Here is a 140,066-nt window from a genome sequence, read left to right as displayed (position 1 = left end):
CTCTGTCTCTCTCTCTCTCTCTCCCTCTGTCTCTCTCTCTCTCTCTCTCTCTCTCTCTGTCTCTCTGTCTCTGTCTCTCTCTCTGTCTCTCTCTCTGTCTCTCTGTCTCTCTCTCTGTCTCTCTCTCTGTCTCTCTCTCTGTCTCTCTCTCTGTCTCTCTCTTACTGTCTGTCTGTCTCTCTCTATCTCACTGTCTGTCTGTCTCTCACTTTCTGTGTCTTTATCTCACTCTCACTGTCTGTCTCTATCTCTCTCTCTCACTGTCTCTCTGTCTCTCACTGTCTCTCTGTCTCTCACTGTCTCTCTGTCTCTCACTGTCTGCCCCTCTCTCACTGTCTGCCCCTCTCTCACTCACTGTCTCTCTCTCTCTCTCTATCTCTCTTTCTCACTGTCTCTCTCCCTCAGTCTCTCTCCCTCAGTCTCTCTCCCTCAGTCTCTCTCCCTCAGTCTCTCTCCCTCAGTCTCTCTCCCTCAGTCTCTCTCCCTCAGTCTCTCTCCCTCAGTCTCTCTCCCTCAGTCTCTCTCCCTCAGTCTCTCTCCCTCAGTCTCTCTCTCACTGTCTCTCTCTCACTGTGTCTCTCTCACTGTCTCTCTCTTTCTCACTGTCTCTCACTGCCTCTCTCTGCCTCTCTCTGTCTCTCTCTGTCTCTCTCTGTCTCTCTCTGTCTCTCTCTGTCTCTCTCTGTCTCTCACTGTCTCTCACTGTCTCTCACTGTCTCTCTGTCTCTCACTGTCTGCCCCTCTCTCACTCACTGTCTGTCTGTCTCTCTCTTTCTCACTGTCTCTCTCTTTCTCACTGTCTCTCTCTCTCTCACTGTCTCTCTCTCTCTCTCTCTCTCTCTCTCACTGTCTCTCTCTCTCTCTCCCCCCCCTCTCTCTCTCTCTCTCTCTCACTGTCTCTGTCTCTCTCTCTCTCTCTGACTTTCTCTCTCGCTCTCTCTCTCTCGCTGTCTCTCTCACTGCCTCTCTGTCTCTCTCTGTCTCTGACTCTCGCTGTCTCTCTCTCGCTGTCTCTCTCTCGCTGTCTCTCTCTCGCTGTCTCTCTCTCTGTCTCTCTGTCTCTGTCTCTCTCTAATTTCACTTGTGTTGGCAATTAACCGCTCACTAGCCCAGCGGATCCACATGCGCGCACACATACAACAACCGTTGTCACTTGATGTACCATTAGTATCAACCATCAGTATCTTTTCTTGTATTTTTTTTAAAAAGCACACGTCTCCTTTCTAAATTTCAATATGCCTGTAGGTAGTTGGTGAAGCTATAGTACATTTTTATGATGGTGTTTTAATTGTGCTGAATCTGCCACAGAAAGTTGGGGCTTGTCAATTTTGGTCTAATGGCATGATAAATCTTCATTACCATCAAAAACCTTTCCGACACTGAACTTTTCCAGATGTAGAGTTCCACTTCTTCAGGTTTTAATTGTTGCTGGAAAATACAGTTAAAGCTTGCCTCTATTTTTCTCTCAATTCAGTATTTCTCTCCCTCCATTTCACTTTCAATACCTGATTTGACATTGAATTCCCTGTTTTAACTGACAACTTACTGGTCCAGATTTTCTGCTGTTCATTAAATGTTCTTCAATCACGTTGTTTAAGCAGATGCACAGTTGCTTGCCCTCTTCACATAGTTCCTTGATTCTTTATAGAGGACACCACGCCATATGGGCGGCACGGTAGCACAGTGGTTAGCACTGTTGCGTCACAGTTCCAGGATCCTTGGTTTGATTCCTGGCTTGGGTCACTGTGAGAAGTCTACATGTTCTCCCCAGGTGATCTCCCAGGAATCACTGGAGGCAGGAAGGGTCCCAGAGGACTGGAAAGTGGCCAGTATACCACCGCTGTTTAAGAAGGAGGGGGGAGGGGGGATTATAGGCCAGTTAGCCTGACTTCAGTCATTGGTAAGATTTTAGGGTCCATTATTAAAGATGCGATCGCAAAGTACTTGGAAGTGCATGGTAAAATAGGACTGAGTCAGCACGGCTTTGTCAAAGGTAGACCATGTCTGACAAATCTGTTTAGAGTTCTTTGAGGAGGTAGGACAACGGAGAACCAGTGGATGTGATTTTTTTAGATTTCCAGAATACCTTTGTCAAGGTGCCACATAGGAGATTGTTAAATAAGTTAAGAGCCTGTGGTGTTAAGGGTAAGATCCTGGCATAGATAGAGGATTGGCTGACTGGCAGAAGGCAGAGAGTGGGGATAAAGGTGTCTTTTTCAGGATAGCAGCAGGTGATTAGTGGTGTGCCTCAGGGGTGTGTGCTGGGATCACAACTTTTCACAATATACATTAATGATCTGGAAGAAAGAACTGAAGGCACTGTTGCTAAGTTTGCAGATGATACAAAGATCTGTAGAGGTACAGGTAGTATTGAGGAAGCAAGGGGGCTGCAGAAGGATTTGGACAGGCTAGGAGAGTGGGCAATGAAGTGGTAAATGAAATGCAATGTAGAAAAGTGTGAGGTTATGCACTTTGGAATGAGGAATTTAGGCATAGACTATTTTCTAAATGGGGAAATGCTTAGGAAATCAGAAGCACAAAGGGACTTGGGAGTCCCTGTTCACGATTCTCTTATTGTTAACGTGCAGGTTCAGTTGACAGTTAAGAAGGCAAATGCAATGTTTGCATTCATGTCAAGAGGGCTAGAATACAAGAGCAGGGATGTACTTCTGAGGCTGTATAAGGCTCTGGTCAGACCCATTTTGGAGTATTGTGAGCAATTTTGGGCCCTGTAACTAAGGAAGGATGTGCTGGTCTTGGGGAGGGTCCAGAGGAGGTTCACAAAAATGATCCCTTGAATGAACAGCTTGTCGTATGAGGAACGGTTGAGGACTCTGGGTCTGTACTTGTTGGAGTTTAGAAGGATGAGGGGGGATCTTATTGAAATTTACAGGATATTGCGAGGCCTGGATAGAGTGGACGCGGAGAGGATGTTTCCACTTGTAAGAAAAACTAGACCCAGAGGACACAATCTCCGACTAAAGGGATGATCCTTTAAAACAGAGATATGAAGGAATTTCATATGGGTGAATATGTGGAACTCTTTGCCACAGAATGCTGTGGAGGCCAAATCACTGAGTGTCTTTAAGACAGAGATAGATAGGTTCCTGATTAATAAGGGGATCAGGAGATGAGGATGAGAAAAATATCAGCCATGATTGAATGGCAGAGCAGACTTGATGGACCGAGTGGCCTAATTCTGCTCCTATGTCTTTTGGTCTTATGGTGTCTGCATGAGGTTCCTCCGGTTTCCTCCCACAGTCTAAAGATGTGCAGCTTAGGTGGACTGGCCATGCTAAATTGCCCTTATTGTCCAAAATAAAGTTAGGTGGGGTTACTGGGTTACGGGGATAGGGTGGAGCTGTGGGCTTAAACAGGATGCTCTGGTGCAAACCCGATAGGCTGAGTGGCCTCCTTCTGCATTGTAAATTCTATGAGTTCACTGTAATCTTGCAGTAACTTACCATGTTAAAGCTCATCGAAATGGCCAAGATGAATTGTGGGTACTGAGATTCACCAATTTCAGTAAATTATGGCTCCATTTTTATATGATTCATCAAATTATTTTAATTCCAATTCAATTTAAAACATTATACATTCTTAACCACAGAATGCAATGTTTATCTTCTAGGAAACTTACTTCAGCAGCATCTAATTCTCAAATTTCTGCAGCTACAAAAAATGCTCTGCTGTCATTTGGTAAGTAGACCATTCTTTTTTTATGCGTTCATGGGACGTGGGCGTCGCAGGCTGTGCCAGCATTTATTGCCCATCCCTAATGGCCCTTAAGGGGCCAGTTGAGAGTCAACCGTATTTCTGTGGGTCTGGAGTCACATGTAGGCCAAACCAGGTTAGGATGTCAGATTTCCTTCCCTAAAGGAGATTTGTGAACCAATTGGGTTTTTAAGACAATCAACAGTGGTTTCATGGTCATCATTCATACTTAGTCATTGCAGCATCCCAGCAATTCAAGTATGAATTTTTAAAAACTGTGTCGAAGGATGTATTCCTGACATGAACTCAATGGCCTGAATGGCTGCCTCCTATGTCATTGTGACATTATATTCTGCATTTAAAAAAAATAATGTAAATGGAACGGATTAATACATGGGATTTAGTGATTGTGCAAATGTTAGTATTGACTTAAAGGATATTCATGTATACTGGGAACATCAAACATAAACAATAATAGCTTGTGTAATGTACCAACAAATAACTTGCATGAATGTAACATATTTTACGGTTATTTATAGGCAAAAAAAAAGTAAATTTGCATTTAAACAGGGTCAAACAAATAGTAAATGAGATAAATGGCCAGTTAATTTGTTTTAATGGTCTTGTTCCTCCTTTGGGGTGAGGATGCTCATCTTTGGTCAGGCTCCAGTGGCTGTGTAGGTGACTGCCATGACTGATCTGCAAATTGGACCGGATTCTGCAGGCGATTGTGTTTTGGACAAGTTGCTGACTTAAGCTTTCCTCTCCTTTGTTTTCTCTCTGTCTTTGATTATGCACTTGCTTTCAAAGGAGACTGCACCGTTACTTATTTGATTGTGTTGGGTGCAGTGATCTTGGGTGAACGTCTCCCAGGACGAGAAATTGATATCAAAATTCTGAAGCAAAGCCTTCAGAGTGTCCTTGCAGCACTTCCCTTGGGAGCGCACCCCAGACATAAGCTCACTATAGACGTTTTGCCTTGGTAAGCGATTGTCAGGCATTCTAACAACATGACCAGCCAAGTCAGTTGTGACACTCTGGGCACGATTCTCTTGCCGCGTTGCGCTCAAGCGAGAGCACAATCCCAGGAGAGGCCTCCCGACAGCCTCCGTGCCTCGCAAGGTGTCGGAGTTGGAACTGTGCCCCAAATGCCGCTTGCAGAAGTAGATCGTAAACTACTAATGACCTACCTACCCAGGATCCTCTGGCCTCCTTCAATTCTCCAGCCTCCCCAAGGAGGCTGCAGCCAGGCACTGATCAGTGCTGGTCCACGCAAATGTGGCCTTGGTGGAAAGGCATCCGGGGGGTCTCCCGGGCCATGGAAATCCCTGGGTGGTCAAGATAAGTGCAGTGTGGCCCCCTGTCCTTCCCCCAGAACGTGGGCACCTAGGCACTGCCAAGGTGCCTGGATGGCACCTTAAAGTTGGCAGGTGCAGTGCCAGGGTGGCAGTGCAAGGGTGTCTGAATGCCAGGGTGGCACTGCCAAGGGTCAGGCGTGAGGGGGACCATGCCCATGAAATGAGGGTGAAAGGGGCGTTTGAAGGGTGGGAGAGTACATGGCAGTTAAGTAGGGGCCTCTGGGAGGTTGGAGTGGTGATGGGTAGGAGTCCTAGAAAGGAGGGCAGCTGTAAGGGAGCTTGGGGGCGGCTTGTAGAGGGGAGACCCCCTGGGACTCCATAGCGGGATGTCCTCTCTTGGGTGTGTGGGCTACTGTCCATGTGTGTGTGGGGGGTGACATTGCCCATAGGTGGGGGTTGTGGGGGAGCCACAAGTTCAGTTAGAGGTCGGGGCACCCTTTCAAAATGGCGGCCCGATCTCGGAGTTCAGCTCCCCAGTGCTAAAAAAAATTCTAAGCATGGGCCAAACCGGTGAAAAACTCCTTACAGCCCAAAAAAGTGACTATGTGTCAATAGTGGTGGGGAACTTGGCGACCGAGCCAGCGGGAAACTCCCCGAAATGTCCCCCACATAATTAACTTAGAAAGTTTGGGGGAGAATCGCGCCCTCTCAATTTGGCACAGATATTTGATGTGTCAGCTGGGGGGGGGGGGGGGGGGGGGGGGGGGGGGGGAAGCACCTCAGTGTCTGGTATTTTGTCCTGCTGTCTGATCTTCGGGAGCTTCTGAAGGCAGCTCTTGGAAGTGATTAAGCTTCTTGACATGGTGCTGCTACACAGTTTCTCATGCATGGAGCAGAACTATTGCTCTGCAGTCTTTCAATTTGGTAGATAGAGTTGCTCCTCTTCATCTCTCGACTGATATTTGAAATGTGCCAAAGGCTGCTCTTGCTTTGGTAATTCTTTGATGTGTCTCTTCATTGATACAGACCAATTGAGAGTGTGTGCTTCTGGGATAATCGACTGCTAACAGATTCTCGTCGGGCCGATGAGTTGTATTTGAGTTGTATTTATGGTGTATCACATAGATGGCTAACAACATTTATACAAATGCTCTGAAAAATATTAGTAGATTCATTATATAAAAAATAAACAGTTTTGTGAATTTATTTTAAAATTGCATTCTGTCTCGATATTCATGTATTCTTGATATTCATCATGGTCGTTTCATTAAATTGTCAACAAGACATTTCTCCATTTTAAAAAGAAAAGAAAGAACAGAGCACAGTTAAGTAAATATATGTGGTAATGTCCTCTACTTCACTTTAGATGGGACGCTTCAGAGTCATTCTTCAAGTTCTGGTGGGCCCTCCAATCTGCCATCTTGTCCTTCTCGTTTTTATTCAGCTAACTCCAATGAACAAAAAACAAACGGGGGTAAAGATACTCTTCCAAAGAAGTTTAACTTGTAAGTCTGTGCATGCAGGTTTCTCCCTCATTGCTAGGTAAAGATTCCTTTAAAAAAATGCTTTTATTCCTAAAGCCACCACAGCTTGATTTTTAAGGCTCCATAAACATCAGGTGTCCTGTGCTTTCTTCCCCCAAATGGTAATTCTTCTTGTGTAAAGACGTGGGGCAGAATCTTGTGCCCTTCCCTGTAGTGGTGGTGGTGGGTGGGTGGGGAGGAGAGAGAGAGAGAGAGAGAAAAGAGAGAGAGAGAGAGAGAGAAGAGAGAGAAGAGAGAGAAGAGAGAGAAGAGAGAGAAGAGAGAAGAATTTGAACAGACAGAAGTGTAGCAGGTCAGGAAGCCTGCCTTCACTCCATTAAGTCCATGGAATGCCTTTCTATCCCACTGTCAGTTGAGGCCCTTAAGTGGGTAATAAATGCCCATTTCAGAACCTCATCCCAGTACCACTGTTATTCACCTCAGCGATGGGCAGGGGACTCACTCCGTGTGCGATCCCTGGCATGTTCGCTTGCTGTCTTCTAGTGACCAAGATCACCAGTATGAGATTCCGCCCCTGGTGTGCCCCCCCTCCCCCCCCATTCATAGCATAATAGCAAGCTCCAATTTGATGCCCAGGCATCAAATCGGGACTGATTTGATCAGCTTCCTAATCCAATTGCCCAACACATCTCGTATGTTTGGCACACATCTCCAAATTGGCAAAATGTCCACCTGCCTCTGAGATGCCCTATTTCGTAGACTAACCTTAAATGAAGAATTTATTTAATAAAACCAATTGTCATCAAACGAACAAGGCCTGTGCTTGGTGTCCCATTTTTATCTTGGGGGTTCCTCTCTATTATTGCAGTGAGTGCAAATGGCAAGGAACCCACTGGTGGCTGTACATGTGTTTGCCCCTCTCATGCTGAACAGCTTAGCCAAACAAAACAGACCTGTGAGAAATATCAGGAGCTGGGTGCATCCCCTAGCTGCTTTCTGCCTTGACCCTCCGCAGTTCTGTTGAAAAATCGCTTGGCAGGATGCGGGGGCATGGGGTTGGCTGTGGTGAAAGAAAGCCTACGTCAGAATTTGCATGGTTGAATGTCACATTATGCAGTGTACTTATCAGGACACTGGTTCATGACACAAGGAGAATCTTGATTTTTACATAGACATGTGAGGGTAATCTAATGTAAACAGTGTGGGTTCCTTTTTAAAAAGAATCTGGCAATGTTTCTATATTTCATTTATTGTATCAGAACTTTTAAAACAAAAAGTGCAGAGGATGCAGAGGGAGTTGGATAGTTTAAGTGAATGGGCTAGGGTCTGGCAGATGGAATACAATGTTGACAAATGGAAGGTTATCCATTTTGGAAGGAATAACAGCAAAAGCGATTATTATTTAAATGATAAAATATTAAAACATGCGGTGTCCTCATGCATGAGTCGCAAAAAGTTGGTTCACAGGTGATTAAGAAGGTGAGTGGAGTTTTGTCATTCATTGCTGGAGGGATGGAGTTTAAGACTAGGGAGGTTATGCTGCAACTGTATAAGGTGAGGCCACACCTAGAGTATTGTATTCAGTTTTGGTCTCCTTACCTGAGAAAGGACGTACTGGCACTGGAAGGTGTGCAGAGGAGATTCACTAGGTTAATCCCAGAGTTGAGGGGGTTGGATTACGAGGAGAAGTTGAGTAGACTGGGACTGTTTGGACTTTAGAAGGATGCGGGGAATCTTATAGAAACATATAAAATTATGAAGGGAATAGATAGGATAGATGCAGGGAGGTTGTTTCCACTGGCGGGTGAAAGCAGAATTAGGGGCATAGCCTCAAAATAAGGGGAAGTAGATTTAGGACTGAATTCAGTTCCCTGCGCACTGAAGCAGTTAAGGCTTCATTAAATGTTTTCAAGATAAAGATAGATAGTTTTTCAAAGAATAAAAGGTTATGGTGATCGGGCGGGAAAGTGGAGCTGAGTCCACAAAAGATCAGCCATGATCTCATTGAATGGCGGAGCAGGCTCGAAGGGCCTGATGGCCTACTCTTGCTCCTACTTCTTATGTTCTTATGTTCTTAAATTGTATGGAATAATATTGATAACAATTTGTTTAAACAAATCATCTTTATTTTTTTTTAATGAAGGAAAAGCAGAAAGTCAAATCCTTAACAATATGGAAAGAAACGTTGCACTCCATGGATAGACATTTCATGAAGCGTATCAGTGACTTCCTTAAAACTAAGCTTCAGTAAGTGTCTCGTGATTTTGCAAGCTGTGAGGAAATAGACATATTTGCCTGACTACCTAGTCTTGAAGAGGAAGCACTCCAATTTGAAGCCAGGACTCTGTGGTTTCACTGAAGTAACTTATCACATATTTTATTTTTCATGTCAGCTGTTATTTGAATATTACTGCATATATCCTTGTTTGCTATACAGTGATTGAAATTAAAGAAAGCATTTCAGAGCTTTCAGCAGCTATTACCGCAAATACCTCCAAGGACCCTAATGGGTATGCACAAAGAAGTTTGAAAATGTAAATTTGGCTCAGCACCCTTAAGTTGACTATCTTCTCGCTTGCAAGAAAGTGGACTGTGAGAGTTTGGCGCAAGGATGTAACCACATTCCATGCATGTTGGGGATGCATTTTTGCTGTGGGTGACTACTGGAAACAAACTAGGTTGTTTATGGATTTTGAACATCACTCGTTCATCTATATTGACTGACAGGGTGACCCCAAAACCTTTGTAAAATTGTATTGTAAATTATTACATTTCCGGGTTCCTAAAACTTTAACTTTTGCTTAATTTGAAGCACAAGTAAAGCTTTTCGTTTCTCCCTCTGACCAGTGACAAACTACATGTTCAAATTTCAAGAATGGTGCCAAACTGTAACTTGTGATGAAATACAGATCCAAGTTAAAATAATATAAATTTAGCACAAGCCATTGAACTAAGAAACAATGTTTCAATTGTGTTTGCAGCAAACCCAAGGTTACTGAAGAAGTGGAACAGTACAGTTGAATCTCATTCAAAGATATTTAATCCATGTTCATATATTAATTTCACTAATCTAACCTAACCCCATATTTGAGCAAAATAGTACTTCTGGATTCTGGTTAAAGGGACCTTTTTGTATTGGTTTTACAGGACATGTTTTATTCTAAACTATGAAGCAGCAATCCCAAGTAAAATGTTGACATTGTCAACTTCAGTGTCTGTCGTATGTGGTGTTTTGAGACAGACATTTGCACTGCAGTTAGCAATAGAGTAACTTTCATCCATAGCCAAAGGCAGTACTTGATCTTAGACTCTGCAACAATCTGTTTTAGATGCCGACGCTTGTCAAATTGTTCTTGCGTTCAAGACCACGTGATTTAATAAATTAGCTATATTGTGATCCTCAAAGTAAATCAGGAGGTTCTGAGGGCCAGTTTCTTGAACTCCAGGCACAATCGTATTCCAGCTTGCAAATGTGGAGCGTTTAGTTTTCAAGTGATTGCTGGCAGACTGAAATCCTTCACTAAGCCATTTTTTAAAAAACAATGTAATAAACCAGAAGTTCAAGACTACTATGGTATAAGTTTCAAAAAAATCCACGAGTTGAGATCTGCTGAATAGTATGAGAGAAAACTCCTTTTTGTAAAAGAGCTGTGTCAAATATTAAAGGAGCATTCCTTCAGAAATGGGACTCTGCACACTAAAATTACTAATTTAAAATTATTCTGGATGAAAATTTCAATGCATCAATTTATTTTGTAACTTCTATATTTCTGATGAAATATGCACCGCAGCGGTGGATGTTCTCACCCCCTTGCAGCAAGTTTGCCATTTTCAGTGCATTTTGGCATGAGCTGACATAACAGACATGTCTCCCCTATGTGTGTTGCCAAGTGTGGATTGTATTTTGGCCAACATGCCACCATGGGTGCCAAGTGAATATAATGTAAAACCGCCTCTTGGAGTGATTCACACTCTCTTGCTGGTATTGGTTGGCAGTAGTTGTGTCATTTTGCTCTTTCAGTGTTGACGTGATGAAAATATCAGCATGGCGCCCGTACTGAAGATTGTGTATAATAATTCAATGGCATTGAGTATCCTCTATCTGTGCCCTGCATTGATTTCAGAAAGTTTCAAGAGACCTGTAGACATTTGGTGTTTATTTTAACAGTAGTACGAGATGTACTGGCTCTGAATGTAACAAATTACTTTTTAAAAAAAATCTGAAGTGTTTCTATTTATATTGCTCTGAAAGATAGTTTTTTTAAATGAAGCTTTGCATACTGTATAGAAACTGCAAACATTATATGATGTCATGCAGTATATCAGTATTATCATTTCTTGCCCTATATTTATCAGTATATTTAGTGATGACTGTATGTACATTTTACCTATTTGGTTCTGTCTTCTCATATTGCAACCTGACAGCAATTTGAAATAATTTCTGGTAACCAGAGATTTATTATAAATTTTTCAGTGTTGAGTTGAGCTTCTCATTGTAAAACTTTTCAGGTACTTATTTTTGCAATTATTTTCAGATCTAAGTATTGTAATTCCTCCATTTGATTTAAAATCCCATTCCACTTTTTTCTACCCACAAGACTTTCTGTAAGAGATACTTTCTTGTAAGAGCAGGTGTTATCCTCTCGTTTTGCCATATATTGTAAATAACCATGTATAATTGCACAGAATTACATTGTAAGCATGTAAAAGATATGCAAATGTATTGTTTTTTAATAAGATAAAATGAAATTAATTATTTTAATGTTTATTTTGTTTAGCATGTCCCATGATTTTTTTTCAAAGCTAATTTTGCATAAATTCCTTTGTCACATACCTACTGTACTGTCTTGCTACAGGAATATTTATAAACAGTGTTATGGATTAGATGTGCATACTGGTGTAAATATGGCCTTAATCAGATTGAGCTATGCAGTCTTAAAAACCTGGCTTTGTGTAAAAACTTTAAACAGGTAATGTCAACTCAAGTTCTGTTACAGTTGTATGTTACATATTCTTAAAATAAGTTATAAACTCTAAATAGAAATTCAGCAATGCTGTTGGTGTTTGTATCTCCCACAAAACCATAACAGACACCTCACTGGCACATTTAACACATTATTAGGTTCCCTTTATTGTGAAGAAAACGTTCTCAGTTGTGGCTCAAATATTTAAGACACGGCATGAGGAATGACCATGGAGCGCATTAAACTTGAAAGAGGACAAACTAGAATCTGAAGCGTGTAAAAGCGAGGCCGAGAGCTGCCTCTTATCTTAATGTTCAGTTTCATCAGTTTGCAGCTTGACGTCGAGTGGAGCAACACGTTATTGTGTCTAGTTTCACATCATCATCAGATGTGCTTTGCCCAAAGGTAGGTCCTTGCTCGGTTGCCTGCTGATGTTTCATTGTGAGCCGTTTCTCTTGGCATTTGTGTCTGTGGTGGTTTGCCATTGCCTTCCACTCCCCGGGCGGGTCAAGATAAGCAGACAGGTCCCAAATAGACCTCAGCTGGAATGAAAATGGAGCCTGCATGGCTGGCGTTATGTGAACCACATGCTAGCCATCTATCTAACTGACCTAACTGCTGCCTCCGCCCTACCCATCACAGGCATTTTCAAATTGGGAGAGGAAAGATAAAAACTCAATGTCTGAACTTTGCTGCAGAGGTGGTTACTGACAGTAAACCAATGAGTCGTAGCCATGATCTGCATTATATAAACAGCTTGACAAGAGACTGTTTTCTCATTTTCTAATTGCAATTACGCCATTTCCTTTAGCCTGGAAGTTGCAATAATTTCTCTACAGCTGTTACCAATGAATCTCTGAGGTGGCCACAGTTGATCACAGCAAGTCATTTTCTGTTCCCGTATACATGCCAGATGGCACTTTGACAAACTCAATTCAGCTGCAGCATATAAAGGGACTGAGATATAAACGTTGCAATTTAATTACATCAAACAGAATGTCTGGATATCCTGATCTTGCTCTAACATCTTTGGTGGGCAATTTATACATTTATCATAATGTAACTGTACTTGATATATGAATGGAGAGTGCCTTGCAGCTTGTATTAACCACCTGCTTATTTATTATCCTGTCCAATTGTTCTTGGAAACTAAGCAGTCAGATGCCTCTGCATTTCCCCATCAGTAAATATTTCTGTTCAGATGTGTTCAAACCCCACACTTTGGTAAATAGGTAAGCCTAGAAGTTACTGTTGGTTTAATAATTAAAGGTTAATGGAACAATTGTTAAAACTTTTGTTAAAGCATCTTCATTTAATCTCTGCTTCTGCTCATTTGATGGGTGGAATTTAACGGAAAAATTCTAAGTTCATTTGTGGTGGGTTTTGCAGGGAGATTCCTGCTGGCTTTGCCGGTGAGTTGCCCACTGCTATCAAACAACACGTAGTCACTTTTTTGGGCCTTGGGGAGTTTCCCTCCAGTTTAGCCCACACCGAATTTTTTTCAGCACTGGGGAGCTGAACTCTGAGATCGGGCTGCCATTTTAAAAGGGTGCCCTGATCTCTAAGTGAGCTTGTGGGTCCCCATGAGCAATGTCACCCCACCCCTCCATCACACATTGGCACTATTCTCCTCCCCCCAAGTGAGGATGTCCTGCTTTAGGCTCCCTGGGGATCCCTCTTCTTCCCTCCCACCCCTTTACAGCATCACCCCTCTAGGAGCCCTAGCTGCCAACCCCCAACCTCCCAGAGGCCCCTACAGCTGCCATGCACTCCCCACCCTTTAATTCCACTCTCCTTTAATGGGCATGGTCCCCCCTCATGCCCTGATCCTTGGCAGTGCCACCTGGGCACCCTTCCCAGCTTGGCACCCTTCCCAGCTTGGTAGTGGCAATGGGCCCACATTCCAGGGGGAGGGCCAGAGCCTGCACTGTCCCTGACCACCCAGGATCCTCCGATGGTCCAGGAGACCCTGGATACCATTCCGTCTGGTCCACAGTGCTGAGCAGCATCTGGCTGCAGAGACAGTAGATCCCAGGAAGCCGGTAGATCCCGGGTAAGCGCGCTTAGGTCTGTTTAAAACATACTTAGGCCCCATTTGATCATGCCCCTTTTGGGTGGGATTCCAATTCCAACATTTCATGGGACTTGGGTGTAATCACGGAAGGCTTGAAGGCTGCCAGGAAGCCTTCGAGAAGCCTCTCCTGGCATTGTTGCGCTTGAGCGAGAGCGCAACGTGGGCGGTAGATCACGCCCAGAATTTCTTTCCGCATTAGGGAACCCAACTCCGAGTTCGGGCTGCTATGTTGAAAGGGTGTCCCGATCTCTAACCGAGCTTGTGGATGCAAGCCTGCCCGTGAACTAGGTCTCACCGAGGTGTATTTGTCTGACCTGGTGGAAGGTGCAGGTGGGAGATCGGCTTCCTTATCTGAGGTGACCTGGGGGCTGGGATTGAACCATCTGGAGAATATCTTTTTCTTGCTGGTGACTGGAATAGAGGAAAGAGATCATTCGTGATTGACTAGGCAGAGTCCAACATAATAGGTCAGTCACAGTCATTGTCCACATATGGCTGGTGTATACTGGATGGACCCTTACTGGATTTTCGGGGAGGCCAATCGTTTCTTCCATTCCGGAATGATCCCTATCCTCTCCCGTCAGCTCTGCTGCCTATTCCTTGATCTGGGTGAGTGTCCTCAACTTAGCGGTCCCCACTCTGGTCTTCGATTTATCCCTTTTGTTGTGGGAAATCTTAGCCTGCGTAAAGACAGATGGATTGACTGTGAGTACTACAGATGAAAGAGCATTGCAGAAGCATCATTGTTTTTCTGTGTGTGTTGAGCTCTCACCTGTAACTGATGAAGATGCCATTTGTGCAAGATCCTATCTTACGTGAGATGGTGAAGTTAAAGTGGCTGGCAGACATTCAAGTGCAGACATCCCATCTGTTGTAGTATGTGACATCCCTAAGCTCTAATCCTTACAGCTCCCGATGCCCTTATGAGAATGTGAGTTTGGAGTCAGGAGATGGTTTCCTTGGCAGAGCAGCTCTGATCATTCATCCTTTTTATGGTCCAAATTCACTGACCTCCTCAGTGACTTCCTCCTCGGCCAATGTGGTAAGGCGGGAGGAACTCCTGCTCCCATCCCTCAGGAAAATGACCTCCTGCCTTTCCTCGACAGCCTGGAGGAGAATGCCCAGGGAGGCCTTGCTGAACTGTGAAGCGGAGGGTTTATTTATTTTGGCTGCCAGGCTACTTTGCACCTTCAGCCCATGTCAGCCCTCAATGAGTGAGTGAATGTGTATGTGAGTGCCATTTAAATATGGCACCATACTTTTTGGCACCATACCTTTTGACCCCAGGCATCTCTGCCACAAAGAAGAACAAAGAAAAGTACATCACAGGAACAGGCCATTCGGCCTGTGCCGATCATGATGCCCTAAGTTTTTAAAAAAGTCTTCTTCCCTGACTCACTCCGTATCCCTCTATTTCTTCCCTATTCATTTATCCAACCAGATGCCTCTTAAATGTTGCTAGTGTGCCTGCTTCCAGCACATCTGGCAGCGCGTTCCAGGCACCCACCTAGGCCTTCTTAATCGCCTTGGCCACCTGTGTTGCCACTTTTAGGAAACTGTGGACTTGCACGCCCAGATCCCTCTATATGTTAATGTTCTTAAGGGTTCTGCCATTTACAGTATAATTCATATCTAGATTTGATTCTCCAAAATGCGTCACCTCACATTTGTCCGGATTAAACTTCATCTGCCATTTCTGTGCCCAAGTCTCCAATCTATCTATATCTTGTTGTATCTTCTGATACTCCTTGGCACTATTGACAACTCTGCCAATCTTTGTGTTATTCACAAATCTACTAATCAGACCACTCACATTTTTTGCCAGATCATTTGCATATACTACAAACAATAGAGGTCCCAGCACTGATCCCTGCGGAACACCACTAGCTGCAGATCTCCATTCTGTAAAACAACCTTCCACTGCTACTCTCTGTCTTCTATAACCAAGCCAGTTCTGTATCCATCTAGCTGGTTCACCCTGAGTCCCATGTGATTTTAGTTTTTGTACTAGTCTGTCATGTGGGACCTTGTCAAACGCCTGACTAAAGTCTATATAAACTACATCCACAACTCTTGCCTCATCAATTTTCTTTGTCACCTCTTCAAAAACCTCAATCAAGTTGATGAGACATGACCGTCCCAATACAAAACCATGCTGCCCGTCACTAACTATTCCATTTTCCTCCTAATGTTCATATATCCTGTCCCTCAGTATCTTTACCAAAAGCTTCCCCACCACTGATGTCAGGCTCACTGGCCTATAATTTGCTGGATTGTCCCTGCTTCCTTTCTCAAACAAGGGATCAACATTGGCTATTCCTCAGTCCTCTGGAACATCACCTGTGGTCAAAGAGTATGTGAAGATATCTGTTAAGACCCCAGCTTGCCTCCCGTAGTAACCTGGGATAGATCCCATCTGGCCCCGGGGACTTGTCTTCCTTACTTCAAATTAGATACTCAACACTTCCTCCTTTGACATATTGACATTCTCAAGAGCGTTCACACACCTATCCCTGACCTCAAAATCCATCATGCCCTTCTTCCTGGTGAATATCGATGCAAAGTACTCATTAAAGATGAGCTCACCACAAAATTTGATGGGCTCCTCTCTGATGCATAATCAATTAACTAAAAAGCGGACGATTGAGCATGGAAATTCCTTAAATTTCAGGATCTCACACCTCATCACTCCTGCAGCTACTCCCCATGCTTCCTCCATGTTCCCGACCCCCACAATTTGGAGCCTCCATGTTAACTTAATGCCAGACCATACCAACACCCTTGTACCCTCAATGCCAATTCCCCCACTATCAACCATGGGCAGATCTCAGGAGCCATGCGGAGATTAAATAAAACAAGGCTGTGTTTGTTGCCAATGCTATGCATGCACAGTTCTAATGTTTTACTCTGGGCGGAATTTATAAGCATGAAGCCTGGGGTGGGGCTATGGTCCAGAAACCAGGAAGGGTGGATAACTCTTGTGTGAAATCTTTCCTTCTAGAAAATCCGAAGAGAGAAATAATAACGAGCAGTTAATATAATGTTAACTGTTAAAGAAATGTTGATCCACTGGATCTCAACCTAACAGATTCCAAACCTCGCACTTTGCACATTCCCCGCGTGCTTCTCCACCCCCCCCACCAAGCCTTTCCCGGGCCGTTCCCCACACTTCTGGAAAGTTTTCCCAGCCAAGGGGAGGGGTTTGTGTCTGTGCCCGGGATTAGGTTCTCTGAAATGGATCCCCACTGCATTGTCCCATCGGCCTGACAGGTGTGATATCATTGGATCTTTATGCACGTGGACACATACAGACTGGTAATCGTGGCCATCCTCTGTGCCCACGTTGCATTGGCAGGAGGCACTGCGATAAAATAAAGGTCTAAACTATAAATCAGGATCTTCATTATATTTTTAAAAACACACATTTACGAAAGCTCTTTCAAAACTTTTAAACCCCCCTCAAGTACATAATTCCTTATAAAAGACAAACACACTTTTATATTCATAATCCCAGATCAAACATAGGAATTAGGAACAGAAGTAGACAATTTAGTTCCTCGAGCCTGTTCTGCCATTCAATCAGATCTCTTCCTGTTCTCAATCCACCTCTCTACCTGTTTCCCATATCCCTTTAACCTATCTTTTAAACCAGAAATATATCTATCTCCTTCTTGAAACCACTTAATGATTCAGATTCCACCGTACCGTGAGGCAGCAAGTTCCACAAATTCATCATCCTCTGCGAGAAGTAGTTCCTCCTCATTGGTTTTAAACCTACCACCTCTCAACCTCTATCTGTGACCTTTTGTTCTAGGTTTCCCCACAAGGGGGAACATTTGGTCCATATTTACTTTATCAATCCCTTTTAGTATTTTATGTACCTCGATCAGATCCCCTCTCATTCTTCTAAACTCCAGCGAGTGTAAGCCCAAACTATTTAATATCTTCTCATATGTCAACCCTTTCATCCCCGGAAACAATCTGGTGAGCCTCCCCTGAACTGCCTCCAATGCCACCACATTCTTCCTCAAATAAGAAGACCAAAACTGGACACAATATTCCAGATGTTGTCTCACAAACATCAATGACAGCTAATTCTTAATTTATTTGGGTTGCCTTTGCCTAATGTGCGAAAATGAGAATGGGACTTCTGAATCCAGGTGTTGCCCCTGTTTTTAAAGGTCCACAGAGTCACCGCAAAATCTCTCCCCTGGTATTGTAAGCGTGCAGAGAGCATTGAAATGCTATCAGTGATGTGCGAGAACCCGGAGGACCTAGAGCAAAGGAAAGGGACATATTACACCATGCAATAGAAGCAATATGGAATATCAGGACCAATTTTCTGACTGCACTATTGACTAGGAGTTTCACCGTCTCCCAGCTCTGGAGTTCTTTCCCTAAACCCTTCCCTTTTCTATCCTCCTTTTATGGCTTGATGCTTTGGGTCAGCGAGAATGAAAGCTGCTGTGCAATTAAAATGACAATATTGAGCATCCAGTTTGGGGACGATAAAACAAGTCTAAATGCAAGCTGTGCAATTGGCCTGACAATTCAGACATTGTACCATTAGTTGCTTTTGCAATCTTAGATTTAAATTTTTTGAGACACGTAATTTCCCTTATTCCTTCCTAATGCCCATCCGTACCCACAGATGTCACTTCTGGTAAATCGACCTTATGAAAAAGGATGGGAATTATCTATTGCACTGAACTGAAATGACTGTTTTAATAGCCTTCAATCATAAAGGTATTACAGCTAACAACATTTTGCAATGCTGGCTATAGTATATAACATAATGAGCACAAGTTCAGGAGTTCCATGGAGTCTCTTGAAAACCATTGGCTCCCTGTCACCAATTGAATTTGCTCAGAATTCCAGGAGAATGTTTTATGTTTGATATTTTCAGGATAAGGCAGAGCTTTCAAAAACTGCAGCTACATTCAGCCCATTAGTCAAAAGTGCAAAATGACCAGCAATTAAAATACACACATTTTTAAGATGCTGCACAAATGTAAAAGCAAGATTTGCGAAAAAAGGACCTCTTTATTTCAATGCTTTAAATTATTAAACATGTTTATCTAAGGTTTCCACCATCTGAAAAATTGAGAAGCACTTGACCACTCTGCTGCCTATGCTAACATAGACTAATCACAGTGTTGCCTGAAATGCTGTCCATTCTTTCAAGACCCATTATTGCCATGCCTAATTTACAGAATAAAACTGAAATTAAGAACAGTACATCCACCAGACCACCTGCTTAAAACTTGGTGGGATCTTTCACCCTCCCTATGAACAGTAGAGTTTTTGTTGTTTCCTCATATATCATAAAGATGAAAGGGTGGTCCACTTTTATGACGGGTGGAAGTGAATACGGCACTGCTGAAACGCCGGTGACGGCCGCAGCTTCTGTTCCTCTCTCATCCACATCAATCGTGGCTTTGTGAATAACCTTGAAAATGAACAAAAACACGACCAATCACTTGCTGTTTACTCCTCATGATGCTGCATGAAAATAAGTTTTGCCAACAGAAGAAAATCAGGTATGCATGCAATATGATCATGCTTGGAATACATTTACCTTGGAAATCTTCAGCTGGTAAGAAGAGATTCCAGAAAAATTGGCAGCATTGGTGAAGGGCATTATCATCCCCATCTGTCTCAGCTTCCTTTCCAGGTTATACGATTTGTCCAATTTAAATTTTGGGAAATGTAATTCTATTCTCCTAGGAAAAGAAGTATGGTTTACAAAGATTGGAAATCCCAGGGAAAACATAATTATAATCTTTATTGTCACAAGTAGGCTTACATTAACACTGCAATTAAGTTACTGTGAAAAGCCCCTAGTCGTCACACTCCGGCGCCTGTTCGGGTACACAGGGATAATTCAGAATGTCCATATTTCCTAATAGCACGTCATTCGGGACTTGTGGGCGCACTCGGAGGAAACCCACGCAGACACGGGGAGAATGTGCAGACTCCGCACAGACAGTGACCCAAGCCGGGAATTGAACCAGGGACCCTGGTGCTGTGAATCCATAGTGCGAACCACTATGCTGCCGTGCTGCCCTCGTTATTAGTGTTTGAATATTTTGACATAACGTAACGTGCGTAATTGTTTTCCAGAAGAAGCATGAGGGAAGAATAGATGATCGAGATACAGCGCAAGGTCTTTGTTTGTATCCTGCCCAAACTTGTGAGGTAAAACTATTTGTCAGTTTGTGAAAAAATATTTTCACAAAAATTTGTTCAATGGACAAAATGCACTTCTAATCCAACTTTTTTGTCACAATGACAAAAGGAGGCTATTCAGCCCTGAGAATCTGCTCTGCTATTATTAAATTCTTATCTGGTCCTCAACTCCACTGCCCCCTTTTGCTCCATCCCATACATGGGGCGGGATTCACCGTATATAATCGGGATAGGTGATCGGGCGGAGAATGGTTTTCCACGCGGAAATCGGGGCCGGCGCTGTTTTGACGACAGTCCGCAATGCTCTGCCTGCTCCAAACTGGCATCATCAGTTTGGCGCAAGCCGTTTCAACAGCGTTGGCACATCATCGGCTGGCCCACCCATGACGCTCAGCCCCTGATGGGCCGAGTTCCCGACAGCGCGGGCCACGTGTGGCTCTAGCGGTCAGGTACCCGGCATGCTGGCTGCGGACTGTGTCCAGCGCCGCCACACTCGGCCAGGATCAGTGCCCCTGACCGGGGGAGGAAGGCTTCTGCTCGTGCTCCGGGGGATTAAAGGTCATGGATAGCGGATTGGGTTCGCACACAGCCGGAGCAATGTTGTACAGCGTGACTGCTGCAGGTCGTCAGCCTTGCGCACCCAGCCTCCGGGCATTCTCCAGCCGTCTTCGGCGCGTGCGGTGGATATTTCAGTCAGTGCAGGTGCTAGCCCCTCACCGGTATTGAAATGAATGAAAATCGCTTATTGTCACGAGTAGGCTTCAATGAAGTTACTGTGAAAAGCCCCTAGTCGCCACATTCCGGCGCCTGTCTGGGGAGGCTGGTACGGGAATCGAACCGTGCTGTTGGCCTGTTTGGTATGCTTTAAAAGCCAGCGATTTAGCCCAGTGAGCTAAACCAGCCCCAGAGGGGCTGGCGAGGGTTTCACACCAATGTTTTGGTCGTGAAAGGCCACACATGCTCCACTGGCATCAGCACTTAGTCTCAGGAACAGAGAATCCAGCCCATGGTCTTTTGTCCAGCTAGTGTGAGAGAGACGCAAGACTGAGCACTCAGCTATCACTTTACTATATACTCACAAAGAACTGGCATCTTGCAATCTGCTGCCAATCCAGCAGCAGAGCTTGTCAGCTTTTTAAGAAGTGTCTTTCTCTTAATTTATGCATTCTTATTGAACAGATTCTGCCTGTAGAATCACAACGTTAAAGGTTCTGCCACTAGCTATACCAATTAAAACGAGCTGCCTTTTAAATGTAGGCATTTTGTAAAATAGATCTCCGAACATCCAAAACCAGGATTTTGACGCACCATCTTCAGAATGTAAGGGGAATTTTGTGCAACTCTTACTAATGTGCTCAGTGAGTAAACGGAAGGTATTTAATTGTCATTATGAACACTGATTCAATGCAAGTCTTTAATGGCTGTCTCTCAAAGTATACTTTAGAATGAAGCTAGGTTAAAAATTAGTGAAGCAGCATATTGATTAACCATCGCTGCCATGTCATTGAGCGGAAGGATGAACATTGATAGTTGAGTCGACCATCTGTCAAGTTTCTTATCCTTGCCAAGCTGTTGGCAAGAGCCAGGTAGGTGGAGCTGATACATTCTTACAGAGCAAAGGAGAGAAAAAAATGATGCAATCTGGATCACTTCTAACGACTGATAGCAAACCAACATTGGCAACAATATGTGAGCATATTGTGTCTTTCCTCTCATTATCGAGGGAGTGGGGTTTGACATGCAGGGCAACTAAAAAGGGTGAATTGTAATAAAAATGGAATGACCTATACAAGTGATAATTATTTTTTTTAAATGGCAGGATGAGGATTTCCATGACTAATTTATTTTTGCAATTGAATGCTTATATGATTTATTTTTCATGTTACTCAGTTACATTCATGTGTCTAAATACACTAATCTGCCCCTGGGTTTATTTGTATTCTAAATAATCATTAGAATCATAGAATTTACGGTGCAGAAGGAGGCCATTCGGCCCATCGAGTCCGCACCAGCCTATGGAAAATACACCCTACGTAAGCCCATACCTCCACCCTATCCCAGTAACCCCGCCCCCCCCAAACATTTGGACATTATGGGACAATTTAGCATGGCCAATCCATCTAACCTGCACATCTTCGGACTGTGGGAGGAAACCGGAGCACCCGGAGGAAACCCACGCAGGCATGGAGAGAACGTGCAAACCCCACACAGACAGTCACCCAAGGCAGGAATTGAACCGGGTCCCTGGAGCTGGGAGACAGCAGTGCTAGCCACTGTGCCACCGTGCCACCCCTAAATTAGATTTTTTCCAAAATCTGGTTACCCCCCCCCCACCTTGAGACAAATTAATTGGCCTTGGGGAGGATGTAGATTTAGAAGAATGATATTTGAACTCCAAGGGTTAAATTGCAAAGACCATCTACACGTTCAGGTTATACTCCAAAATTTACGGTTATACTCCTAAAATGTACAAGATTACAGGTGATTGGATTGAAGCTTTCAAGATTTGGGTGGAAACCAGTAGAGTAGATCTAGAGAAACTATTTCTACTGATTGGGGCGTCTGGGATTAGGGGACATAATGTAAAAATTATAACCGGACCTTTTCAAGGTAAGGTTAGAGAATGTGCAAAGGATGGTGAACGTTTGGAAATCGCTTTTGCAAATGGCTCTTAGTGCTGGGTCAGTTGGTAATTTTAAATCTGAGATTGATTTTTTTCTTTTGTTAAACCAATGATGATAAGGGATATCAGGCAAAGGTGGAGATAAGTCACAGGTCAACCATGATTTCAGTGAATGGCAGAACGAGCTAAATGCCTAGCTTCTGCTGGTTTCCAAAAAACAAGAAATTATCTACTACATTGAGGTAGCACATTCTCAATTAATTACCAGTAGCCTAGAACTAATCTCATTTTGTGTAATGCTGGCCCATGAGTATGCCTGTTTATAAGTATCTCGGGGCAGCACGGTAGCATTGTGGGGGGCAGCATGGTAGCATTGTGGATAGCACAATTGCTTCACAGCTCCAGGGTCCCATGTTCGATTCTGGCTTGGGTCACTGTCTGTGCGGAGTCTGCACATTCTCCCCCGTGTGTGCGTGGGTTTCCTCCAGGTGCTCCGGTTTCCTCCCACAGTCCAAAGATGTGCAGGTTAGGTGGATTGGCCATGATAAATTGCCCTTAGTGTCCAAAATTGCCCTTAGTGTTTGGTGGGGTTACTGGGTTATGGGGATGGGGTGAAGGTGTTGACCTTGGGTAGGATGCTCTTTCCAAGAGCCTGTGCAGACTCGATAGGCCGAATGGCCTCCTTCTGCACTGTAAATTCTATGATAAGGTGGCCGGTTTCAATTTTGGGTAAACCTCATTCGCCTGAGGAAGGAGCAGTGCTCCGAAAGCTAGTGATTTGAAACAAACCTGTTGGATTTTAACCTGGTGTTGTAAGACTTCTTCCTGGGCAAACTTGTTGAAATGGTTATGATACCCGGTGGTCATGAGTTCAAATCTTACTGTGGCTAGTTTTGAAATTTGATTCGACAAGATCGCTCAATTTAATAATAATCTTTATTATTGTCACAAGTAGGGCAACACGGGGGCGCAATGGGTTAGCCCTCCAGCCTCACACTGCTGAGGTCCCAGGTTCAATCCCGGCTCTGGGTCACTGTCCGTGTGGAGTTTGCACATTCTCCCCGTGTTTGCGTGGGTTTCGCTCCCACAACCCAAAGATGTGCAGGGTAGGTGGATTGGCCATGCTAAATTGCCACTTAATTGGAAAAAAATAATTGGATACAACAAATTTAATTTTTTTTTTTAAATTGTCACAAGTATGCTTACATTAACACTGCAATGAAGTTACTGTGAAAAGCCCCTAGTCGCCACACTCCGATGCCGGTTCGGGTACACTGAGGGAGTATTCAGGGGGCTGGTTTAGCACAGGGCTAAACAGCTGGCTTTTAAAGCAGACCAAGGCAGGCCAGCAGTGCGAGTTCAATTCCCGTACCAGCCTCCCCGAACAGGCGCCAGAATGTGGCGACTAGGGGCTTATCACAGTAACTTCATTTGAAGCCTACTTGTGACAATAAGCGATTTTCATTTCATTTTTCATTTTCAATTCACCTAACGACATGTCTTTAGGGACTTGTGGGAGGAAACCGGAGCACCCGGAGGAAACCCCTGCAGACAATGGGAGAATGTGTAGACACCGCACAGACAGTGACCCAAGCCGGGCATCGAACCTGGGAACTTGGCACTGTGAAGTAACAGTGCTAAGCAGTGCTAATTTGAGGTCGACTACCAGAAAAAATGACCATGAAAACTTAATGCAGGTGTTTCATAACGTTCTTCTGTAACCTACCGAACTGACCTGGGATAAAAGGTTCAGGCCCTTTAAAGTGACCCAGTAAGCTACTCATTTAACAAATTAATCGCTTAGCGATTATTTTTCAAATTTAGTAGCTCCGTTCAGAGTGTAGATATAGACAATGAATGGTAATCCAGCAAGCATTGGCACAACTCTAGAGCACATGGTAAGAAATGGCCCATCTACTGCTGAAAATTAACCAACTGCTTTCCTATTATAGTAAGTAAACTATCTGCATAATTTCCCATCCTTAAACATGCACTTGGAGACTTCCGGTGGCGGCTATGAAGGAGTAGTTTGCACATTTGCGGGCTCCCGCTCGAGTCGGAACTTTGGACCTTTTTCCCCGATTTTTTTTTGTCGCTCTGAAGTGGAAAATTGATGTTGGATGCAACTGTGATGAGGAATCCTACATCGGTGCATGGAGAAGCAGACTAGGAGTGCTCGCAAAGGAAGAAATAGGCGAACGGAGAAATTATGGGCTTTGGCTGCAGCGGGAGAAAGCATGGCGGACGACCAGAGTTCTAGTTCGACGACCCAGCGGTCAACGGAGCAGTTGATGCAGTTTATATAGGAGGGCTTCGCAAAGCAGAATCAGGAATGCTTGGATGCGATTAAGGAGTCGATTGCGCAGCTGGAACTTGGACTAGATGCTCAAGATCAGGCGATCCAGAAAGTGGAGAAGGCATTGACTGAGCAGGAGGAGCACCAAGGTGCGGTGGAGTTGGAGGTGGGGATGCTGAGAGACCAGCAGAAAAGGCTCCAGGAGAAGGTGGAAGATCTAGAGAACAGGTCCCGCCGGCAGAACCTGTGAATCATGGGTCTCCCAGAGGGATCCAAAGGAACGGACGCAGGGGCATACATAGCGGGTATGTTTGAGAAGCTACTGGGGGAAGAGACGTTCACCCAACCCTTGGAGGTGGACAGGGCGCACAGAGTGCTAGCGAGGAAGCCACATGTAGGTGACCCCCCCCCCCCCCCCCCGCCCCCCAAGAGTAATGGTAGTGAGATTCCACTGGTACCTGGACAAGGAGTCATTCTACGGTGGGCCAGGCAAACACGGAGCTGTAAATGGGAGAACAGCGTCCTGCCTATATATCAGGATCTGAGCGGGGACATGGCCGGGAGAAGAGCGGGGTTCAACCAGATAAAATCGACCCTTTTTAAGAAGAAGGTAAAGTTTGGACTACGGTATCCGGCCCATCTTTGGGTTACTCACGAAGAGTAACATTTCTACTTTGAGTCGCCCAAGGAAGCGATGGACTTCGCTAGAAGGAAAGGGCTGGTAGCGGACTGAGGTGTTTGGACTGACCTTTGCTGCAGTGTTCATGCTTGTTTTGTTATTTTTTTTTTAGAAAGAAGAAAAGTTTACTTATAATGCCTTTTGTATTGATTTGGGGTCTGCAGACCAGCTGCTCGAGTTAAAATTTGCATGTGCACTGATGGGGGTTTGAGGTGTGAATGTTAGATGTCGGATCTTCTTTCTGATTTTGTTTGAGTTTCTTTTGGGCAATTGGGTTGCGATTATTTACGTTTGCATATGTGTGGGTCCGAGCAGGGGGGAGGGAACAATAGGTGGGAAAATGTCTGGCGCCATGGGCGGGGGCCACTAAGCTAGCTGGGCGGGCTAGCTCATGGAAGCACAGTGGGGGTGAGCAGATGTTATGCTTGTTGAAGTGGGCTGTGTGTATAGTGCTGTTACTGGCGGGGGGGGGGGGGTGGAGTGGTGGGGGGAAATGTTCTGCTGACGGGGGAGAGTCTTTTGCTGTAGGACAATAGGGAGGTCAGGGATGGAGGCTGCCTGGGGGCGGGCCTGCGGATGCGAGGGGCTCGGGCTGGAAACTGGACCAAGAAAGGTGATGGCTGATCGGCGGAAAGGGGGGGGGGGCAAGAAGCCCCCCAACTAGGCTGATTACATGGAACGCAAGAGAGCTAAATGGGCTGGTTAAGAGGGCATGCGTGTTTGCGCATTTGAGGGGACTGAAGGTGGACGTGGAAATGTTGCAGGAGACGCACCTTAGAGTAACTGACCAGGTCAGACTAAGGACGGGATGGGTCGGACAGGTTTTCCACATGGGGCTGGACTCTTAAGACTAGAGGGATCGCAATCCAGATCAACAAGCGAGTGTCATTTGAGGCGGGAAGAATAGTTGCGGATGTAGGGGGTCAGTGGGAAGCTGGAGGGGCTGCGAGTGGTGCTCGTGAATGTGTATGTGCCAAATTGGGATGATGTGGAGTTCATAAGGAGGATGTTGGGGAAGATCCCGGACCTGGATTCGCATAAGCTGGTCGGGGGTGGGGGGGGGGACTTCACTACAGTCATTAACCCAGGGCTAGACCAGTTAGGCAAGGTGCTGGCAATGGCAAAGGAGCTAAAGGAGTTTATGGAGCAGATGGGTGGGGGGTGGGGGGGGGGGGGGGGGGGCGACCCATGGAGATTTGGGCCACCGAGAGTGAAGGAGTTCTACTTCTACTCGCACGTGCATAAAGTGTACTTGCGGATTGACTTTTTTTATCCTGAATAGGGCTTTACTGATGGGGGTAGTGGACACTGAGTATTCAGCGATCACAATCTTGGATCATGCCCCGCACTGGGTTGACCCAACAGGTGAGCAAGGAGGGTAGCCAGTGCCTGCACTGGAGGCTGGACGTGGGACTTTTAGCTGATGAGGAGGTGTGTGCGCGGCTGACTAAATGTATCCAGAACTATCTGGAAGTCAACGACACTGGGAAAGTCTCGGCTGCAGTGGTCTGGGAGGTGCTGAGGTGGTGGTTAGAGGGGAGCTGATTTCGATAATGGCCCACAGGGAGAAGGCAAACAGGGCAGAGACGGACCGACTGATAAAGGAAATATTACAGGTATGCGGAGACCCCAGAGCAGGGCTTCTAAGGGAATGACGGAGGCTCCAGGCAGAGTTCGGCTTGTGAACTACAGGGAAGGCAGTAGAGCAGCTGAGGAAGGAGAGGGGGGGATCTATGGATATGGGGAGAAGGCCAGTAGAATGCTTGCACAACAGCTTAGAAAGCGGGAGGCGGCCAGGGAGATTGGGAAAGTAAGGGACAGAAATGGGAACCTGGTCGGAGATTCAGCTGGGGTCAATAAGACGGTCGAGGAATTCTACAGCAGGTTGGATGAGTCGGAACCCCCAGCTGGGCAGAGGGGATGAGGCAATTCTTAGGGAGGCTGAAGTTCCCGAAGGTTGACAAAGACTTGGTAGAAGCCCTGATTGGTTTGGAAGAGATAGCAGATGGGCTGACGGCCATGCAGTCAGGTAAAGCCCGGGGACCGGATCCGTGGAGTTTTACAAAAAGTTCTCTGGCATGCTGGGGTCACTGCTGATGAGGACATTTAATGACGCAAGGGAGAGAGGGGGGCTTCCCCCGACGATGTCACAGGCCACTATCTCATTGATCCTGAAGCGGGATAAGGACCTGGAGTTATGCGGTTCCGACAGACCGATCGCCCTACTAAATGTAGACGCCAAACTGTTGGCTAAGATCTTGTCTTCAAGGATTGAAGACTACGTTCTAGACATGATTGGGGAGCACCAGACGGGACTTGTTAATGGTAGGCAGTTAGTGGCCAATGTAAGAAGGCTGTTGAATGTTATCATGATGTCCCCAGAGGGTAGGGATGTGGAGGTAGTGGTTGCAATGGATGCAGAGAAGGCATTTGACCGGGTGGAATGGGATTATCTGTGGGAGGTATTGAGGCGGTTTGCACAAGGGAACAGCTGCACAAGCTAAATCTGGCCAGACTAGTAGACCAAATGAAGGAGGATTTGCGAAGGTGGGACGCGCTCCCGCTGTCACTGGCTGGGAGGGTACAGACAGTGAAAATGACGGTTCTCCTGAGATTTCTGTTTGTGTTTCAGTGTCTCCTCATCTTTGTTCTTCGGTCCTTTTTCAAACGGGTCAACAAGGTGATCTTGGGCTTTGTATGGGTGGGTAAGACCCCACGAGTAAAAAAGGGGATGTTGGAACGCAGCCGGGAGGAGGGCGGGCTGGCACTCCCGAACTTTAGTAATTATTACTGGGCGGCGAATATAACCATGATTAGGAAGTGGGTGGTTGGGGTGGGGGGGGGTGGTCAGAGTGAGTAGAGGCGGCATCTTGTAAGGGCATTGGTTTGGGGGCGTTGGTAACTGCGCCTCTGCCGTTCCTGCCGGCACACTACTCCACCAGCCCCGTGGTGGTCGCAGCCCTGAGAATCTGGGGGCAGTGGAGGAGACATGTGGGAGCAGCGGGAGCATCAAGTCTGGTCTCCAATTTGCAATAATAACCGGTTAGATGGAGGGTTGCGGAGTTGGCAGAGAGCAGGGATCGAGAGGATGGGTGATATGTTTATAGAGGGGAGATTTCCCAGCTTGAAGGAACTGGAGGTGAAATTTGAGTTGACGGGAGGGAATGAATTTAGGTACCTGCAGGCGCGGGACTTACTACGCAGGAAGGTCTCAATCTTCCCGCTCTTATCACCAAGGGGTATACAAGACAGGGTAGTTTCCTGAGTGTGGGTGGGAGAAGGGAAGGTTTAGGACATTTATAAGGAGCTTATGGGGTCAGAGGAAACGCAGATGGAGGAGCTAAAACACAACTGGGAAGAGGAATTAGGAGGAGAGTAAGAGGATAGTCTCTGGGTGGATGCGTTGAGCAGAGTCAACACGTCTACAACATGTGCCAAGCGCAGCCTGATACAGTTTAAGGTCATTCATCTGGCTCACATGACAGTGGCCTGGATGAGCAGTTTCTTTGGGGTGGAAGACAGGTGCGCAAGGTGTGCGGGAGGACCAGAGAACCATGTTCACATGTTCTGGGCATGCCCGAAGCTTAGGGCATTCTGGCAGGGGTGTGCCGATGTTATGTCCAAGGTGTTGAAAACAAGGGTGGCACCGAGTCCAGAGGTGGCGATTTTCGGGGTGTCGGAAGATCCGGGATTCCAGGAGGAGAAAGAGGCAGCAGGGTAGCATGGTGGTTAGCATAAATGCTTCACAGCTCCAGGGTCCCAGGTTCGATTCCCGGCTGGGTCACTGTCTGTGTGGAGTCTGCACATCCTCCCCCTGTGTGCGTGGGTTTCCTCCGGGTGCTCCGGTTTCCTCCCACAGTCCAAAGATGTGCGGGTTAGGTGGATTGGCCATGCTAAATTGCCCGTAGTGTCCTAATAAAAGTAAGGTTAAGGGGGGGGTTGTTGGGTTACGGCTATAGGTTTGAGTAGGGTGATCATGGCTCGGCACAACATTGAGGGCTGAAGGGCCTGTTCTGTGCTGTACTGTTCTATGTTCTATGTTCTATGTTCTGACCTTTGCCTCTCTGGTAGCCTGGAGATGGATATTATTAGCTTGAAGGGACTCAAAGCCGAAGTCGGAGACCTGGCTAACTGACATGGCTAGCTTTCTCTGTGGAGCAAATCAAGTTCGCCTTGAGAGGGTCACTGTTAGGGATCGCCCGGACGTGGCAACCGCTCGTCGACTTCTTCAGGGAAAATTAATCGTCAGCAGAAGGGGGGGGAGGGGAGGGGGGGAGGCTAGTTTAGTGTAGACAAGGGGGTTAGAAAAGGTGGGACCTGTGAGAGAAGAAGACGGCTTTTGCACTATGTTTATATTTATATGTACACTGTTTCTTCTGTTACTGTTATAAAACCATAAATACTTCAATATAATGTTTATTAAAAAAACCAAAAATCATGCACTTAGAGTATTAGTTAAGTTAATAATTCATCATTTTTGCACCTTCAGGATTGTGCTAACACACTTACCAAAACCAAATGAAAATCATTTTAATTAAAGTTACATATAATTTAACTAATGAAATTAAGTTGCAGGAAATAATAGTGAAGCTTAGGCCTAGGACATTCAACTCACTCTACACTTATTGAAGAAACTTAAAAGACAATTAAGTTGCAATAATGAAGGGGGGCTGCCATTCCGTAGGGCAAGGACTCACTTTAGATATCTGGGAGTGCAGGTTGCTCGGGATTGGGGGGCTCCATAGGTACAGCATTTCTAGTTTGGTGGGGAGGGTAAAAGCTGATCGGGCAAGGTGGGATGTTCTCCCTCTGTCACTGGCGGGTCGGGTACAGGCGGTTAAAATGAATATGTTGCCGCGATTCCTGTTTATTTTCCAATGCCTGCCGATTTTCCTGCCAAATACATTTTTTTAGAGAGATTGAGGGAAGGATTACCTTGTTCATATGGAGAGGGAAGGTGACCAGAATTATAAAGGTGCTACTACAGAGAGGAAGACGGGCAGGGGGTTTGGGTCTTCCGAACCGGATGTATTATTACTGGGCGGCGAATGTGGAGAAGGTACGGAGCTGAGACAGAGGGGTTGACTCCCAATGGGTCAGATTGGAGGAGAGTTTGTGTAGGGGGTCGGGATTGAAGACGCTAGCAACAGAGCCGCTCCCGACTGCCCCGCGGAGATATTCAGGGAATCCGGTAGTAATAGCTTCATTGAGAATTTGGAGGAAGTTTCGCCACCACTTCGGGTTGGGGGCAGGGTCAAGGGGGAACCATAGATTTGAGCCAGGGAAGTGGGATAGCAAATTTTCAGAGATGGGAGGAGAAAGGAATTAGGACACTAATTGATTTGTTTCTTGGGGTCGGTTTGCAGGATTGGAGGAGCTGGGAACGAAGTATGGGCTGGAGCAGGGGGAAATATTTAGATACATGCAGGTTCGAGACTTTGCCAGAAAGGGGATAAAGAGCTTCTTAGTAGAGCCGACTTCCACATTGCCGGAGGAGGTGCTGACGATAGGGGAACTGGAAAAGAAGGTAGCATCGGTGGTTTACGGGGTTATTTTGGAAAAGGAGAAGGCACCGCTGGAAGGGATCAAGGCAAACTGGGAGGAAGAGTTGGGAGAGAGTATGGAGGAGGGGTTCTGGTGTGAGGTGCTCCGGAAGGTGAACGCCTCCCCCTCGTGTGCGAGTTTGGGGCTGATACAGCTGAAGGTGGTGTACAGAGCGCACTTTACAAGGGCGAGGATGAGCCGGCTCTTTGAGAGGGTAGAAGATGTGTGTGAACATTGCGGGGAGTGGGGGCCGGGGCCCACAAACCACGTTCATATGTTTTGGTCCTGTCCAAAGCTGGAGGATTACTGGAAGAAGGTTTTTAGGGTAATTTATGGAAACTGGTGCGGCAGCAGATGTTGTAGCCTTTGTCTCATTTACTGTCCAAAGGTGGATCCTGTTAGGGTGTTGATCAATCACTCCTCCCTGTGCCCTGGCATGGCAGGGGGACCTGCTGGAATTCTTGACTCTTGAGAAGGTCAAATTTGGACTGAGGGGTAGGATGGAGGGGTTCTACAATTCATGGACGTTATTCATTATGCACTTTTGAGAATTGGATTACATCGAACATTAGGGAGGGGTTGGGGGGAGAGGGACTCTGTGTTAATGGTGACTACAGGTGATTCCTGATTCTTTTTGTCATTTGTTTATGTTAACATGCGGGCTAATGTTTGGGGGTTTGGTGGGAGGATGGGATCGTTGTTATTGATATGGGGATTGACATTGCATTCATTACTGATTGTTGTTTATTGTTGGGTGTAAATTTGGGAGAAAATGTGAAAAAGGAGGATAACATTTTTTTTAAAAAGTTACAATAACGAAGAACGGGCTGCAATTGAAAAAGGTATGTGAACCCTTCCCTCATCCAAGCTCCTTGTTCTTGAATATAAACTACTGCATTTTCACATGCCTATTACTGCTTAATTCTAAAACTGGAGGTTTTACTTAGGTTTCAGTGTCTTCAGCCACTTGGCAATTAATTCTTCTGTTAGCTCATCTTCCAGGTGTAGGTATTGTCCATCCTTTGATATCAGCACCAACATGCTTGCACTTCCTCGGTATGGAATCTTCAGGATTATACAAGAATGGGCCTGATCGTGTGCTGTGAAAAATGTGCCCGCTTTGAACATCATCGGAACTTTGATCCTGGTATAAGCATTTACATAGAATGTCCCAATCGTGGTAGCATTTTGTTCAAAGGGAGCCATCCATTTTCCTGAAGAAAAATAGGCAATCGTTGCTAATCTATAATTATTCATTATTTGCTTTCTTATTTTGCAGACAAACATAAGTATCTTCCTGCTAAGGGAGTATGAACCACTAGGAGCTAAACTAAAAAGCAGAACCGAAAAGGTAATAATCTCTGAATTACTACAGGAGCCACAAGTTAATTGGCACAGGTTCAATAAGATTAAGGAGGTAAATGCGTGACTCAAAGATTGGTATGGGAGAAACAGGTTTGAATTGGCACTGGTACTGGGAAAGAGGGGACAGTTCCGATGGGACGGTCTTCATCTGAATCATACTGGGGCCAGAGTCCTGGCGAATCGTATAAGTCAAAGCTAAAGGAGAAGGTAGAAGTGCATGTTAATGATGAGGACTAGTTAAAAGGAGCCGAGGACTCAGGAGAGGTTAGTAAAGTTTCCAGACCACGTAATAGAACAAAGAGTATGGAAGGTGGCAAGAATCTAACCTCAGGCAGAACAAAAAAGGTGAAAAGTAAAGGAAGGGAAGGGAGGTGGTCAATGCAGGACTGAGGGTGTTGTACCTTAATGTCAGGATGTAGGGCAGAAAATAAATCAGAAAAGGCATATAAGAAAGCCAAGGCATATAAGAAAGCCAATATTACAATAATCATGGGGGACTTCAATATACAGGTGGACTGGGAAAATCAGGTTGGTAATGGATCCCAAGAAAATGAATTTGTGGAATGTCTAGGAGATTTTTTTTTGGAGAAGCTTGTGACAGAGCCTACTAGGGAACAGGCAATTCTGGATTTGGTGATGTGTAATGAAGCAGACTTGATTAGGGAACTGAAGGTGAAGGAACCCTCAGGGAGCAGTGACCACAATATGATAGAATTTACCCTGCAGTTTGAGAGGGAGAAGCTGGAATCAGATGTAACGGTATTACAATTAAATAAGAGTAACTACAAAGACACGAGGGGGAAACTGGCTAGAGTTGATTGGAAAAGGAGCCTAGCACGGAGGACAGTGGAATAGCAATGGCAGGAATATTTGGGGGTTATTCAGGAGGTGCAACAGAAATTCATCCCAAGAAAGAGGAAACGTGCTAAGGAGAGGACGAGGCATCCATGGCTGATGAGGGAAGTCAAGGACAGCATAAAAGCAAAAGAAAAAGCATACAAAGTGACGAGGATTAGTGGGAAGCCAGAGGGTTGGAAAACCTTTAAAAGCGAGCACAGGACAACAGAAAAAGCAATTGGGGGAAAAGATGAAATATGAGTGTTAGCTAGTAATATAAAAGAAAATAGGAAGAGTTTTTTTTCAATATATAAAAGGTAAAAGAGAGGCAAAAATAGACATTGGACCAGTGCAAAATGAGGCTGGAGAAGAAATGGCTGAGGAACTGAATAGTTACTTTGTATCAGTCTTCACGGTGGAAGACACCAGTGGGATGCCAGAGCTCCAGGAGAACCAGGGGGCAGAGGTGAATGTAGTGGCCATCACTAAGGAGAAGGTTCTGGGGAAACTAAAAGGTCTGAAGGTGGATACATTACCTGGACCGGATGGACTACACCCCAGGGTTCTGAAGGAGATTGTGGAGGCATTGGTGGTGATCTTTCAGGAATCATTGGAAGCATTGTGGGTCCGAGAAGAGTGGAAAGTAGCTAATGTAACACCACTGTTTAAGAAGAGAGCGAGGCAGAAAACAGAAAATTATATGCCTGATTTTGGTCATTGGCAAGAATTTAGAGTCCATTATTAAAGATGAAGTTGCGGAATACTTGGAAGTAGATGATAAAATAGGACTGAGTCAGCACGGCTTCGTCAAGGGGAGGGGGTCATGTCTGACAAATCTGTTCAAGTTCTTTGAGGAGGTAACAAGGCAGTTAGATAAAGGAGATCAAGCGGACGCAATTTATTTAGATTTCCAGACGGCCTTTGTCAAGGTGTCGCATAGGAGACTATTCAATAAGTGGGCAATTCATGGGCATTATTCATTATGCACTTTCAAGAACTGGATAACATCGAACATTAGTTGGGGCGTGTGGGTGGGAGGGTTGGGGGGAGCTGTGTGTATTAATGGTGACTATGGGTGATCCCTAATGCCTTTTTGTCATTTGTTTGTGTAAACATGCGGGCTGATGTTTGGGGTTTGGTGGGAGGATGGGATCGTTATTGTTGATATGGGGATTGACATATTTGTTCCTGATTATTGTTTATTATTGGTGGATGTAAATGTGGGATAAAATGTGAAAAAGAAGAATAAAAAATATTTAATAAATAAAAAGAGCGGTAAAGCGGTTCGCGGGTCCATTAAAGACACATCCAGGTGATATTATATTAGCTTCCTATTCCTATTCAGTAAATGGATACTAGAAATCAGAGGAACAAAGGGATTGGGGTGGCCAAGTACACCAATCAGTAGAAGCTAGTGTACAGGTACAAAAATAATCAAAAAGACGAATGGAATGTTAACTTTCAGTTTAAAGTGAATGGAATATAAAACAAAGCAGTTACGCTTTAATTGAGCAGAAACTTAGTCCAACTACATCTGGAGCATTGTGTTCAGTTTTGGGACCCGTACCATAGTAGGGTATATTAGCTTTAAAGAGGAACACTGCAATTTATCAAAATGATATTGGAGGCTTAGTAGGTCAAATTATGAGAACAAGCTGCCTAAAAATTTATATACTTTTACATTTAAGGTACCCAATTATTTATTTCCAATTAAGGGGCAATTTAGCATGGCCAATCCACCTACCCTGCACATCTTTGGATTCTGGGGTGAGACCCACACAGACACGGGGAGAATGTACAAACTCCACACGGACAGTGACCCAGGGCCGGGATGGAACCCGGGTTCTCGGCGTCGTGAGGCAGCAATGCTAACCACTGTGCCACCATGCCGCCCCTGCATAAAAATAATTATATTCCATTGAGTTTCAGAAGCTTAGGAGTGATCTAACTGAGGCATTTATAATCGATGAAGGGGTTTGATAGAGTTGTTACAGTCAAGCTATTTCCTCTGGTGAAGGAACCCAGAAAGAAAAAGAGGTATGATTATAGCATGAGGACACAGGTGTTCATCGTTTTGCACAAAGAAATGAATGAAGGAATGAATTCTCTATTGTCACAAGTAGGCTTACATTAACACTGCAATGAAGTTACTGTGAAAAGCCCCTAGTCGCCATGTTCCGGCGCTTGTTCGGATACACGGAGGGAGAATTCAGAATTCTCAGCTGGTACGGGAATTGAACCCGCGCTCTTGGTCTTGCTGTCTAGTCTACTGTGCTAAACCAGTGGAATTGTGGAACGGCTATGGACGCTCTGTCATTGAAAGTTTCACGCCTGAGATTCATCAATGTTTAGGTAAGGTTAACAAGAAATATGGATTAAAGGTAGGTAAATGGAGTTCAGGTACAGATCAGCCATGATCATCTTGCTCGAGAAATTGAATGGTCAACTGTTGTACTTAATTAGGGGACATTTATCATTCTAATAAGGCTTCATATGCCCCATCAAGCTCTAATTTGACCAAGGAAGCGACTCTAGTTTCAACTGATTCACACAATCCTCAGTCTTACCTTCTTCCAGCAACCAACAAGCTGTGTGTCATCGAGTTACCATCACTTAATTTATTTAATCACCTATTCATTCCAGCCTTAGTAATGGCTTCACTTTGATCTCGGCTTCTCAATTCACAACAAAGAATTACATGGTTGCTGTTTTATATTGATATTTTGAATGAATTTCATGTACTTAAATCAAAATCTTACCTTGGAATAAGATGTAATTGGTGAACATAAGTTTCATTTCACTATCTACAGTGTCAAGCAACTTGTTGATTTTTCCATTTGTTCTGTTGCTGATATATTGATTAATAATATCTTTGGTATTGGCTACTTCTTGAAAATTTACAGGAATAATGTCAGCATCATAAAAATTGGAAAGATTATCGACGAATGTTGGCTTCAAATCAATGTCATCCTGTACAAACAAGGAACTTCCCTGTGTGATAAGAAACTCTGTGTTTCTGGTAATATTACACTGAAGCCAGTGAAACAAAGTGTGCAGTAAGTACTGATTGTCAGTGTCAGCCAAATCTTTTATGCTGAGGCCTTGTAGTATGTCATCAAGTGTGGCTCGCTTGGCACCAAGAGACACCATGGCCAAGGTTGTGGAGACGCTAATTGGTGAAAAGAACACATTATCTTCAAATAGGTTTGCTATTTTCCTGTAGAGGTTAAAACCAAATTCACTATTCTTTTCTGTCAACATATAGATTGTTTGCATATCAGGGGCCGGCTCTGATGGTGGAGGTGAAATTTCAACAGCATGTTCTGAATCTGAACTGAAATTCTGAGGTTGCTGCAGCTTGCTGCCTTGCTGAGTTTCAGACTGGGATCGGAGCCTCTGTGCTATCGTGGTGAGCATAAATTCGCCACACATCAGAAGGATAAGAACTTCCACTTTCATTTTTTCTTCTCTTACTGATTTCAGAATTACCTGCAAAGTGACATGCTAGATTGTAGATGAATATGAACGTAATACTTTCTATTAGCGGTTACATAACATATCATACCATAGCAAACGGCATTTAACAAGTGCAGCACAATCGTTCACTGAACTATTTTTCCATATCTATTCCCAGAGAAAAGAAAAAAATATATAAAAGAACAAGTTACACATCAAGATGGTCGACCTTCGATGTGATTGTAAGCTCAGTACAAAAGATGGATTGGGGGGGGTTTGCTTTACAAGGTTGGAGAGTCTTACAGTCTGCCAAAGACTTTGTCACCAGAAGGGGGAACTGAGTGGATGTACAAAAGCCCAGGGTAGGAATGGCAACGGTTGTGGGAGGGGATATAAAGTCAGAGAAGATTGTAGAAATAGGGTGGCTAAAAATGGAGATAATTTGAGAATGAGGATTTTAACAGTAGGCAATCAATATGGTCATTAGTTAGGCTAAGGACAGCATGGTGGTACAGTGCTTAGCCCTGCTGCCTCATGGCGCCGAGGTCCCAGGTTCGATCCCAGCTCTGGGTCACTGTCCGTGTGGAGTTTGCACATTCTCCCAGTGTTTGCGTGGGTTTCACCCCACAACCCAATGATGTGCAAGCTAGGTGGATTGGCCACGCTAAATTGCCCCTTAATTGGAAAATACAAATTGGGTACACTAAATTTAAAAAAAAAAAAATAGTTAGGATAAAGGGGAAGTGGGATTTAATGCCAGGCAAGATATGGGAGACATAATTTTGGGCAAGTTGTTGAATGAGAATCGGGGGATGGGAGACCAGCCAAGGGAGCCGAAGAATAAACAGCCAAGGATAGAGGTGACAGAAGTACAGTATGAACCTTTCAGCAGAGCAGCAGCAGAGTTGAGATAGATGAATGAATGAGCATTGTTGCAGAGATATAACTTGGGTAATGGGAAAGAAGGAGGATTTGACAATCACCTGCTTTGAATTAGAAAACGATATCTTGCGGGTGAGCCACATGAAAACCTGATTTTCATTTGCAGACTAAACCGAGTGAAAACTGACGCAGAAATTCAGCCTCATGGAGAAAAAGGGCGTGTAAATCAATATTTCAAATATTTAACATTTTAATTTACTCAGAACTTAATTTGGAATGATAAATTATATAACCTTTTGTTTCCACCTGATTGCTAGACTGCTACATTGATCACAGAATCACACAATGTTTACAGTGCAGAAGGAGGCCATTTGGCCCATTGTGTCTGCACTGGCTCTCCGAATGGGAAACCTACCTCGTGCCATTTTCCTGCTTTCTCCCCTGCACGCTCTTCCTTCTCAAATAACTGTCTGGTTCCTTTTTGAATGTTCAATTGAATCTGTCTCTACCCACACTCTCAGGCGGTGTATTCTAGGCCCTTAACATTCATTGCGTGAAACCCTTTTCTCTCGTATCACTTTTTTTGCATCTTTTCCCAATTACTTCAAATCTGTCTCCTCTCGTTCTCGATCCTTTCATAAGTGGGAACAGTTTCTCCCTTTCTATTCTGTCCAGAGCCCTCACGTTTTTCTATCTATGCTGATGATATCGACTGTGTCTCTCAGGCTCATTTTCTAAACTAGAGGCAACACTAAACAATGATGTTGCAAACCTGGTCAAATCCTGTAAGACATAGTCTTCAGCCCAGCAACAACAAAACAGTTTCAAGTATATTCCGCCTCAAAAATGACAGCATCAAGATGGAATTCAACATCTCCTTGAATGGCAAGGGACTGAATCACGCACAACATCCTCTTTATGTTGGTCTTGCGCTTGACCAAGTACTGGCATACATAGGTCATAGAATCTACAGTACAGAAGGTGGCCATTCGGCCGATGGAGTCTGCACCGGCCCTTGGAAAGAGCACCCTACTCAAGCCCACACCACCCTATCCCCGTAACATAGTTATCCCACACAACATTTTTTTGACACTAAGGGCAATTTAGCATAGGCAATCCACCTAACCTGCACGTCTTTGGACTGTGGAGGAAACCGGAGCACCCGGAGGAAACCCACGCAGGCACGAGGAAAACGTGCAGACTCCGCACAGACAGTGACCCAGCGGGGAATCGAACCTGGGACCCTGGATTTGTGAAGCAACTGTGCTAACCAATGTTGTCCGTGCTGCCCCAAAAGACATCTGAACAAGATAGCAAGACAGCAGCAAAGATCAAACTGTGAAACAACCTCCTCAGTAAATGTCATGGGATGCAGATGCTCAAACCTTAAGACCCTCGGCTCTTGTCACCTTCTATCGACTGAAGAGTTCTGTGCACCAGTATAGTACAACACATCCCACACCAGTTTCGTAGGTACCAGTTCAACACAACAATGTGTATCATTAGAACATAGAAAAATACAGCACAGAACAGGATCTTCGGCCCATGATATTGGCCGAACTTTTGTCCTAGATTAAGAACAAATTAATCTACACCCCATCATTCTACCGTAATCCATATACCTATCCAATAGCCGCTTGAAGGTCCCTAATGTTTCCGATTCAACTACTTACACAGGCAGTGCATTCCATGCCCCAACCACTTTCTGGGTAAAGAACCTACCTCTGACATCCCCCCTATATCTTCCACCATTCACCTTAAATGTATGCACCCTGTAATGGTTTATTCCACACGGGAAAAAGTCTCTGACTGTCTACTCTATCTATTCCTCTGATCATCTTATAAACCTCCATCAAGTCTCCCCTCATCCATCTCCGTTCTAATGAGAAAAGGCCGAGCACCCTCAACCTTTCCTCGTAAGACCTACTCTCAATTCCAGGCAACATCCTGGTAAATCTCCATTGCACCTTTTCCGAAGCTTCCACATCCTTCCTCAAATGAGGTGACCAGAACTGCACACAGTACTCCAAATGTGGCCTTCCAAGGTTTTGTACAGCTGCATCATCACCTCACGACTCTTAAATTCAATCCCTCTGCTAATGAACACTAGCACTCCATAGGCCTTCTTCAGCTCTATCCACTTGAGTGGCAACTTTCAAAGATCTATGAACATTGATCCCAAGATCTCTCTGCTCCTCCACATTGCCAAGAACCCTTCCATTAACCCTGTATTCCGCATTCATATTTGTCCTTCCAAAATGGACAACCTCACACTTTTCAGGGTTAAACTCCATCTGCCACTTCTCAGCCCAGCTCTGCATCCTATCTATGTCTCTTTGCAGCCAACAACAGCCCTCCTCACTATCCACAACTCCACCAATCTTCGTATCATCTGCAAATTTACTGACCCACCCTTCAACTCCCTCATCCAAGTCATTAATGAAAATCATAAACAGCAGAGGACCCAGAACTGATCCCTGTGGTACGCCACTGGTAACTGGGCTCCAGGCTGAATATTTGCCATCCACCACCACTCTCTGACTTCTATCGGTTAGCCAGTTCATTATCCAACTGGCCAAATTTCCCACTATCCCATGCCTCCTTACTTTCTGCATAAGCCTACCACGGGGAACCTTATCAAATGCCTTACTAAAATCCATGTACACCACATCCACTGCTTTACCTTCATCCACATGCTTGGTCACCTCCTCAAAGAATTCAATAAGACTTGTGAGGCAAGACCTACCCCTCACAAATCCGTGCTGACTATCCCTAATCAAGCAGTGTCTTTCCAGATGCTCAGAAATCCTATCCCTCAGTACCCTTTCCATTACTTTGCCTACCACCGAAGTAAGACTAACTGGCCTGTAATTCCCAGGGTTATCCCTCTTCCTTTTTTTGAACAGGGGCACGACATTCGCCACTCTCCAATACCCTGGTACCACCCCTGTTGGCAGTGAGGACGAAAAGATCATTGCCAACGGCTCTGCAATTTCATCTCTTGCTTCCCATAGAATCTTGGATAAATCCCGTCATGCCTGGGGGACTTGTCTATCCTCAAGTTTTTCAAAATGCCCAACACATCTTTCTTCCTAACAAGTATCTCCTCGAGCTTACCAGTCAGTTTAACACTGTCCTCTCCAACAATATGGGCCCTCTCATTCGTAAATACTGAAGAAAAGTATTCGTTCAAGACCTCTTCTATCTCTTCTGACTTAATACACAATCTCCCGCTACTGTCCTTGATTGGACCCACCCTCGCTCTAGTCATTCTCTTATTTCTCACATATGTGTAAAAGGCCTTGGGGTTTTCCTTGATTCTACCCGGCAAAAGTTTTTCATGCCCTCTCTTAGCTCTCCTAATCCCTTTCTTCAGTTCCCTCCTGGCTATTTGTATCCCTCAAGCACCCTGCCTGAATCTTGTTTCCTCAGCCTTACATAAGTATCCTTCTTCCTCTTAACAAGACATTCAACCTCTCTTGTCAACCATGGTTCCCTCACTCGACCATCTCTTCCCTGCCTGACAAGGGACATACATATCAAAGACACGCAGTATCTGTTCCTTGAACAAGTTCCACATTTCAATTGTGTCCTTCCCTGACAGCCTAAGTTCCCAACTTATGCACTTCAGTTCTTGTCTGACAGTATCGTTTTTACCCTACCCCCAATTGTAATCCTTGCCCTATTATAGGCAGCACGGTAGCATAATGGTTAGCACAAATGCTTCACAGCTCCAGGGTCCCAGGTTCGAATCCCGGCTTGGGTCACTGTCTGTGTGGAGTCTGCACGTTCTCCCCGTGTGTGCGTGGGTTTCCTCCGGGTGCTCTGGTTTCCTCCCACAGTCCAAAGATGTGCAGGTTAGGTGAATTGGCCAGGTTAAATTACCCTCAGGGTCCAAATTGCCCTTTGTGTTAGGTGGGGTTGCTGGGTTGTGGGGATGGGGTGGAGGTGTGGGCTTGGGTGGGGTGCTCTTTCCAAGGGCCGGTGCGGACTCGATGGGCCGAGCGGCCTCCTTCTGCACTGTAGATTCTATTGCACGCACCTATCCCTCTCCATTACTAAAGTGAAAGTCACAGAATTGTGGTCACTATCTCCAAAATGCTCCCCCCATTAACAAATCTATCACTTGCCCTGGTTCATTACCAAGTACCAAATCCAATATGGCCTCCCCTCTGGCCGGACAATCCACAAACTGTGTTGGAAAAGCTTCCTGGACACACTGTACAAACACCACCCCATCCAAACTATTTGATCTAAAGAGTTTCCACTCAATATTTGGGAAGCTGAAGTCACCCGTGACTTCTGCCCTGTGACTTCTGCACCTTTCCAAAATCTGTTTCGCAATCTGTTCCTCCACATCTCTGCTGCTATTGGGGGGTGCCTATAGAAAACTCCCAACAAGGTGACTGGTCCTTTCCTATTTCTGACTTCAACCCACACTACCTCCAGTAGGCAGATCCTCCTCGAACTACCTTTCTGCAGCTGTTATACGAAGTCTAATTAATAATGCAACCCCCCCCTCTCTTTTACTACCCTCCCTAATCTTATTGAAACATCTATAACCAGGAACCTCCAACAACCATTTCTGCCCCTCTTCTATCCAAGTTTTCGTGATGGCCACCACATCGTAGTCCCAAGTACCGATCCATGCCTCAAGTTCACCCACCTTATTCCTGATGCTTCTTGCGTTGAAGTATACACACTTCAACCTATCTCCATGCCTGCAAGTACTCTCCTTTGTCAGTGTTACCTTCCCCACTGCCTCACTACATGCTTTGAAGTCCTGAACATCGGCTACCTTAGTTACTGGACTACAAGTCCGGTTTCCATTCCCCTGCCAAATTAGTTTAACCCTCCCGAAGAGTACTAGAAGGATATTGGTGCCTCTCTGGTTCGGATGCAATCCGTCCTGCTTGTACAGGTCCCACCTTACCCAGAATGCGCTCCAATTATCCAAATACCTGAAGCCCTCCCTCCTACACCATTCCTGCAGCCACGTGTTCAACTGCACTCTCTCCCTATTCCTAGCCTCGCTATCACATGGCACCGGCAACAGACCAGAGATGACAACTGTGTCTGTCCTGGCTTTTAACTTCCAACCTAACTCCCTAAACTCGTTTATTACATCCACACCCCTTTTCCTACATACGTCGTTGGTACCAATGTGCACCACGATTTCTGGCTGCTCACCCTCCCCCTTAAGGATCCTGAAGACATGATCCGAGACATCCCTGGCACCCGGGAGGCAACGTGGCCACTGGGGCCTTCCCCTGGCAGGTCCCCCCCCCCCCAGCATCCAAAACGGTATACTTGTTTTGAAGGGGAACGACCACGAGGGATCCCTGCACCGTGTGCCCGTTCATTTTCTTTCCCCTGACTGTAACCCAGCTACTCTTGTCCTGTACGTTGGGTGTGGCTACCTCCCTGTAACTCTTCTCTATTACTCCCTCTGCCTCCCGGATGATTCGAAGTTCATCCAGCTCCAGTTCCCTAACACGTTCTCTGAGGAGCTGGAGTTGGGTGCACTTCCCGCAGGTATAGTCAGCGGGGACACCGGTGGTCTCCCTCACCACCCACATCCTACAGGAGGAGCATGCAACTGCCCTAACCTCCATCCCCTCTTACCTTACAGAATACAGCTGCACTGTGGACCAACTGGACCTCCGCCCTCCGACTCTGCTCCCAGTCAGCTGTACTCTCTGTAAACCCCCGGCTCCCTTCACGCTCTTTGAGGAAATGTAGGAAATGAGATGAAAAGGAGCACCTTACTCCCTCCTCACCTAACTCCCTCAGTCACCAAACTCTCACTATAGCACTCAAATGCACCCAAATTCAGCACTGTAACTAGCTCAGATTTATACTGTGACTCTGGCCTCTGAAAAGTGACCTAATCCAATTAACTAATTAACAAGCTCCAGCTGCAAGTAGAACCTTTGTTTAAAGCGGATTAAAAATTCACCTTCTTCTCAACCAAGCAGCAACTTTTAAGTTAATTAACTAAATAAAAGAAAGATTAGACTTTAGATACAAATAAAAAATAAACCCTTAATATCCCTCAGTCACCAAACTCTCACTATAGCACTCAAATGCACCCAAATTCAGCACTCAGTGCAAACCTATCAACTTCGGCACCCTCCGATTAACTCCCCGGCTCCCAATCCTGAGCAACATCCTGCTCCTTAACATGAAGAGGGAAATTGCAACAAGAAAGCAACCCAAGCCTACTGCTACACAAGGACCTTCCCAATCCTCATAACTGCTTGCCTCTCCTTAAGCCAGCCTGTATGGCTACGGCACCATGCCAAGGAATAACTACAGAGGCCCTGTGGCAGCAGGAATGGAGCTAACACACCACCATTAAAAACCTATCCCTCATCACAGACCCACACAGCCCGCCCACCTGGCTTCAATCTGCCACACCAACATTGGACATTCCTCAACCATTTCAGCACTGGCCAAGGCCATTGTGCAACAAATTGGCACAAGTGGGGCCTTGCAGGAAACCCAGACTGTAGCTGTGGTTCATCCCAATCAATGACTCACATCATTAAAGACAATATTCAATGGAGGACTCGGGAGAGTTCCATTTAATCACACTGGGTGCTATTGTCTGGCCTACTGATTACTGCACATGCTAAAACAACAAGGGTTTTAAGTACTTCACTGTCTCCTTTTATGTTAGCCACCAGTTTTTTTATACTCCCTCGTTGCATCTCTTATTCCCCTCCCCTCTAACCTTCTATATTTGGCTTGGTTCTCATTTGCATTTTCTAACTGGGCGACACGGTGGTGCAGTGGTTAGCACTGGTGCCTCAAGGCACTGAGTACCCGGGTTCGATCCCGGTCACTGTCTATGTGGAGTTTGCACATTCTCCCCATGTTTGCGTGGGGCTCACCCCCACAACCTAAAGATGTACAGAGTAGGTGGATTAGCCACCATGCTAAATTGCCCCTAAATTGGAAAAAAAGAATTGGGTACTTTCAATTGTATTTTCTACTTGACATCTGTCATAAGCATATATTTTCATCCTTATCTTAATTTTGATTTATTTTGTCATCCCATGGGGCCTTGGATTTGTTTGCCCTTTCTGGGGAACATACATTGACTGTTTGAGCTATATCTTCTTTGAAGGTAGCCCGCTGTTCAGCTACCATTTTACCTGCCAAACTTTGACTCCAGTTTTTATTGGCCTAGATTTGTTCCCACCCTATTGAAGTTGACTTTCCCCCAGTTAATTATTTTGACTCTGGATTGTTTTCTGCCCTATTCCATAGCCAACCTAAACTTTGATACAATGATCACTATCTCCTAAATCTTCTCCCCTCAACATTTGATCCATTTGACCCACCTCATTCCCAAGAATCGGATCCAGCTGTGCCTCCTTTTTCATTGGACTGGAAGCATACTGCTGTCCGAACAAATTCTAGGGATTCTTGGCACTCCCCACTTTTACACTGTTGCTATCCCAGTCAATGGGCAAAATCTTTCATCCTGGAGACAGAATGCAGTGGCAGGTGGGAAAGTTGGAGTGATTCCCACTGGACACTGGTCAGATTTACCCTCCTGGGTTTCAACTACTTAATTATGCCTCAACGAAGAGCTTGTGGAATCTGTGGTAGGGTGGGAAGGACTTCGCCCTTCCTCGCTGTTACCTCATGGGGCCAGAAGTCCTGGTGCAACACTGCACAAACATTCATTAGCTGCAGGTCAGATATAGTGTAACATTCTGTTTTACCATGGCACCCAAACCCTCAGCTCCTCCAGGGTTCAGTTTGTCCTCCTTGGGGATTCTCATCGGGCTTGTCCAGGAAAGGCAGGAGGCCCTTTTTCCGAGAGATGAGAGCAGGAGGTCCTCCTACCCGACCACGCCGGCTTGGCAGGAGGTCACCAGAGAGGTCAGAGTCAATGACCAATAGAGTACGAGCATTCTGCAGTGCCGCAAGCACATTAATTATCTGATGCACTCCACCAGGTTAAGAGAAACGTCTACTAACTCCAAACTCATGCTCTCATAAGGGCATCAGGCAGTCTGAGTTAGAGTCCACAGGGATGTCAACACACTAGCAGTAGATGGGATATCAGTACTGAATGTCTGCCAGCCACTTTAAGCTCACCATCTCATGTAAGACTCTGCGCAAACGGAATCTTGATCCCTTACTAGAGTGGTTCAGCAGGCACAACAGGCATGACATACATGCTTCTGAACTGCTCTTTCCTCCACAGAAATCACACTCAATCCATCGGCCTTCATCCTTCATGTGGAACAAGATCGGCCATAACCGACAGGAGAGATCGAAGCCCGGAGGTATCCCTGAGCTGAGGGCAATCTTCTCACACGAGGAGCAAGTGGCAAAACTCAGTGGCGAAGATCGAGATCTCTCCCCCCAACAAGCCACTGATGGTCCATCTAGTATACATCGACAGTAATGTTAGAGCCTGCCTCATCGATAAGCAATTATTTCTCTATCTATTCCAGCAATCAACAAGTGAAGGTGGAGGCAGACTACCAGCAGGCTCCTCAGATCCAGCCTCCAGAGCACCTTTGATGAGGTGGCTAGGTGAAAGAAGGATGGGGCACCTCCCTCCAGGTGTTCATTCTTCGCAAAGAGGGTCCCTGAGGCACCCAAAGGGAGGAGGTGCACCTCCCCTCTGCCTGTGACTCCATGAACTCCAGCTGGTGAGGACAAGGAGGATGCCCCTTTCGCAGAGCAGGCCTGTGCCCTCCAAGCGTCAGGCCACCTGAGGATGCCCGGCAATGTCATCTCCGACAACAGGGCATAGCAGTCAGTCGGCTGCTACGGATCTTGGAGCTGCACTTAGACGTAGTGGTAGAGTTAGAAAAATTAAGACGTTTTGAATGTGCAATGCTGGCATGAATGTTCATTGACTGTATAAGTTTGCACTTTTGTAAATATATTTTGCATTTATCTCTCCCCAAGTCACGGGTATTGAACGGCTAATCATTGTGATACATTGTGATGAACAAGTGTGGGTTTTAGAGAAAAGTAGTATTCATTGGCTGGCAAGGGTATTCAAGGGCAGCATGGTAGCAAGGGCAGCATGGTAGCATAGTGGTTAGCATCAATGCTTCACAGCTCCAGGGTCCCAGGTTCGATTCCCGGCTGGGTCACTGTCTGTGTGGAGTCTGCACGTCCTCCCCGTGTGTGCGTGGGTTTCCTCCGGGTGCTCCGGTTTCCTCCCACAGTCCAAAGATGTGCGGGGTTAGGTGGATTGGCCATGCTAAATTGCCCGTAGTGTCCTAAAAAGTAAGGTTAAGGGGGAGTTGTTGGGTTACGGGTATAGGGTAGATACGTGAGTTTGAGTAGGGTGATCATTGCTCGGCACAACATCGAGGGCTGAAGGGCCTGTTCTGTGCTGTACTGTTCTAAATTCTATTGTTGAGCACCCTAGCCTTTCATTCTTCCCTGCCGTGTGTTTTTGGCTGAGATTCTCCAGCTGTTGGGATTCACTGTTCCCGCCGGCAATGCACCCCCAGCCAGTGAGTTTCCCGACGATGTGGGGTAACTTTAATGAGAAATCCCATTGACAAGTGGCAGGATCAAAAAAAACCTCCACCAGTGAATGGCACGTTGCCAAGAAACACACGGCTGGGGGACCGGAGAATCCAGCCCTTTGACCCTGCGATTAAGGCTGGACGTTATTCCTGTATTAGTTCCTACTCACCCTGTGCATGTTGCTGAACGAATAACGTACGTTCCACTAGGTGAGATTTGAAATGCCTGTTGGAGAGGAATGAGTGTGCGCTGTCAGAGGTGTGTGCTCATCCTGATGAAGCCGCCTACTGTCCTGGGAGGATCTTACTTTGCTCCTAAATGGCTGGCTCCGTGAAGGCACAGAACGTTAAATCGATATGCATGATTGTGCACGCATTTGCTCAGGGTAGGACAGACAGGATTGATCTTTGTGAGATGGATGTCAAGGACTGTAATGCTATGAAAGTGATGCCTTCACACATCGGAGTGCTCAGGAGTATCAACAAAGGGAATAGGTTATTACTGAAGCCATGGAAATACTGGCTGCGCCATGTCTCACCCAAACGTCAAGGCAATGCAGAACAGGGTTCTGACAAATGCAGGGTGATGCGTGTTTGTCAGTAATCAAACCATGGTCCTGCTGAGCCACGCTCTGTGAGGACAATGCTAACATAACTTACAGCTTTGGGTGCACACTGTCGTGTTACTGAATCATGTCCTGATGACATTTTGGGACTTGGTATCACGATGGGGCCTCTGCATTATTTATGCATGAGAGCTGGTTTTTGGTGCAGTCTGGATGTAGTTACCTCTTGCGACACTTGAGTTATAACCATTGACAAATGTTCTTCATTTTAGAGTTGGCTTGCTAAGCTGCTGTCACACTGGCATGAGCGTGTCCACGTGTGTAATCGTGTTTTAGTCTCTTGAAGGATTCCACAGACACTGGCCTGTTGCTGCCACAGTTGAAAGAACTGCACTATGTGTAGTTGCTTAAGGATGTGCGCCAGTGGGGTGCGAGTCACATCCCACATGTTCCCTCGACTACTACACCTTCCAAGGATGACCCCATTATTAGGGTTGAAGGTGACTTATGCTTCCTCTGTGATCACTGTGAGATTGATTACCTTTCATGACATGTTGAAGATGGCAGTTCAGGTTTGTCGTTCCCCTGCTTCGAAGGCATGAAGCGAGCTTTGATCATGAATGTTTGACTTCACTTTATTCCTCATGAAATCTTGTAGCTTTAAGGTTGTCTGCGTGTTGTGCTTTTGCAATGGCACCCTCATGTGGCTCACCTAAATCTTTGCCCTCTTCAGATTCATCCCCTTCCAGGTCATCGTCATCCAAGGAAATGTTAAGCTCCTCCATGTCTCCCTTTGGCAGCACAGTCCCCCTTTGCAATTCTAGGTTGTTCAGGATGCAGCGAACAACAATAATGTGGGACAGTCTCTGTGGTGAGTATTGGAGAGTCCCACACGACTGTCCAAGCATCTGAAATGCATCCTGACCAATTGTTTGCTCTATCAATGGCATTGTGGCTGAATGTGCAGCATTGTATCCCTCCTCAGATGCACTTTGTGGACGATAAGTAAGGATCATTGGCCATATCTGTGGATTTCCCTTATTTCTATGGAGTCAGGCATCTAAGCGCTGAGCTCCCTTAAATTTCTCTGGCACCATTAGTGACTCAAAATATGTGAGTCATGTGAGCTCTCTGGGTAGCTAGCACAAACATGCTGGATCTGCTTTCTGTGATCATTAATGACCTGGATATTGAGAGAGTGAAGTTCTTTTCCATTAATTGATGTCACAGGCTGTCGCCAGGGAGCTCTCCTGGTCACCCATGTGCCATTGATGGCACTTTGCATTGCAGAAAGCCTGAGATCGCAGCAGTTCCCACAGTTCTGGCAGCTTGGCTTGCTTCATCCATGGTGACCTGCACACAATAGTGAGATTTACTGAAAAGGGCATCTGGCACCTCCCTTATGCATTTGTGTGTCGCCGATTGTGAGATTTTGCAAAGGGTCCCAGGTGTGGTGATGTGCATCACTGTAAATACACAAGGGGTTAATGTAAATACATGTAGACTAGCTAGACACTAGAGGGAGCACCAGAGACATCACATACACGCAGAGGTGACACAACCACAGGAGGGCATTACACCAACTCGGATATAAAGGACACCACACGCATGATCTGCCTCTTTCCAGTGGAGACAGTTAGTGAGTAGAGACACAGGGTTGATTTGATAACACTCCCACCACGTGGATTGTAGCAGTCTGGTTAGTCAGTCTGAGTAGCTACAGTAGGATTAACAGTAGTGTCGAACCCAAGTTATAAAAGTGTATATAGTTTAATAAACGTGTTGAAGTTATCTCCACGTCTGAACCTTCCTTTGTCAAGTGCACCACCAGGAAGCCGCTTATGCTACACCTAGAGCATAACAAGACACCAGGGGTGCTCTGGAAGTATCCAAAGGCAAAAACGTTCAGCCTGGCAGTGACCTTGAGAGCAATCAGCATTGGCTGCCCTTCAAGCCCGTGCGGTGTCAGTTCCTCATGGAGAATGTGGCAAATATGAGCTATCACATCCCGAGACAAGTGACGATGTCTCCACTGTCATTCGCTCATCTCCATGTATAAGTGGCATCTTGGTTGCACCAAATGTCTTTGTCAATCTGGCCCCTCCTTGACATCCAGGTCTTCCTCAGGCTCCTCTGGCTCGGTGACGGTCCTCCCTTAGCTGTACCAATCGGCAATGGGCCCTTCTTCTCCTCATTCTAATCAAAGTTGTCAAGAAGACAGCATTGCCTGCATTCTGCACTCTACTATGAACGGATGGAATTGAGCAATCAATGGGAGTTCATTTGGAATGGTCGCCCTCCATATACAAGGCAGCTATGCACCCTCTAGCCCTGAACTTTTGTCTGTACATTGCATACCATCATTGCAGGGTGATATCAACCTGGAGTACGACAGGTGCTTTCAGACGTGACTGCGCATTCACAACTTCTTAGGATCCACAGTCAGCCTCGTGTTGGTCATCCTCCAGTGGCCGTGACAATAACTATGAATATCCAGTCTGTGCATATCTATCATGCCTGCAAACACGGTGCCTTGAATGCCATGACCAGTGCACTGGAAACATGGAGGAGTGTATGGCCTATGTTACCTCTGCACAGCAGATATGACCCTTGATGTTTTTGACCCTACATCCCATTCTGACATGCTGCTGTAAGGATCAGATGCCACATCATTGTTGTTCGCTACATCCTGAACAACCTAGAATTGCAAAGGGGGACTGTGCTGCCATCTGCACCACAGTGCTCAAACGTAATGGACACTTGCCTGATCGTCATCATTGGTAAAGGAGCTCATTCATTGTGCATCAAACCCTCGCACCCAGCACTCAGCTGAGCCATGATATCCATGGTTTGAGCAGGACAGCTGCAGTGTGCCCCTTCAATTGGCCAGGAAATGCTGTGCTGGACTCCACCCACACGTCCTGAGACCTTTCCCAGCTGGTTTTCTTTCTAGCTTGTTTTTTTGAATTGTGTCATTGTAAGGTGAGAACATTGTATGGTGCTGCTGACCAGTTTCCAACGTCCCCTATCACTTACCAAATTTCTCCATCCTCCTCCGTAATCACTGTCACTTAATTCCCCTCCCCTATCACTATCCAGCCTACTCCTGCTAGCCTTGAAAATAATGTGGATATTCCTGTTCTTCCCCTTGAACCCTTTAGTGTTGACGTCCCCATGGCCTTTATCGACCTGAGCCCTGTCCTGTATTGGGGTTGAAGCCTCACTGTCAGGGGGGTATCGAAAATACTGTCCTGAGACTCGGGCCATGTTGTCAGGGGCATATTGAAGAGACCATACTGGGGCTTTGAGGGCCGTGTTAGAGGGGTCTGCATGGCAGTCTTGGGTGAGTAAGTCATGCACACAATGGTATCAGGAAGTAGATGTCTCAGAAATGTTCAGGGGAAGCATCTTCACCCGCTAAGTCAGTGGTTGAAATATCATGAGGGTATTGGATTATTGGATAGCCTCATGGAGGGAGGGGAGGGGGTTCATGAAAAGTAAGGGTGTCTGTAGCCTCAAGAAGGGGAGGGGTCAGGTGGTCAAAGGGCATGGAGACATCAATATTAAAGGGTTCAGGGTGGAGAATGGAAATATCCACCTGGATAATGATGGGGTCAAGGATAACAGGGGGAGGCTGGATAATGATGGGGGAAGTGGAGTTAGGAGGCAGTGAGTATGGAGGAAGGTGGAGGGAACTTTGTGGGTATTAAGTGGGAGGTTGGAAGCTGGTCACCCTGATTGAAGGTCAGTAGCACCATTTTTGATCGCACCTAACAATGATGCAGTTCGATAAACAAACTAGAAAATAACAATTAGGGAGGGAACTCTGTGCATTTAGGAGGAACATGACTTCAGCCCAGGACAGTCTCTGACTCCTCCTTGGGAAGTCTTATAACTCTTGCCCTTGGACAGTCCTCCACTACTCTGCTCTGATCCTTGACCAACCCCTAGTCTAGCCTCTGTCTGCCCCCTCCACTCTGGTGTCCACCCCCTCCCCAGTTGCTTGCTAACTGCATGCCACTTATATACAGTTGATTCTAATTGCCTGCTGGCAGGGCACTTAATTTGGATGGGGAACGTAATTCATTGAGTTTTACTGAACATTCATGAGATGTAAGTCAATGCAAATACGGTTCCCCGACGGGAAACTGATTTTTTTCCATCACACCGAATTTAGTGCGCCAACACGCCATATTGGCGGGAGCTGAAAATTCTATCCTATGTTTGGGCAATTGAAGTCCCCCATTATAACTACTTCATAATGTTTGCGCCTCTCTGTAATTTCTTTGCAGATTTGTTCCTCTACACCCTTCCCGCTAGTTGGTGGCCTACAGACTATGCCGAGTAATATAATCACACCTTTTTTTGTTCCTTAACTTCAAAGAAATTGTGGAAATATGTGTTGAGAATTACACATATCTATTTTTTTGCGGGCATTTTTTGCAAATTGATTTTCTTATTTTGGGCTGGTTTCTTTCTTTCGCTAGTTTCCCAAAATCTATTTAATAAAACTAGTCAATCTTCCACACAGAGACACAGCCAGAAAAAAGCCCTTCCTGAATCAGGTCATTCCCTGCAAGCTGAGCATTATTGTTATCACAAGTGACATGTTTCGAACACGTTTGCTCTAACATGATGTATGCTGAGAAGATTTGCAAGACCAAGTTCCAGAAGTCATATTACAGACTCTTCTCTTTCTAGTTCTGTTGAAAATTTAATCTTCTGCAGGATAAGGCTGCCTGCAGTAACCCACCATTTTGTTACTCATTTGTCATCGGTATTTTGCATTGTAGGAGAAAAATGAAAGATATTTTTTATTCGTTCACGGGACGTGGGCGTCGCAGGCTGGGCCAGCATTTATTGCCCATCCCAATTGCCCTTGAGGGGGCAGTTAATAGTCAACCAGATTGCTGTGGATCTGGAGTCCCATGTAGGGCAGACCAGGTAAGGATGGCAGATTTCCTTCCCTAAAGGACATTAGTGAACCAGACAATCGACACTGGTTTCATGGGTCACCTTTAGACGTTTAATTCCAGATTTTCATTGCATTCAAATTTCACCATCTGCAGTGGCTGGATTTGAGCATGGGTCCCCAGAGCATTACTCTGGGTCTCTGATTCACTAGTCCACTGACAATGTCATAACACCACCGCCTCCCCTATCGACCATAATTTATGAGTCTTCATAATTGTGAATTAACATTTTTTAACATCTGCTATCCAAAAACATTAAAATGTAAGGGCTCCTTTGAACTATGTGAGTACTTTGTCGATATGTTTTAACATAAGTATGTTATACATGGTACCATGATCAATTGTGGATCAAATAAAATTAGTGACGCATATTAGAAAGTAAATCAGCATCCGAAAAGCACAAAGATCTCATTGTATCCAACTGTTAACCCATCGAATCACCTCTCTAATGGAGCAAGCCTTTGCCTAAGGGGCAACATTTCCACTTCTAAGGCAGACGGTGCAGGATTCAAACCCCGTTCGAGACAGTGTTGGTGAGTGGAGAGCTGAGGTTTGGCTTGAAATTTGGGGTTGTCATCAGCGCCAATGGGTGTGGGTATAGATGCCCCCTACCCCTCCCCCTTGTTCTATGGGTTGCAGGTGCTCATAAAGTCTGCCCGCCACTTAGGACTAAACACCTCACCAACTGATATAAAGAGCTGGAGGTGGAGGCCATGGAGGGACCCTTTGTATCGCGGAGAAATCCTTCAGTATTTCACGCTATTCTCCGAGTGAGGAGTGTGGAGACACAAGAGAAACCAGCGGCTTATTTGAAGCGACGAGCAACGACACAGCTTACTTTAGTTACAGTAGTTCACTTTTTATTTACTAGTTTGCTGGCCCTATTTCCAGCACAGGACTGCTCACACAGATCACAAGCTATGAGTTTGATTTTAATTTTTATCAAACCAGTTGTAACTTGATATGATATGAAGTTACATTATATTATTTGATTAATACAATAGATAAATATTAATTAATAACAAAACATAAAGTAAATCAATAGAAAAGAGACACAACAGTTAAACTATTGCTGTATCAAATCTTACCGCTCACATTTCTTGCTTGCGCTGAAAGCAAAAGGTTTTTTTTTTTTTACTGATACATGTCTTGCAACATCGTTCTGATTGGCATATTGTTGTGGAGGAAAGCCAATTGAGTAAGCAAGTTAGAAACCATTTTTTGCTCGTTAACCATTAATAATAAGTACATATTACCCAACGCGCAGAGCTAATCCAGTCCTTGAAGCTTGAACATCGAGCCTAGCTCTGAAATATTTTCAGCTTTATTTTCGTCTGCCCCTAAAAAAATGAAGAAGATGTTGTAGGTGATTAGGAAAATTGAAGAAGTGCGATGCACTAATCTTCCCCTATTCCCTCTTTTCGGAAACCAAGAAGCAACCGTCCCTTCAGTCCACAATCTAGAATTCTCGCCTTAACGTCTCTTGGACCAAAGTTTTGATCACCTCTCCTAATATCTTCTATGATTATACATGAGTGAAGCACCTTGGACGGCACTGTAGTTAGCACGGCTGCCTCACAGCGTCAGAGACCTGGGTTCAGTTCCGGCCTTGGGTGACTGTCTATGTGGGGTTTGCACGTTCTCCCCGTGTCTGCGTGGGTTTCCTCCGAGTGCTCCAGTTTCCTCCCACAGTCCAAAGATGTACAGGTTAGGTGGGGTTGCGGGGATGGGGTGGGGGAGTGGGCCCAGGCAGTATACTCTTTAAGAGGGTTGGTGCAGACTTGATGGGCCGAATGGCCTCCTCTGTACTATAGGGGATCTATGGATGTCTTTCTATGTTCCAGTTCAGCCATTATCATTGTTATCATTGCTACATAGGTACAAAACTGCAAATGTTGAAAATTCACAGCAATTTGTTAGTGGCCATTATCAACCGTCACCCGATTCAATTCTAACCAATCAAAAGGCACTGTGAGGTGGAAAAGCAAAGTAAGATTCTTATTCTTATTCTCATATCTTTCTTAAGTGTACAAGGGCAGAGATGGTCTGGAGTGCATTTGCTTCAATGCACGATGTATAACAGATGAGAAATAAAACTGAGAGCCTGGATTACTGCATGGAGCTATGATGTAATTGCAACGACGGAGACATGGTTAAAAGAGGGACAGGACTATATTAACATTCCAGGATATTGTTGTTTTAGACGGGACAGCTCGGGGGAAAAAAAAGAGGTGGGAGAGTTGCATTGCTGATTAGGGAGCAGATCTCAGTGTGTTGAGGAAGGACACATTGGAGGGATCTTGTAGCGAGGCATTATGGGTCGAGCTCAGGAATAAGAAGGGTGAATCACAATGTTGGAAGTGTACTATAGACCTTCCAACAGCCCACAGGAAACAGAGAAACAGTTGTGTAGTCAGATACTGAAAAGGTGTGAAAAAAGCAGGGTAGTTGTGATGGGTGACTTTAACTTACCCCCATATTGACTGGGAATCCCTTATAGCCAGGGGCTTGGATGGAGAGCAATTTGTTACACGTGTCCAGGAGGGCTTTTTGATACAGTATGTTGCCAATCCAACCAGGAAGGGGGCCATACTAGACTTGGTATTGGGGAATGAGCCAGGCCAAGTGATTGATGTTTCAGTGGGCTTAGCAACCATAATTTCATAAGATTTTGGATAGTCATGGATAAGGACAAGAATGGCCTGCGGGTGAGGGTGCTTAATTGGGTGAGGGCCCATTACATCCAAATTAGACAGGAATTGGGGAATGTAGATTGGGAGCGGTTATTTGGGGGCAAATCCACGCCTGACTTGTGGCAGGTTTTTTAAGTCCAGTTGATTGAAGTACAGGACAAACAAGACGTAGAAATGGCAGGATTCGGCAACCATGGAAAAAGGAAGCATACGATAGGATAAGGCATCTAAAAACTGACGAAGCCCTTGAGGAGTACAGTGAAAGTAGGAAGGAATTTAAACATGGAATTAGGAGGGCTGAAAATCTTTAGCAAACATGGTCAAATAGAATCCCAAGGCTTTTTATGCATATATTAGGATCAGGAGGGTAGCAAGAGAAAGAGTAGACTCAAGGACAAAGGAGGGAAGTTATGCATGGAACAACAGGAAGTGGGTGAATCCTTAATGAGTACTTTGTATCAGTATTCACCAGGGAGAAGGACATGATGGATGTTGAGGTCAGGGATAGGTGTGTGAACGCTCTTGAGAACGTCAATATATCAAAGGAGGAAGTGTTGAGTATCCTAAATTGCTTTCAGGTAGACAAGTCCCCAGGGCCAGATGGGATCTATCCCAGGTTACTGCGGGAGGCAAGGGGAGAAATAGCTGGGGCCTTAACAGATATCTTCACATCCTATTTGACCACAGGCAAGGTTCCAGAGGAATGGAGAATACCCAATGTTGCTCCCTTGTTTAATCAAGCAAATTATAGGCCAGTGAGCCTGACATCAGTGGTGGGGAAGCTTTTGGTAAAGATACTGAGGGACAGGGTATATGCAGATTAGGAGGAAAATGGACTAGTTAGTGACGGGCAGCATGGTTTTGTATGGGGAAGGTCATGTCTCACCAACGTGATTGAGGTTTTTGAAGAGGTGACAAAGAAAATTGATGAGGGAAGGGCTGTGGATATAATTTAAATGGACTTTAGTAAGGCATTTGACAAGTTCCCACATGGCAGACTGGTACAAAAACAAAAGTCACATGTGATTCAGTGTGGGCAGGCTAGATGGATACAGAGCTAGCTTGGTTATAGAAGATGTTCTTTACACGTTCAGATGAGAGATCACAAATGTTAACTCTCTTCCTCTCTCCATTGATGCTGCCAGACTTGCTGAGTATTTCCAGCAATTTGTGTTCTTATTTCAGAAAGTAAGTTATTGGCCTCATTACTAACTCTTACTGTTAGTCCTTCCGAGCCATGATTGATTGGCAGAGAAGACGCGATGGACTGAGTGGCTTAATTCTGCTCCTATGTCTTATGGTCGCACGGAGTCCCCTCCGCAACTCTTTTATTCTCTGCAGAGCAAGGTGTCACTCTCAATTTAGTCCCTTTCCTATTTTCCTCATCTTTCTTCCAATCACAACAGGATGTTTCACTGGAACACCTTCCGCTTGAAATTGCGCACTCACCACCTGCTACAACCCTCAACAAGACTTCATCCACTTGCTCACATTTGCTGCCTGTTCCTCTCAAAGTGCAATATGCTAACCTGCCTCACACACCCTCTCAATCTGGTTAATACAAGCATGGGCTGCAGACAAACTGATATTGATGATATCCCCAATGGGAGCCTGGAAGGAGTTGAAGGCAAAGATGTTGAGGGCTACGGTGACCACGACAATTTACAATCAATACCAAGGCTTGGCTAAAGGGACTGTGTGAAGTGCAGCCAAATTTGCTGATGATACAAATGTATGCAAGTCGTGAGGCGAACTCAAAGGGGAACGCATTTGCCATAAACATGGGACACAAGAATTGGATTTGTTTTCAAATCAGGAACTCTGATTAAAGATAATATTTTCATGGCTGTGGGCCTTCAGTTGACATGGAGACAGGTTTCCCGTCCAATTAGAGCTGGTGAGGATAGGAATGGGGGTGGGGCTCTTTTAGAGACCTGCAGGCCATCACTAAGGCTCTAACAAATCTTTCCATTACGCCAGAAGGAAGTGAGGTGTCACAGGAGAGCTGGACACATGGCACCATGGCAGGGATGCCCCATCCCTTCATCGACACTGACCTGGATCTAATGTTGGAGGCCATGAGGGGAAACAGGGACCTCCTTTTCCCAGAGGGTGACCGGCGAAAGAGTGTCAGTGGAGGGCTCACTGTATCCGTCTACTGTTTGCCTTTATTGGAATGTGTAAACAATGGCACTTTAAACCATACCTCTGGAAATCTGATGTGAGACAAAAAAAATCTGATGTGAGAACGAAGTGATGAAAGATATAATGGGATCCTCCAAGGTGAGTGTATATCTTCTGGGCAGGTATGCTTCCTTCATCAGTAGTAAGTGATTAGATATTCCAGGCTGTGTCTTCCATACATGTTAGTGCAGGTATCACAGACTCCTTCCCACGCCATGTCCTTCAACTCGGGCGCGACGGGCTGAGTTGAAACGTGACTAAATCAAAAAATGCTTGACCTTTGGGGTGTCCTCATGAACCTTTCTCACCCTGAGCCACCTCATTGTGCAGCAGGGGATATCTTTCTATTCAGCATCACCTCTCTCCATCTCCACTTCCTCCACCTCTGTCACCTCCTATTCTTTGAAAGGATGCCACATTCCAGGACCTCACCGCCCTCAAAAGTCCACACCTCCCTGGAGGACAATGTTATGGAGAATGCAACAGGCCACCATAATGACTGACACCCTTTCAGAAAGGTGCTGGAGGGTGCCAGCTGACTAATCCAGGCACTGGAAATCTTCAGAAGCTCAGTGACCTGCTTAGTGGTTGTTCAATTGAACAGGTGACAATGGTTGTATCGCTACTGTACCCCTGTCTGGAGCTCCCAAAGAGGGGCAAATAGCCATGTCTTCAAGATATTTCCATTCTTCCCTCTGATCCAGCTATGTATTTTGGGGGTAGGGGGCAGCTTAGGAGTCACAGCAGGTGCCAGGTAAGTGAGTGTACACGTAGAAGAAGCTCTTGGGCTCACAGACCAGTTGAGAGTGGAAACTCTTCCTATTGGTGGATCTGACTGTCCAATCAGTCAGTGCCTTGATGGCCACATGGGGTCATCAATGATGCCCTGCACTTGGGTGAATCCAGACGTGGAGGCGAAAACCAATGAGAAAAACTCAATTTTTGAAAAAGATTTTATGAAACATTTGCTCCCAGTTACAGGAGCCCTCTGTTCCAAAATTATCCGCACCTTTATTTAAATCAAAATTTAAAGAAAACTTTGACACGGAATCCACAGATAAAAGGCTTGTGTGAGAAGCCATTTAACCCACACCATTTCACTATAGCACTGGACGGCCCTCTTTATCTCTGAATCACTAAAAAGCTACAACACAAAAGGAGGCCATTTGTCTGTGATGGATTACACCCTAAACATGGAGGATACTGGCAAATAGGCAATGTAATGTTCTGTCATCAACTACTTTCCCTTGCAGTTTGATGGAAGGTATGTTGAAATGTGATATCGTTTTGAAGCAAAAATGTCATGTCGATATGGGTAGAAAGTATGAATTAGGGATCATAAGAGAACTGCTAATTTTCACATCTGGATTTTCAATCAAAGCTTGTGATCAACTGGCCTCATGCTAGAGGAAGATAACCCTTTATGCAGACTTCAAGTTTGTAATGTTACATGCAAAATACATTTCCATATTTTTGACGATTAGTAAATATGGTTGTTTTAAGCTCTCTGAATCGAAGTCCCAGAATGGTTAGTTAATATTTCTATGCTGTGCTTTAAGCCAGTGAAAAAGCATTCAGTAATCGAGCATGAAAGCTTTGACATTTGCTGACACGTATGGAAGGCATTAGTCTGAATTACTTAAAACTATTATAACTGTGTCACAGAATGAGTTAAGTTTTTGTACTCAAACTGGTTTAAGACCCTGACAACAGCTAGTCAATTAGTTCAACAAGCAGATGTTTGCTTAAACTATGCAACCTGGGAGAATTATTAGTCATTATTTGAGTTTCACAAAGTGATGGCATCTTGCTGAGTCCAAATAGCACACAGATAAAACGCTAGTAGATAATGTTCAAGGAGATTCCTTTCATTGGTTCATTGTGTCACCTCCTATGTACTTTTCTGCAAGGTCACTTGTGAAATATTTCGGAGATTTTGTAAAGATACTGTACTCTCAGCAAAGTTTTTTTTTCATGTTCTGTGAAAAATAGCTTTGGATGTTAGATTGGCCACGTTATAAATCCTAAACTGAATATTGTACCAAACCTCAGGCCAGAGAAAAAAGCCTGGAGAGACCTGGCGGATGTCCTTGAGTGTCTGTGTGCCAGAGTCTCTGTCATGAAAAAGTCTATGCAGAGCATGAGCATTGCGTTGACAAGAACCGAGTGCACAGCCTCCTCCATTGAGACAGTGGAGAGGTAACTCCAGGGGTAGAATAAGGGGTTCATAGGGTTGAGTTGTGCTCGAACCTGCAAGCCCTCACACAGGCATTGACCCGAGGAGAGCGCTGCCAGTGTGAGAGCTGGATGATGCACCTAGTCTCTCTGCTGGGTGCCTTCCCATCAATGGTAAACAGGAAGATTCAAACAATCCCCATGCTGGTGCACAAGCTACCTGTCACCCCTGGAGGCTCCTCTCGGGGAACTCTGGATATTCCACCCCTCTGCCAGTGACTATCGCATTTGAAAAGGCCTTAATGACTGAACAGTGCTCAGCCATGGTGCTGGATGCACCCTCCCAGCCTGAGCCTGTTCGGGGGCTGCTGGCAAGAGGACCACAGCCAAGATCATCAGGGCCGACACAACATCAGAACCAGCAGGATACCTCTGATGCCACTGCCAGCAAAGGAAGGCGGTGGGGGGGGGGGTGGGGGGGGGGGGGGGGGGGGTTGGGGGGTGTGGGGGGGGGGGGGATCACCGAGACGCAGCACCCACAAACTTAAGTTTAAGGCGCTTGAGCACGACGGGCTTCTCACAGGTGACTTTATTTCTATTCATTATTCGAAACTCTCTTTGTTGTGTAATTGCCACCACCAGAAAATGTTTGTTTTTTGTTTCTTTGAATATCACATAAACATTGCGCTGAATTCTCCGCTCCTCATGTGGCGTGGGAGAATTGTGGGAGGGCCTCCCGACATTTTTTATGCCCCCTGGCGCCCCCAGCGATTCTCCCCCCCGGCTCGGAAAAATCGGCGCTCGCCGTTTTTTACGGCGAATGGCGATTCTCCGAGCCCGATGGGCCGAGCGGCTGGCCCTTCGCGCCCGTTTCAACACGGCAGCAAACACACCTGGTCGCTGCATTCGTGAAACGGGCGCCAGATGCCCGTTTGGGGCATCTAGGGGCCCGATTGGGACGGGAGCACCATGACTATTCTCAGCAGGGGACAGGCCCGCGATCGGTGCCCACCGATCGTAGGGCCAGCGTCCAAAATGGACGCACACTTTTCCCTCCGCCGCCCGGCAAGATCAAGCCGCCACGTCTTGCCGGGCGGCTGAGGAGAAAGACGGCCATTGGGTTCGTGCCGCCTGCGCGATGAAGTCCTCCGCGCATGCGCGGGTTGGAACCAGGAACCCGCGCATGCGCGGATGACTTCACATTCTCGGCGTGACGAGGCCGCTGCCGAGAAAGACGGAGGCTCGCTCCTAGCCCCCCGGGTGGGGGTGAATTAGGTGCGGGGAGCGGGCTCCGAGGCCGTCGTGAACCTCGGCCGAGTTCACAACGGCCTTCACGAATTCGGCCCCCTGCGGAGAATTCCGCCCATTAATTTTGTTGGAAAGTCTTGAGTACGCCTGATGGTTCTTATAGGTGCCGAGGGCGCCAGGGACTTGGTGGTTTGTTGCATAGGTAGCGAATGGGCTTTGGGGCCTTGGATTCGTGCATCACAATTGTCTTGTAACACCCATGGCATGAGCTCAAATCAATGCCTTGGTAGCCCAGCTGAGGGTGCGCATTATCAAGGCTTGCCTGGTGTCCCTGCCTTCCTGAAGGTTCATGACGTCTGCCTCTATGTCCTCACCCTGCGTGTCTCGAGGATTCCCATAAGAATCATTAGTAGAATCATCCTCTGCTACACCTGGACCTGCCTCATGATCCGCAGCCTCCAGTGAGTCCCCCTTTGCCAGGGCCAGATTGTAGAGAGCGCAGCAGGCAACAACTATAAGCGACACGCACTCAGGAGAATACTTCAGTGCTCCCCTTGATGGGAACCACATCTTCAGCAGCCCAATGGTCCTATCAACAATCGGCCTTGTGGAGACATAGCTCCTGTTGTACCTCTTCTCCACCCCCGTTCTTGAGTGCCAGAGTGGGGTCATGAGCTACCTTTTCAGGGGATAACCCTTGTTGCCCAGGAACCATCTGGCCAAACAAGCAGGGGTGATGAAATGCTTTGGCACCTGTGTGTCGCAGGATGTAAGGATCATGTGAGCTGCCAAGGTGACGAGCACAGCTATGCAGAAACTGGGTCCTGGTTCCACATGATTTGAATGTTCATTGAGTGGAACCTCTTTCTGTTCAGAAAGGCTCCCCGGTCACCTGCAGATACCTTGATGGCCTCATGACTGCAGTCGATGGCAAGCTGGTTGTGAGGGAAGCCAGCAATCATTGTGAAATCGCTGGCTCTCTCAGTAGGAGCTAAAGAGCTAGAGGGTGCTATCAGCTGAAATCCTCCGACAAAGATGGCAAACAAAAGTATTCCAAAAGAATGTTATCCAAGCAGAGAAGGCACCGGAAGTTACGCAGAAACCTCTCAAATCACATAAATTTTACAGGAGAAAACTCTAATATAAAGAGACAGAGCCTTTGCTCCAAGTGCCTTTTATCCCACCCTGGGACGAGAACTCGAAGAAAACGTGTTGGCTGCTTGGCATGTTACCTGTGCGATTATCAGTAAATTGCATGGGCAATGTAAAATCGCATTCGATTTGGAATGGAATGGCTTGAATTGACCCTTTAAGAGTCACGGGTGCACTCCCGACTCCTGGGCGTGCCTGCTGACCATAATATCAGTCGCATGGGCGCGATGTTTGCCCAACCTATTGTTGTGCAATTTATGTGAGTTCAGATTGGGCGCACACCTGTTTTCACTGCGTAAAATGCCATGGTCCTCATCTGTCAATTTGGCACTTTGCAACCTTCCTGACCCAGCACTGATTTCAACAGTAATAGAATCATTTCTGGCACAGAAGGAGGCCATTTGGCCCATCGAGTCCATACTGACTGCCCCGCAAAGCAATCTAGTCAGTCCCACTTGATGCCCCTTAGCCTTGCACCATCATTCCTTTTGGCCTTTAATCAGTTCTGCCTTCCACCGGATCACAGGACCTTCCTTTTGTTCATCCTCGATTCCCCTCTTTCCTGGCCTAGTTTGCCTTTTCTAAAGTTTTCCAATTTTAATGGAAGGCCAATGATCTAAAACATTGGGCAGGGTTTTCTGGCCCCACCAACCACCTCCCCTCACTCCCTCTGCAGCGTATTTTGCATTGGCGTGGTGGAGGTGGCCTGCCATTGGCTGACGGCGAGATCTCAATTGGGGGTCTCTCGTACATACTTATCCGCTGCCAGGGAGTTTATGGTTGGGGGGCGGTCACTGTCAGCGGGACTGAAAGATCCCGCTGCTGGGAATGGTTGGAAAATCCCAACCATTAACTTTGTTTCTTTGTCCGCAGGCGCTATCTGACCCACTGAGTATAATTCTCCAGCATTATTCTGTTTTTATTTCCCGACACCATGGGCGGAATTCTCCGCTCCCCACGAGTTGTGGGAGGGCCTCCCGACATTTTTTACGCCCCCCTGGCCCCTCCAGTGATTCCCCCCCCCCCCCCGGGCTCGGACAAATCGCAGTTCGCGATTCACCGAGCCCGATGGGCCGAGTGGCCGGCCCTTCACGCCCATTTCAACACGGCAGCAACCACACCTGGTCGCTGCATTCGTGAAATGGGCACCAGATGCCCGTTTGGGGCATCTAGGGGCCCGATTGGGACGGGAGCACCACGACTGTGCTCGGGAGGGGACAGGCCCTCGATCGGTGCCCACTGATCGTCGGGCCAGCGTCCAAAACGGACGCACTCTTTCCCCTCCGCCGCCCGGCAAGAGCAAGCCGCCACGTCTTGCCGGGCGACTGAGGAGAAAGACGGCCACCACGCATGCGTGGGTTCGTGCCGTCTGCGCGATGAAGTCATCCGCGCATGCTGGAACCGGCAGCCTGCGCATGCGCGGATGACTTCACATTCTCGGCGTGACGAGGTCGCTGCCGAGAAAGACGGAGGCCCGCTCCTAGCCCCCTGGGTGGGGGTGAATTAGGTGTGGGGAGCCCTGCGGAGAATTCCGCCCCATGAATTCCACCCCCCCCACCCGCCCAGGCAGCAACATGTGTTCATGACTATATGTCTACCATTGCAGTCTAGCTTGATTCGCAAGAATAGGTTTACACCTTGTCCCTATCAGCAAGTTAAGAAGAGAGAACCACCCAACATAGGTAGTTGACATGAAAGCCAGGAGATTAAAAAAAAGTTTTTTTTAAAGAGTATATTGATTACTGACAATAGCACAAAAAGCAAATCAGTGACCCATAAATAAATTTGTTAATTGCACAGTGTAGGCGCCAGGCAGTCCTAGATCAGATGAATAATCATCTGCGTTTCAATCTTGGATTGAAGGCCGCTTTTCTTTTACTTCACTGGATTTCTGTACTTGAACGGAAAAAAAAACATCCAGAGACGAATGAATAAATCAACTTAATTGCCGATACTGAAAAGATGAAGAAAATTGCCATTTGTTTCAAAGTTCATGGGGAAAAGTTATGAGCAACTTTTATGACCGGTGGGTATAGTTTAAAACAAAGACTTGTTCTTAATGGAACAAACTGACAGATAAGTACTCCCGATTAGATGTAAATAATACTGGGTACATTTCAACGGCAATTACTGACTATAGATCATGCGATAGGAACAGGGCAGGTATTACTGGTCACGCGATTTGTTAGTAGTTACAATTCTTTGCTTGTGAAATTAATTTTTAAAATATAAAATGGAACCCTTATTAATACATTTTCAGAGCATTTATATGCCCAAATCTATTGCTAAACTATGGGCTTTGCTCATTTTTTTGGAAGCATTTGCAAGGGCCCCAATTCCCAGGAGTTTCAAAGTTTAGAGGCAATAGCGGGAGCATGTCCATTGATCCAGCACACTTAAACGTGTGCTTATATGGTCTGGGCAGTTTTTGAGCTGCAGCTAACCAGAGCCATGTTTACGATGCTTAAACCTGACTGGTTCTAATTCCGACTTTCCCAACCTGAAGAGAGCTTTGCGCACAACATGAGTAGCTGATTTAAAAAAAAGAATTTAGAGTGTCCAATTCATTTTTTCCAGTTAAGGGTCAATTTAGCGTGGCCAATCCACCTGCCCTGCACATCTTTGGGTTGTCGGGGTGAAACCCACGCAAACACGGGGAGAATGTGCAAATTTCACATGGACAGTGACCCAGAGCCAGGGTCAAACCTGGGACCTCGGTGCCGTGAGGCAGCAGTGCTAACCGCTGTGCCACCATGCTGCCCTGAGTAGCTGGTGTTTGGTAGTGTCAATGTGACTATAAAATCACATTCCACTGATCTCAAAGTATTAATTTCATAATGTGTCACATTTCATCGAAGTATTATTATTCTGTATAACTTTTTAAGTGGGATATTGTAGCTATACATCTCATGCAATCAGCAATCCTCAGCGAGGGTGGCCGGAATGTTGAGGTCTAACCAATGAAGAAATCCCTGAAGTTTTAAAAGTGGCTTCCTTAAGGGAGGATATATTTGACTTTGAGGGGGTGCAATACAGGTGCCCTGCATTGACTCCTAACATGCTAGCATGGGAGGTTTGGCCTATCAGCGATTGAGTAGAATAGGCTGATTTTCTCTGAAGTTTAGAAGAATGAGAGATGATCTCATTGAAAAGTTACGTTATTATGAGGGCTCAATAGGGTAGATGCTGAGAGACTGCGTCCCCTGGCTGGAGGCTCCAGAACGAGATCATGGTCTCGGGATAAAAGGGTCATTCATGAGACGAAGAGAGATTTTTTCACTTGGATCATTGGAATTCTCTAGCCCCGGGAGGTGGAGTTGATGAGTATGTTCAAAGCCATGATCATTAGTTTTTTATGGTTTTTGGGAATAGGAGAAGGAAAGTGGAGTTGATGGAAGAATTCAGTCATGATCTTATTGAATGGTGGAGTGGGTTGAAGAGGCCACATGGTTAACTCTTGCTCCTATTTGTTATGCTCTTATGAATTCAGAAGAATGGTGTCACCCAACATGAAGCCAGTACGTTCATGTAAAGTCATGGGTGGCTCTCACGGCTGAACGTTCATCTCCTGCTCGCCAAATGAGCCATTTGCAGGGATCATGTTGTTCCTTCCTGCATCGCATAGTTTTCAAAGCAAGACTGGTTGTATTCCTCCGAATGTAACTTATTCTTTCCCAGGATATCAAGATTATGGAGTTTCTCCCCTTCTCAGGGCTACTTAATTGATAGTTTAGAATTGCCCCGCTCTTCCCTCTTCTTCTGTATTATGGGCTTGGAACCAACCCCCCACCATCCAGACTTTTCAATTTAAACAAAGTTACTAATTGTTCAGGATGTATTTACACTATAATTGTGGTGTCATGTGAGATGGTTTGATGCTGTACTGTAAATTTAGCCTGAATCCAGCGTCAGGGTTTAATGTGACTCCAGAATGAAATGCAGCAAGTCTTCTTGCAGGAGATAGCCTCGCCTTACTCCTCTCCAAAGTTCCTTCAGGCCTTGGCACCTGATTGATACTCCAGGTGGCGGCGTAAAGCCACGTGTGTCGTGTGAATGCACCGTTAGTCCCAATGCTACAATTAATAGCAACTCATGGACCTAAATGGCATCGAAGCTCTTGAGCGCTGCTGGAAAATGATTAACAAGGTGAGATTTTGCACAGGCTATGATACAGAGGTTGAATCCTTTAAGTGGATATTTCTGCTGACGCTTGTTCAAACATGTTTGAAAACAAATATGGGGGTGTACACAAATTTAGGATTCAAAGGTTAAATTCGAATCAGCTTTTTTAAACGAAGTGTTAGTGTCAGATACTTCTTCATCTGGTGATATTAATGCATATGTAACTCAAAAAAACACCAGGTAAGTAAGAAAATTAGCTCTTCCAGCCTTCTATCCTCCATTAGGTTCACTACCAACAATCCCGGTGCTTCAAAGTAATGTATTCTAAATGAATTGATATGTTTCTGACAGGTATGTTAAGATGCAATGCAAGTCTCTGGTCTTCCATTATATGCAATCTTATTAAGGACTAACTTAGATTACACAGCGCATTAGATATCCTCAGGATGTTCCAGACCATTTCATAAATAATTGCTTACTTTTTGAAACCATTGTTGCTTTTGTAATAAAAATCACCGTGTAACATACTAACGAGGACTGCCGCTGCACATTCATCCCAGATAAATTAAAAAGATCCAGCAAGTTTAATCAATGAGATGCTGAGACATGCAGTTCGGAGCCGCCTGGAATTTCTTGTTAGTATTTTGCTGTAATGTATGTCTTATTGAAGGGCTTTTAAGCAATCGTTTTGGAATTGTCATGAAAATGACGCCAAATTCTCACATGCGGTCAAATTCCTGTGCTGACGATTTGTTTGAAGGTAGCGGAATTTCATTATTGCCAATCTTCTGTTAGGCGATCGCTCGCTAACAAGTATGATTATCCACTGAAGAAACTGCGTGTTACTGGTCATGGGGTCTTGCACAGCTTATGAGCCTGATCCTAGGGATGCATCTTCAACCGCACAATGGTCAGGTGATTCCAGGAGGCAGGATCAGTCCTTGGACTCTAGATCACTGGTATTCCTTTCTAAGGCACCTTTTCTGGGCCCCGTCTTGCCATCAGATGCCCTTGAAGAATTCAGGAGGTTACTCCAAGTAGGTCTTTTCTGAGCAAGGGTATCCCATGCGTTGACATCTAAATTGCATTTCTTGAGGGAATCGCTTTGGAGCGCTTCCTTTGTCCTCCTTTTACTCAGAAGCCTTCCTTGAGTTGGGAGAAGAAGATTTGCTTTGGCCATCTCAGACAGCGGTAATGGTACCTCTCCAGGTTCTTGAGGTGGAGCCTATATGTAGTCCAGGTTTCTGAGCGGGATAGAAGAGTTTGGAGGATGACAGCCTTGTACACGAGAATCTTGGTGTCAGCACGGATGTCATGGGCATCACAGACTCGTCTTTAGGTGTCTGAAGGAGGTGCTCGCGGATTGAATATGTCGCCTTGAGGAGAGGCAGATCCCCAGGTATGGGAAATGTTCCACGTTTGGTAGGGTTGATCTTGATGGAGGGCGAGACTGGATCTTGCCCTGGAGCGGGTTGGTGATGGATTTTATTCTTCTTGTAGTTGAGGCTGGGACTGACTCTTTGGTGCTCTTCTGCGAAGGAGTCAATCATGGCTTGGAGATTCTGTTCTGAGAGAATGGAGATGGTGATGTCATCCGCATACTAAAGTTCCACGAGTCATGTCAGTGTTGGTTTCTTCTTCGATTTCAACCAGTTGAAGTTGAGAAGTTTTCCAGCCATCCTGTAGATGATGTTCACTCCACTGGGAAGCTTGTTCTTGACAAAGTGAAGGATGGTGGCAATGAAGATGGAGAAAAAGAGGGGGAAGAGAGGGGCGATGATCTATTCCTGCTTGACTCCAGTCATGACCTCGAAGGTTTCTGTCTTATTTCCGTCGGTGAGGACTGTCACGCACATCTTGTCGTGGAGGAGTTGGAAGATGTTGATGAGTTTCTCTGGGCAACTAGCCTTTGACAGGGTCTTCCATAGCGCTTCCTGATTGACTGAGTCAAAGCCTTGGTCAGATCAATGAAAGCCATGTAGAGTGGTTGATGTTGCTCCTAACATTTCTCCTGAATTTGCTGAGCAGTGAAAATCATGTCCGCTGTTCCACGGTTTTGTCGGAAGCCACACTGGCTTTCCGAAAGGTATTCTTCAGAGCCTGGGAGAAGGCAGCTAGTGAGAATTTGAGCAATCGTCCCGGCGATGGAGAGTAGGAAAATTCGTCGGTACTTCCTACTATCCGCTTTGTCTCTTTTCTTGAAGATGGTGGCGTTGATGGTAGGCAGGAATTTTTTGTTTGCTTGCACCAAATTTTCAGTAACAGCTGACGGAGATGACAGGTGATCTCTTCATCTCTAACTTTGAAAATCTCCACTGGTATCCTCCCTACCACTCTTGTGGCTTTTCCATTCTTCACGTGTTTAATGGCAGCTTCGACATTGTACTTGCTTAGTGGGAATCCAAGACCATCTTTGATGGGGAGTTGGGAGATTTCCTCAAACACATCCTCTCTATGATTGTATCATGGTTTAGGAGTTCTTTGAAGTGTTCTGTTCATCGAAGGCTGGTGTTTTCCCTGTCTCTCAGGAGGGTTCCATTCTTTCTCTGCACCGGTTTGAGGCCTCGGGTATTGGGTCCTTATATTGCCTTGTTGGCACTGCAGAAACCCTGGGTGTCATGCTCGTCGAACCATAGAATTCCTACAGATCAGAAGGAGGCCATTCAGCCCATCGAGTCTGCACTGAAGCCCTGAAAGAGCACCTTACCTCAGCCCACTCTCCCACCATATCCTTGTAACCTCACTTTTGGACACTAAGGGACAATTTTGAATGGTCAACCCACCCTATCCTGCACATCTTTGGACTGTGGGAGGAAATCGGAGCACCCGGAGGAAACCCACGCAGGCTTTGGATACTAAGGGACAATTTTGAATAACAAACCCACCTTATCCTGCACATCTGTGGACTGTAGGAGGAAATCGGAATACCCAGAGGAAACCCACGCAGACATGGGAGGAAGTGCAAACTTCACACAGTCAGTCACCCAAGGCTGCAATTGAACCTGGGACCCTGGCGCTGTGAGGCAGCAGTGCTTACCACTGTTGCAATCGGCAAGAAATTGCAGCTCCTTAGCTTTCTCAGTCCACTATTGATTCTTAATTTCCCTAGTTGTTCTTTGTACCTCTGCCTTGGCTAATTGATGAGCTCTCCGCTTTGCCTTGCTGGTTATGTCGTTTTGCCTCTTCTTATCGATGTGGTCTTGGATGGTGTGGTCGTTCTCGTTGAACTAGTTTTGGTATTTTGAATTTGAATTCAATAAGAATCTGGAATTGACATTCCAATGATGACTATGATTATCGATTGTCAGAAAAAAAACATCTGTTTCACTAATATCCTGTAGAGAAGGAAATCTGCCGTCCTTATCTGGTTTGACCTACGTTTGACTCCAGATCCACAGCAATGTGGTTGACTCTTAACTGCCCACTCAAGGGCAATTAGGGATGGGCAATAGATGCTGGCACAGCCTGTGGCATCCACATCCCATGAATAAATAAAAAGAGAACAGTAAACTCCATCTGAACAGTCTTACATTTTGATTTTTAAGTTTGTCCAAGAATGTTAATGGTTTATGGTCTGTACATACAATCACCTCTGATAAATTGTTACTGACACAAATGTTAAATGTTGTAACTCCAATACCAAACTCAATGTCTCCTTCTCAAAGGTTAAATATTTATTTTGGTGACTATTGAGTTTCCTTGAAAAATACCCGATTGGATGTCTGATTCTTTTGTTGTATTCCCGCAGCAGTACAGCACCACACGCATCAATTGCCGCCTTAAATGGCTTGACGTAATTAGGTGTCATCAACACTGTTGCGGTGGTTAACAGTCTTCAGATTATCGAATGCCTCCTGACATTCTGACGTCCACTGACTTTTTTTTCAGAAGTTCAGTCAGTGGAGCAACTAGGCTGTTGAAATTTGGACCACTGGGAGAAACCACTCATGGTCCAGAATCTCAGAACTTCTCTCATTATTGATGGTATTGGAAATTCTGCCAGAGCTTTCGTTTTCACATCCGTGGAGCCATCTGCCCATGTCCAATAGTACGGCCTAAGAATGTGACTTGAGCTTTCACAAATTCACTCTTTGCCAAATTTACTATCAGTCTACCTCCCTTTAATCGATCGAATAATTCTTTCAAATGTTCCATATGCTTCTTCCACATTTGACAAAACACCACCAAATTGTCAATGTACACTGCACAATTGTTTAATCCAGAAATGACCTTGTTGGATAATCTTTGAAATGTTGCTGACGCATTCTTCATTCCAAATGGCATGATCTCAAATTGATACAGACCATTTGGCATCTCCCAATATGAAGTAAAACATTAACAAGTAATATTTTCCTGCAAGTCTACTTGGTAGGAGGTGTTTGTCACTGAAGTGAGTGGAAATCGGGGTGGGGGGGGGGGGGAACTCTCCAATGGTTGGTTTCATACTCAGCACAACGGAAGGTAGCATTGGTTGTTTGAGGTCACTCATTTTGGCTCCAGGTCATCGTTGCAGCAGTTCCTCAGGGTAGTGTCCTAGACATTGGTATTGTCCCTGGACTAGTAATCTAGAGAGCCAATGTCATGCTCTAGGGACCTGTATTCAAATCCCACCATGGCATAAGAATTCAATAAAAATTTAATAATAAAAATCCATTGGGTTCAGTAATGACCTTTAGCGAAGGAAATCTGCTGTCCTTGCCTGGTCTGGCCTACATGTGACTCCAGACCAACAGCAAAGTGGTTCACTCTGCAATGTCCTGGCAAGCCATTCAAGGGCAATTAGGGCTGGGCAATAAACGCTGGCCCTGACACTGATGCCCGTAAAGCGATTTCTTTTTTAAATCACAATTTCCCAGGGAAAGAATCAGCCTGCATCTTCATGCAAGTAACATTTTCAATATTCGGATGCCAGACAATGGCCATCTCCAACAAGAGGGAGCCTAACCAATTACCATCGACATTTGGCCACTGCTTCGACCACCATCAACATCCAGAGGAGTATACCATTGACCAGAAACTTAAAGGACCAGCTATGTGAATCCTGCAAGTGCTAGATCCAGTCAGAGGCTGGGTATTCTGCAGCAAGTGATTCATCTGCTACTACCTAAAGACTCTAACAAGCCACAAGTCAGGGTTGTGAAGGACCACTCACCAGTTGCCGGGAATTGGTGCTGCCTGCTGAGTGCAGCCAGCAATTTTTGTTTTAATTTCAATTCATGAGCTCCTGGGTTGTAAACAAAAAACATTAAAATTCTTTGCCAAGCTTGAATGTAATGATTTTTGCCACAGCCTTTTTATAATAAAGAATTCCATACAAGCAGGTGAATAAAAACAGTAAGAACTGTTGGAATCAAACTTTGTGCTTCTGAACCAAGTATCTCTTCTTACAGGTCTGTTCCCCTGAATTCACCTGGCCAGCACACACAAACTAAGTAAAAGAGATCTCCAATTCATCCATAAAGTTGTGAAAAAATAACAATATTAAAGTTAATTCTTGTTAACTTAATTTTTCATGGCATTGGTGAGCTGGACGCTCCGAGCAGAGCTCAGACGAAATTAGCTTGTTGGGAATTGTGAAATTATGATTGAAATATTGGAATAGTACAATTACATTTGAAAAAGTAACGAGTAATGTTTCCACCCGCTAAAATAATAAGGTGTTAAAGTGACCCATTTAGATAAACGGATTAGTATTTCCAATGCAAACAATGAAGCTATTAATCTGGTTAAGTGTTCATTGTGTGTGTGTGAAATATAAAGTTGGACACTTCAATTAGAATGACCCAATTTTTAGATTAATTCTATATTACGTTTCATAAAAGCTAAACAGTTATGTGTAAGAATTTAGAAGGTGACATCTATACAACATATAAACTGCTTTTATTGTTAGGTACTATACACTTAACAGACCAGGAGTCAATAGAATTGAATGGGTAAAAGCAAATTACTGTGGATGCTGGGATCTGAAACAAAAACAGAAAATGCTGGACAATCTCCGAGGTCTGACAGCGTCTGTGGAGAGAGAATGGAGTGAATGTTTTGAGTTTGGGTGATTCTTTCAAATGAATGGGACCCAATTAGCCTAATTTCTTCAATATGGAAATGAAATTAAATGAAAATCGCTTATTGTCACGAGTAGGCTTCAATTAAGTTACTGTGAAAAGTCCCTAGTCGCCACATTCCGGCGCCTGTTCGGGGAGGCTGGTATGGGAATTGAACCGTGCTGCTGGCCTGCCTTGGTCTGCTTTAAAAGCCAGCGATTTAGCCCAGTGTGCTAAACCAGCCCCTTATTACTGTGAAAAGCCCCTAGTCGCCACATTCTGGCGCCTGTTCGGGTAAGCCGGTACGGGATTTGAACCTGCGCTGCTGGCCTTGTTCTGCATCGCAAACCAGCTGCCTAGCCCACTGAGCTAAACCAGCTCCTGGCTAAACCAGCTCAAATTCCAAATTTTATGATAACACACTTAAATATATGAAAATGTATTGACTTGAGTTTAGTGGCCAACATTTGTGGGTGAATTGATATCTACACCGAAAATAGCACATATTGCTCAGGCACACGTAGCTAGATTTTCCAGGTTGGATTGCAGTCTCAGTGTTGCCCTCAATTCCAGGTCAAGGATCCAAAGTGGCCTTGATGGAGGCATTGTTTGCAATCTTCCCTGCCGATTAGAAGTTGCTTCTGGGAGTCCTGCTCGCTAAGGACAGCGAACTGAGCAGGGAAGCGAGAGGCTCACTCTGGCGAGAGGACTTCTGCCATGATGTGTGACTGGCAGACCCACTGGGAGAGGTGGACGTTACTGAGGCACGCAGGAGACCTCGAGGCCTAGCAGCTCTCCGCAGCAACTTGAAAATGAAAGCTCACACATGACCACAAACTCCCATCCCCAGGTGTCTGTGCTGGAGCGACAAAGTGATGGGCCTGTTGCTGTGGGAGTCTGATCCCATTCAGCTCTGGGCTCCGCAGGCAGGGTTGGAAACCTATGCACTCTCGGTAGGATTGCCAACCCTTTAGGACTTACCTGGAGGCCTAGGAATCCAGGTCACCTGGAGCATGATCGTAGTAACATTTAAAAAAATGCTGTGTTTTTTAATTTTCTTTGAATGTTTTTCTTTATCAGATGTAAAAATATTGAAAATTAGGATTAAAGATGTTTCGCTGACAGTCAAGCATCATCTAATTTGGAAATGAGTCCTTTTGCTTCCCAATTGGAGTAGGAAGGCAGTCCATCCTTCACAAGGATGTATGTATTGGCTGATGAATGGCTGGAGCATCGGGCAAGCGTTGCTTTAAAACCTCGGAATACACGTCATCACAGTTGGCATCCATAGAACATAGAGTGCAGAAGGAGGCCATTCGGCCCATCGAGTCTGCACCGACCCACTTAAGCCCTCACTTCCACCCTATCCCCGTAACCCAATAACCCCTCCTAACCTTTTTGGTCACTAAGGGCAATTTATCATGGCCAATCCACCTAACCTGCATGTCTTTGGACTGTGGGAGGAAACCGGAGCACCCGGAGAAACCCACGCAGACACTGGGAAAACGTGCACACTCCGCACAGACAGTGACCCAAGCTGGGAATCGAACCTGGGACCCTGGCACTGTGAAGCCACAGCGCTAATCACTTGTACTATAGATCCCAGCAGTGCCATCACCTTTATCCCCAGTTGGCTCATTCATGGCAAGAATGCCTGGAGGCAGGAACCAATTTTGTAGCTGACACGACACGACACGACACGAGCGTTCCAGATTTTTGGAACAATTGTAAGCCAGAGTGGAAACAACTGGTTTTGTGAAGCGTGGAAGAGCAGTCCTTCTCCTCCCAGCCCCACTAAAGTCAGCCCAAACTTACCTGTCAGCTCATTCTCAGCCTAACAACCAGTTAATGGTTGGGAAGAATGGGCACCATGTCCACTGTGCCCAGTTGAATCGACAATTACCATTGGGTGCCCACTGATGTTCCTAACTACGTCAGGTGTGCACCATCTTCAAATAGCCAAATTGAGAGCACCAGTGAAATGGAAATGGGGCAACAACACCAAACAGCCATTTCTCAGGCCTGCCAGCCCTTGTGTGCCCATCTGGAAGCCTGAAAGTTCAACCTGCAGTCTCACAAAACCATTATTGGACACAGGGGTTCTACACTGAACAGTCCTGGGGGCAATACAGCTGAGGATCTTACTGGCTTTCACTGCTGTCTCTTGGCATTGAGATTAAACCTTTCGGGGGAAAAGCGATTCGTCAGTCACAAAATAGAGGAAAAATATGGGGCAGGATTCTCCATTGGCCGACGCTGAAATTGGGGCGTGCGATCGGGCGGAGAATAACATTCGACACCGAAATTGCAGCAGGCGCCCGTTTAACATTGAATCGCGAGGTTCTGCCTCCTCAAACAGCGTCAATGCGATGCACACTGCGGTAGTTGAAACACCATTACCTTCTCATTAGTGGGCTAACACGCGATTCTCTGCCTCTGATGGGCCGACTTCCCGGAGGCACTGTCCACGTGTACTCCCACAAATCGTGAAACTGGCGTGGTGGCTGCTGAGAGAGAGAGGGCTTTCGGACAGTGTCCAACAATGCCATACTTCGCCGACAGCCGTGCCGCTGGCCGGGGGGGCTTCTGCCAGGGCCGGGGTTAGTAGTGGGGGGTGGCCTGGAGGTGGGCTGTAGGTCGGGGTGGACTGGTATGCAACACCATTACCGTAGCTGGCAAGGTAGCCATGCGGCTGTGCATGTCACTGAGAGCCCGCGATAAACCTGGTGCCCTGAGTCATATAGGTGACCACCCTCTGTCTCCAGCTGACCCATCAGTTGTATGGGCGTTCCAGCACAACCTGTCCCATCATTTCAGTCCAATCAGTGTGTGTGTGTGTGTGTGTGTGGGGTGGATGGTTTTAAGTGTTGCTGCAGCTTGTCAGCCCTGCGAGAGTCCATCACGGACCCGCAGATTCCACGTTGGTGTTCCACGTGGCGCCAGTGCTAGCCCCTCACCGGTAGCTGAATCGGTGCGGGTTTGGCGCCGATGTTTCTGACGTGAAACTCCACGGGCTCCCCATTGGCGTCAGCACTTAGACTCAGAAACGGTGAGTCCAGCACATGGTTTTCTCGTTCCTCAAAGTCACCCGATTAACACCGGCTCAGTCTCTTATATCTTTTCTGGTTGGGAAAATGTTAGGAGGAATTGCAAGAAATAGTTCCAGATACACAGCACTTCCTCACTGAGAGGACATGAAGATTTTATTCCTGTCCTGTCCATAGTACTAACCGTAAGAAAGCTTCCTTGATTCAAATGTTCCACTGTAAACTGACAATGGTTCTGACTTTATTTCTTTGAATTCTAATAAAGGATTTTATTGGTTATCTAATGTTAATCTTACTGTTTTACTCGAACTCCACACCGATGTGTCCGCTCTGGTCCAGACTACAGCAGTCTTGGCTGTGAATTAGCAGGTTGTGTAAAATCGAACTTCAGCACAATGCCGCATTGTGAGACACTGCTTTCCCGATGAGGCGTTAAACGGTGACCCTGGCTGCTCAATGTAGAAGATCCCTTGGCAAGATTTGGAAAACGGAGAGCAGGGTAGCACAGTGGTTAGCACTGTTGCTTCACAAGCACCAAGGTCCCAGGTTCATTTCCCGGCTTGCGTCACTGTCTGTGCGAAGTCTGCACGTTCTCCCCGTGTCTGCGTGGGTTTCCTCCGGGTGCTCCGGTTTCCTCCCACAAGTCCCGAAAGACGTGCTTGTTGGGTGAATTGGACAGTCTGAATTTTCCCTCTCTGTACCCGAACAGGGCCCGGAGTGTGGCGACTGGGGGATTTTCACAGTAACTTCACCACAGTGTTAATGTAAGCTCACTTGTGACAATAAAGATTGTTAAAAAAAGAGGACTTGTCCCTTGTGTCCTGACCAATATTTACCCCTCAATTACCACAAATTTGTGTGCTGCCCTGTTTTATATATATCTGTTGTAAATCCCTGCTGCACCTCCATTCATACATTTCCCTTTACAATAGAGCTCACAATAGAGCCGGCGGGCGGGGGTCCCGGCGGGACGGAGTGGCGTGAACCTCTCTGGCGTTGGGCTGCCCCAAAGGTGCAAAATCCTCCGCACCTTCAGGGGCTAGGCCCGCCCCGGAGTGGTTGGCGCCCTGCCGGCCGGCGGGAGAGGGGCTTGGCGCCACGCCAGCCACGCCGAAGGGCCTCCGCCGGCCGGCGCAAGTCAGCGCATGCGTGGGGGCGCCAGCAGAGGGATTTGCTTCTGCACCGGGAATGGCGGAAAACCGCAGCCTTCGGTGTGGAACAATAGAGTGCCCACACGGCACAGGCCCACCCGCGGATCGGTAGGCCCCGATCGCGGGCCAGGTCACCGTGGAGACACCTCCCGGGGGCCAGATTCCCCCAGCGCCCCCCCAAGAACCCCGAAGCCCGCCTGCGCCGCCAGGTCCCGCCGGTGAGGGACCTACTCTAATTTACATCGGCGGGACTGGCAACAGATGGGTGGGACTTCGGCCCATCGCGGGCTGGAGATTTTGGGCAGCCCCGGCGCCCATTGAGTCACGCCGGACCCCGCCATTCTCCGAGGCGGACGGCTCGACTCACGCCGGGCCGGATTTTGGGGGGGCAGGAGGATGGCGAGGGAGGGATTCAGGCCGATCCCCGGCGATTCTCCCACCCAGCGGGGGGCGATCGGAGAATCCCGCCCCAGATCATGCAGGATGCGCTTCATGATAGTGGAAACCTTGAAGTGGAGATGTTTTGCTTCAACCAGAGCTGGGGGTAGCAATTCAGCGGATGAAGTCTGGCTTTGGACGCGTTTAGCAGTGTTTTTCTTGGCAGCTGCAGCGCCGAGATTCATCCTGGTATTCACCGCCAATTTGCTGGTGTTTTGGGCCTGGAGGAGTTTCTCCCTGCCAAGGCCACACTTTAGTCGATTTCCTGAGATCCGGTTCCTCACAAATCAGGGCACCATTTTGATTGGCAGCCCTGATCACTACATGACCCAACTTTCAGCCCGTCCCCACCCTTCCCTGTGGTGAATGTATTATGACAGCCATTCACCACTGTATCGCATTGAACTATGTTGTTGCCCTTATGGGCTCCACCTATGGACAATTGTATTGTATTACACCACTTTGTATCATGTTGGCGCCATTGTGGGCTCTACCCCTGGCTCCGCCCCCTTGGGGGGAGGTATATAGAGCTGCTACCCTACCCTTAGTGCAGAGCAGTCGCAGGCAGGCACAGTTCTATCTGATTAAAGCCACAGTTCACTTCAACTCTCCGTCTCGTGTGGATTGATGGTCGCATCACTCCCCACTTTCTGGACACCCCTTTCACCCCCCTCCCCCCACTCCCACTCCCCAACCCTGTTAAGGCTCCTGGCCATGCAACCCCCCTTCAGCTCCCCTACAATGAGCAAGGCCCCCTCCGGTGCCTGACAACCTGCCACCTGGGTACCTTGGCACTGCCAGTCTGGCACCCTGGCAGTGCCATCTGGGGAACCTGGAAGTTTCACCAGGGTGCCAGGCTGGCAGTAACAAGGTGCCCGGGTGCCAGGGGGGTACATTGCCCTGTCCCTGATCTCTAATGGCCTGCGGGACCCCTCAAGGTTTTGCCACACCCTGGCCCACATTTGTGGAAACCAGCGCTAAATGGTGCTCGGTTGCGATGTCGCAGTCGCAGCCATTGCCTCCCAGGCACCGGGTGAAAGTGGCGGCTGGGTATTTAAATGAGCTTAATGCCTCATTTAAATATGCAGAGCTGGATTGACTGAGATCCAGATTGCACGGGGCAGAGTGAGTCGGGTGACTTGTGATCGGCCTGGCATCTGGCGATTTGGGCTCTTGCGGGATTCATCCGTTGTGCCCGTATTGACACCAGGCGCAATGCGGTCGCTGAATCACACCCCGGGTTTCAGATTCCAAACCGCTGATAATTTCTGAGTTACCTCTGCACAGTACCACTCCCTCAACAATCACCTCTCAGAACAACCTTCAAATTAATATCGGGGCCTTAATTCAAAATAATATTTCAACTGATTACCCCAAGCGGGCTAATTGTTTCAAGACATTTGATTGGCCCGACAACAAAGGAGAACATCAAGGTCTTTTCATTGTCAAAAACCCCTCCATCGGGTGAACATGGAGCAAAATGATTCCATTTGCATCCTCTAAAGACATGCTGATCAACTGTTCTGTTGCTATGGTTCCCATTTTAGACTAAACATTGGTAACCTTTGCGAATTTACCCTTGTGTAAGCAACTGCAGCCATTCAGTTTGAGTTATTTCTGAGGTGTGAAAAGGTATTGAATAATTTTAATCTTTTGCTTTCGATTTAAAAAAAACATTTTGGGGATGTTGGGTGTTCATAGATTAATCATAGAATTTACAATGCAGAAGGAGGCCATTCTGCCCATCGAGTCTGCATCGACTCTAGGAAAGAGCACCCTACCCAAGGTCAACAACTCCACCCTATCCCCATAACCCAGTAACCCCATCCATCACTAAGGGCAATTTTGGACACTAAGGGCAATTTATCATGGCCAATCCACCTAACCTGCACATCTTTGGACTGTGGGAGGAAACCGGAGCACCCGGAGGAAACCCACGCACGCACGGGGAGGATGTGCAGACTCTGCACAGACAGTGACCCAAGCCGGAATCGAACCTGGGACCCTGGAGCTGTGAAACGATTGTGCTATCCACAATGCCACCGTGCTGCCCCTTGTTGCTGGCAATACCCATCCCTTGTAGTCCTCTCTAGTTTAGAAGGCAATGGTGATAGACTTTTGCTGTCCACATGATTTTGAGCTATGGCTATCATTTATTCAATAAAATTAAACGATTGCTAAATTTGCCAAAGGATGGGTAAGTACTTAAATTGGAGAAACAGATAATGTGGAAATTATATGCGAAAATTCCAACCTTTACCAGACTGTAATATCTTGTCCACGGTACATGAAAAGAAACGATAGCACTTTGATTACGTAGCTGCAAAATTGCAAACGCATTGTTCTCCTCAACTTAATAAAGCAATGGCTTGTTGGAGATGCTAGACATGGGGGTCATCAGTTCTGGTGAATGTAAGATGCGTTTAAACTCGCTTGTTGTAACTAATTATATGCATCTTAAAGTATTGAATTAGAAGTGTGTAACCTATCAGAGAACATCAATAATTTAATTGTAAGAATAGAACTGTACACCTCTTTCCATCTAGTTGCCACCTGTCTAGTCAACATGTCACTTGTAGTTAACAGTAACCAAAGCTTCAACTAGATCCCAAAGGTTCTAAGAATCAGTGTTTCTCCTTTCTTGATTTGCAAGTTCATTTTGACAAGATGTTGAGTATATTATCCTTGGTTTGCCTCAGGATTCGTTAGCTTCTTATCCTGGAAGAGATCTTGCTGGAGGCAATGATCTGGCTCAAAAAAAAACATTTATTGACATGCTAACTATTTGCAAAGGTTAAAGAAGACAACCTATAGCTAGTGCTGCCCTCTCAGGTGCTACTCAGACATCCTCTCCTGTGACAGAGCTTCTTTTGCACATGCTCAGTGTGCTCTTATTAGAGTTAACCCTTTGCATTTTAGCACCTGATTTTTAAATTTAATTTACTCTTTCATAACACCAATTGTGAGCACTGCTCCTTGGTGTTAAATCACTCGATTTTACTCAGCATTTGTTCTAATGGCTGGCTGATCGATATATGTAAAATAAATAACAATACACAGAAAGAGTAATGGTTATGTTCAGTTTGGAGACACTCGCTGGAGTTCAGCCCTGCTATGTGAGCAATTTAGGACCACTCTCTTTAGCATGAGATTCCTACAATCATCGCTGGATTACAAAAGAAGCCACTATGACTGTCATCCCTTTGTTTTCAATTAATAACAAATGTTTCATTTGCTGATTGCTTTTCCTCTATATGCACTGCCTTTGTCAAATAAAAATGGCAATGTTCCTGCATCTGTTCATGGCCCCACAACCCAATGACACTAGCTATTTCTGTACTTGATAACCCATGTTTATTGTGGTCATTCCTTTTGAAGGACAGGTTTTTTTGGTTGAATGATTGCAGAAGTGGAAAATCGCTGTGTGAAATGCATTACTGTGTTGCGTGGATAGGGTATCATCCTGTTGGATATTGTGATTTGCTCGTCCGGTCTGTCTATTCACCAAACAAAACAAAACAAAACAAAAAACTTACCGCACACTGATTCACGACGAGCGATAAATTCGAACAAACTGCAAGCAACACGGAAAATGTTCAGAATGCATTTTCTACTTTAATGGAGGTTATTCAAGGTAATTACTTGCGAATTACGCAAAGCAGGAGCGGCAATAAGTCTACATGTAAAAAAGAATTGATACATTCATTATTATCGACGAGGGCTTCATCTGACCGTCAATCAAGAAAATGAACTAACTTATTAGGCCGGGTCATCGTCAAAGTATAATGGTAACAGCTTTTGGAAGTAACTTCATTGTTTTCCATTTCTCAATTATACAATTTTCGTGCATCAAATAGTGGGATTCAACACTTTTCCTGCAAACAGGACACTCTTAATATTGTGGTCAACAATTAATAGGAGGAAAGGTCTATTAAATACATGCTTCGGCCCAAAAACGGCTGACATTAGGCTTATTTCAATTCCTGTAGCTGCTACGGCTTTTGTTCCCTTTTCATCAATATGCAGCACGGCCTTGTGAGACACCTACAAGAACAAAAAAACATGAAATCCAATTAATAGAAGTGAGGAAATGAACAGAAAGGCATAATGGGTAGTTAGGCCAAGTTAGGAGTAAAATTTTACTACAGTAGAATAAGGAGTTAGATTAGTGGACTTTTAAACATCAACTGGGATTCAAGGCAAGAAGAGGGGGATGGGTAGGAACCAGGACCATTTCTTTGTTGTCAGGGATACTGGGAAAAGGCGCCTCAGGCCAGGTTAAGGAATGTGGGGAAAGCCTATGGGAGCTTTGCATTTGCACCGTTGCCTTATTTGGTCGTATGTAGGTGAAACTTGATGCTACTTGAATGTATATGAAAGGAAGTGCTTTGTCCCTTTGTCTCTCTCGCTGTTGAAGATTCAGGAGACTGTGGTTGTGTCCTGTTCTCCCAATAGAGTGAGTCACCCAGCTAGCTGGTTAAAATAAACAATAATTGATACCTGAAAATCCGACTCAAATTCTATTGAGACCAGACTGACAGCAAAAGAATCAGGATTGTCAGAAGCAGCAGATATTAAAAAAAATTAATGTGCTTATCAAACACCTTGTGCTGGATTCTCTGACCCACCGCCGGGTCGGAGAATCGCCGGGGGGGGCAGCGTGAATCCCACCCCCGCCGTCTCCCAAAGTCTCCGGCACCAGAGATTTGGCGGGGGCGGGAATTGTGCTGCGCCTGTCGGAGGCCCCCACCCCCCCGGCGATTCTCCGGCCCGAAATGGGCCGAAGTCCCGCTGCTGTAATGCCTCTCCCGCCGGCGTGATTCAAAACACCTCCCTTACCGGCTGGACTGGTGGCGCGGGTGGGCTCTGGGGTCCTGGGGGGGGGGGACGCACGGGGCGATCTGCCCCCGGGGGGTGCCCCCACGGTGGCCTGGCCCACAATTGGGATCCGCGGGCGGGCCTGTGCCATGGGGGCACTCTTTTCCTTCCGCGTTGGCCATAGCCTTCACGATGGCTGACGCGGAAGTGACCCCCTCCCCTGCGCATGCGCGGGGATGATGTCAGCAGCTGCTGAAGCTCCCATGCATGCGCGGATTTCCGCCGGCCGGTGAAGTCCCTTCGGCCCCGTCTGGCGTGGCGCCAAAGGCCTTTCCCGCCGGCCGGCGGGGCGCCAACCACTCCGGCGCGGGCCTAGCCCCTTAAGGTTAGGGCTTGTCCCCTAAAGGTGCGGAGAAATCCTCACCTTTGGGGCGGCCCGACGCCGGAGTGGTTCACGCCACTCCATCCCGCCGGGACCCCACGCCCTGCCGGGTAGGGGAGAATCCCGCCCCATAATTTTAAAATCAGTCCTATGAGTCCCGCCCCCGGTGCCGGAGAATTCGGCAGACGGTGGGGACGGGATTCACGCCGCCCCCCGGTGATTCTCCGACCCGGCCGGGGGGGGGTGGAGAAATCCGTCCCAGATGTTTTGGGTCGGGAGCCAAAGTTGGGAGGAGTCACTTGATTTTGGTTGGCCAATTAGTTTGCCAGAGGCCCAGAATGCTATTTTTGCTTGATAACTAACACGATTACCTTCATCACGATTATGAATAGGCTATTGATGAATAATGTTAGCTTGTGCATGGCAAGCACTTCATGTGGAAATTCAAATCCCTTACCTCTTACTCTTTCAACAATGCAGTTGTCATGAACTGTAGCCCTCTTCCCCAGTAAATTAGCTGTGACTAGCTCAAGTTACATTGCACCCAGATACTGAAGAAAGATATTTTTCTGTGTCATTCCTTTATGAATTTGTTGCAATTCTTAGATTCCCATTTGATTTGTGGTTTCAACTCTTGCCTGGAAATCAGTGCCGGAATTTCTGCCTTTGGGATTCTCTGGGCGGGATTCTCCCAACGGGAGACTAAGGGCAGAATTCTCCGCTCCCGCGTGGAATCGGAAAGGCCGTCGTGAATTCGGCCGAGTTTCACGACAGCCTCGGAGGCCACTCCTCGCACCTTATTCACCCCCACCCGGGGGGCTAGGAGCGGCGCTCCGTAACTCTTGGCCGCCGGGCCTTGACGCGCGTGTCAAGGCGGCGCGCCGAGAATGACGCGACGGCGGCACCTAATTGACTTCATCCGCGCATGCGCAGGTTGGCCGGCTCCAACCCGCGCATGCGCGGCTGACATCACGACGGCTGACAGCTCCAACCCGCGCATGCGCGGTTGCCGTCTTCCCCTCCGCTGCCCCGCAAGACGTGGTGGCTTGATCTTGCGGGGCGGCGGAGGGGAAAGAGTGCGTTGCTTTGAGACGCCGGCCCGACGATCGGTGGGCACCGATCGCGGGCCAGTCCCCTCCCGAGCGGTGCTCACTCCCCTCTCTGCCCCCCACAAGCTTCAAACGAGCATTTCACACCCATGTTCACGATGGCAGCGACCAGGTGTGGTTGCCACCGTCGTGAACCGGTCAGGAATGGCAGGCCGCTCGGCCCATCCGGGCCGGAGATTCTTCCAAGCGGGGGGTGGGGGGGCCAGGGGGGCGTGTCGTGAGTCGCCTGGCCTTCCCGCAATTCTCCCACCCGGCGTGGGGAGCAGAGAAGCGCGCCCTAAGTGCCGACGGCGGAGTGAAAACCGGAGTGTTTCACTCCGCCGTCGGAGGCCACTCCTCGCCCCCCATTCTCCCACCCCCGGGGGACTAGGAGCGGCGCCGCATGATTTACGCGCGCCAGGCCTTGGTGCCGCGTGAAAGCAGCGCCGCGTAAATTACAATGCCGCGCCGCGTAAAGTACGCGGCCGCGCCGCATAAATGATGTCACCCGCGAATGCGCAGGTTGGCCAGTGCCAACCCGCGCATGCGCGGTTGCCATCCTCCCCGCGGGCACCCCGCAAGACATGGAGGATTGATTTTGCTGGGTGTCAGAGGAAAATTGTGTGCCCTTTAGAGATGCCAGCCCGCTGATCGGTGGGAGCCGATCGCGGGCCAGATCCCTTCTGAGCGCCCCTCCGGTGCTCGATCCTCCCTCCCCCCCCCCCACAGGCCTTCTACGCAGCGTTCGCGCGCTGTTCATGCCGGCAGCGACCAGGTGTGGTTGGCGCCAGCGTGAACCCATCGGATTGGGCAGGCTGCTCGGCCCATCCGGGCCGGAGAATCGCCGCTCGCCCGTTACAAACGGCGAGCGGCGATTCTCCAAGTAGCCTGTCGTAAAACGCGGCGCGCCGTTTTGGGGGGGGGAGTGGGAGAATCGTGAGCGGCGGGACTCGCCCCCCCCCCGCGATTCTCCCACTCGGCATGTTCCTGCCGGCATTGCATCCCGCCCATGGGTTTCCCGGCGGTGTGGGATGGCTTCAATGGAAATCCCATTAACAAGCGGCGGGAACAGAGTATTCCACCACCAGCAAATGGCGGCCAGTCGAGAAACATGGCTGGAGGAAAGGGGAATTATGCCCCAAGATCCTATGTTGCATCATTGATTACAGAGCGCTGCCAACACGTGGGGACAATGCATGATGTGGGTGCTTGTAGCAGTTGCAAGTTATTTTTGGGCAGCACGGTGGTGCAATGGGTTAGCCCTGCTGCCTCAGTCCCAGGTTCGATCCTGGCTCTGGGTCACTGTCTGTGTGGAGTTTGCACGTTTTCCCCGTGTTTGCGTGGGTTTTGCCCCCACAACCCAAAAGATGTGCAGGTTAAGTGGATTGGCCACACTAAATTGCCCCTTAATTTGGAAAAAATGAATTGGGTACTCTAAAATTATATAAAAAAAGAAAGAAAAAAAAATTGTTATTTTTGACCGTGCAGGGGACAGTCTTTCTTGAAGCGGCACTCCAGAAAAATGGCGTGTAGGGGATAACAATCACAAAAAATAACTCCAAGGCATAGTTGAGTCTTCCAATAATAATTATTTAAATGTTCTGCGTAACTTCCGATACCTGCATTATTCCAATAAGACAAGCAGTTTCTCCATTTGTTAGATTGCAATAAACAAATTCAATGTTGTTGATTTTTCAGTGTTTTACCTGAGACACTTTTAGAGGATCGGTTTCAGATATTCCAGAAAGGTCTGCGTTCCTGGAAAACACATCTGTGATGCCCATTGACATCAGCAGTTCATTGAGCTGGTAGGATTCTTTCAACGAAACCTTTGGGATATGTAGATCTGCATAACTATCACAAAACAAAAGTGTGTGGACAGGTTTTACTTCATTCATCACTTTCTTACTTGTTATTAGATTTGTCATTTTTTATTTTCATCTTTTCTGTTAATACATCAATAAAAAGGCAACACTATATATTGATATGATGGTAAATCTGGCTTTGTGTGAATATATATTTAATATGCATTAATTATCAAGTAAAATACTGTTTATCTTGTGCACAGGAACTTTAGCATGGTCACTTGTTTATCGTCAGGCTGCTTTGATGTACTGGAGCAGGGGTTCCCAAACTGGGAACACAGATAGTCTGTAGGAGCTTCCCAGGGGGTCCATGGAAAGACAGGCGTATTTGACAGAAATTTAAATGGGTTGTCGAGCTGCTTGTCCAATCAGATACTGGCTTCTGGAGCGGGCTCCAGAATGGACCTCAGAGCGGGTGCTGCCGGATTGGACCTCGGAGCGGGCGCCGGATTGTGCCTCGGAGCAGGGCACTGCTGTGGGGGGTGGGGCAGAACTGGCAGATCAGGCCTCAAAAGAGAGTGTGTGTGAGAGAAAAGAAGATGTTTGTGTGAATATGTGTGTGCGAGTGATATGAGTATCAACATTCCAGCATCACTTATCCCATTAAAAATGACGAAAGATAAGACTTAATTACATCTTTTAAAAAGAAAACTTTTAAGATTACTCACTCCTAAAGTGAATACTATTTCCAGGGGTTAATACTCAGGGGCCATGGGTGGGTGGCTTGGCCAGGAGTTTGTGTGTGGGGGTCATGTAGCTGGTGAATGTATTTGTGACTGTGTGCCTCATGCTAATATACATATATATATGAGATACAGCTAGAAAATACTTGTTTACATTTGATTTCTGTGTTAGCACTTAAATAGGGCTGGTTTAGCTAAGTGAGCTAGACGGCTGGTTTGTAATGCAGAACAAGGCCAGCAGCGCGGGTTCAATTCCCCTACCAGCCGAGAATTCTGAATTCTCCCTCTGTGCACCCGAACAGGCGCCGGAGTGTGGTGACTAGAGGATTTTCACAGTAACTTAATTGCAGTGTTAATGTAAGTCTACTTGTGACAATAAAGATTATTATTTATTTATTATTTCAAAGACAAAAAAGAGGCGTCGGCATTATGAGAATGCTCGAGGTTCCCCGATGCACTTGGGAGGTCAATAGGGGTTCGGTGGCTCAAAAAGCTTGAGGAACCCACTACTGGACAAATCATGCTTCCTGTGACTGAATTGGACTTATTCTGGGAAGGCACACTCAATTCCCAAACATTTAGGTTTTGGAACTATTGGGGGAGCAAGAACAGAAAGAACAGGGATGAAGGGGTGGAGGGTCTCTGGGAATGAATTGGGGGACAGATTTATGATGCATAAAACATTATAAATCAATGGTTAGTTTTGAGGAGAATAATTAAATTGTAACTCAAAATATACTGACGAGATGGTGATTTAGTCATTCAATTACTACACTAGAAGAGGAATAATTCTTTCAAAAGATATATATTCCTGGGAAAAGAGCATTGCCCCCCCCCCCCCCCCCCCCCCCCCCCACCCACATTGCTGTCAGGGTGGTGAAAGCGTTCTCGGAATGTTCATAGATATGGACTTCCATAGAGTTGAGGAACTGCACTGTATATCCCAGTCAGGATGGTGTGTGCTTTGGATGGGAACATGGAGGTGATGGTGTCCTTAATCTTCGGAGCGTCGGAGGTGGTGGGTTTGGAAGGTGCTGCCAAAGAAACTTGGGAAAGTTGTTGCAGTGTATGCTCTGGATGGTGCACACTGAAGCCACAGTGTGCCAGGGAGGGAGGGAGATTAGATTAGCAGATGAGGTGCCTGGGTGGGCACCATGACCACACAATCGAAAGGAAGCAGATGACTGTAAATTGGCTGCAAGACCAGAATATCTTTTGCTTTTGTGCAGCTGAACGGAGCACATGCCCCACTGCTACGTAGTTAGAAAATAATAGCATTTAGCCTGATTTCACTGATGTGATGGACGTACCTGGGGCGTAACGAATAAAAAAAGTGTAAAAAATTATTAATGGTTAGATTTTGCTCCACTTCTGCCAATTTTCCTGCGGTTGGCAGAATCAGCACCAAGGAAGCGTTTCCATCATATGGAACTCGAATGACAAAGCTGGAAAGTTGGCTGTCATAACCGGAATCGTACATCCCTGACTTCGACATCATTTGAACTCTCACTGTTGTTGTGTCATCTACATGGAAGTCGGCTTCATAAGTGGACTGAGGATTAAAAGGTTTCTCCCAGCTGCCTACAAGAATCAGATAGAGATGATTAGAGTGTTTGCTAACCAGCATGAACGTATAACAAGTAATCTTTCTCCTTCTCTAATGTTAAGGAACAAAGGAGTTCACAGTGCTCACCCACGTGCCGTGACTATTATACTGCTCAACACGTTGATGTTTACTTTATCGTCGCAATCATTTTAATATATCCAAAGGCATCAAAAAAGACAACAAATGAACATGGGAGGGGCAGGACTGGCAGCTCAATATTCCGTGGAATAGTCTTCAGGCGAGACGGGTGTGGTGTGAAAGAGGAGCTGGTGTTTCAAGATTGATCGTGGAATCAATTACAGCAGTGAGGATTATCTTAACAGGCTTCTCAATGGAGGCCAATGGGGTAGAATTTAAGAACAAAAAGGGGGCAATCACTTTTCTGGGAGGAACTCAAAGAGTCATCGAGAGTTAGAAGATAAGATATATCGACAAATCTCAGAGAAGTGTAAAAATAGTAGTGTAATAATAATTGGAGATTTCAACTTTGCCAGGAAAGGCTCCTGATCTCTCCCCCCCCCCCCCCCCCCCACCTCCTTGTTTTTGACTCCACCCCCCGTGGGGGAGGCCCCCGGGAACCCGGCCCCCCTCATCCCCATCTACCTGGGCCTGACCCCTGGCATTGCTGACTTGACACTGAGGAACCCTGGCACTGCCAGCCGGGTATTCTGGCAGTGCCCCTGCCAGGGTGCCATGTGGCATGACCAGGGTGCCAGGCTGGCAGTGCCTTGGATTCACGTTTGTGCCGACCAGTTCTGAATTGCGCTCTGCCGAGTCTGGACGGTGTGGCCATCGAGTCCCGGGCCCCGGGAGAATCTGGCGAACAGATGTTTAAATGAGCTGTGTGGCTCATTTAAATATGCTGATCTGGGTCATGCCCAGTGAAGGTGAGATCCGGATCGTGACGTCTCGCTCGCAAGATTCTGTTGGATTTCGCAAGGTGTTTACCTGGCGTTAGATTGAATGGCCTTGTCCTGACACCAAGTCGGGATCGACAAGTCTGCTCAATCATGCCCCAAGTCACTTTGGGCAAGTTTGGCTGGTGTTTCCCACCTTTTGTTTTGGCTGATATCCACACCGGTATTCACCCACACTTAATCATTTTATTGGTCCTTGGGTGATTCTCATGGATCAAGCCCACATTTAGAAATGCTTTCAACAGTGGGGAACTAAACTTGCCAGCCAGACCGGCTCCTTAGAGATCGGGCCACCATTTAAAAAGGGTTCCCCAATCACTTAACGAGCTTGAGGTTCTCCCACAACTGCTACCCATGGACAATGCCATCTCCTGCAGACATGGGTATTACCCCACCCGTCCCCACCGTGGGGTCGCTGAGGGTCTCTCCCCTTTCAGGACCTCACCTTCACCCCACCAACCTTCATATCCTCCCCTTTAGCCATCTTCAATGGACATGGATTTACCCAGCCAATAACTGCAGCTAGCTGCAAGAAAACTTTTGCACCCGGTTCTCAATTATTTGATAATCGGGGGGCAGCGCAGTAGTTAGCACTGCTGCCTCATGGCACCGAGGTCCCAGGTTCGATCCCGGCCCAGAGTCACTGTCCGTGTGGAGTTTGCACATTCTCCCCGTGTTTGCGTAGGTTTCACCCCCATAACCCAAAGATGTGCAGGGTAGGTGGATTGGCCATGTTAAATTGCCCCTTAATTGGAAAAAAATGAATTGGGTACTTTAAATGTATTTATTTTTAAAATTATTTAATAATCGGTTAGGTAATACTTAAAACATACAATTTTAAATAACTGTTTGATAACAACACCACTCTATTCAGGATTAGTTAAAATGGAGTATAGGTGTATTTATTTTGCTGCTAATAAACCTAATCTGTGTCTTAGTTGTTTATCTGTGAGGATGACAAGTCCTCGAATTTTAAGAATAATGGTTTCCACATGAGCAGTGTTGCGAGAGCACTATCCATACCCTGAGGAAGTGAGTTATGCTTGATGCTCTACACTTGGGCCTACCATTTAGCCATTCTAAAACGGGGTGCTTCTTTCATTGGGTGTGAATTGCTTTGGCACTTATAGAATTACTACAGTGCAGGAGACAATTCGGCCCATTGGGTCTGCACCGACCCTCTGAAAGAGCACCCTACCTAGGCCCAAGGCCCCACGCTATCCCCGTAACCCCACCGCGGGCAATTTAGCACCGCCAATCCACCTAACCTGCAGATCTTTGGACTGTGGGAGGAAACCGGAGCACCCGGAGGAAACCCACGCAGACAGTGCAAACTTCACACAGTCACCCGCAGTCGGAATCGGAACAGGGTCTCTGGCTCTGTGAGGCAGTAGTGCTGACCACTGTGCCACCTTGCCACACCCAAGTCCCTTCCTGGGATTGGGAGATGCACCTTCTCTCTCTCTTTCACTCTATGTGACCGTTGAGAATCTTACCGTGGAGTTTTATGGCTCAATCGCTGGCGGTGAAATGCGACAAGCTGTTCAAAAATCCATCCTCGTCGACAGAACCGTAAAATCTTATCGGTGTAAAATTCTGCCCGCCCGTAGTTCAAGTTATAAATAATTGTTTTTAACATTTTGAAAGATGCCTGTCATATTTTCTTGAAAATATTCTCACTGATCTTTTTTATAATAAGACCTGGGAAATTAACAGTCAGGGCTATTCAGCTAACAATGAGGGCCTCGCATTAAGTAAAGTAGTCAAAAGGCGATTGATAAAGTATCCTGGATATTAGCTGATAATAAATCGGGAGGGGGATTTTTTTTGAGGTAGAATGAGAAATGTTTAATCCTGCTTCCATCTATCTGATTTCAGGTTTCATCACGATGACACTGGTTGCATTAACGAAATAGCATGCAATTACATTGCCCAGGTTAATCTTTTTACCTCCTCAGTGCGAAAGGCCCCAAAAACTCCTTCCATGTGTAAGAGCAATTTATTAGTACTTCTTTCAACTTAATAAACATATGAACAAGGAGCAGGAGTCAGCCATTCAGCCCCTCGAACCTGCTTGGCCATTTTATACTGTAATGAACTCCAATTGGCTTTATTGGTTTGTCAATTGGAGTATGAGCTCCCTCAATGATAGCTCATTGAGGGGGGCCGTATAAGCACCTGTGTAGGCTTTGTGAGCCAGTCTTAAGTTGACTGGACTGCTAGCAGCACTGTTTGTAGCTGCTCCTGTAATATCGTTATTGTAAATAAATATTGGTGTGGTGACGGAACTCCTGCCTCCCATGGATTACTACAAATACTATCATGGCTGATCTGATAGTGACCTGAAATCTGCATCCCACCTACCCCAGATAATCCAGCACCTCCTTGTTTACCAAGAATCTATCCACCTCTGCCTCAAAAATATTCAAAGACTGCTTCCACTGCCTTTTCAGGAAGAGAATTTCAATAACTCATGATCTTCTGAGAGAAAGAAAATTGCCTCATCTCCATTTTAAATGGGAAACCCCTTATTTTTAAAGAGTGATCCCTGGTTCTAGGTTCTCCCACAAGAGGAAACTTCCTCTCAACATCCATATGCCTTTCAATCAAGTTACCTCTTGGTCTTCTAACCAGTATTCATTGTTCACAATGATGGCTCCTCTACGCTGGGGAGAGCAAACACAGACTGTATGATTACTTTGCGGACCACCCTCTTCAGCGCAGAAACTTGACCCCAGTCTTCCAATCACCCGTCATTTAAATTCACCACTTTGCTCCCACTCTGACCTCGCTGTCCTTGACCTGCTCCAGGGCAATGAAGCTCGACGCAACCACAAGAATCAGCACTTCATCTTTTTACTGGGCACTTTACAGTCTTCTGGACTCAACGTTGTGTTCAACAATTTCAAATCATAATCTTTGCCTCCATTAGTTTCCTTTATCCTTGTTGGTTGTTTTTTTTAAACTCTTTTCTTTTGTTCTCTTACTTCTGTTTGTTTTTGGACAGCAGTTATTAAGGATCCAACCAATCGCAGCGTTCTCCTCCAGCCACACCTTTTTGTTTCTTTACTTGTCCCATTACCACTCCTTTGGGTCTTGCACCATGAAATCTTTTGCCATTTAATCTCTTCTGCCCTCCAATCTATTACAGGCTTTCCCTTTTGTCCTTTATCCCACCCTTCCACTTCCTCATAGCCAATTGGATTCCGAACATTTCCCAGTTCTGATGAGAGGTTTCAGACATAAAGAAATTAACTTTGTTTCTCTATCCAGGACCTGCTGACTAATTCCAGCTTTTTCCACTTTTATTTTAATCGGATCATCGGTCCTTCCTACTCAAATCTACAGGAGGTAGATTCTTTTTTTATAAACCCAGAAATCATAACTGGTGCAAAGGGGTTACAGCATCGTCCCGTTTGTGAGAGCTGCACTGGAATCCAGCGGAGACTGGCAAGATGGATGGTTTTCCCACTGTCGGCAGTGAGTGAAATTGGTGTGGCCACTCTATTAATGGGTATGAATACGCACAAAGTAATGGCCCAAAATAAAGTATTAATGGGAATAAACGCAGCAATTTGGGTGGCGCGGTGGTACAGTGGTTAGCATTGTTGGCTCACAGTACCAGGGGTCCTGGATTCAATTCCGGCCTTGGGTGACTGTCTGTGTGGAGTTTGCACATTCTCCCCGTGCCTGTGTAGGTTTCCCCCGGGTGCTCCAGATTCCCCCCACATGCTCCGGATTCCCCCCACACATATGCAGGTTAGGTGGATTGCCCATGTTAAATTGACCTAGGTGTGGTTACAGGACAGGGTGGGGTATTGGGCCTAGGTCAAGTGCTCTTTCAGAGGGTCGGTGCAGACTCGATGGGCCGAATAGCCTCCTTCTACACTGAAAGGATTCTATGATTCTAATCTCCTCAGAAAAGCTAACAGAAGGCAAGTGAGTGAAGTTGAAACTTCCCACCACTGCTGCTTGAAGGGAATCGGTTGGGGAGATTTACAGACTCCGATCTGTGGTCGAGCTAACCGCATGACGTCACTTGGTGCAAAAAGAACAAAACACTCCAGGCGGGATTCTCCCAACAGGAGTCTAAGTGCTGACGCCAGAGTAAAAACCGGAGTGTTGTATCAGGCTAAGCCTGGCGCACGATGCGGAGGTATTAACCCTGCTTAGGGCATCCTCTCATAGATCCTCCTCTATCTCTCCTCCTAGCTCGTACTCCCACTTGCCCGTAAGCTCCTCCACCGGAGTTTCCTCCGCCTCCCAAAGCTCCTGGTAAATATCCGATTCCCCTCTCCCACCCAGGTACTGGAAACTACTCTATCCTGTATCCCCCGTGGCGGCAGCAGCGGAAAGGTCGGCACCTGTTTTCTCAGCAAGTCACGCACTTGCAACTACCTAAAACCATTCGTGGCTGGCAATTTAAATTTATCCTCCAAAGCTTTCAAGCTGGGAAAACTCCCATCTATAAATAGATCCCCATTCTTCTAATTCCTGCCCTCTGCCAACTCTGGAACCCGCCATCAAGCCTACCCGGCACAAAGCTGTGGTTATTATAAATCGGGGTCCAAATCGATGCTCCCTCCACTCTCTTCTATCTCCTCCACTGCCCCCAGATCCTCAGAACCACCACTACCACCGGACGTGTGGAGTATCGGGCCGGCGAGAACAGCAGAGGTGCCGTGACCAATGCTCCCAGACTGGTGTCTTTACATGACGCCGCCTCCATCCGCTCCCATGCCGACCCCTCCCCCACTACCCACTTCCTGATCATGGCTATATTAGCCACCCAGTAGTAATTGCAGAAGTTTGGCACTACCAACCCCCTCTCCCCCCGACTGCGCTCCAGCAACACTTTCTTCACTCGCTAGGTTTTACTCGCCCACACAAAGCCCAAAATAATCTTATTCACGCGCTTGAAAGAGGCCTTAGGGATGAAGGTGGGGAGGCACGAAAAGACAAACAGAAATCCGGGGGGGGGGGGAGAAACCATAATTTTCCCGGTCTGTACCCTCCCCGCCAGTGATAGCGGGAGCATGTCCCCTCTCTTAAAGTCCCGTTCCATTTGTTCTACCAACCGAGATAGGTTTAACTTGTGTAGTACCTCCCATTTCCAGGCCACCTGGATTCCCAGATATCAAAAGCTCTTCCCTACCATTCTAAGCGGCAGCTCTCCCAGTCTCTTCTCTCGTCCTCTTGCCTGGATCTCAAACATCTCGCTTTTCCCCATGTTCAATTTATACCCCGAAAAATAGCCAAATTCCCCCAAGATTCACATTACTTCCCCCAACCTCTCCAACAGGTCCGAAATGTACAAGAGCAGGTGGTGCTCCACTCCCCCCCCCCCCCCCCCCCCTCTCCCCGAACCAGTCCTTTCCAGTTCCTAGAGGCTCTTAACGCCATGGCGGCAAACAGTAATGGGGCGAGGGGGCACCCTTGCCTTGTCCCTCGGTGTAGTTCAAAATACCCTAACCTCATCCGGTTTGTACGCACACTCGCTACTGGTGCCTGATAGAACAACCGCACCCAGTCAATAAAGCCCTCACCAAACCCAAACCTTCCCAGTGCATCCCAGAGGTAATTCCACTCCACCCGATCAAAAGCCTCCGTATAGGCCCATATCACTTCTGAATGTGGATGCAAAGGTATTGGCGAAGGTACTGGCGGGTAAGCTGCCTCCCGAAGATGATAGGTGAGGATCAGACAGGGTTTGTGAAAAGGAGGCAGCTGTTTTCGAATATTAGGAGGGTTTTGAACGTCGTTATGGCACTGGCGGAAGGGAAGGAAACAGAGGTGGTTGTGGCATTGGATGCCAAGAAGGCATTTGATTGGGTGGAATGAAGGTACCTGATGGCAGTGCTGGAGCTGTTTGGGATTGGACCAAGATTTGTGAATGGGGTAAAGCTATTGTATAAAGAGCCGAAGGCGAGTGTCCGCACGAACAATATCAGTTCGAGATACTTTTCTCTCCACCTTGGGACGAGGCAGGGATGTCCTATGCCCCCCCCCCCCCCCCCCCCCCCCCCCCCGCTGTTTGCACTTGCGATTGAGCCATTAGCCGTTGCATTAAGAAGTTTGGGAGCATGGAAAGGAATAGGGGGGGGGGGGGGGGAAATAGAGCGTAGGGTGTCCTTGTATGCCGACGACTTACTGCTGTATGTGTCGGAATCGAGTGCATCAATAGGAGGAATATTGGAGTTACTGCGGGTATTTGGGTCTTTCTCGGGGTAGAAACTGAACTTGGACAAGAGTGAGTATTTTGTGGTGTCTCGGCCGGGGGGGGGGGGGGGGGGGGGGGGGGGGCAGGGGTGGGGGGGGGGGGGGGGGCTGCCATTCAGTAGGGCAGGGACCCACTTTAGGTATTTGGGGGTGCAGGTATCCCGGGAGTGGGGAAGGCTTCGCAGATACAACATCACTAGTTTGGTGGGGAGAGTGAAAGCCGATCTGACAAGGTGGGATGGTCTCCCTCTGTCACTGGCGGGTCAGGTACAGGCGGTTAAAATGAATGTGTTGCCGCGATTTCTGTTTATTTTTCAATGCTTACCGATTTTCCTGCCAAAGTCTTTTTTTAGGGAGATTGAGGGAATGATTACCTCGTTCATATGGGGAGGGAAGGTGGCCAGAGTTAGAAAGGTGCTGCTACAGAGGAGAAGGCAGGCAGGGGGTTTGGGTCTCCCGAACCTGATGTATTATTACTGGGCGGCGAATGTGAAGAAGGTGCGGGGCTGGGTCAGTGGGATTGATTCCCAGTGGGTCAGGATGGAGGAGAGTTTGTGCAGGGATTGAAAGCACTAGCAACAGCGCCGCTCCCGATATCCCCGGGGAAATACTCAGGGAGTCCGGTAACAATAGCTTCATTGAAAATCTGGAGGCAGTTTCGCCAACACTTCGGGTTGGGGGCAGGGTCAAGGGAAATGTCGATTCGGGAGAACCACAGATTTGAACCAACGGAAGCTTTCAGAGATGGGAAGAGAAGGGGATTAAGACCCTAAAAGATTTGTTTCTTCGGGGTCGATTTGCAGGATTGAGGGAGCTGGAAGCGAAGTATGGGCTGGAGCAGGGAGAAATGTTTAGATACATGTAGGTTCGGGACTTTGCTAGGAAGGAGATACAGAGTTTCCCGGATGAACTGGTTTCCACGTTGTTGGAGGAGGTGCTGGCGGCAAGGGGACTGGAGAAGGGGACAGTGTCAGCGGTATACGGAGCTATGTTGGAAAAGGATAAGGCACCACTGGAGGGAATCAAAGTAAAATGGGAGAAATAGTTGGGAGAGGTTATAGAGGAGGGGGTCTGGTGTGAGGTGCTCCGGAGAGTGAATGCCTCCACCTTGTGTGCGAGGTTGAGGCTGATACAGCTGTAGGTGGTGTACAGAGCACACCTCTCGAGGGCGAGGGTGAGCCGATTCTTTGAAGGGGTAGAAGATGTGCGTGAACGTTGCGGGGGGCCCGCTAATCACGTTCATATGTTTTGGTCCTGTCCAAAGCTAGGGGAGTACTGGAAGGAGGTGTTTAGGGTAATTTCCAAGGTGGTGTGCGTGAAACTAGACCCAGGTCCCCGGGAGGCCATATTCAGGGTGTCGGACCAGCCAGGGTTGGAAACGGGTGGCAGATATCATAGCCTTCGCCTCGTTGATCGCCTGAAGGCAGATCCTGCTGGGATAGAGAACGGCCTCTCCACCCTGTACCCTGGCATGGCGGGGGGACTTGTTGGAATACTTGATCCCTAAGGTTAAGTTCGAACTGAGAGGAAGCTTGGAGGAGTTCTACAAGTCATGGGCACTATTTATTATTCACTTTCAAGAATTGGATAACATCGAACATTATTTGGGGGGGGGGGGGGGGGGGGGATGTGGAGGGGGGGGGGCTATGTATGTTAAAGATGGCTATGGGTAATCCCTGATTCCTTTTTTGCCATTTGTTTATGTTAACATGCGGGCTGATGTTTGGGGGTTGGTGGGAGGATGGGATCGTGGTTATTGTTATGGGGCTTGATATATTTGTTATTGATTATTGTTTGTTGTAAATTTGGGAGAAAAATTGTGAAAAAGGAGAATAAAAATACTTTAAAAAAAGATACACTGCTGCTGGCGCCAATCACCCCCGCCCCCCAACATCAATGCTCAGGCCTCTCATTTCTGCCACTCTTCTTCAGTGATGGGGATGCCATGGACTGACAGAGTGTATGGAGGCTGCTCTCCTCAGGTATTAGTTGGAGGAAAACACCAGGGCCCCAGATTTCAGACTGCAGCAGGTGAGAGCTGATCCTGCATCACGGAATCCAATGATAACTCCGTTCATTGGCAAGCCACGTTCAGCTGTCTGTCAGGCAGGAGTCAGACATATCGATGAGGATGAGAGGAGCATCACTCTGTCCTCAATGCAAGTCATCATCATTCTCCTGTCGAGTCCAGCCAATGGCTTTAGCCCCTGGAACTGGGAACCTATCTCTGGCACCACTGCAATGAGGAGATTACGCTCTCCGCTGTGGGAGAGATCTTCACTCCCTAGTTCTGGTCATCCCCAGAAAGAGATGCCATGAAGCCATCTCTAGCTTGTTGGCCTATGTGGACCCTGCCCCTTGCAACCCTCCTCAACCTCCTCCTCATCTGAGGGGATGTGTCGCTCCACCAACTCTTCCTGTTCCAGCTGTTCTCCCCTCTGCATTGCCAAGTTCTGCAGAGTGCGGCAGACTACAATTCCGCAGGACACCCTCTGGGAGCTGTACTAGAATTTCACTCTCCCCTGATCGATCCAGGGACCGGAATTGCACCTTGATCAGTCCGGCTACCTGTTTGAACAGCACTCACGTTGGTACATGGGCCTTGTTGTAGCCAGTCTCCGCAGGTGTTTGTGACCTCTTCACTGGCATCATCAGCCACCTCCTGAGTGGGTAACCCCCTCCCCGAGGACTCATACCTCCACCCGCTGATCTCCCTCAAAAATGTCAGGGATCTGGGTGCATCCCAAGATGTAACTGTCATGGACGCTCCCCGGGAAAGGGCACACATCTGCATTATTTGCGTTGTGTGGTCACATGATCACAAACATGTTGGACATCAAGGAAGTGGAATCTCTTGCAATTTATGAATGGCACTGCATGACGCCATGGAGACCATAGCGCCATATGGGCGCAGTCTATCACACCCTGCACCTGGGGCATGCTTGCTAAGTGGGTGACGCCCATGGGCCTGGCATCCTGGCCCGTCTGGTCCTAGTCCACGTTAATAAACATGTGGGCCCTCACATAAAGTACATCTGCAACCTCCCTAATACATTTCTGTGCAGGTGACTGAGAAATACCACACAGCTCACCACCAGCGTTGTCCTGAAACAAACCACCTGCCAAGACGTTCAATGCGCTGGTATTCTTTTTTAAAATAAATTTAGAGTACCCAATTATTTTTTTTTCAATTAAGGGGCAATTTAGTGAGGCCAATCCACCTAATTGGCACATCTTTGGGTTGTGGGGGTGAAACCCACGCAGACACAGGGAGAATGTGCAAACTCCACATGGACAGTGACCCAGGGCCGGGATTCGAAGCCGGGTCCTCAGCGCCGTAGGCAGCAATGCTAACCACTGTGCCACGTGCCGCCCATGTGCTGGTACTCTTAAGGGCCATGGGCAGTGGGTGTCTTCCTGTTCCATGTGGTGCTAGCTCTTGAGGGACTTAGCAAAGGTGGCCCACCATCCCCTGGGACAAATGCAGTCTTCTCCGGCAATGAAGCTCCAACATACAGGAAGCACCATCTGCATGCCAGCCTTCAATCCCCTTTAAAGGGTGGCATGGTGGTACACTGGTTAGTGCTGCTGCCACACAGCGGCAGGAATTGGGGTTCGATTACTTCCTCGAGTGACTGTGTGGCGTTTGCACATTCTCTTCGTGTCTACGTGGGTTTCCTCCGGGTGCTCCGGTTTCGTCCCACAGTCCAAAGATGTGAAGGTTAGGTGGATTGGTCATGCTAAATTTGCCCTTAGGGTGGGGTTTCAGGAAACAGAGGGGGGAATGGGGCCAAGCTAGAGTGGCCTTTCAAAGGATCTGTGCAGATTTGATGGGCTGAATGGCCTCTTTCTACACTATAAGGATTCTATGATTCGAAAACAAGGGTTGCCCCGACATGAAGGGTAGGTAAGGTTTGCAAGCCACCCTAAGTTCACAATACTGCAACCGGAGTTGAACTTATTTGTCTCCCCACTCATCCTCTCTGATACTCCCTGAGCTTTCAGCACCCTCGAGGATGGGCGCTCACCTCCAAAATCCTCCTCGGTGGTGAAGTCGGCCGGTTCACGTTTATGTAAAGCTGGTGTAAATGTCGCCTGCGTGACGTCACACCGGCATCCGGTGAATATTCAGTAACGGGGCAAGTCCCAGAGGGACTGCTTGCTAATGACATTCTAATGTTTAAAATGGGGTTATAGAATCATATTTACAGTGCAGAAAATGAAAAAATGAAAATGAAAATCACTTACTGTCACGAGTAGACTTCAATGAAGTTACTGTGAAAAGCCCCTAGTCGCCACATTCCGGCGCCTGTCCGGGGAGGCTGGTACGGGAATCGAACCGTGCTGCTGGCCTGCTTGGTCTGCTTTAAAAGCCAGTGATTTAGCCCAGTGAGCTAAACCAGCCCTGAAGGAGACCATTCGGCCCATCGAGCCCGCACCGGCCCTTGGAAAGAGCACCCTACTTAAGCCTACACCTCCACCCTATCCCCATAACCCAGTAACGCCACCTAACCATTTTGGACACTAAGGGCAATTTATCATGGTCAATCCACCAACCTGTCCATCTTTGGACTGTGGAAGGAAACCGGAGCACCCGGAGGAAACCCGCGCACACACGGGGAGAATGTGCCGACTCCGCACAGACAGTGACCCAAGCCGGGAATCGAACCTGGGACACTGGAGCTATGAAGCAACAGTGCTAACCACTGTGCTCCAGACTCCTGTGTGTTTTGCGTTATCCGCCACGAGGGTGGTTGAAAATCAGAATTTGCAATCCCGCCGGAGAGATTCGCGTTCCCGATTCTCCGGTTTTTGAGCCCGGGTCATCGTTCCGGCACAAGGCCAGTGCAGGCTCAAAATCGCCCCCGCTATCTGGGAATACAATATTACATGCATCTTAATTTTTTGTTACTGGTGACAGCCAAATCTAACTGCAATAATTGAGCAATTTCTAGATATTTAATGAGCATTACGCTTATTTGCTGCATCATGACGTGTCTGTCCCTCTGCTGCAATACTTCCATTGTGCTTTGATGTCAATGCAATCTGCAACAAATATACTTACCCACTATATTTATTGACTTTGAATCTATTTTTTTACATACAATTTACAGTGCAGAAGGAGGCCATTCGGCCCATCGAGTCTGCACCAGCTCTTGGAAAGAGCATCCTACCCAAGGTCAACAACTCTACCCTATCCCCATAACCCAGTAACCCCACCCAACACTAAGGGCAATTTTGGACACTAAGGGCAATTTAGCATGGCCAATCCACCTAACCTGCACATCTTTGGACTGTGGGAGGAAACCGGAGCACCCGGAGGAAACCCACGCACACACGGGGAGGATGTGCAGACTCCGCACAGACAGTGACCCAAGCCGGAATCGAACCTGGGACCCTGGAGCTGTGAAGCGATTGTGCTATCCACAATGCTACCGTGCTGTCCTTGTCTCATTGTTCTCTGCACTCCCTTGGTCATGTACTGATCCGCTCCCTCCACGCCCCCCCCAACCACCACCAACAGACAGCTATCCCACAATATCATCATCACAAACAGATTAGCTGGCCATTCATCCCACTGTTGTCCATCGTGCCTTCCTACATGCAAACTAACTGCTGCATTGGAAGATTGGCTACATTGCAAAAGCATTGGCCTTGTTGCGATTCAGGTCATCCTGTGAATTCGAAAGGCCTTGTGTTCTCTTTCTCTCATCCAGTGACTTGCCACATCCCAACGACCTGGGAGTGTGGCCTCCTATGCGGAAAAAAAAGGACAAAAAAAAGGGGGAAAAACACAGGAGAGTAAAGAAAGATAAAAGCAGCAGAGAAAAGGAAGATGGTCAAAGGCAGAGTAGCACAAGAGGAGAGGGAGACACAGGTAGAAGGAGAAACAGAAGATCAGGGCGAGGAGCAGAACACGAGTGAAAGAGAGAAAAACAGATCAAACAGGAACCTGGAGCTGGAGGGAAGAAGAAAGAACAATGGATGGTGGGACAAAACATAGAGGTGACAGAAATTGCTGAGGAAAAACTTTGACTTACATAATAAAGAGGGATTTGCGAATATGTTGCAAAACTTTCACCCTGGAAACAAACAAACTAAAAACAAAACCCAACTGTGATGAAAAAAAATTCATTTGCTTAAGATAAATCTTCTAGATACCTAAATAAAATGAAAACATTGCTTTGCCAATTAATCAAAGCTTAAGCTTCCGGTACATTACCAATCCTCAAATTATTGCATTCCAACAGTAATCCCTTACCCTCCCGGAATGCCCCCCCCCCCCCAAAAAAAAATTAAGGTGAAAACATTAAGAAATTGTCTTACTCAACATACTACACCTTTGCATTATCCGAATACTCTAAGTGATGTCTCTCACTTGCAAAAGACTGTTTACCTTTGAACAAGACATAATTGAGAAGGAACATCACAGTATCCGCTTGAAGGATTTTGATAAATTCTTGAATTTCGCCATCCGTTTTGTTGCTCACAAAAGCATTGATCTGTTCTTTGGCCTTGTCTGATTCCTTGAAGTTGACGCTTATTGCCTCTGACATATAAAATTGCTTTGTATCCTCAAGGAATTTCGGTTTGACAGTGAACCCCTGCTGGATGTGCAGAGAGCTCCCGATCGTTAAATTTAGTTTGTTACCTTCTCTGGTTAGCGCTTGCAGGAGAAATTTGAATGTCTCATGCACTTCCGCTGCATCATTCTGTGACATGTTGCTGTACCCAAGGCCCTGTAGAAGCTGACTACGGGTGCTCTCTCTGGCACCCAAGGACAGCATGCTGAGTGCAGCGGAGATGCTTATTGGAGAGAAGAAAATATTCTTGCCCGCTGAGCTTGGCTGGGAGGCAATCTGTCGGTACAAATCCAAGGCAAATTTTGTATTTGCAGCCACAAGTTTGAATGCAGACAGTTCTCTTGGATTTGGTACGGCAGGTTTTCCATGAACACTGACTATCCCGCTGTGAAGCACAGCGAACAGCAGCAAAGCCACAGGGATCAGCTTCTCCATCTTTATCCTGCCAAACAAAAAACAAACTTACATTGTCGCACTTTGACATTGTTCAAATACTCACCAGCCTTCATTTGACTCGCGTATACATTCTGCAGAGGTTCAATAACGGATCCTTGATACATCCCGTACCAGCCTCCCCGGACAGACGCCGGAATGTGGCGACTAGGGGCTTTTTGCAGTAACTTCATTTGAAGCCTACTCGTGACAATAAGCGATTTTCATTTTTCATTTCTCTGCTGGCTGAGTTCTGAAGAGATTTGAATATTGCCAACCTTACCTGAAATTAAGCAGGCTGTTTGTTACTTCACCTTTTTCCCCCTGCTCACACACGGCCCCTTGTGTTAAATGGCAATTTATACCACAGCAAATGCAAACAGCTGAGTTACATATTAATCAGTAAACTGACCTTCAGCCTGGCAGTTATTTGCATTGTAAATAAATTTCGTACAACTTTGCCCTTAGTTAAATATGCCAAAACGCATTTTCTGACTGTATTGTATAAAATTAATTCTTTATGTAATTCTATTTTGTGTTGAGAAAACTTGTTAGCCTATGTTCCCCTCTTTTGTTGTACACTGATATACCCCGGTTATGATGTTCCAAATAAATGGTAAGTCATTTATTACTAGATGTTAAGGTTTTATTGTTAGTTGCCACTTTTTGTTGTGGGACTGTCATTGTTGATGGGTAGGCAGTTGTATTGTTGCTGGACTGGTAATCCGGTGACCCTGGGCTGGATTCTCCGTCGGCGGGATCCTCCGCTTCACCAGCAGCGCACTTACACCTGCCGATTTCCCTCCGGCGTGGGGGTGCCTACAATGGGAAACCCCATTGGCCGGCTGGTGGGATGCAGAATCCCGGTACTGGTGGGGGCGCACTGCACCAGAAAACAGCTGTGGCGGGATGTAGAATCCCCCCCCCCCCCCCCACCCCCGCTAGAGTCATTCTCTGGAGACTTGGTTTCGAATCCCGCCATGGCAGATGGTGAAATTTGAATTCAATAAAATAAATCTGGAATTGAAAGTCTAATGATGACCATGAAAACCAGTGTCGATTAACAGAAAAACAAATCTGGTTCACTGATGTCCTTTAGGGAAGGAAATCTGTGGTCCTTACTTGGTGAGGCATGTGACTCCAGATCCACATCAATGTGGTTAACTCTTAAATGCCCTCCGGGATGGGCAATAAATGCTGGCCCAACCAGCGATGCCCACAGGAACGAATAAACTAAAATAATACATGTGCAGCCTGATAAATTCTAAATAGGCATTCCCATCAAAGTCGATCTTTAATAGAAATATGAGCAGTGACAATTTAAGATCAATGGGCTGTTTTTTTAAACAAAAATCTCAGAGATACAGAATGAAATGATTTTACGTTTATTGTTCTTAGATGTGTTTGAATTGACAATGTATTTAAAGTTATAAATTAGGGAACAGGCTGCTCACACAATCTTTGACTCCTGCGGCATAGAAGGGGTTTCATTCATTAGTGCAGCTCTCCAAAATGAGCCATTCACTTACTTCCATTAGTGTGCACTTTGTTTACATCCATTTAACTTTTTGTAGCTATTGATCCACTTCCCTTTTTAACAGCTGTGACGGATTCTGACTTCAACACAGTTTTTGATGGGTCACTCCCTGTTGTAACAACCCTCTGCATAAAACTTGATTCCCCTGACCTCTGTTGAGTTAGTAGTAGTGGGAATGTGTTTTCCTGATTCATTGCATCAGCACCTCACATAGATTTTAGGACAAATTTGGAATTGTCCATCCTAAACTGATTAGAGTTAGAAAAAAGAGAGATTTGCATTTATATAGTGCCTGCCACACTTTCAAGACATCCCAAAGTGCTTAACAGACAATAAAGTACTTATTTTCATAGAATTTACAGGGCAGAAGGAGGCCATTCGGCCCATCGAGTCTGCACCGGTTCTTGGAAAGAGCACCCTACCCAAGCCCCCACCCCATCCCCATAACCCAGTGACTCCACCCAACACGAAGGGCAAATTTGGACACTAAGAGCCATTTAGCATGGCCAATCCACCTAATCTGCACATCTTTGGACTGTGGGAGGAAACCGGAGCACCCGGAGGAAACCCACGTAGACATGGGAAGAACGTGCAGACTCCGCACAGACAGTGACCCAAGCCGGGAATCGAACCTGGGACCCTGGAGCCGTGAAGCAACTGTGCTAACCACCATGCTACCATGCTGCCCCTAAACATCTTTTGGATGGTGATAACTGAAGTCAATGCAGCAGCCAATTCGTACAAAAACAAATTCTTACAACAGCAATCTGACAATGACTATCTAATCTGTTTTAGTGGTATTGATTTTGGGCTAATTATTGGTTAGGACAATGGGTGTAACTCCCTTACTCATCTTCAAAATACGGAATCTATTAATGTCCATCTGAATGGCAGACATGGCCTCAGTTTAATGTCTCACCTGAAAGATAGGGATCTTCAGTAGTGCGTGGGACTGCCAGCTTGAAGTGCTCAAGTCTGAGACTGGGTCTAGAATCTAAATCCTCTGGCTCTTATTTAAATTTGTTTGAGAAAAGTATTCAGATAACAGTGATAATTTCTAATGATCTGCTCATGGCTAAGAACTGATGCAGCCACAACGAATTTAATCAGTAACAAATTCAATGAGAAAACTCGACAAAACTCTGAAGGTCAGTTGATTCAAAAGTTGGGGAGGATTAAAATTAATCTGAAGTGTCAAGGCTTGTGGGTCGGTTACTCAATAAAGTTTATTCAAAGGGTCATATTCGCTTAATTTAAATGCAGTAATATAAGCAACTTTCAAGTTTGTAGGGTTGAATTTTAGGTTTTGCATTGAGACCCCCATTTCAGAAACATTTTTGAGGTCTAACCCTGCATCACGTTACCAAGGCTGGAGGACCAGTAAGCACTGAGGATCCATTAGGACAGTGAAATAAGATCTGATCTTATAACTGAACTGAATTAGGATCCTGTACCACTTCATTGCCATTGACAACGGATTGTAAATTTCCACATGTTGTCAGGTTAAATTGACTGCTGATCATTGGACACAATATTCTGAATGTTCATGACCAACTGTTAGTGTTCTAAACTATAAATGGCAGACTTGATTTGATAAATGGAAAAAAAATGTGTCACGAAAACGTACAAGGGGCGGGATTCTCCCATTCCTAGCGGGGCGGGAGGTCCCGGCGGGACGCAGTGGCGTGAACCACTCCGGCGTCGGCCTGCCCCAAAGGTGCGGAATCCTTCGCACCTTTAGGGGCTAGGCCGGCGCCGGAGTGGTTTGCGCCCCGCCGGCCGGCTTGGAAGGCATTTGGCACCACGCCAGCCGGGGCCGAAGGGACTCCGCCGGCCGGCGAGAGTTTGCGCATGCGCGGTAGCGTCAGCGGTTGCTGACGTCATCCCCGCGCATGCACAGGGCGGGGGTCACCTATGCGTCGACTATTGCGGAGGTTGACACGGCCGACGCGTAGAAAAAGAGTGCCCCCAAGGCACAGGCCCGCCCGCCGATCAGTGGGCCCCGATCATGGGCCAGGCCACTGTGGGGGCACACCCCAGGGCCAGATCGCCCTGAGCCCCCCCCCAGGACCCCGGAGCCCACCCACGCCACCAGGTACCGCCGGTAAGGGACCTAGCCTGATCCACGCCGGCGGGACAGGCAAAAAACCAGCGGGACTTCGGCCCATCGCGGGCCGGAGCCTTCGGGCAGCCCCGGGGTCCATTGAGTCGTGCCGGTCCCCAACATCGTCCCCGGCGGGGTGGTCGGAGAATCCCACCCAGGATGTAAAAAAATTATATGGGCTAAAATTGAGTTTTATGTTTACCTAGTGAGGGCTAGTTCATCAGTAATAGGTAATGAACATTATTTAATAATGTAATGATTGAATATTGACCTCAAGATGTCTAGTTAAATGAAAGTAATGAATTGTTACCATTAAAAATAATTTAAATCCTCTTTAAAATATTGGCATCTGTATAAAAACCGTGTTTTCATATCTCAAGAAAAATAAATAACTTTCTGTTCACGAAAAATGGGTTTGTTTTCCTTTGTTCAAACATTGAACATGTAGCGTTGACTAGGTTATCCACACAAGATTTTTGAACTTAGACCTTGAAATAAGAAAGCGTAGGCAGCATTTGAAATGTGTCATTAACCTGTGATATCTGCTTCACAAATTAATAAATCTATAAGCCTCCATAGTAAGAACCAATATAATGAGTTTTGAATACCTTTTTTGATCAATGTTTAATTTGCTAATTGATCTTACAGTCATTACACATGGACTACTAAGTGTCATGAAAATGCATCGTGATCAGTCATGAAACATATCAGCTATCATTGCATTTTTTTAAATGTGTGTTAAATCTTACTGAAGCTGTTGAACTCAACTATGAGCTAGATGTTCATGTGGTTGAATTTTGCTGGAGGTGGTGTGGAACTGCACCTCCGACAGCTCAACGCGACCCTCCTTTGAGTCCATTGCATTCACCTGATGAGCCTTAATCTTAATGTGGCTACTTGAAGTCTTTCGACTACAGGTTTGATTTAATGGGGAAACATCAGAGTCCTGGGGTGGGATTCTCCGACCCCCCCCCCCCCCCCGGCGTTAATCCCACCCCCGCCATGTCCCGAATTCTACGCCCCTCCGAGATTCAGCGGGGGCGGGAATCGCGCCGCGCCAGTCGGCGGGCCCCCCGCGGCGATTCTCCGGCCCGCGATGGGCCGAAGTCCCGCCGCTGACCGGACTCCCCCGCCGGCGTGGATTAAACCACCTACCTGACCGGCGGGATTGGCAGCGCGGGCGTGCCCTGGGGTCCTGGGGGTGCGCGGGGCGATCTGACCCCGGGGGGGTGCCCCCATGGTGTCCTGGCCCACGATCGGGGCCCACCGATCAGTGGGCGGGCCTGTGCCGTGGGGGCACTCTTTTTCTTCCGCCTTTGCCATGACCTTCACCATGGCGGAGGTGGTAGAGACCCCCTCCCCAGCGCATGCGCCGGGATGACGTCAGCAGCCGCTGATGCTCCGGCGCATGCGTGAACTTACGCTGGCCGGCGAAGTCCTTGCGGCCCTGGCTGGCGTGGTGCCAAAGGCTGTTCACGCCAGCCGGCGGAGAGGTTCCCACTCTGCCGTGGGCCTAGCCCCTCAATGTGAGGGCTTGGCCCCTAAAGGTGTGGAGAATTCCACACCTTTGGGGCGGCCCGACGCCGGAGTGGTTCACGCCACTCCGACATGCCGGGACCCCCCGCCCCGCCGGGTAGGGGAGGATCCCGGCCCTGCTTTGGGTGTGTTTAGCAGGGTGTTTCCTGGCACGACTATTAAACGGGACTCTGCTTCATTTGGGCCTCGGCGAGCAAACGCCCCCGCTAAGGCTGCACGTAGACTAATTTCCTGCACTCGCAAGCTCAGCTCACCAGTGCAGGAAGAAATCAGGCGCCATTTTTAAATGGCATCCTAATCTCACAAACCCCCTCCACTGCGGCCTCCGGACGCCCCCCAGTGCCCAAACCTACCATTTAGGGAGTTCTCCAGCCTCACGGGGCAGGGTACTCCTGGGCCTAATCCCCAGCATGGGCAAAATGCCATGCAGGCACTGCCAGCCCGGCATCCTGACAGTGCCACAGTTCCTGAATGGTATCAGGAGTGCCAGGGTACCACTCTGTCCAGAGCCATACCACACAGGGAGCCCCAGGTGCTTGGGAGGCCCTTTTTGGCCACAAGTACCGATACATTTGTGGAGATCAGTGCTAAATGGCTCCTGGTCAAGGTCTCCAAGGCGAGGCCGTTCGATCCTGGGCCTTGGGATACTCCTGCGTAGACATGTTCAAGTGAGACTAGCTACTCACTTGAATATGCAAATCTGGATCCTGCCCACTGAAATGAAAAGAAAATCACTTATCGTCACAAGTAGGCTTCAAATTAAGTTACTGTGAAAAGCCCCAAGTTGCCACATTCCGGCGCCTGTTCGGGGTGGCTGGTACGGGAATTGAACCGTGCTGCTGGCCTGCCTTGGTCTGCTTTCAAAGCCAACGATTTAGCCCTGTGCTAAACCAGCCCCAGGGTGGGATCCAGATCCCAATGCTTCGTGAGATCCCTTTGGATCACGCGAGGCGTAATGAGCGTCACAAAATCTCGTGAGGGGCCTCTCGCAAGATTTACTGGCCCGTTATATCCTGAGTCGGGGGCAACGAGGCCGTCAGATCGCACCCTATATCTTTCATGAAAATAAAGGACAGAATTAATCTGAAAGTGGGATTATGCTATTTGAAGTGCCCATCTTTTATTTTGTGTACCCTATGAAAATTTAGCTAGATTAATAGCTGTTATTTGCATTGAAAATATTAATCCGTTTATCTTCACAGGTCACCTTAACGCAATAATTTAGTTGTTGAAAATGTTTTCATTACTGTTTCAAGTTAAACCCTTCTACCACAAATCCGATTTAACCCCAATAAATGTGATTTGTACTGTATAGAACATAGAACATACAGTGCAGAAGGAGGCCATTCGACCCATTGAGTCTGCACCGACCCACTTAAGCCCTCACTTCCACCCTATCCCTGTAACCCAATAACCCCTCCTAACCTTTTTGGTCACTAAGGGCAATTTAGCATGGCCAATCCACCTAACCTGCACGTCTTTGGACTGTGGGAGGAAACCGGAGCACCCGGAGGAAACCCACGCAGACACGGGGAGAACGTGCAGACTCCGCACAGACAGTGACCCAGCGGGGAATCGAACCTGGGACCCTGGCGCTGTGAAGCCACAGTGCTATCCACTTGTGGTACTGTGCTGTGCCTACTGAGAATGCCAACCCTTCAAATATCTAGGGGCTGGTTTAGCACACTGGGCTAAATCGCTGGCTTTTAAAGCAGACTGAGGCAGGCCAGCAGCACGGTTCAATTGCCGTACCAGCCTCCCTGAACAGGCACCGGAATGTGGCGACTAGGGGCTTTTCACAGTAACTTCATTGAAGCCTACTCGTGACAATAAGCGATTTTCATTTTTCATTTCAGCTACCAAAAATTAGCTTCAACGTAATTTTCTTTTCTTTCCTTGGCCATTTTGTTAATGCTATTGCTGATTTTGCTGGGTGGTTTGAATGTGCACTGTTTATGTCAATTCAGGCAAGAGTTACTTCTCAGCCTGATTATGGGTTGGAGAGGGAGGAATTCAAATGAGGAGCCCAGATAAGTGAGGTTTTAAATGAAAACAGGAAGTGCTGGGAACAATTCCACAGGTCTGGAAGCGTCCATGGAGAGAGAAACAGAGTTAAAAGGTTTTAAATCCAACATGCCTCTTCACACAGGACTAGAATTGTCACTTGGATTTTACTCCCTTGAAGTTATGACATTTGTGCATGAGGGCTAATAATGTCACCTGTTAATCTGACGGCAAATTCTGACCCTTATTTGTAAAACAGATTCTACCAGTCATTGGCATGTCGCAGAAATATTTGAAATGTATTTTAGATGAGGGACATTTCTGCAGCTACCTAAATATCACCAAAAAGTTCTTCCCCGACTCCCGATAGTGGTTAGCACAATTGCTTCACAGCTCCAGGGTCCCAGGTTCGATTCCCGGCTTGGGTCACTGTCTGTGCGGAGTTTGCACGTTCTCCCCGTGTCCGCATGGGTTTCCTCCGGGTGCTCCACTTTCCTCCCACAGTCCAAAGATGTGCAGGTTAGGTGGATTGGCCATGATAAATTGCCATTAGTGTCCTAAATTGCCCTTAGTGTTGGGTGGGGTTACTGGGTTATGGGGATAGGGCGGGGGTGTGGGCTTGGGTAGGGTGCTCTTTCCAAGAGCTGGTGCAGACTCAATGGGCCGAATGGCCTCCTTCTGCAGTGTAAAATTCTATATCTATATCTATGACTTCTGAGACCCTTCTATTTAAATGTGTATTCGTCTTTTCATGCTCTGTTTTACTGTAAATCACAACAGCTGTTCAATTATTGTCACGACCGTTGATTAATTGCATTGACCCTCTGCAATTAAAGTGTTAATTATTTGTGATCGTCTTCATATGCAAGTTGATCACGGCAATGACACGCAGGAAGAAACATCTGACTTACAAAAATAATGTCAAACAACTCAACGATTCATTTCCTACCTGTTGGTCACGACAAGTCAAACGGAGCTGGTGTGCTGTTGTGAAAGGTAAATCGATGGTTAAGTGTGCAACAACCTACTCTGGAGCACACATTAGTTCCACAGGACGAAACACGAGAGAAAGGTTTGCTTTTAATTGGCCCCTAACTGCACACACTGCAGTTTTCAAGATGATTTAATCCACTTGCTTCAATGTATCACTGCATATGATACAATTGCAGTGCTCAGTATTGTACTCTATTGATAAGGGAAAAAAAGGCCAACAATAATAGAGCTTTATTTAGCGTGAGGCAGAGAGCCAATTTACTAATCTGGTTGTTATCAAGCCTTGGCCATTTTTAATAGTGGCTCTGTCAGTTAAGGAGAACGTGCTGTAATGTCAAAGATTATCATGACACTACAAAGTAGTCATCCTTCAGGATTTGGGTATTTCAGTGAATTTCGGTGTTTTTTCAGTGAATTGTAACAAAATGCTTCCTCCCCTCCCATCTATAAAATTATCTGGGAGTAGGAAGCTTAAAGAATGAAGAGATGTGAAAGACAAGGGGAATGTTCAATTTAACACAAAAGTCGAGGGGGAAAGGATGCAAGTGAATACAGATGGAGCGATGTTCTTTTAACAACAAAACAAACTTAAAATGGACCATAGGGTTCAGGCAGTGTTCGGGCTGCGGCACGGGGGGGGGGGGGGGGGGGGGGGGGGGGGGGGGGGGAGTTCGGGATCACTTCGAGGGCCTTGGAGATCCCGATGGCATCCCGATCTCTCGCTACTTTGGGTGTTCCGTCGAGTGGAATTCCCCATTGTAAAAAAAATGGGGCTACGTGGGGCCTCGTCCGCGCATTCTCCTTTGAGGCCCCTTATTCAAAGCAAGTTGCGTTGAATACTCATATGTTTCTTGGCACCGCGAGTGCCGGGAAACCTGCATTCGGGGAATTTGTTCCCTTTTGGGAAGATCATAGAATCCCTACAGTGCAAAAGGAGGCCATTCGGCCCATTGAGTCTGCATCGGCCCTCTGAAAGAGCACCCTACCGAAGCCCACTCCCCTGTAACCCCGTAACCCAACCGAACTAAAGGACGATTTATCATGGTCAATCCACCTAACCTGCACATCTTTGAACTATGGGAGGAAACCGGAGCACCCGGAGGAAACCCATGCAGACACGGGGAGAACATACACATTACACACAGACAGTCACCCAAGGGACGAATCGAACCCGGGTCCCTGACGCTGTGATGCAACAGTGCTAACCACTGTGCCACCACGCTGCCCCGATTTGCTAGAATGATTCCTGGACTACGAGAATTGAGCAGATTGATCACACAAATTAGGATTGTATTGGAAAGTTAAGTGTTAGTTTGATCAACGTCTTTTATTTTTGTTAGTTGGGGAGTCTATGACTAGGGGGCATAGTTAACAAGTTAGAGACAACTCTTTAAAAAAAAAAATGTAATTTATTGAAGTTTTCAAGTTTTTTTTTTAAATAATTTTTACTGGAATTCTTTACAGAAAATATAAAAATATAACAAGTATAGCAACAAGCAGTAATATGCAACTAACAGCCCCATAACACCCACAATTCCCCCCATACCGTAACATCACATGTATCACACTCCCCCCACCCACCCCCAACAAGAGAACTTAACCATAAATTAAAATTAAATAAATCAAATTTAAATAAAATAAGCAAACATAATCAACGTTCCCCCCCCCCCCCCCCCCCACCCCCCCGGGTTGCTGCTGCTACTGTCCCAGTACCCTATCGTTGAGCCAGAAAGTCGAGGAAAGGTTGCCACCGTTTAAAGAACCCTTGCACCGATCCTTCTCAAGCTTAATGAAGCCCGCCATGTCATTGATCCAGGTCTCCACGCTTGGGGGCCTCGCGTCATTCCACTGTAGCAAAATCCTTCGCCGGGCTACTAGGGACACAAAGGCCAGCACACCGGCCTCTTTCGCCTCCTGCACTCCCGGCTCTACCCCAACCCCAAAGATCGCGAGTCCCCATCCTGGCTTGACCCTGGATCCCACCACCCTTGACACCGTCCTCGCCACCCCCTTCCAGAACTCCTCCAATGCCGGGCATGCCCAGAACATATGGGCATGGTTCGCTGGACTCCCCGAGCACCTGACACACTTATCTTCACCCCCAAAGAACCTACTCATCCTCGTCCCAGTCATGTGGGCCCGGTGCAGCACCTTGATTTGGATGAGGCTAAGCCGCGCACACGAGGAGGAAGAATTTACCCTCTCCAGGGCATCAGCCCATGTCCCGTCTTCGATCTGTTCCCCCAGTTCCCCCTCCCACTTCGTTTTCAGCTCCTCTACTGACGCCTCCTCCGCCTCCTGCATAACCTTGTAGATATCGGATATCTTCCCCTCCCCGACCCAGACCCCCGAGAGCACCCTGTCACTCACCCCCCTCGCGGGGAGCGCAGGGAATTCCTCCACCTGCCGTCTAGCAAATGCCTTTACCTGCAGATATCTAAACATGTTTCCCAGCGGGAGCCCAAATTTCTCCTCCAACTCCCCCAGGCTCGCGAACCTTCCGTCGATAAACAGGTCCCTCAGCTGTCTAATGCCCGCTCTATACCATCCCTGAAATCCCCAATCCATGTTCCCCGGGACGAACCGATGGTTCCCCCTTAACGGAGCCTCCATCGAGCCCCCCACTTCTCCCCTATGTCGCCTCCACTGCCCCCAAATCTTGAGGGTAGCCGCCACCACCGGCCTCGTGGTATACCTCGTGGGAGGGAGCGGCCACGGCGCCGTTACCAGGGCCCCCAGGCTTGTATCCCCACAGGACGCTCTCTCCATCCGTTTCCATGCTGCCCCCTCCCCCTCCATCACCCACTTACGCACCATCGACACGTTGGCCGCCGAGAGATTGGGCAACGCCAGCCCCCCCCCCCATCTCTACTCCGCTCCAAGAAGACCCTCTTCACCCTCGGGGTGCCATGCGCCCAAACAAATCCCATGATGCTGCTGGTCACCCTTTTAAAAAAGGCCCTAGGGATAAAGATGGGCAAGCACTGGAAGAGGAACAAGAACCTCGGGAGAACCGTCATTTTGACGGATTGTACTCTGCCCGCCAGCGACAGCGGCACCATGTCCCACCTTTTAAATTCCTCCTCCATCTATTCCACTAGTCTGGTGAAGTTAAGCTTATGAAGAGCCCCCCAACTCCTGGCCACCTGCACCCCCAGGTACCTGAAACTCTTCACTGCCCTCCTGAAGGGGAGCGTCCCAATTCCCGCTTCCTGATCTCCCGGGTGCACTACAAATACCTCGCTCTTTCCTAAGTTTAGCTTATAGCCCGAGAAGCCCCCAAATTCCGCTAACAGCTCCATCACCCCCGGCATTCCCCCCTCTGGGTCCGCCACATACAACAGCAGGTCGACCGCATACAGCGATACCCGGTGCTCCTCCCCACCCCGCACCAGACCCCTCCACTTCCCTGACTCCCTCAACGCCATGGCCAGCGGTTCAATCGCCAGTGCAAAGAGCAAGGGGGACAGGGGACACCCCTGCCTGGTCCCACGATAAAGCCTAAAATACTCCGATCTCCTTCCATTTGTGACTACACTCGCCATCGGTGCCGCGTAAAGCAGCCTCACCCATTTCATTAATCCCTCCCCAAATCCAAACCTCTCCAGCACCTCCCACAGGTACCCCCACTCAACTCTATCAAACGCTTTCTCTGCGTCCAGCGCCACCACTATCTCCGCGTCCCCCTCCACTGCCGGCATCATAATAACATTGAGCAGTCTCCGCACATTCGTGTTGAGCTGCCGCCCCTTGACAAATCCTGTCTGATCTTCATGAATTACCTCTGGCACACAATCCTCTATCCTGGTAGCCAGGATCTTGAAGTTTTCAAGTTTTAACAAGTATCGCCTCCAAACAAAAGAAAAGGTGAAAAAAGCCATAGGTATCAATGTAAAACAGGTACAGCACATAACAAAATTCATTGCAAACATAGAAACAAATAAGATTGGGTGAGTCGGGGCAATATCCCCAACGTGTTCTTCAATGGATACAAGATCCACCTGCACCAAAGCAGGATCGAGTCAACAACGTCATAGACATGGCTTCAAAGAAAAGTAAAAAAGGATTCCCGTAACAGCCTTCCCGAACAGGCGCCGGAATGTGGCGACTAGGGGCTTTTCACAGTAACTTCATTTGAAGCCTACTTGTGACAATAAGCGATTTTCATTTCATTTTCATTTTTCAAAAACCTGAGAATCCCCGAGCTAAAGGGGAATTACATTGATAGCACACAACGCAAAAGACCCGAGGTTAAGAAATATATCATCGAGGACTTCCGGTTGCGGCTATGACCAGCTAAGTCGCACGTTTGGCTGCTCCTGCGAGGAAGGTGTTTTCGGGCCGATTGGAGGGCCCCTAACGGCGCTGGAACGACGATTCCCGGTGGGGGAAGGTTCCCAGAGGAGAACCCTGCAAAATTTATGGTCGTCACCCGAAGTGGGGCAGAAAAAAAAGCGGCAGCAGCTCCCCGAAAAAAGCGGGGAAAGAAACCCAAAATGGCGGCCGGCGGCGCACCCGAGGACTGGAGGAAATGGGCGGAGGAGCAGCAGGCCGTTCTCCTGCGCTTCTTCACGGAGCTGAAAGTGGAGCTGCTGGAGTCGATGAACGCGACGACCACCAGGCTGATGGGAGCCCAGGCGACCCAAGAGGCGTCAATTCGGGAGCTGCAGCAGGAGATGGCTGTGAGGGAGGAGGAGGCCACGGTCCTCGTGGGAAAGGTGGAGGTGCACGAGGCACTCCACCTGAAATGGCAAAACCGACTGGAGGAGATGGATACCCGCATGAGGCGGAAAAACCTGAGGATCCTGGGCCTGGCAGAAGGGCTGGAGGGGTCGGACCTCCCGAGGTATGTGGCAGAAATGCTGGGCTCACTGATGGGGGCAGGGGCCGTCCCTTCGCCCCTGGAACTGGAGGAGGCCTACAGAGTAATGGCCAGGAAGCCAAGAGCAAACGAACCCCCGAGGGCGGTGCTGGTTCGGTTCCAGCGATTCAGTGACCGGGAGAGGGTGCTGAGGTGGGCCAAGAGAGAGAGGAGCAGCAAATGGGAGAACTCGACGGTGAGGATCTGCCAGGACTGGAGTGCGGAGGTGGCAAAGCGGCGGGCCCGGTTCAACCGGACGAAGGCGGTGCTGCATGCCAAGAGAATCAGATTCGGGATGCTGCAGCCAGCGCGCTTGTGGGTGACCTATAAGGACCAGCACCACTATTTCGAGTCCCCGGAGGAGGCGTGGGCCTTTGTCCAGGAAGAAAAGCTGGACTCGAACTAGAACCAGGGGATACTTGGCGGTCGTTGCCGCTCTGGTACTTTAAGCTGGACACGTGGCTTTCTTTTGGTTGGATTTTCACTTGGATGTATTTTTGGACCCTTTTTTTTCTCTCTACCAGTTTTTTTCTTTTTTCTGTTATTTATAATGTTATGTTGGGGGGGCGGGGTGGTGGGGGAGTGCCGGGGGTATGTGTTTCTTGTGGGGGTTTTTTTTTTTTATTAACGGTGTGGGATCGGGGACGGGGGTGGAACTGAAGATGGAGGGGCGGGGAGGGGCAGGGCGAAAGCGCGGGCTTTCCTCTGGTTTCCCGCGCACGGGGCAGAGGAGGGAGGAGGGTGGGAGGAAGGGGCGTGGTCAGCAATGGCTCCCTTTCCCGCGCTGGAGCGGGGTCAAGGAGGGGTGGTAATGGGGGGGATGTCCCCCATGCCGGGAGGAGTCGGATTGTGGCAGGGGCAGCCGGGTCAGCGTAAACCAGCTGACTTACGGAAGTACTATGGAGGGTGCATCGCAGCTAGGAAGGGTCCTAGCCTGGGGGGGGGAGGGGGTGGGGAGGGGGGGAGGGAGGGGGGGGCTACCGGGTTGCTGCTGAAAAGGCCAGGGAGGAGAAGTTGAGGACCGGAGGGGTGGGGGGAGGCCGCCATCGCCATGGGGAGCGGGTCAGAAGGGGAGGGCTGACTCGGGGCGAGCAGGTGACAGGATATGGCTAGTCGGCAGGGGAGAGGGGCGGGCTGCCCTTCGACCCGGCTGATCACTTGGAATGTGAGGGGGCTGAATGGGCCGGTCAAGAGAACGAGAGTAATCTCGCATTTGAAGGGACTGAAGGCGGATGTAGCAATGCTACAAGAGACCCATTTGAAGGTGGCGGACCAGGTCCGCCTGAGAAGGGGGTGGGTGGGACAGGTGTTCCACTCAGGACTGGACGCAAAGAACCGGGGGGTGGCGATCCTGGTAGGGAAGAGGGTGTCGTTCGTGGCGGCGGAGGTGGTGGCGGATAAAGAGGGTAGATATGTCATGGTGAAGGGTAGGCTACAGGGGGAGAAAGTGGTGATGGTTAATGTGTATGCCCCGAATTGGGACGACGCTGGCTTCATGAGGCGCTTACTGGGCCTCATTCCGGACCTGGAGGCAGGGGGCCTGATCATGGGGGGGGACTTCAACACAGTGCTGGACCCCGTGCTGGACAGATCGAGTTCAAGGACGAGTAGGAGGCCGGCAGCGGCAGAAGTGTTAAAGGGGTTTATGGAGCAGATGGGAGGGGTAGATCCCTGGAGGTTTGGGAGGCCGAGGGCGAGGGAGTATTCCTTTTTCTCCCATGTCCACAGAGTCTATTCTAGAATTGACTTTTTTGTATTGAGCAGGGGACTGATCCCGAAAGTACGGGAAGTGGAGTACTCGGCCATAGCGGTCTCAGACCATGCGCCACACTGGGTAGATTTGGAAATGGGGGAGGCGCGAGACCAGCGTCCGCTGTGGCGCCTGGATGTGGGGTTGCTGGCGGATGAGGAGGGTGTAAGAGGGTCCGGAAGAGCATTGAAAGATATCTGGACACTAATGACACGGGGGAGGTGCAGGTGGGGATGGTCTGGGAGGCCCTGAAGGTGGTGATCCGGGGGGAGCTGATCTCCATACGGGCGCATAGGGAAAGGAGGGAGAGACAGGAGAGGGAGAGGCTGGTGGGGGAGCTTTTGGACGTGGATAGGAGATATGCGGAGGCACCAGAGGAGGGGCTGTTGGGGGAACGGCGCAGTTTGCAGGCTAAGTTCGACCTGTTGACCACCAGAAAGGCAGAGACAAAGTGGAGAAGGGCGCAGGGCGCGATTTATGAATATGGGGAGAAGGCGAGTAGGATGTTGGCGCATCAGCTCCGCAAGCGGGATGCGGCTAGAGAAATTGGGGGAGTGAGGGAGAGGGGTGGGAACGTAGTGCAGAAGGGGCCAGAAGTAAATGGGGTCTTCAGAGACTTCTATAAGGAGCTGTATCGGTCAGAGCCGCCGACGAGGGGAGGGGGGATGGAGGGCTTCTTGAACAAATTGAGGTTCCCCAAGGTCCAAGAGGAGCTGGTAGAGGGGCTGGGGGCACCGATAGGGTTAGAGGAGCTAGTCAAGGGGATTGGGCATATGCAGACGGGGAAGGCGCCGGGGCCAGACGGGTTCCCGGTGGAATTTTACAAAAAATATGCGGATTTGGTGGGCCCTGTGCTGGTACGAGCCTTCAACGAGGCATGGGAGGGGGGGGGGCTCTGCCCCCGACAATGTCGCAGGCACTGATCTCTCTGATCTTGAAGCGGGACAAGGACCCCGTGCAGTGTGGGTCATATAGGCCTATCTCGCTCCTGAATGTGGACGCCAAGTTGCTGGAAAAGATCCTGGCTACCAGGATAGAGGATTGTGTGCCAGGGGTGATACACGAGGACCAGACGGGTTTTGTGAAAGGGCGGCAGCTTAATACGAACGTGCGGAGACTGCTAAACGTCATCATGATGCCGGCAGTGGAGGGGGAGGCGGAGATAGTGGTGGCATTGGACGCGGAGAAAGCATTTGATAGGGTGGAGTGGAAGTACCTGTGGGAGACGCTGGAACGGTTTGGATTTGGGGAGGGATTTATTAAATGGGTGAAGCTGCTCTATTCGGCCCCGACGGCAAGTGTAGTGACGAATGGTAGGAGATCGGAGTATTTTGGGCTCCACCGGGGGACCAGACAGGGGTGCCCCTTGTCCCCCCTGCTCTTCGCACTGGCAATTGAACCGTTGGCGATGGCACTGAGGGGCTCAGGGGGGTGGAGAGGGCTGACAAGGGGCGGGGAGGAGCACCGGGTATCGCTATACGCGGACGACCTGCTGCTATACGTGGCAGACCCAGAAGGGGGAATGCCGGAGGTGATGGAACTGCTAGCAGAATTCGGGGACTTTTCGGGGTACAAGCTAAACTTGGGTAAGAGTGAGGTATTTGTGATACACCCAGGGGACCAGGAAGAGAGCAGGAAAGAGTTTTATATATTTAGGGGTGCAGGTGGCAAGGAACTGGGGGACTCTCCACAAGTTGAACTTCTCCAGGCTGGTGGAACAGATGGAGGAGGAATTTAAAAGGTGGGACATGGTGCCGCTGTCGCTGGCGGGCAGAGTGCAGTCCGTTAAAATGACGGTCCTCCCGAGGTTTTTGTTTTTATTTCAGTGCTTGCCCATCTTCCTCCCTAGGGCCTTCTTCAAAAGGTGACGAGTAGCATCATGAGCTACGTGTGGACGCACGGCACCCCAAGGGTGAGGAGGGTCTTCTTGGAGCGGAGTAGGGATAGTGGAGGGCTGGCATTACCCAATCTTTCGGGGTATTACTGGGCGGCAAATGTATCGATGGTGCGCAAGTGGATGATGGAAGGGGAGGGGGCAGCTTGGAGAGGGCGTCCTGTGGCAACATAAGCCTGGGGGCCCTAGTAACGGCGCCATGGCCGCTCCCTCCCACGAGGTACACCACGAGCCCGGTGGTGGCGGCCACCCTCAAGATCTGGGGGCAGTGGAGGCGACACAGGGGGGAAGTGGGAGGTCTGATGGAGGCACCGTTAAGAGGGAACCATAGATTCATCCCGGGGAATATGGACGGGGGATTTCAGAGCTGGCACAGGGTGGGCATCAGGCAGCTGAAGGATCTGTTTGTAGATGGGAGGTTTGCGAGCCTGAGAGAGCTGGAGGAGAAATTCGGGCTCCCCCCGGGAAACATGTTTAGACATTTGCAGGTGAAGACATTTGCTAGACGCCAGGTGGAAGGGTTTCCCTTGCTCCCCAGTAGGGGGGCGAGTGATAGGGTGCTCTCGGGGGGTCTGGGTCGGAGGGGGGAGGATATCGGACATCTACAAAGTAATGCAGGAGGCGGAGGAGGCATCAGTAGAGGAGCTGAAAAGCCAAGTGGGAGGGGGAGCTGGGAGAACAGATAGAGGATGGGACATGGGCTGATGCCCTGGAGAGGGTTAATTCTTCCTCCTCGTGTGCGAGGCTTAGCCTCATTCAATTTAAGGTGCTACATAGAGCCCATATGACGGGGACAAGGATGAGTCGGTTCTTTGGGGGGGGAGGACAGATGTGTCAGGTGTTCGGGAAGTCCAGCGAACCATGTCCATATGTTTTGGGCATGTCCGGCACTGGAGGAGTTCTGGAAGGGGGTGGCAAGGACGGTGTCGAGGGTGGTGGGATCCAGGGTCAAACCAGGATGGGGACTTGCGATCTTTGGGGTTGGGGTGGAGCCGGGGGTACAGGAGGCGAGAGAGGCCGGAGTACTGGCCTTTGCGTCCCTAGTTCCTCGAAGAAGGATACTAATACAGTGGAAGGACGCGAGGCCTCCAAGCGTGGAAACTTGGATTAATGACATGGCAAGCTTTATTCAGTTGGAAAGGGTCAAATTCGCCTTGAGAGGGTCGGTACAAGGGTTCTTCAGGCGATGGCAGCCTTTCCTCGACTTTTTGGCTCAGAGATAGGGTACAGAGGTCGCAGCAGCAGCAACCCGGGGGGGAGGGGAGGAGGGGAGGAGAGGGGAGGAGGGGGGAGGAGGGGAGGAGAGGGGAGGAGGGGAGGAGAGGGGAGGAGAGGGGAGGAGGGGGGAGGAGGGGAGGAGAGGGGAGGAGAGGGGAGGAGGGGGGAGGAGGGGAGGAGAGGGGAGGAGGGGGGAGGAGGGGGGAGGAGGGGAGGAGAGGGGAGGAGAGGGGAGGAGGGGGGAGGAGGGGAGGAGGGGGGAGGAGGGGGGAGGGGGGAGGAGGGGAGGAGGGGGGAGGAGGGGAGGAGGGGGGAGGGGGGAGGGGAGGAGGGGGGAGGGGGGAGGGGGAGGGGGGAGGAGGGGGGAGGGGAGGGGGGAGGGGGGAGGGGGAGGGGGAGGGGGAGGGGGGAGGGGGGGAGGGGGGAGGGGGAGGGGGAGGGGGGAGGGGGGAGGGGGGGTGGCAACAACAGTTGTGGTGGGTTATTTACGGTTGAAGTGCGGGCAAATTTGCTCGCAGTTCATGTTTGATGTTGATTGTTGCTTTGTTTGTTTTTGGGGGAGGGGGGAGGGGGGAGGGGGGAGGGACAACGCGCACGTGAGTTCGGGCGGGGGGGGATATTTGTTAAGAGGGAATATTTTGTAATATTCTATAGTTAGTTGGGGTAAATATCTTCATGTAAAAAATTCTTTCAATAAAAATTATTTTTTAAAAAAAGAAATATATCATCAAATCCCAGTCGGAAGGAGGGAGCCCCGTCCCTGAGAAGAGGGGGGCCCTGGGAGGGAAGGCCAACCCACGTACCCCCCCCCCCCCCCCCGGCCCCATTCCAGCTCTAGGGAACCAACCTGACAACCAGGACTGCTCAGAAAAAAGAGCTAGGATCACCGAAGAGAAAAAGCACAGATGCTCTGTTACAAATGAAAAGAACGCCCCCTCTCCTCCCCACCCCACATTGGTTAGCTCTAACTGGGGGGACATTCCTCGATCATAGTGACGGCAACTAACCCTACTGTAGTAATCCACGGGAGAAAGGAGTTCCGTCACCACACCAATATTTATTTACAATAACGATATTACAGGAGCAGCTACAAACAGTGCTGCTAGCAGTCCAGTCAACTTAAGACTGGCTCACAAAGCCTACACAGGTGATTATATGGGCCCCCCTCAATGAGCTATCATTGAGGGAGCTCATACTCCAATTGGCCAACCAATAAAGCCAATTGGAGTTCATTACACCCCCCCCCCCCCCCCCCCCCCCCCCCCCCCCCCCCCCCCCCAAGGTCCGAGGAATTCCTGCCAGCTGGCATTCCTCTGAGCTTCTTCCTGCTCTTCATGTCTGGGTCTGTCACCTCTGTGTCGTCCGCCGGGTCATTCTCCGAAGTGGGCGGGGTGTACCTTATAGGTGCCCGTCTTTTCCTTGACGACCTCCTTGGAAGTTGTTCTTCCTCCTCCTTGGGGAGAGGTGTCGTGGCAGCCTCGTCAAGTATGTCCATCTCCGACTCTGATGACTGGATGACGGGGTCTGGAGAAATTGCTCGGGACTGGGGTGTGGGTATCCTTTCCGTCTGGGCTATCCCAGCTTGAGGTGGTCCTGCTTCGCCTGCCTCCAGGTGTGGTTCTGCTGCCCTTATTTGGTCTAGGTGTTTCTTCAGCACCTTACCTCCGATCGAAACCTCATAGGATATGGGCCCTGTTTGGGACTCTACCATGCCTTTGACCCACGTTGGTCCATTCCCATAATTCTTGACCCAAACCGGTGCCCCCACCTGGAAATGTCTCTGCTGCCGACTATTATCATGCCCCCTGCGTTGGGCCTCCTGTTGTTTCTCCACTTTCCCCGTTAAATTTGGGAAAAGGAGACTCAGCCTCGTTTGCAGCCGCCTTCCCATTAAGAGTTAAGCTGGCGGTATGCCCGTTGTGGAATGCGGTGTGGTCCTGTAATCAAACAGCCAGCGGGAGAGCTTTGTGTCCATTGACGCTGCCGGCTGCTTCTTGAGTCCCGCTTTCAGTGTCTGGACCGCTCTCTCTGCCAGGCCGTTGGTCACTGGATGGTAAGGGGCCGTTTTGATGTGACGGACTCCGTTTTCCTTCAGAAATTTTCCAAATTCCCCACTTGTGAATGCCGTTCCGTTGTCCGACACCAATACCTCCGGAAGTCCATGTGTTGCAAACGAGGCCCTGAGCTTTTCAATTGTCGATGCTGTGCTTGCCGTGTTTACCCGGTGGACGTCCAACCATTTGGAGTGGGCGTCCACTATCACCAAAAACATTGAGCCCATGAAAGGGCCGGCGTGGTCAATATGCAGGCGGGTCCACGGTCTGCCTGGCCATTCCCACGGGTGCAATGGCGCCGCTGGTGGCACTCTTTGCCCCTGTTGGCACTCCTGGCACCGACGTACCAAGGCTGCTATGTCTGTGTCCAAACCTGGCCACCAAATGTAGCTTCGAGCTAGCATCTTCATTTTAGTCACCCCTGGGCGTCCGTGATGTAACTCAGTTAAGATTGCCTGACGGCCCTGAGCTGGGACGATTACCCGGGCTCCCCATAATAGGATACCGTCTTCTACGGTTATTTGGTCCCTTCTGCTCCAGTTCCCCTGTTAGCAGTAAATGCTTCATCTTGGCTAAAACTGGGTCTTTTTGCGTCCACAACCGAATATGTTGTGCGTTTACTGGTAGGGTGTCCAAAAAATTTAGAGTCATTACAGTCTCCTCTACTTTTTGTATTTGCGGCGCAGTGGGAAGTCTGTGGGAGGGGAAGGCTGCTCAAAGCATCTGCATTTGCTACTCGCGTTCCCGGTCTGTGCTCCAGAACGTATCTATACGCCGCCAGTAGCAACGCCCAGCGTTGGATTCTAGCTGATGCAATCAGGGGTATTGATTTGTCTTCTTTTAATAACCCTAATAACGGCTTATGGTCCGTCACTATGGTGAATTTCCGCCCGTACAGATACAGGTGAAATTTTTTTACTGCGAATATCACCGCCAGTCCTTCCTTCTCGATTTGGGCGTACTTCCTCTCAGCCATCGCCAAGGTCCTCGAAGCATAGGCTATTGGCCGTTCTTCCTTAATGCAAAAGGTACCGGCCTGGCCTTACAAAATTTCGGAAGGGCTTCTGGGTCCACGTGCAAAGTTGCTTTGGCGCCTATGATTTCCCCCAAACCTCCCTGGAAGACCTCCGGGTATTTTTGGAGTAATCCACTCAACTGCCCGCTTCCACTCTGGAAAATTTTCATCCAATCTAATTTTAGGTCTTTCAGCCAGTTCCGTCCAATTAAGCTCGGTCCGGAGCCCTCTACTATAGTCAACGGTAATCTGAACAATTGTTTCTCATATTCCACGGGTACATGAGTCGTGCTTAGAACTTCCAGGGGTTCCCCCGTGTAGGTTTTAAGTTTTGTCAATTTTTTTGTTAGGGTTAGTGGCTGGAGTCCACCTTTGATTTTTCTAAATGCTGCCACTCCCATTACTGATACGGCCGCACCCGTGTCTATTTCCAGTATTGTCAGCCGCCCATTCACCCGTGGGGTAATCCTAATGGGTTCTGCTCTCTTCGTTGCAATATTAGATAATTGTTCCCCTTCGGAGGAGGATGGGGCGTCTAGGTTGTGTACTTCCCTGCGTCCCCATCTGCTATTCCTCTTTTGCCACCTCCTTCTAGGGTTTCTGTCGTTGTTACCCCACTCTGTCTGGTGCCAGAAACGGTCCTTCTCTGTTGGGGGAGCCTCAGCCGGTACTTCCCTCTGTCTCCAGTTAGTCCTGGAGGACTTGGGGGCAGTTCTGGGGTTTTCCTTTTTCCCTCTATTCCTCAGGTTTTTCCTGAGGGCGGCTATCTGGTAGCAGGACCCGTTGTGGTAGTCCCTCTCACAGGTATCTACCTCCATTGGCGTGCCCTGTAGTTCCTGCGCCCCACTTGCTGCCTTTTCTAGGGACAGTGCGAGCTGTAACGCCTGCCTGCTGTCTAGCTCCGTTTCCGCCAACAGGCGTTTCTGTATTGTGAGTTCGTTTATACCACACACTAACCGGTCCCGAAGCATTTCATTTAGCGTCGGGCCGAACTCACATTTTTCCGCCAACCTTCTCAGGCGGGTCAAGAAATTTGTGACTGACTCCCTGTCTTCCCGCTTCGCTGTGTAGAATCTGTACCTACGCAAAATGAGGGGTGGTTTTGGGTCGTAGTGCTCTTTCACCAATTCCGTTACTTCTTGGAAAGTTTTCGTGTCCGGCGCACCGGGATAAGTCAGACTACGTATAATGGCGAAAGCTGAGGGTCCGCATGCCGACAGCAGGATAAGTCGTCTCCTTTCATCCGTCAGTATATCATTTGCCCGGAAGAAGTAACACATTCTCTCCACATACTGGGACCAGTCCTCAATAGCCGGGTCGAATGCCTCTAACCTTCCAAAAAACGGCTCTTTAAAAATGGCAAGGCTTACCCTCCGAGTGCGGCAGCTGGTCTCCGCAAAATTCTTAGTTTACCTCGTCGCCACTGTAGTAATCCAGGGGAGGCAGGAGTTCCGTCACCACACCAATATTTATTTACAATAACGATATTACAGGAGCAGCTACAAACAGTGCTGCTAGCAGTCCAGTCAACTTAAGACTGCTCACAAAGCCTACACAGGTGCTTATATGGGCCCCCTCAATGAGCTATCATTGAGGGAGCTCATACTCCAATTGGCCAACCAGTAAAGCCAATTGGAGTTCATTACACCTACCAACTCCAACCCTCCACCCCTCACTCCCTCCCCTCCAGCTCCGCTCATATTCCTTCTAAGCGAGATGGGGGGGGGGGGAGAGAGACAACAAAAATCAACCCCCTCCCTCCACCACAAGGATTGTCAGACAATATAAGGCCCAAAAACATTTAGGATAAAGACTGTTCACCAATCCCACATTCAACAGTCGGCTTAACATGATATGAATTTGTTATGTCAGGACACTCAATGGTTACAGGCCGTCACACCCGCATTATTTACTTTCCTGTAAACGGAAACAATTGACAACATTAAGCAGGCAGCAACATGATCAACAGGGAGTACAGTCCAGGATAATGAACGAGACACAGAAATTCAAGGCAGTCCTCAGCATAAAGGCTTCCTCACAGGCACACGGAGAAAGCCAAAATCAAGGATGAGGTAGGATCAGGATCAATAAACACTCTTCAGGATCTCTCCCGGATTCCAGTGATCGAAGCATGAAACACCATAGTTTCCAGCATGCCCACTCACCAGAACCCAGGCGGTCACCACCCAGGCTCCGGCCAGGGTAGATGACTCGACCAGCTTGGCCAGTCCTAACCCCTCACAACCGATGTTCCGAATGGGACAACAAAGGACCAGTGGTCGGAAGGCCACAAATGTGCCCGGTCTGGAAGATAGGATTAGATATGCTCCATTAAATTTCTCGAATGCAAGAACCTCCTTGCGAATCCCCATTGCCTCCATAAAAATACCAGCAACTCTTGAAAATGGGTCTTGACGACCTGTACCTCCGAGACGAGACCTGCAGCTGGAACAGCATCTTCATTGCCAGCCATCAACCGTTGGTGCATACTGCACAGTCAGGGCAACTGTGTGACTAAATCCAGGCCCTACCACAACTCCCTCTAGCCACCAGCACAAGCAAGGATTTAAACATTCTAACTCGGCTTTATCCTGCAGAAACATTGACTAACAATAGTATAAAACATGTAAATCAAGGAAAGACAAAAAATAAATGTGCATGAGATAAAAAGATGGATTAAAAGATGAGCAACGCTGGAGCTCGTGAAAACATGGCTGCTCCCACCTCTCATCACGTGAAGACCCTGAGACAGCTTTCTTGGGGTGAAATTCACACAAAGAATGATAGAAATTTGGAATGTTGTTCTGCAAATGGTGATTGATGGCAGGCCATTGTTATTGATTAAAATGGAGACTGACAGATATTTCTTAGCTCGAGGTATTAAGGGATATGAGGAAAGGGTGGGTAGAGGAAGTTAATTCGCAGATCAGCCATGATCTTATTCAATGGTGAAACAGGTTTGAGGGGCTGAATGGTCTTTCCCTGTTCCCATTAATTACAATTGTTTCTAATTTATTCTAATATTTCTTTAAAATCAATTACAGAGAAGAGCTGTATGCAAGAAACTAACTGTGGGCGGCACGGTGGTGCAATGGTTAGCACTGCTGCCTCACGGCACTGAGGACCCGGGTTCGATCCCGGCCCCGGGTCATTGTCCGTGCGGAGTTTGCACATTCTCCCTGTGTCTGTGTGGGTCTCACCCCCCCCCCCCCCCCCCACAACCCAAAGGTATGCAGGTTAGGTGGTTGGCCATGCTAAATTGCCCCTTAGTGGGAAAAATATAATTGGGTACTCTAAATTTATATAATAAAAGGAACTAACTGTACCTGATATGTGAAAACTTAATTCAATGGGAAAAAAATTCAATATATGACATTTTGACAGTTTATTCCAGCAGGCTATTTTTTTCCATCCATTTTGTTGGTTCAATACAACAGAGAAGTGTATAATGGTTTTGGACAATAATTATGTCTCCATCGGGGGAACATGAAGGAGACTTTAGGCTTCATCCTCTACTTTTGCTTTTGGTTATATCTGGCAAGGATGTGTTAGTTAGAAGGAGCAGGCTAGATGGGCCAAATGGCCTACCTCTGCTGCTACATCTTTTCGACTTGCGTTTATATAGCACCTTTCAGGATCCCAAGACATCTCAAAGCACTTCACAGCCAATGCAATAATTCTGAAATGTTGTCACGACTGTGAGGTGGGAAATGTGGCAGCCAATTTATGCCCAGTAAGATCTTACAAAACAGCAGTATGATAATGACGAGGTCATTTGTTTCTAGTGGGCTTCGTTAGCAAATAACTAGTGGCCTGGACTTCAAAGCAGTGGAGAACTTTCTCCTCTTCTTCAACTAGCACCATTGGATCTTCTACATCCACCTGAGAGGGTGAAGTGGCCTCACTTTGACTTCACATCTGAAATACAGCAATTCTTGACACTGCAGCATTCCTAGAAGTGCCAGCCTAATCTTTGTGCTCAAGTCTTTGGAATGGGACTTGAGCCCACACCCATCAGAAGTGAGAGTACTACACTTACCCTGGTTTCCCTCAGTACGTGGGAGTGGACTGTTTCCTTTCACCTCTTGATGGATCACTGGCCACCTAAAATGGCGTCCAGCAAGGGATGCTGGGAAAAGTGGTCAAGGGTATGGACAAGCAGGCTGCAGGCAGATCAAATACAGCTACAGGAAAAGGCTTTGCAGATTTCAAACAATTTCACAGCTTGATGCGAATAACATAAGTAAAGGACTATCTCCAGGCCACCAACAGGATCAATAGACCTGTCTTGTTAATCACAATTGTTTACCAGACACAGCAGCACCTAACTTCCTTATTTGGAACGGCCTACATGCTTCCAACACCTTCAAGTATGGCCACTGAATGCCCACCCCAAAATTGATGTGGCAGCTGATCGAGCCCGGATCAATTGATTGACAAATGACCCAGAGACCGCCCACCAAAAGAGTCACGAAATTCAAACAGCAGAGAAGATACTGCACGGATTCATTCTTTCTCTTCAGCAGCTGTAACTAACAAGGTGACTTCCACCGGCCGACGAAGGAGACCTTCCACACAACCAACGAAGGAAGACCAGAGCCAGAAGAGAACCAGATTGATAACCAATTAACAATTAACAAGACCGGAACTACAGATAACAGGCCTGTATCTGCCGAATGCTTGTCAGTCATTGCCAAGTTAAATTAAGATCTTGGAACTATTGAGGTATAGTGTAACCTATGATTGGAAGTGTGTGATTGAATAACCATAACCATTGTGTGCACGTGAATAAATATTGTTCTGTTTTATAAACTGAGTCTCATAGCCATTTGTCTACCATATACAGGCTAAGACACACTGTGGTTTAGAAAGGGCAACAGATCACTTTCCCAAATGCAGTTGTTTCATGAAGTATTACAGTTGGTGTTTTGATATGGATTTTTATAAAGTGTTTTATATAGTAACTTAATAGATTTGTTAGTAAAATTGAAGGCCATAAAATTAAAGCAGAAGTGGCAGCATGGGTATGGGGTTGGCAAAGAGACAGAAAGCAACAGTGAATGTTTTTCAGACTGGACAGAAGCATTCTGTGGTGACCCCTCAGATTGGCATTACGGCAACTGTTCTTTTTGATACATATTAATGACCTGTACTTTGACATACAGGGCATATATCCAAGCTGGCAGATAACTTAAAACTTAGTAACCTGGTAAACAGTGAAGGAGAATAGTAACAGAGGTCAGGAAGACATAGATAGACTGGTGAAACAGGACGGAATCTTTAGGGGCCTTCGGAGTGAGTAAATTGGTGGGCAGGCCAGGAGAATTGGGCAGGAGACTTTGGGCGGGATTCTCCGACTCCCCTCATCCCCCGGCCGGGTCGGAGAATCGCCAGGGAGGCGGCGTGAATCCCGCCCCCGCCGGCCACTGAATTCTCTGGCACCGGAGATTTGGCGGGGGCAGGAATCTCGCTGCGCCAGTCGGCAGCCGCTTGCAGCGGCCCCCCCAGCAATTCTCCTGCCCGCGATGGGCTGAAGTCCCGCTGATTCTTTGCCAGTCCCGCCAGTGTAGATTAGACTAGGTCCCTTACCAGTGGGACCTGGTGGCGCGGGCGGGCTCCGGGGTCCTGGGAGGGGGCCGCGGGGTGATCTGGCCCCGGGGGGTGCCCCCCACGGTGAGCTGGCCCACGATCGGGGCCCACCGAGCCGCGGGCGGACCTGTGCCGTGGGGCACTCTTTTCCTACGCATCGGCCGTGTCAGCCTCCACGATGGCCGATGCGTAGGTGAACCCCCCGCGCATGCGTGGGGATGACATCAGCAGCCGCTGACGCTCCCACGCATACGCATACGAGTTACTACAGTTAGATTAGCAGAGAGTCAAACTCATTTGAGAACTCTGTTAATAGTTCAATAAACACGTTGAACTCATTTCAGAGTCTGGAGCATCCTTTAGTTAAGACTGCATCAAGTAGCAGCGTGTGTTATCCAAAGCAGCATAACACAACAAGAACCAGAGGTGATCTGAGGGGAATGTTTTGTACAGAAAGTTGTTACAATGTGGAATGCACTGGTAATGTGCCTGTGACAAATTTTGGCCGCAATCTATCAGCCGCATTGCGCCCGAAATGCGTCACAGCCGATAGATGCGGGGAGATCTCTCTGCCGTGATCTACCTGACTTGCCACGCCTAGTGAGATCTAACGCGATCTTGCAGGATGTTGCGATCTGAGTCCCGGCCATTATGGACAGGATCAGTATTTTACATATCTACATATTAGAGAGAGACAGCTAGTCTCACTCTAATGTGCCCTCACCGGATCTACCAAGGCCCCGAGATCTAAACCCTTTGCTTTGGAGACTTTTGGTGACTGCTGTTTTGGGATGATCCCCAAGATGGAATGGCACTGGATGGGTCTCCCAGGGGATCAGAGGCCCCCAGATAGTTGGCTGACCTCCCACATTCTATGCTCTGTAAATCTGTGGTCATCTCAAAGTTCTGCTGCCTGTATCTCAGATGGAAAGAAATCCTGTTCTGCTATCAGCCCTATCCTGAGCCACATTGGCTGCTTGTCAAGCAACGCCTTAATTTTAAAATCTCACCCCTGATTTTCAAGCCCCTCTATGGTCTTGCCCCTTCCTATCTATGTTATCTTCTTCTGCTCCACAATCCTCTGAAGTATCTGCACTCCTCTAATTCCGACCCCTTGTGCATCCCGGAATGTATTTGCTCCACTATTGGTGGCCCGACCTTCTTTTGCCTCTGCAGTTCGCCCCCTTCAACTCTCTGTCTCACTAGCTTGCTTTTCTCCATTAAGACACTTTGTAAACCCTACCTCTTTGATCAAGCTTTTGGTTAGCTGATCTGATGAGTGGCTTTATGACATATGTTTTGTGTAACTGGTGTTCATGTGAAGCTCCTTGGAATGTTTTATTATGTCAAACACTTTATAGATATAGGTTGTAGGGCAGCACGGTGGCACAGTGGTTAGCATTGCTGCCTACGGCGCTGAGGATCCGGGTTCGAATCCCGGCCCTGGATCACTGTCCGTGTGCAGTTTGCACATTCTCCCCGTGTCTGCGTGGGTTTCACCCCCACAACCCAAAAGATGTGCAGGGTAGGTGGATTGGCCACGCTAAATTGCCCCTTAATTGGAAAAAAATAATTGGGTACTCTAAATTTATTTTTAAAAAAATAGATATAGGTTGTTATTCCGCCACCTGAAAGTGTGGGGGAAGAAGATTCAATAATAATTTTTAAAAGGAATTTAGATAAACATTTGAAGGGGAAAATTCCACAGCCCTTTGTGGAAAAGACTGGCGAGTGAGAATAATTGATTGGTTCTTTCAAAGACCACTATTGCTGTGATAGTGGAGTCGGACACTTTAGGAACTTTCAAGCGGTTATTGGATAGGCACATGGAGCACACCAGAATGACAGGAAGTTGGATAGCTTGATCGTGGTTTCGGACAAAGCTCGGCACAACATCGAGGGCCGAAGGGCCTGTTCTGTGTTGTACTGTTCTATGTTCTAAAGAGCTGGTATTTTTAGACATAAACATAGAATTTACAGTGCAGAAGGAGGCCATTCAGCCCATCGAGTCTGTACCGGCTCCTGGAAAGAGCACCCTACCCAAGGTCAACACCTCCACCCTATCCCCATAACCCAGTAACCCCACCCAACATTAAGGGCAATTTTGGACACTAAGGGCAATTTATCATGGTCAATCCACCTAACCTGCACATCTTTGGACTGTGGGAGGAAACCGGAGCACCCGGAGGAAACCCACGCACACACGGGGAGGATGTGCAGACTCCGCACAGACAGTGACCCAAGCCGGGAATCGAACCTGGGACCCTGGAGCTGTGAAGCGATTGTGCTCTCCACAATGCTACTGTGCTGCCCAATGAACCAAATGGCTTCCTTCCGTGCTGTATAATTCTGTGATTCTCTGCTGATCCCGGGTGCATTAATCCAGGATTTGATGATTAAATAATGGTGATAGGTATCCAGGTGAGGAGAACATGTGTCTGGAGGGGGAAACTTGTTGATGATGTTATTCCAATGACGATAGTGTTCCCATGATAATGCTTATTTTGACCTTTTTGGTGGTGAAGATTTCAAGGTAGGGAGAAGCTGTCAAGGTAATCTTGGGGCCGTTACCGTTACGCCTCCGATTAATCACATGTGCTGGAACCGCAGATCTTAAAGCTGGTTATTGAGGGTAAAATTGGAACGGGGACTGAAGATTAGAGTGATTGATCACAATAGGGTAGCAGAGGCAATGGACAACCTTAGTCCATTTGGTGCCATCAGTAGAAGGGACTGCTGCAGCTGGCACACCACAGCCGAATGTTTTCCCTGAAATATTCCAGATGGAAGTTGGGCACTTTGATGCTGGTGTGGTCATGGACCTAATTTTTCACCTCCAACCCACTTTACTCTGCCAGCGGAGCTTTATAAAAAGGGATTGATGGTATAAAATAAAATTAACATTGTCAAACAGAAAAAAGAACCACCAAGTTGAAAATGATCATCAGGCCTATTGATCCGTCCCAACCACCAGATAAAATAACGTAAGTTTACCAGACACCACTTCATGAGCAGATTTGAACAGAAGAGATGCAAATGAGGGTCGGTATAGACTTAAAAAAAAATAAATTTAGAGTACCCAATTCATTTTTTTCCAATTAAGGAGCAATTTAGCGTGGCCAATCCGCCGACCTTGCACGTTTTTGGGTTGTGGGGGGGGGGGGGGGGGGGGGGGGGAACCCACGCAAGCACACGGGGAGAATGTGCAAACACCACACGGACAGTGACCCAGAGTCGGGATCGAACCTGCGACCTCGGTGCTGTGAGGCAGCTTTGCTAACCACTGTGCCACCGTGCTGCCCGGGTCAGTGTAGGCTGGATGGGTCGAATGGCCCCCTCCTGCACTGTAGAGATTCTATGACACTGTAAAAGTTCAGATGCATTGTCTCTTTAATGTAAATTACATTAAACAACTTAATACAAAGCTTTATACAAAGCATGATAAAGAATAAGTCGACATTTGCTCCACTTGGTTATGATTGTAGAGAATTTTATTTCATGACCCTTAGAGCTATTTGAATGTTAACAGCTGTTACAAGTAATTTCTTTGCTTTTAATTTATTGAATACTGCCTTTCTGTGAAAGTGTGGGGTATGTACCAGCATTAAAGAGTGGGGTTCATCACTCGTCCAGCAAACAACACACACTTGGTGTTGTGTTCAGCAATTAATAGTAAGAAAGGCCTGTTAAGTTTCAGCTGAGAAGGTCTTGACATTGGCATTAAACCAATGCCTGTAACTGCTGCGGCTTCTGTTCCTTTTTCATCAACATCTAGCACTGCCTCGTGGACCACCTGTAAAAACAAGGAAACGTGAAATCTGATTAAACCCAAATAACGGTTGGAATTTTATCAGCCTTTTGTCAACGGGCTGGGTGAGAACGGTGCCAAAATGGCTTCAGGAGAGAATCCTGATGTGTTCCCATTGCCCAAGGATATTCCCAATGGCGGGAATGGTAGCAGCTCAACTGACTGGAGGCAGGTAGCCAGTTCAAGGAGCTGCCTCAGTCCCACTGATATTACTGTGCTGGAGCTCTCAACTCTGCGATCACCAAGTCTGCCCAAGATTCAGTGATCTTACTTTCGCTGTAGCCATCAACCTCTTTTTTTCCTTGTGTTTATTTCTACTTTGTGCTTTATTGATGCTAATAGCACGAGCACTGGTTTGAACCTTCCTTTATTCTAAGCCACATATATCTGACATTTTGTCCTCCACCTTGCCCATTCTGTCGTTGCTGTGTTTAGCTCAAATCTGGAAGCAAAGTGGCTCACTACGAATGGGTTTCCTTGAAGCCCTGCGGTGGAACTGGCTGAATCAGGGTTTGTCTGAGCTGTCTGTGAAGTTACAGCAGTAGAAAGGGAGCGGCTTTGATAACATTTCCTAGGCATTCTATCACAGTATGTCAAAACTGTGAAACTTCTAATCTCCTTCAGCATTACCTACAATGTATAAGTTTTTAAAACCCGTGCTACTTTGTCTTCATGTATCTCATCCGGTCCTTGAAATTGCTGGGTGTCAGATTTCCTCTGTGTTACTTTAACAACATTATCACCCTGTTTAAGATACAATAATGAACATTGTAGTTGAAGTAGCCCAATCTGCAGCCTTCCAATGGAATCATATTCAAAACTTTACCAATTATTCTATTCAGGGGCTTCAGCCCTTGAATAATTTATGCCTTGCTGAAGTTCCACTCGAGTATGAGGGTCACGCAGCACATCAGCAAAGAGCTGGGGGATTGGACAGTTAGGTTGGGTGAAGGGATGCAACATCGAAGAGCAATTTCCCAGATTCTTTTCCTCTAATTGGCCTGGTTTTTGAACCTTTTTTCACATATTACCCAAGAGATCAAATGGTTTTCTGTGGGATAGAGATACACAAACAATTGCAAATTCATTTTTTTCCAATTAAGGAGCAATTTAGCGTGACCAGTCCACCTACCCTGCACATCTTTGGGTTGTGGGGGGGAAACCCACGCAAACATGGGGAGAATGTGCAAACTCCACACAGACAGTGACCCAGAGCTGGGATTGAACCTGGGACCTCGGCGCCGTGAGGCAGCAGGGCTATCTACCGCACCATCGTGCAGCCCTGAATTATATTCTATTCGTTCATGGGATATGGGCATCGCTGGCTGGGCCAGCATTTAGTGCCCATCCCTAATTGCCCTTGAGGGGACAGTTAAGAGTCAACCACATTGGATGGATGGAGAAGGGGGTCTTTTCCTTAAACACTTATAACAGCTGTACTAATTATGAATACTCTTACTTGGCTATTTAATGTCTATTTATTGTTGGATTGCGAATTCCAGAATAATGTCAATTAAGTGTAAATTGAGTAACCGGGAGTTAACAAGGCAAGGGAATACGCAATGAGTGGCAGGACCTAGGAAGTACAGAGGACTAGAGGGACATTGAGATGCATGCCCATTGATCCTGGACAGGTAGGTATGGTGGCGAAGAAGGCATATGGAATACCTTTATTAGCCGAGGCATTGAATATAAGAGTAGGGAGGTTATGATGGAGCTGTGTAAAATACTCATTCAGCCACAGCTAGAGTACTTTGTGCAATTCTCATCACCGCTCTACAGGAAGGATGTGATCGCACTGGAAAAGGTGCAGAGGAGTTTCACCAGGATGTTACCTGGGTTGGACCGTTTCAGCTATGTTGAGAGGCTGGATAGGCTGGGGTTGTTTTCCTTAGAGCGGAGAAGACTGAGGGAGGGGGGGGGGGGGGGGGGGGTGCTGATTGACGTGTAGAAAATTATGAGGGACATAGATGGGGTAGATAGGAAGGAGCCTTTCCTGTTAGTGGAGCGATCAATAAACAGGGGGCGTAGAATTAAGGTAAGGGGCAGGATATTTAGAGGGGATTTGAGGAAGAACCTTTTCACCCAGAGGGTGGTGGGAATCTGGAACTCACTGCCTGAACGGGTGGTAGAGGCGGGGACCCTCACAACATTTAAGAAGCATTTAGATGAGCATTTGAAATGCCCGAGCATACAATGCCACAAAACAAGTGTTGAAAATGGGATGAGAATAGATAGGTGCTTTATAGTTGGGGCAGGCATGATGGGCCACAGGCAGGGCGGCATGGTGGTGCAATGGGTTAGCCCTGCTGCCTCATGGCGCTGAGGTCCCAGGTTCGATCCCGGCTCTGGGTCACTGTTCATGTGGAGTTTGCAAATTCTCCCCGTGTTTGTGTGGGTTTCGCCCCCACAACCTAAAAATGTGCAGGTTAGGTGGATTGACCATGCTAAATTACCCCTTAATTGGAAAAAAATTAATTGGGTACTCTAAATTTTTTTTTTTTAAATGATGGGCCGAATGACCTCCTTCTGTGCTATAAGGCTCTGTGGAGGGAATTATCCGGCCATTCTCACCAGTGGGGTCTTGCAGTCCTGCCGGTGGTGAACACTAGCCGTTGATTCAATGGGAAATCCTATTGGCAGTGGTGGGACTAGAACAGACCGGACAAAGGCGGGTTGTCTCCCTTCTCTGGGAAACAGAGCACCGGGGAGGGCATGGAAATACCACCCCCAATGACTCTATGATGTAGAAAAAACTATCACAGTTGAACCTGTTATTTGCTGACCATGGGTCATCTCCGGTTCAGTGACAGCAGATAGCTAAGTCAGGAGAACGTTGCAATGTGCAGGTGAACGCAGTCTGCTTCCAGCCAAAAACAAAACAATGGCCGGGATTCTCCCCTACCCGGCGGGGCAGGGGGTCCTGGCGTAGCGGAGTGGCGACAACCACTCCGGCGTCAGGCCTCCCCAAAGGTGCGGAATTCTCCGCACCTTTAGGGGCTAGGCCCGCACCGGAGTGGTTTCCGCTCTGCCGGCCGGCGCCAAAACCGGCGGCAACGGCCTTTGGCACCCGCCGCCAAGCGTCGGGTTGGCTGAGAGGCCTTCGCCGGTCCATGCATGCGCCGGTGCGTCAGCGGCCGCTGATGTCACCACAGGCGCATGTGCGGTGGGGGGGGTGGAAGAAAAAGAGTGCCCCCACAGCAGAGGCCCGCCCGCCGATCGGTGGGCCCCGATTGCGGGCCACGCCACCGCGGGGGCACCCCCGGGGTCCGATCGTCCAGCGCCCCCTCCAGTTGGCCCGCTCGTGCCGCCAATCCTGCTAGCACCAGAGGTGCTCTAATTCCCGACGGCGGGAGAGGCCTGTCAGCGGTGGGACTTCGGCCCATCGCGGGCCGGAGAATCGCCGCGGGGGGGCACGCTGATCGGCGGAGCGTGATTCCCGCTCCCGCCGATTCCCGGGTGGCGGAGAATTCTGGCCACGGCGGGGCCGGGATTTATGCCGGCCCGCGGCGATTCCCCAACCCTGCGGGGGCCGGAGAATTCTGCCCAATGTCCTATTGTCACCAGAACACATGATAACGCCCATTGAAATCACCTTTAGGGTGCACAAAGTCAAATATATCTTGGGGATGGAACTCCGGAAAGATGACAACGCAGGAAAGAAAGATCACAAAAAGATTTTAGGGAATAATTCTGTCTTCTGATGATGGTTCAAATTTTAAGATTTGAAACATTCAGATAACTTGTCCAGGTTTCACAATCTATTGCAAGTTGAATAAAGATTGGTTGTTACTTGCATTTCAGTTCATAATGTATGTTTTACCTTCGATACTTGTAGTGGTGCAGACTTTGTGATTTTGGAGAGGTTTGCCTTATTAGTGAAGGCGTCCACGATACCCATTGACATCAGTAGGTGTTTGAGCTGGTAGGAAGACTTCAACGAAAACTTTGGGAGGTGCAGATCCACAGATCTATTTGGTGTCAGAAAGATATTTACTTCACTCATAATTTTCTCCAAACCTGTACACTCATCTTACCAAGCCTTCTGTATGATCTATATATATATATATTCCCAGTTTCCATCCATTGACTGTACTTGGCAATGGTGATTGTGCGCTGGAACATTCCAGAGTGTCATTGGTATCTTCCTGACCATACACTCCCCTTCCAGCAGGGGGCACTGGTCAGCAACCAGGAGCGGTAAGACAAGCACAAAGTACCGGAGGCACCTGCTGAGAATCTGTATTCGGTGAATCAGATTTTAATTTTAAAAGAAGTTTTACATTTAAAGCAGCTGTTGGGAAAAACGTGATTTGAAGTTTTGTTCCAATATCAAATGTACACTTTCAGTAAAATTACTTGCAAACTAAAATGATCTTCATGCATTTCTTTAGTTTTAAAAATTGTCTTTGATTTCCACACCTGCTAGGAACTAAATGTGGAACAGGAAAAGTTCATTTGAACAACTGCCATATTACTTCCAATGATACAGAGAAAATCATGTACTAGGTCGGATTTTGCACCGAGCAGTTTGGTGTACCTGCACGAACCCAAAGAATTTAAATGGGGTTTTACACTGCAGAAAACAAACCTTTAAGTCAGAGACCCCAAAAAAGCACGAGGTAAATAACTGTGCATCTCTTTAATGGTCAAACTGAGGAAGCATTAGGAGCAGCAGAGTCTGAGCTGGGGAGTATCATCACTCAAGGATAATGAATTCAATGTCAGAATGCGTGCAGAAAACAAAATGAAAGGAAAAGAAAGTATGGGCCGAGAGTGAAAGAGAGAAATAAGCAAAAGCTTAACAATATTTTCACTTTAATGAACAATTTTTTAAAAGAAATCTCCGACCTGAAGGAATCAGGGGCTGGAGTCACTGTTTCTGAGACTTAGCGTTGACGCCTGCAGAGGAACTGTGGCGTTTTATGATGGAAAATTGGCACTGAACCACCACCCATCCTTCTACCGGTGAGGACTGGCAGCCGTGCCGAGTAAAACCCCCGTCTCCCATATGAACTTGGCCCATCGGCGGTGGTGAATCGCTGAGGCCCCGGAGATAGAAGGTCAGGCCCGCCAATGATATGCCAATCGTGCTTAAACGCCACATGGTGAGCGACGCATTTACGTCATTTTCGGGGTGCTGGAGCATACCCCGAATCTGGAGTCAGAGGCTATTCTCCGCCCAATCGCGTATCGCGATTGTGCTGTCAATCAACGGTGAATCCAGCCCTTGATCCTTCAAAATTATAAAGGATATTTTTTGGTGTCAAAGTGATTGGCAGTGATTTATCACTCTGTTCAAAGGAGCCATCCCCAGCATTGTCTGGCAAGTTTGATCCTCATCGATGAGGCAAGTACAGCATCTTCACATTGTTCAATGTATGTGAATGGTCAGCCAAATGCGAGATGCCTTTTTTTTTAAGCAGACATTTAGAGCAACGTTGCATCTCGGCCAACAACTCCGGATTTCTTCTTGAAACTGAGCAAGTGTAATTGTCTAAAGCTGCTGTCTGATTCCTGCATCAACAAAGGTGAGTGGCGTTAGCCTGATTGCTGTTTCTACCACAAAATCTGGCCAAATAGCCACCTCTCTCTGTCGTCTATCTTTGAGAATTCTCACAATGCAAGACCTTCGAGAAAATAGCACCTAATTGCAGAATTTGATCTCCCAATTAAACCTTAAGCCCAAGAAAATCAAACTTTTTCTGATTTTATTCTAACCATAAATGAATGTATTATCCCAAGACCAGGTATTCACCGTTCAGTAGAGAAGACAAGAATTTAGGTACATTTGACTCTGCCGATTTTCTAAACCTCTTTATCATTAACAAAAAATGATAAAAATGATAAACCTCATGAGTTAGGATTTCCCTGTTCTATAATGGAGGCTATTATTTTAACACTGCTAAACACCCTCAAAAAATGGCCATTTCTTCACAGGAAGTTCAGTAACTATTGATGAAACTCCTGACCAAAATGAATGAATACAAAATTCCAGGATATTAAGCATTCACGGAAGTAGAGGTCGAACAAACAGGATCAGGGGCAGTTCGTACTGGCGCCTGCTCTGTTACTGATCACAGCTGATCCTCAACATCCTCTACTCCCCACATTTAAAAAAAATAAATTTAGAGTACCCAATTCATTATTTCCAATTAAGCGGCAATTTAACGTGGCTAGTCCACCTACTCTGCACATCTTTGGGTTGTGGGAGCGAAACCCACGCAGACACGGGGAGAACGTGCAAACTCCACACGGACAGTGACCCACACACGGGATCGAACCTGGGTCCTCGGCGCCGTGAGGCAGCAATGCTAGCCACTGTGCCACCGTGCTGCCCACTTATCCCCACATCCATCAATTTTGGACTTGAGCCATGGTTGGATTTGAACTTCTGGATGGGACCTTACCATAAAATGGCAAACTGTCAGTTCCATTGAGAAAAACGGTGCGAATCCCGCTGACGGTGTGGCGGGAAATCTCATGTAATTTTGACCTTCTCAAGCAAAAGCTTTATTCTTCATGCGAATCACCCCACGCTCTTGGCGGCCTCACACTGATTCGCTCGTTCCGGGGAAACGTGATCATTGCAATCACTGGGGAATTCCATTTAAACGCATCCCCAGCACTTGTTCCAGATCCATTGGAGAGGGTGACAACCAGGAAACCTGCTCCAAGATTCTTGGTGGGAATCCTCGTCAGAATCCTGGATGAAGTCCAGAAGGGGCGGGATCTCCTGTGCCCGCATTCCAGAAGGTGTCCTCAGCAAGGTGACGACCCCCACTTCTCATGCGGCCCTCTTCCCCCCCCCCCCCCCCCCCCCCCCCCCATCACCCCCACCCCCCGCCCAATCTGCATGGTTCCCCTGTTACTTCCCCGTTACTTCTCTGGTCCTCACATTCCTTCTCTCACTCCAGTAGCAAGCATGTCTCTGCTCAACCATCTGAACTGGCAGGACTCCTGAATACACTCTCCGCAGGACAAACTCGAGCACAGCAGGCATGAGAGGACACTGCCACCCGGAGCCATGTGAGAGCTCCTCACCCTCACACTACATGAGGAAAGAGCCCTTGAACCAGCCGGGGAGGAGGAGCACCACGTTGTGTCAAAGGTGAAATGGAGGAAAGTGAGAACCCTAAGGCCACATCCTCAAGCCTTACGTGAATAAAGATCCCACATCATTTATCCCCCCCGAATGTACTAATGCCATCTCCCTTCGCTTGCAAAGCCCAGATCATCCTCATGCCGCCTGGATACCACTGAGCTGAGCAGCTCAGAGGGGGATTCTTGGATCATCACCATAGAAGAGGTATCACAGCTCTCAGCCACATCCTCCACCAGCGCAGATACTCACACCTCAGCAGGATTAAGTGGTAGGCAGGCATATGGATCAATCGCTGGTGAGCATCTCTCAGCTGAAGACAGGTGGAGGCAGGGACGGCCCAGGGATTTGGCATGCAGAGGGATGTTGGAGCCTAGGACACTGCTGAGCCCCTTGGCTGATGACACGTCCCTGAGTCCAGTCATCCCAGAGCTGCTGGAAGTGCAAAGGCTGAGTTGTGAGAATTAAGAAGGATTGACAGCGTACCTCCTCAGACTACAAGGCCAAGAGAGGAGTCCCATTGCCTTCTGTCCAAGGAGATGGTGCCATCATTGAATCGCAACAAGGCCAACACAGTGAAGGTGGCATCCGCTGTGTAGACCTTGCCGCAGGATGTGAACTCCATGGTTCAGCTCATGACCACCATGGCTCAGGGCATGAGTTCCATGATGCAGGCCCTGGTGGGAATCCACAAGTGTCAGTACTTGAGGATCGAGGGGCTTCTGGATCTCTCCCCAGCTACCCCTCTAGCCCATGACAGGAGCCTCCAGGCACGGAAGGGAAGAGGATTGGCAGTTACGCTGTATGGGGCCCTCCATCCAGGAACTCTGGGGGTGTCCAGCCCATCGAACAACCACTCCCTGTGAGTGACACACCTCCAGCCCAGCACTGCAACACACATGCAGCCTGAAAGTAGGCCCAGACCCTCAAGGTCTAGCCCCCCCCCCCCCCCCCCCCCCCCATGGGACACCATTCAGCTCTCTGTCAGGCAGGAGTGAGACATATTGCTGGGGTGAGAGGAGCATCGCTCAGTCCTCAATGCAAATCATCATCATTCTCCTGCAGAGCCGGCCAATGGCTTTAGCACCTGGGTTTGGACACCATCATGAAAACCTACCACTGGCACCACTGCAATGATGAGATTACGCTCTCCACTGTGGGAGAGATCCTCACTCCTAAGTCCTGGCCATCCTCAAACAGAGAGGCTATGAGGGCATCCCTCGCTCATTGACCCATGCGAGCCCTGCCCATGGCCAGAGGTCCTTCTTCCTCCTCCTCCGCAGGTATCATATCACCA

General features: G+C 47.6%; 3 protein-coding genes across 9 annotated transcripts in view; 1 reads left to right on the top strand and 2 right to left on the bottom strand.

Moving 5' to 3' along the window:
- Window positions 1-11,544, top strand: part of ppp4r4 (protein phosphatase 4, regulatory subunit 4) — a 208,441-nt gene extending 196,897 nt beyond the window's left edge. For all 5 annotated transcript variants that reach the window (XM_038774809.1, XM_038774789.1, XM_038774802.1 and 2 more), the window contains 3 exons: window positions 3,632-3,699; window positions 6,379-6,517; window positions 8,640-11,544. In XM_038774809.1, coding sequence (XP_038630737.1) covers window positions 3,632-3,699; window positions 6,379-6,517; window positions 8,640-8,664 — 232 coding nt within the window. In that variant the 3' untranslated portion in view covers window positions 8,665-11,544. The remainder of the gene's footprint in view (window positions 1-3,631; window positions 3,700-6,378; window positions 6,518-8,639) is intronic.
- Window positions 11,545-18,557: 7,013 nt separating this feature from the next.
- On the bottom strand, window positions 18,558-109,573 carry LOC119955814. Its single transcript, XM_038782408.1, has 10 exons — window positions 109,435-109,573; window positions 100,686-101,314; window positions 86,857-87,127; window positions 84,705-84,852; window positions 80,563-80,754; window positions 69,156-69,260; window positions 35,827-36,571; window positions 31,809-32,079; window positions 19,113-19,257; window positions 18,558-18,983 (listed from the first exon to the last, which is right to left on the bottom strand). Exons 2-10 carry the CDS (start codon window positions 101,305-101,307, stop codon window positions 18,792-18,794), a joined length of 2,691 nt encoding a protein of 896 aa, XP_038638336.1. The 5' UTR covers window positions 101,308-101,314; window positions 109,435-109,573; the 3' UTR covers window positions 18,558-18,791.
- Window positions 109,574-131,231: 21,658 nt separating this feature from the next.
- LOC119951580 (alpha-1-antitrypsin-like) overlaps window positions 131,232-140,066 on the bottom strand; it is a 26,955-nt gene continuing 18,120 nt past the window's right edge. For 2 of the 3 annotated variants that reach the window (XM_038774768.1, XM_038774775.1), the window contains exons 4-5: window positions 135,491-135,638; window positions 131,428-131,652 (exon numbers count right to left, since the gene is read on the bottom strand). In XM_038774768.1, the coding sequence (XP_038630696.1) occupies window positions 131,464-131,652; window positions 135,491-135,638 (337 nt within the window). In that variant the 3' untranslated portion in view covers window positions 131,428-131,463. Of the gene's footprint in view, window positions 131,653-135,490; window positions 135,639-140,066 lie in introns of all 3 variants that reach the window. The other variant, XM_038774781.1, reaches the window with a different exon arrangement.

Source organism: Scyliorhinus canicula, chromosome 2, assembly GCF_902713615.1.
Source record: "Scyliorhinus canicula chromosome 2, sScyCan1.1, whole genome shotgun sequence".
NCBI classification, from domain to species: Eukaryota; Metazoa; Chordata; class Chondrichthyes; order Carcharhiniformes; family Scyliorhinidae; genus Scyliorhinus; species Scyliorhinus canicula.
This window is presented reverse-complemented; position numbering and strand designations above follow the sequence as displayed.

Bases quoted from the DNA above. Each gene is read 5' to 3' on its own strand.
- LOC119955814 (XM_038782408.1), bottom strand. From the start codon at position 101,307: ATGGAGAAGCTGATCCCTGTGGCTTTGCTGCTGTTCGCTGTGCTTCAC. The intron at 84,853-86,856 runs GTACGTCCATCA...GTTTTGTGATAG, and splicing joins TTTTATTCGTTACGCCCCAG to TTATGCAGATCTACATATCC. The intron at 69,261-80,562 runs TGATGCACGAAA...TACCAAAACTAG, and splicing joins AAGTGTTGAATCCCACTATT to TTCAACGAGAACGACCACAC.